Source organism: Enhydra lutris, unplaced genomic scaffold (genome assembly GCF_002288905.1).
Source record: "Enhydra lutris kenyoni isolate GAN:26980312 unplaced genomic scaffold, ASM228890v2 scaffoldscaffold58, whole genome shotgun sequence".
Taxonomy (NCBI): Eukaryota; Metazoa; Chordata; class Mammalia; order Carnivora; family Mustelidae; genus Enhydra; species Enhydra lutris.
The window spans coordinates 207192-351370 of NW_019154142.1; the positions used below are offsets into that span (position 1 = coordinate 207192).

The 144179-nt window shown below is 40.5% G+C and overlaps 2 protein-coding genes and 1 pseudogene across 3 annotated transcripts in view; 1 reads left to right on the forward strand and 2 right to left on the reverse strand.

Annotated features, from left to right (window-relative positions):
* LOC111158268 (calcium homeostasis modulator family member 6) overlaps positions 1 to 2334 on the reverse strand; it is a 4783-nt gene extending 2449 nt beyond the window's left edge. The window contains exon 1 of one of the 2 annotated variants that reach the window (XM_022520189.1): positions 1 to 2334. This exon is cut by the window's left edge and continues 674 nt beyond it. Coding sequence is in view for 1 of the 2 variants with exons in the window: in XM_022520190.1 (XP_022375898.1) it covers positions 301 to 309 (9 nt within the window). In the remaining variant the exon portion in view is untranslated. The other variant, XM_022520190.1, reaches the window with a different exon arrangement.
* A 10934-nt stretch (positions 2335 to 13268) lies between these two features.
* LOC111158232 lies at positions 13269 to 14234 on the forward strand (annotated as a pseudogene).
* An 8193-nt stretch (positions 14235 to 22427) lies between these two features.
* On the reverse strand, positions 22428 to 108645 carry LOC111158324 (dermatan sulfate epimerase). Its single transcript, XM_022520300.1, has 6 exons — positions 108592 to 108645; positions 80608 to 81076; positions 36022 to 36275; positions 31268 to 31507; positions 27165 to 27372; positions 22428 to 25091 (listed from the first exon to the last, which is right to left on the reverse strand). Exons 2-6 carry the CDS (start codon positions 81021 to 81023, stop codon positions 23321 to 23323), a joined length of 2889 nt encoding a protein of 962 aa, XP_022376008.1. The 5' UTR covers positions 81024 to 81076; positions 108592 to 108645; the 3' UTR covers positions 22428 to 23320.
* Between the last annotated feature and the right edge of the window lie 35534 nt (positions 108646 to 144179).

Consider the following 144179-nt stretch of genomic DNA (forward strand, 5'->3'; position numbering starts at 1 on the left):
TTCTTGGGCCTCTGTGAGCTTTCGCTTTCTTATTTCAAGCCGGCCAAGTCTGGCTGGTACACCCTTGGCCTCTCAGGATCCCTGGTTTGGCTGATTCCATGGTTTCCTTTGTTTCTACCCAACTGACAAGAAACCAGGGGACTTTCCTTACCCTTCCTGATTCGATGCAGCTACCCAAAGAAAAGAGAACAAAATTCTACTAGCATAAATGCAGAATGCCAGGTTTTCCCCTATCACAGCCCCCTTCCTTCTAAGCTGACTCTCAGACCCAAACCATTTCAAAAGAAACTGGTCAGTTACAGGAAACATTACTCAAGGACGAACTTCTGGTTCCTCTTTCATAAGCTAAATCACAACAAAGCCCAGCTCAAGTTCTAGTACTTCCATAATCTTCTGGCCCCTCCTGTCCCCCTCCTGGACAGAATCACCGGCCTCATTCACACTGACTGTTGTAGCCTCTGATCTCCCACAGGGCGTTAGACTAAACCTATTGGGCTGGCTTCTGCCTCTTTTATATCCCCCAGGTACGTCCTAACACTGTCAGTACCTGGAGGACAGAGCTACCTCCCACTACCCCTGCCTGGCCCCAAACCACCATTCTGTAGCATTCTGAGGAAAAGCTATGCTCTCTGAGTGAGTCCAAACGGTCATGCGGGACAGTTAGGCCCCCTTCTCTGAGATGAAACCGGGTCCTGCCTGTAAACTTGCAGCAAAGTTCCATATTTGAGGCACGTCATTTCTGCTTTATTCCTACATCTCAAAAAAAATACTTTTTTTCTTCCCTTGTCCCTCAGTTGACTCTGCCCCTCTTACTGCTAGACGCTTCTTTACTCCCACCACATACTCCCAAAGATGTTGCCTCCCTGCTCCACACTTTCTGCAGACCACTATGATCGAGTCCCACTCTATCCACAACCTTTATGCAGGTGGCCTTATCCAAATCTCCCTTATCTGTAACCTAACTAAAATGTGCCCTTCTGTCCTCTTAAGTAACACATTTCGCAAAAGAAGAGGGAGGGTTGGCTGGCGTCCTCCCATTACAATGTGCAAACCCAGGCTCTTCCGTTATCTTCTAATAGTTCATTCTCCACTGAGGCTCAAGCTATTCCCCACAACCTCCTGCCTCACCTCACTCCTGCCATCTGTGTCCATTCCTTTCATTTATTAAGACTCCTGCGTCTGGCGACAGCTTTCCTCTTCCCCCTGGCTCCTGTTATTTCATCAAGGACTTGGTTTCAAATATTTTTAGTTCCAGAAACTTCCATCTTGTCAGGCTTCAATCCTAGCTAGAGTAATTCATTTGTTAACAGTTAACTAGTTCATTTGTTCATTCACTCATTCATTTAAATGTTTAATAAGCCCCCAGAATATGATAGGAACGTATGAAAGTGCCTGGTATTATTGGGTACAATAAGGAACAAGACAAACAGACACCTTCCTTTCACTGAGTTTGTATTAGAGGATATATAATGAGGAGGAAAGTCCTCAAGGTTATGAAAATAATTCAAATGGAATCACATGGTAGAGAGTGTCCCGAGAAAGCCTTTGTAAGGAGAGGACGTTTAAGGACAAATGTGAATGAGGAAGGCTGTGGGCTCCGAGGGAACTTAGCAGTCTGTGGTTGGAAAACAAGCCAGAGTGAAGGAACATTAAAGGTGAGGTCATGAGGTCGAGCTGCAGGGGGAAGGTCAGGTTTAGGGGCCTCGGTAGACCAGAGTATATGGTTTGTAACCCTGCCCATGAAACTCATTACAGACTGAGCTGCCTCCTGCCCTATTATCCTATCAGCTTGTGTCTCCAAACACTACCTCCTGAGGTTGCCACCACTGTGCTCCCCCCATCATGGATCTCCCAGATACCAATGATCACTCTGTACTTATTACAGGTCGCCGTAATTGCGAGAGTCTGGGTTCTGCCTGCCAGCCTGAATGTTCTCCCAGTGCCAGCCGATGAGTCTAGTCCCTGACATCTACCCCTGCCCTCATTGAAGCAGTGGGCGGTTCTAGTTTGGAGTCTGTCGGACATTGCTCAGCCCCTTATATCCAGCTCTGTCCGGAGAAGGCATTGCTGAGTTCAGTACTTAGTGGAAACAGTAAAATACTAATGGTGTGGAGGGATTCGAGAATTTTTTCTTGAGAGTAGACTAAATAATGCTTGAAAGACCTTCACACTTCTGAGAATCTGTTACTTAACACCAATTTACTTTAGCTTTTAAAAAACGAGTGTGAGATTCTCATGGTAAGCACACTGGAAAACCAGCAGTTATGGGTCTGGTTTGGTTTGGTTTGTTTTAACCGTAGGACTTTGTTTCTCAGCAGTATCATTATCACCGTCAGGAATGGGTTTCAGAAACCTCAAAAAAATCATGGAAAAGAAAGGAAGAGAAACTCTTGAAGGAATTTCACTCTGTGAATCTAAAAGGTCTTTGTAGTCATCTTCAAGTGAGTTAGATCTCAAATGTTATTCTCTGTAGTCTTCGTGAAAACTCAGACTAATGGTATGGCCTTGCTTGGAATATGACTTCTAAGTTCTAGCGAGGTGTCAATCCTGGTCCCGAGACCCACCCATAAGAATCAAATCAAATCAAATCAAAATTCATCTGTATTTTAAGTATCTACCATGTGCAAGACCCAAATTTAGATGCCAAAAAATAAAAAGTAAATTTAGATCTGACACTCTTAATCTTAGAGAATACTTTACTGTGCATTATTATTTATGAATACATTGTTTATGTTATGTATTTAAAAATCCGAGCCTGTTATTATGTTAAGATTTTTGAATGCTTGTAAAAGTTCTTCCAGTGCAAGTATAAAGCAAGAGGAAAGAAAGATCAGACCTTTTCCCTGACACAGGAATGTCGTTTGTTAAATGGCAATCCCATGACATTTCAAGTAACCTTTTTACAGATTATTTTCCCCTTTTCTTAGCATGAATTGTCTAAACCTATCATAAAATTTTAAATAGTCACTGATTCACACACTTAAAATGTATTTTCTTACGAAAGATGATTATTTTAACCCTGAGAACCCAGATGTGATCAGTCTTTGCTGTTATCACTGTTGCCGTCATCATCATCTGACACCGTAACTCTGTAAAGGTTCTAGTTTTCCTTCCAAGGTTCTTTTTTTCTTTTTTTTTCAAGAGAGAGTGCAAGCAGAGGGTGTGGGGGGGAGAGGGAGAGAGAGAGAATCTTAAGCAGACTTGGTGCTGAGCATGGAGCCCAACACGGGACTCAATCCCACGACCCTGTGATCATGATACAAGCCGAAATCAAGAGTCAATGCTCAACCAACTGAGCCACCCAGGTGTGCATCCTTCCATGGCTCTTGAAACCCATGTCTAGCTTCCTTTCCAACCAGGGCCCAGCAGGATGGCTCCTACCAAGAAGGGTGATAAAAAGAAGAAGGGTCATTCGTTCTGCCATCAACGAGGTAGTGACTAGAGAATACACCATCCACAGTCACAAGTGCATCTATGAGTGGGTATCAAGAAATGTGCCCTTTGGGCATTCAAAGAGACCCGGAAATTTGCCATGAAGGACATGGGAACTCCAGATATGCACATTGACACCAGGCTCAACAAAGCTGTCTGGACCAAAGGAATAAGGAATGTTCCATACTGTACATCCATGTGCAGTTGTCCAGAAAACATAATGAGGAGGAAGATTCGACAAACAAGCTCTGTCCATTGGTTACCTATGTACCTGTCACCACTTCTAAAATCTACAGTTAATGTTGGATGAGAACTAATCGCTGATAGCGAAATAAAGGTATAAAACAAGAAAAAAAATGTCTATTAGGAATTTTGGTAAATTACATTATGTTTTTCCATTGACTCAAATTGTTTCAAGGTGATTTTAATGTATACTAGAGCTTCACTGTCAATGGCCACTTACTTATACTTCGCTTCATTACAAGTCCAATTACCCTCCTGTCAAATTTGGTTTACTAGTTTGTGAACTGTGATCAAAGATTTGGATTTCCAAAGATAATAATAATAAATAACAAATAAGATTAAAGTTTAAGAATAAAGAAAAAAGTAATTCAGGGCACCTGGGTGGCTCAGTGGGCTAAGCCTCTGCCTTCGGCTCAGGTCATGCTCTCAGGGTCCTGGGATCAAGCCCCACATCGGGCTCTCTGCTCAGCAGGGAGCCTGCTTCCCCCTCTCTCTCTCTCTGCCTGCCTCTCTGCCTACTTGTGACCTCTGTCTGTCGAATAAATAAGTTTAAAAATCTTAAAAAAAAAAAAGAATAAAGAAAAAAGTACTTTAATAGGAGGAAATTTGGATTTTTTCAAATTATAAATGACATTATTGGGAAATATCAAAAATTTACATTAACTCAATGGAGAACATAAAATGTTGTGGAAGATCTTCCCTAAAAGAATGTATCACATGAGAGATGCCTGGCTGGCTCAGCTGGTAGAGCATGCCACTCTTGATCTCAGGGTTGTGAGTTCAAGCCCCACAGTGGGTATAGAGATTACTTAAAAATAAATAAATGAAACAAAATGAAAAAGAATACGTCACATGAAATACGCTGCAAATTTAAAACATTCACAACAATGGAATACAAAGTAGGTGCATATGATTGAGGTAGATCTGTATGTGCTGGTATGAGTGAGAAGACAAGAGTTGACATGTTAATTGGAAGAGGTAAACAAAAACACAGCATGCCATACATTTGTGTAAGAACTCTGAGAAACAAACTGAGGGTTTTGGAGGGGCGGGTATTGGGGGGTTGAGTGAGCCTGGTGGTGGGTACTGTGGAGGGCAGTATTGCATGGAGCACTGGGTGTGGTGCATAAACAATGAATGCTGGAAGAGTGAAAAGAAATAAAATAAAATAAAATGGAAAAAAAAAAAGAAAAAGAAAATGTATGTATGTCCCTTGCAGATTTGTATAATACTCTGCAAGATTAAAAAATACTGTCAAATTTTTACCTCTGAGTGTAAGGGAGAGGGTTGTGAATGAATGCAGGGAGAGAGACTCGTAGCACATCTTTCTTAGTGATTGTCCTTTTTTTAAACGTGCATATGTTCCTTCTACAACTAAAAAATACGTGAAATGTTTTGATCTAATGAAGAATCCCTGAGGAGGATGACCGGGAAGAGGCAATTTCCCAGGCTCTTCCTTGTCCTTCCTTCTCTGCACACAGAGCTTGTACAAAGGGTCGCTCCCTGAACCTGGAAGGCTAACAATTCACCCCTTCTTGCCAAAAGGAACAAATCCTAGTGAGAAACTGTTTGAAGAATATAGAAGATAAAGAAACTGAGTGTTTGAGAACTGGAAGATGGCAAAAAGCTGTAGGAGGAGAAGAGGAGAAGATCAAATGGAAAGGTGGGATTGGGTGACATTTATCCAAGTCCTGAGGGAAACAAGATGGAAGACCCACTGTCTCCTTCAGAGACGGTTTCACCTGTGCTCTATAGGGTCTTCTATGTACCCATTATTGCCACAGAAACAAGGCAGAGAGGAAAGGCAGGTGGAGCGGGTGAGCGGTTAGATTGTGGAGATTTTAAGTGCTATTATTTTCTTCCCATAGGAGGAGGGAGTTGGGTAGATATTAGAAAGCACTTTGGGAGTTCATTACTGAATTGAAGTGGCTTCTCATCCATACATACTGACACGTGCTCTTCAGGGCAACCAGAAAACCAAGCCAGAGGAACACTCTTCCAATTGGAGTCTTGGTCTTCTCAGGAACCCCATACTCTCCTCGCTCCAGCTCTGAAGTCTTGACATTCTGCTCCTTTAAGAAGTAAGCCTCCCCTCTTTAGGGATTGCTTTTCGATGATGAACATATAGATCTTCATCTCTGCGTCTTCATTCCTCTCCTAGGCAACATTTGCATCTTGGCAAGGTTTGGATAATTCTGTAACACCCTGTCTCTGGGGCACTTTCTGTTCCTTCTTCCTGCTCACTACAGACAGTGCTGTGGTCAGACTATGTCCCCCCCACCAAATTCATATGTTGAAGTTCTGACACCCCCCCCCCAAAGTGATGGTATTAGTAAATGAGACCATTCTGAGGTGCTTACATCTTGAAGGTGGAGTCCTCATAAGTAGGATTAGTGCTCTTATAAAAGAGGCCCCCAGTGAGATCCTTCGCTCCTCTCGGGGAGAGGGTATCCTCCCAGTAGCCATTAAATGCTTCAGCACAGTCTGGTAGTTCACAGTCTGGTGGTCTGGTGGTCCACCTTACTGGATATATAATCTTCCCATTTGCTAGAAGGAAAGGAATGATCATTAGTTCTACTACTCTAGGCCACTCTTTTGTTTCACTCTTCTTCCCACTCCACAAGTCATTAGCCTTCTTTCCAAAAGAAACAAACCAGAAGTCCAAACATGGAACTCACAGTCCAGAGTCTGGGTAGTGCGCGGCAGTCTCTACATCAGGTTTCATGTGGCCCATCTTGAGCTACCGAACCGTGAACTAACAGTAATAGATTAATCTGTCCCCCACAGGCAATGTACAGTGGAGAAACAGGGCCAGAACAACCACACAGAACACTCCATTCTGACAAGGAGAAATGGAAGCCAGCAGCAGGCACTGACTGATGTGTTGTTTCTGAAGTTATTCCTGGGCAAACACCAGAGGGGCCTCTTTCCTAGGCAAGGTGGGTGAAAAATGTCCATTGAATCTCTTGACTCCCCCCTCTGGAGGGTTTTCTTCTGTTATCACCATTGGCCGTGTATTCAGTGGGTATATGCCCTTAGTTCATGTGCTACTCGTACAATGTTGGAAGGCCACGAGTCCAGGGGGGTTTATGATTCCTTTGACAGTAAATCTCTCCCAAAATTATTTAGTAAGCTTCCTGTCTCTTATTTCAGTAAACTGTAATTGCCAATACTGTTATAGTTATTTTTAAAACATGGTTCTCAGATCTACTATGTTCTTTGGCCTTCTTGCCACATTCTCTTTCTCACTCCCCTCAAGATACATACACTTGTATGTATCTTTCCCTCTTGCCAGTACGGTTACCCTGAGTAAACATGAGACTATACTTTTCTGTGGGAAAGCTACACTTTTATTTTGATCTTTCTGAGGCTCTTTACCATTGTATATCTTAATTTTATCTTTGCCCCAAAGTTTCCGAAGTGATTGAGAGGTATTACTAATGGGTGTAAAAGCCATACTTTTAATTTGGCCTTTCCATTGGTTTACTTTAATGGACTTTCAAGTCTTCCCCAAACTCTCTCTCTTAAAATTTTGGGGCCTAAAACCTGTCAAGTTTTCCAATTTTGCAAACCCTCATTTTTCTGAAATATCTCTATTCCTTTTCATTTCCGCTTACAGATCAACCAATTCCTTTTTAAGCTTATAAAGTCTTTCCAAAACATAGCCAGTAGCAACCAACACACACTAGAAACATTGTTTTCTAATTTTTCCCCCTAGGGCCACATTTTCTTTAGCTGCATAATCTTTCCAAATTAATGCAGGAGTTCGTTTTATTAGCAGCCGAATGAGAACTGCGGTCACTCTAGACCTCCATCATCAGTTTCCATGCTGCTCACCACGAGACTGCCAAACTAATGTCACACATTTGGGGAAAGGAAGTGAAACTTCCATAAGAAACCTAGGAATAAATCAGAGAAAAAGTTATTTCCTCTTGGTTGTTGTCTATAGCTAAAGTAAAAAGAAAAATCGCTCCCTTAATTCATTCCCTTATGGGTGGGAATGGGGAGATAGTGGAGAAGTGGGGCAGACAACGGGGAAGATGCAAGATGATTTTTATCAAGGAAGAATCCTACATCAAGTACCAGTATTTGGTCTGAACTAGTCATCAGCCTCCAACAATTGGCAAGGGAAGGGGGCAGTATGGTCCTCACCTATGCATTAAAGGCAGAGAGAACTGGACAAGCGTGAGCATATGAAGTCTACCATGTGTTATGTGATCAGTTTTTCTAAATTCCCCCATCCACCCTTTAATCTTTTGTAGCCTCCTATTTGTCTTCTTATTACCTATGACAGCTTCGTAATCTTTTATTTGCTACTTACTATTTTTTCATCTCCCCAACTAGATTATGTTTCATGAAGGCAAGGGTCATGCTTGGTTTAATCCCTTTTGGGTTACACGGGTCTTAGCCTCGTGCCCAGGACATTATAGGTGTTCAATAAATATCTGTGGGTGCAATGAGTGAATCGATCAATGAACGGATGAACGAATGAATGAGAATCAGACTTGGATTTTCTCTTCTCCTACTGCAGAGTCAGCATCATGTCTTTGCTCAGCTGAGAACTTGACCCCTTCTACAGAGATCCTGCCTGATTGCCAACCTTGTGACAGACAGAAGGGAGGAGCAGACCCAGGGAGGAGCAGGACAACACCATGGAGAAGACAGGGCCATGGGACAGGTTCCAGGTGCAGCTGAAGGGCCATCTGGACACCCACTCCCATTCACTTGCGTCAGAGTGACCAAGCCCCAGTAGGGGGCGGTGAGCTGCAGGTGCCGGCCCAGGAGGGACTCTCCCACAACTTCCTCCTTCCTGCCCAGCTCAGCGTTTACTCAGCAGAGCTGCCTGGTACAGAGAGGGCACTCACCTTCCCCACCACCGGCCCCATTCGTCCACCATCTTCCCCTGCCATGCTTAACTGAATTTCTCAAGGGAGACATTTTTCTTTCTACTTTAGCTGTAGACAGCAACCAAAGGTAAATAACTATTTTTCTGTATTTAATTATTAGATTTCCTTAAAAAGGTTTCACTTCCTTTCTTGGAAGCCATGAGCTAAGCAGCAATAGGTTTTGTTGTCGCCTAATGGCCAGCTTGGCTAGTATGACTGCACTCTGGCACGCTGACCCCCTCCAGCCAGGCACCTGACGAACCTTACCCAGTTAACTTAAGCTCGGCTATTAATGACAGGCTCCTGGCTCTCTTCCTAACTTGGTGACTGTTCAGCTAAGTGTCCCTGCCAGGCTCCTCCTCACAACCACTGATATCGGTACTCACGAGAATTCAATCCTCTCCACCTGGAGCCACCACTAGCTAGATCTATGATCTTGGGCAAGCTTTCGACCTCTCCGTGCCTCAGTTCTTTCATCTGTAAAATGAAAAGAACAGTATTCTGTGACTCCTTGGGTTGTTGTGAAGATGAAATGAGTTGATACATTTAACATTCTTTTTTTTATTTTATTAAGTTTTTTAAAATTCCAGTAGAGTTAACGTACATTGATATTTTAGTTTTGGACGTACGATATAGTGATTCGATAATTCTATGTACTGCTCAGTGCGCATCAGTGCACTCTTACTCCCCATCATCTATCCCCCATCCCACCACCCACCTGCCTCTGGTAAGCCTCGGTTTGTTCTCTATAGTTAAGAGTTTGTATCTTGGTTTCTCTCTTTCTTTTTCCTTTGTTCATTTGTTTTGTTTCTTAAATTTCACGTATGAGTGAGATCATACAGGATTCATCTTTCTCTTATTTTGCTCAGCATTATGCTGTCTAACTCCATCCATGTCGCTGCAAATGGCAATATTTCATTCTTTTTATGGCTGAATAATATTCCCCCGTGTGTATATACCGCCTTTTCTTCATCCATTCGTCCATCACTGGATACTTGGGCTGTTCCATAGTTTGGCTATCATAAATAATGCTTCAGTAAACATGGGGGTGCATGTGTCCTTTCAAATTAGTGACTGCATATTCTTTGGGTCAATACTTTGTTGATAGTGCCGCCATAAACACTGGGGTGTATGTGCCCCTTCAAAGCAGCCTTTTTTTTATCCTTTGGATACATACCTAGTAGTGCAATTGCTAGGTCATAGGTAGGGTAGCTCTATTTTTAATTTCTGAGGAATTTCCACACTGTTTTCCACCATGGCTGCACCAGTTTGCTTTCCCACCGGCAGTGCACAAGGTTCCTTTTTCTCCACATCCTCCCCAACGCTTGTGTTTCTTGAGATATATGTAGCATTCTTAGACTAGTGCCTGTCAGAAAGTGCCGTCTGACTGTTTTTCTCTTTTCACGTGTCTTTGACAACCAATTGTACATTATCATCTCCACACCTTTCCCTCCAGCCTGTCCCCTCCCAAGTTCTCAACAGGCCTTTCTGATCGCCTCGCAGACATTTCTGCTTATATGTCCAGAAGTCACCTCAAACCCAAAATAGAACTCGTTTTCTCCCCTAAAACTTACTTTTCCCCCAGAATTTTTCTGTCACTTAAGGATATCAGTGTTTTAAGCTGGAAAACTCAGAGTCACCTGTAGGTGCCACTCCATTTCCTACACAGCTCCACGCTGCCTCAGGACCATCCCTCCGATCGGACCTCTTCTCCCCCCTCCCTGGAAGTGGACCAGGCCACTATTTCCTCGCTCCCCTCAGGTAGATGCCACGCAGTGCTATCAGAGTTCACGTCCTGAAAGAAATTGAAGTCGGCTGGAGAAACCGTTCTGCACATGTGAGTAGGACACAAAGTACGAAAAGCTCATGGCAGTAGTGTTCGTGTTGGCCAAGAACTCGTTTAAAAAAGTCAGAGAACAAATATCCGACAGCATCATACAAGAGAAATTGCAAAGTATTCAGACAGGAGAAGGCTGGTCAGCAGTTCACATAAATAAACAGCCGTGACAGCAACAATCAACAAGGACGAATGTTACAGACATTATGCGGAGCAGTAAAAATCAAACACAAGGAAAATATTAAGTGCCATTCCATTTATAAAAAGTTAAAAGGAAATGTTATTTTCTGAGGAAGTATATACATGTAATGAAACAGTGAAGAAACGCCAAGTAGTGATAAGGGTCACAAAGACGGTGGTTATTGTCTTTGGGGGCTTGAATGGGATTATAACTCGGGTAGAAAGAAGGACTGAGTGTTCACAGTGTTGTATTTCTATACCAGAGTGCGGGGTACAGAACTGTTGGCTTTCTGGCTATGCTTTATACAGTATGTTTGTTTCAGTAGTTTTCTGACCGTGGGTTATATTTCTCAACTTCTAAGGCAGAAAAAAAAAAAATCCAATTATATTATTTTCCAGTTGAAAACCCCCAATATTCCCATTGTCAAGAAGACAAGTTCCATATTCGCTGTGTGGTCACAGAAGCTTTTCCCAGTGCTGCTTCGGACACCTCTGTCCTCTCCATCCCATGCACCCCGGTTTCCAACAGCACGGACCCCCTGCATTACTCACACTTACGTATCAGAGTGTTCTCCAGTTGTGTGCCCTTTCGCTTGCCCCTGTGGCTGCTTGGAACGATGTTTTTCTGTTCTTTACCCGTCAAACTACTCTCCTGTTTTAATTCTTTGTCCAGTGTCATCTCTTCACTGAAGCTATCCTCACAACCCCCAAGCAGAGTTAGGGTTCTGTTTCCTTGCTCCCACACTCTTAAAAAATAAAACTTGCAATAGTTCTTAAGGTGCCTATTGCAACATTCCTTTCTGGAATTCTTTTTTTTTTTTTTTTTTTTTTTAGATTTTATTTATTTATTTAACAAGAGATAGATCACAAGTAGGAAAGAGGCAGGCGGGGCAGTGGGGAAGGGGAAGCAGGCTCCCTGCTGAGCAGAAAGCCCAATGCGGGGCTCGATCCCAGGACCCTGAGATCATGACCTGAGCTGAAGGCAGAGGCTTCACCCACTGAGCCACCCAGGTGCCCCCCTTTCTGGAATTCTTTCTCTTCTACTAATCAGGGAGCCCCCAGAGGACCAGGACCTCTTCATATTCATCAGTGTCACTCAGTAACGTCAGTCATTCCCCGTCCACAGCTCTTCTCACTCCTGAAGGAGCCCTCACCACACTGCATATTGGCTTTCTCTTCTTACACCACTGTCTCAATGGATGTCATACAATTTTTGTGAGAATTAAATGTGAGACAGTGTAAAGAACCCAGCGCAGTTTCAGTTACATTTTATACGACTTTTTGGCAGTAGTAACTCAGAAATGTGCTAGAGGGCGCTAATTCACTGCCGTCATAGGCTATTGTGCTTTATGGGGTGTTAACCCTTGACTGGGTCCTCTAACAGAGACCAAAGAAAGTTTAGTAAACAAATTATCAGCCATCTCTATTCTGTGAAATAAATGATATAGTTCAGGAATTTAAGTCTGCAACTCACTTGAGATTATTTGCGGGGAGAACAGTCCAACAGCTGGATTGATGACATCATAAACTTGTTTTCATCCCTGTTTCTTTATTCCCCAACCCAGGGTTGGTCCAGCTTGCAATGTAAATGTCAAAGCAATTAACATTGATTTTGGTGATGCCTTCATCCGCACTAAAGTGAAGAAATGCCAAACAATGTGTTTCCTCAACTGTGAAACAAGACGATTTGACTAGACCGTCCTCAGGGTCCCTTTCAACTCTATCATTCTGTAAGACACAATTCTAGTTCTAGAAGGAAACAGGTGTGATCTCTAAAAATATAAACATTCAACCAAAAAGTGGAAAGTTTAATCAAAAGTGAAAAACAAATCACTGTTTAAATTTTCCCAACTGGAAGACAAAACAAAACAACAGTTACATTGTTCCTTCCATAGAATGCTGGGGTTTAAAAAGCAGTGTGAGGGCGCCTGGGTGGCTCAGTGGGTTAAAGCCTCTGCCTTTGGCTCAGGTCATGATCCCGGGGTCCTGGGATCGAGCCCGGCATCAGGCTCTCTGCTCAGCCAGGGAGCCTCCTTCCTCCTCTCTCTCTGCCTGCCTCTCTGCCTACTTGTGATCTTTGTCTGTCAAATAAACAAATAAAATCTTTTAAAAAAATAATAAAAATAAAAATAAAAAGCAGTGTGAGTGACAAGTGATTGTCTGTCCGAGAGATGCTTTGATGCTGAAGTATTTTCTAGCCTCTTATATTCCACACCAGTAATAATTATTTCAGATGAATCTTTGTCTTCTTTAGAAGAGGGTGAAAAAGTAGGCTTATTTTATGTCAAGTAACAGCCAGCCAATCGAAAGCATTATATGACGTCACTCATTTCAACCACCTGAAAACCGCATTTATGAATAAGAGCAAAGTCCAGATAATAACACTAAACTAAGAGATGACTATGAAGAAATTAGCAAATAATTTGATTTTATGTTTATGAAGCATTTCTATTTCATACGAATCAAAGTGACTCACAGTTTGGGTATAGGATGAGACCGGAAACAATGCAAAAGTCTGACTTTGCACTGATGGTATATCATGCTCTCTGTAAGCTGTGCTGAGGGATCTTAAAGTATGACAAGTACTTGTAATCTCCAAAATATGGGGATGTCTTTTAGAGGAGGGGAGGCAGAGTGGGACCCAAGCAGGTACCACAGTAAACATACAGCTTCAGTGGGTGACGCGGTACATGCTCAGAAGGGCCTTCGTTACAGTGGGTAAAGCAAGGGGAACAGGAGCTGTGGAAGAAGACGGGAAAGAGCCCGAGACTGAGCCAGACGCCAAGAAGGATAAGGAGGGAGCAAAGCAAAATGAAAAAGAGGCAGCAGGAGAGGCACCAGTTCTGTCTGAGGAACCCCTCACCCCCAGATCAGAAAACCTCACCCGGTGGCAAATCAGCCACACTCCAGAGCTGCTCCTGGAACGTGGATGCGCTTTGAGCCTGGATTAAGAAGGAGGGTTTAGACTGGTCTAGGAAGAAGCCCCAGATATCCTGTGCCTCAGAGAGACCAAATGTTCAGAGAACAAACTATCGGCTGAACTTCACGAGCTGCCCGAACTATCCCATCAGCCCTGGTGAGCACCGTCGGACGAGGAAGGGTACAGGATACAAGGTGCAGGGCTGTTCCCCCACTAGCACCCACTCAAAGTCTCCCACGGTACTGGGGACATGGAACATGATCAGGAAGGCTGAGTGACTGTGGCCAGATTTGACACATTTGTTCTGGAACAGCTGATGCACCCAAAGCAGGTAGAGGTCTAGAGTCTCAGAGGTGCTAGGAGGTAGCCGTTTGCAAGTTCTGGAAGGCTTGGCTTTCTGCAAGCCCCCTGTGCTACGTGAAGACCTCAGTGTGGCTCATGAAGAAATCCACCTTCTCTACCCCAAGGGAAACAAAAAGAAGGTTGGCTTCACTCCACAAGAGCATCAAGGCTTTGGGGAATTGCTAAGGCTGTGCTACTGCGGATGATTTGGCGCACCCCTACCCCAACACGGCCTATGCCTATACCTTCTGGACCCACGTGATGAATGCTCAGTCCAAAAACATTGGTTGGCCCCAAGATTACTGTCTCTTACCTTGCACTTTGTGACAGCAAGATCTGTTCCAAGGCCCAGGGCACTGACCACTGTCCCATCACCCTAAACCTAGCACCGTGACACCTCCCGTAAATTACTTTAAGCCTGGGAAATTAGCCCTCCAAGCTAGCTTTAAAACATAGTCTCCCACCACCAACTTCTTTAAAAACTGCTGTCTGGAGAAATCTGCATGGATTTCCTTTCTAAAAATGTGAATCCTTCAATCCGGCTCCTAGTGACACTTAGGTTTCCTTTAAACCCAATATTTTTTTTCTCTCTCTCTCTCTCATATATACTTCCTTTGAACTGTCTGCAGGAAAATAGAGCCATTGTTTCAAAAAAATGAATAAAATAAAATATAGGGATATCTTTTAGTCTATCTAATTTTTTAAAGTCTACTTTGACAAAAAAATTTTTTTGCTTACTCTGTTCAGTGTCACAAGATTAAAGGTAAAATTTACAGCGAGATTTTAAGCTTCAGCATGACTATGCTCATCACTCAATAGTTTAAATTATTATAATGTGGCATTTTTAACATTTCAAATAAGTAAAAGCAGTATTAAAACGTATTTTGAGCTTCGTCACACAACCCATAATAATTGCTGGGTATCTCTGGTCCCATTTGTTAATATCTCTGAGCCTAGCTTCCTAATTTATGACAGGGCTGTAGCTTATATCTTCCTTACATCCTTACTGAATTGGTGTGCAAATGTGTGCAAAATTCTTGCTCTAGGATTCTCAGTAAGACGGCTGTAGTTACCGTTGCTAGCCAGTACGCTTTAACAACATCATGGCGTAAGCACGGACAAGGCCGTGTTTTCATGAATTATTGCACATTTTATAAAATAAGTCTCGTATGTGGGCTCCTTTTACCCCATTTTAAAAACACAACTCAGTTTGCAGAATTGTTAAATACTCTTTCATTCCCTATTTCTTCCCCTGGCATCCAAATTATTTTTTTAAATCAAAAATGACCTCGCCTAAGCAGTGAATTCACAGAGGTCCTCTCATCACCTATAAGACTTGTAAAACATCCCTGGAGCATCACAGAAACGCTATTTAGAAGTAGAGAAAACGTGTGTAACTTCTAGGAGCGACTCCTCTTGCCGGTTTCTCTGGGGAAGGCAGCTGCCCACGCAGCTCGACTGGGCGCGGGCGGAGCTGTGGCTGCAAAGCCCGCGGACTGTCCAGCGTCCCCGCACCCGCGCCGCACTGTCCCCTGCAGGTCAGGACGTCAGCTGTGCGGGCGCGCCCGGCTTGCTGGGATTGCACGATGCCCCAACTCCAAAGGCGTCCTCATGGGCAATTCCCGGAGCTTAGCAACCGTCTGCTGATGACTGGTGGTTTACAACATCCCACACAAATGATGTGTTATTTTAAGTCGCGCTGTGGCCTCTGGGCTTTCTAGCCCCCCAAGACCACCACGTGTGTAACAGCCATACAGCAGCTGCCTGTGGGCCGCGTTAGCATCTCTCTCACGCGCCCTGTCCTGGAGGTTGAATTTTCCAACCACCACGCAGCCCGGAGGAGGCAATGTTGGAACAGCTCTGGGATCTCGTTGGAGCATCTCTCTGGGCCAAAGTTCACGGCTATGTGGGAGGTTCCTGACGTTCTTGGGCTGGCTGCCCCTCTGTGCCTTAAGGTCTTCTGAGAGCACTGTGGTCTGGGCTCCATTCATGCATTTAGGCAGTTCCTCAAGTGTTTTGTGTTGTTGTAGTTTTTTTAACAAGATTTTGTTTATTTGTCCAATAGAGAGAAGGAGAGAGAAGCTGGGGGAGCAGCAGGCAAAGGGAGAAGCAGGCTCTCCGTGCAGCAAGGAGCCTGATGTGGGGCTCGATACCAGGATCCTGGGATCATGACCTGAGCCAAAGGCAGATGCTTAACTGACTGAGCCACCCCGGCGCCCCTCCTCAAGTGTTTTTTGAATACCATGTATGTGCCAGGCACTGTGCAAGTATCATGCACATACAAGGAGCAGGGGACCCAACCCCGGCCCTCAAGGAGGGTGGCCTAGTGGGGAAGTCAGAGTAGTGATTTTTATGTTCTCTTTATGTCTTCTAAGTGTGAGCTACCCAAGGGCAGTATTCAATAACAGTAATGTTTTGAGTTGTTATTGCAATTTATATTTCAACTTTGATGAAAAGTTCTATGAATTCATCTTTCAAAATAATCACGTTGTCCTTTCTTCAGTCTTTTTTGTATCAGGAACAGAGCTTTGAATATATACAGTGTTCCAAGGATTCTCCCCAGAACTCTAATAAATGGCATGGATCCATCCTTCTGTCATTAAAAGAAATTCCTTTGAGAGTGGGGGTGAAGGAGCTAAGAAGTCAAGATTGTCTGCATAGGAAGGCAATAAATTTATTTTACTGGCTGTCTCTTATCCTGGACAAAATTAAACAGTGGTAAACAACATGTGCTGAAAAGTGAAAAGTAGAGAAGACTGACAAGATGTTCCCTCCACAGAGAAAGTTAGTTCCTGTTTCTATACTTTCTTTGAAAGAAAATGAAGGTGCCTAAACCACTGGGAACATTTCTTGTTCAGAATATAATTCCTAAATACATACTAAGATCACTTCTCATTGTTTAATTTTGAAAGTGTGAGCTAACTGAAATGTTTTTAGAAGCTCTTACCTTGTTTTTAACATCTTAATTTTATTTTTTCAGTCTTCCCAGATTCATTGTTTATGCACCACACCCGGTGCTCCATGGAATACGTGCCCTCCTTAATAACTTAAGAAAATCCACATAAAAACCAAAGCCTCAAAGGCCCATCCCAAATCATTAACATTTCCGTTGGGACCCGCCTTTAAAGTCATATGACCCTTCTATGGACCATATGATCCCTCTCTAAACTTGGAGTTTTGGAGCTGATTATCTTCTACCTATGGAAGGAGACAGACTGTGGAAATAGCTTCCTATCTCTTCCCCATTGGGTCCATCCTCTTTGTCTTTCTAAAATGCAAATCCGGTTATTTAAAAAGAAAATCCTTCAGTGGCTGTGCAGGGCCTATAGTGATCTCCCACCAGAGGGGAAACCTCCCGCTAGACTGAGTGTACGGGAAATGGGAGCATATCAGCGCCACCTCAAGGATTTTTCAAACCCCAACCCCCACCCCCCCACGCACACATGTAAGACATCATCACCTTCCCTCTTTCAAGTCCTTTCAGCCACCACATCCACATATCCCATCTGGTGAAAAAGTCACTGCCATGTTGGCTCAGCAATGGGCATTCTTTGTCTCCCTCTGTTACACTAAAGCATGAAAAAGCCTGAGGAGCCCTCACTGCAGAATAAAGTCCCAATTCCTCAACATGGCATACAAAGTTCCCTTTAACATCCTCCTGGCTTTCCATTCCAGGCTCATCTTCAACCACTCCCCATTTCATGCTCTATGGGCCAACCACACCAATCTGGGTAAATTCTTGAACAAGACCTGGTTTTTCAGACTTGTGTCTTGTATCATTTCAGACTTGTGTCCATTTACCCAGAATTCCTTTCTCCACTTACTCAGGAATGATTTTCCATTTAACCTTTAAAAAGACACCCATAACTCTATCTTCAGCCAGAGCCCATTCCTGGATTCTAGGACCAACGGGGTGTTTAGACAAAATATCCGAGCTCCTGGACTCACCTCCCCCTAGTTATTCCACCTAAAGCTGGCCACATCTCAGTTACCCGTAACGCTATTCTTCCGGCTGACTTCTCACCTCAAAATTCAAGTCCTTGTTACAAACTATGAGGGCACGTATGATCAGATCTCGCTTCCCACCATCCTCCCCTCTCCCACTCCACCCCAGCCACGCTGGCCTCCTATTCCTGAAACACAACGAACACCTACTGAAAAGAGTTGGATGAATGGTAATGTAACTAAAGAGGAGACTGAAATCCAAGCCAGCAAGAGAATAGGGTTGTCACCAACAGCAATAAGCCGGTTTGCTCTGCGGAGCTGCAACCAGGCCCAGGAATTGACAGCAGGTACCTCTGGCGGGGAACGCAGCCGGATGCGGAAAGTGGGGCCGTGGCCGGCAGAGCGTACTCGGACTCCAGCCGAAGATGAGGTTTTGACAACCTAGAGACACCAAGAAGAGGGATTCTGGATTAAAGACACAGCACAGCTGACAGTGGACATGCTGTACTGAATCAGAGGATAAGGGAGACCTCTAGCTCCCTTCCTCCATGACTTTGAGAACACGAGCAGTCAGGTCTTTTAAGTACCTCCTTCTGCAGCCTCCCTCCACTGAGGTCACCACGGAAGACAATGAAGACTTTCTCTGGTTACCATTGCTCTGTGCAGGGGAAGACTCAGTAATATGTAGGAAGTCATGGAGCCATGCCTTCACAATTCTGAGGAAAAGTGATTTCCAACCTATACTTGTTGGTTAGATCAAGTGAAGGAGAGAACAAACAGTTTCTCAGCTATGCAAAGGGGCAAGATATTTACTGCTCATGCGTTCTTCTTCGGAAATTGCAGGGAAGATATATTCCACTAAGACGAGATATTAATCAAGAAAAGGGAAGCACGGGGCTCAGGAAACAGAAGATTTGGCCCGCCAAAGGCATTGAGAATCCTCAGAATGATGGAGAAAGGAGATCTGAGGACAAACAACATAGGAGGAGGGCTGATCCCAAGAACAAGAAGAACCACCTAATTACATAGAAGTGATTGAACAGAGTGAAGAGATTCCCACGCATATTGGAAAAGTTTAAGGGTAAAATGAAATGGCTTGGCAACTAAGCAAATGAAAAAAAAAAAAAAAAAAGAAATAGTCCTCAACTTTGGGGAAACCAAAGTTCTACACAAAAGGAAGTAAGACGGTATTCTACGTGGCTAACTGGCAAGTCCTGTTGACTGTAATTACAGCATGTAAATACGGAATACTGATGTAACCGAAACTATAGTTGCTGTGTTGGAAAGTTAGGGGTAAATGAAACAGGTGTGAAAAGAGGGGAGATGGACAAGAGAGCTAAATCCTCTTCTTCCCTGGTAGGAAGATTTAGACTTTACCGTAAACAAGGACATCATGGACACAACAGCTAAGGCAATCAGAAATTGGTTACTTTCAGAAAGCACAAGTGTAGAGTGAGTAAAGGAGTGGCAGGAAATGTTTAAAAATACAAGCCTTTTAGATTTTTTCAATCATGTATGTTTATAACTTAGGAAAAAAAAATCCAAAACCACAAAAGAAACCCCTAAACCAAAGAGAGGGAAAGTATATAGCCAAGAAGAACAAGAAAGTCCTAACGCAACTTGGGCCTTTATGCCTCACATGATGTCTTGTTTAACAGAGCTTGAACCTATTAAAATAGAATGTCTAAAAATTAAATATTTAGACTATGTAGTGGACTGCGTGATTTCTCAGTCATTTCCTGAGAAATGTCAGTAGCTGATTGGCATTATAAAGCAGACATCTAGCTGAAACATTGCTTGAAAAGTATGTTATCTTTGCCAGTGAGCTAAATAAGCTGCAGAAACTGACCTCTTCTCAATATGGACATAAAGACCGGAGAATCTAGCAGATGGGCTTTGCCAACAGAAATGAAACAAGCGCAGGGATAAGCACGGACAGGAAGTGGGAGAGAGCAAAGTCCTCCCTTGCTGGAGACTGTTTCCCCCCCTTGCAAATTTTGGACACTCAACCAGATCATCTCAAGTTCCTTTTTTAGCACTAAAGTTCAAGTTAGACTTTCACAAGTACCACCCTAACCCCTTTTATTTCCTGAATTAATAATCTATGGCATAGGGTACCTGGCCGGCTCGGTCAGTTGAGTGTCTGCCTTTGGCTCAGGTCATGATCCCAGAGTCTTGGGATCCAGCCCCATAAGTGGGCGCCCAACTCAGTAGGGAGTCTGCTTCTTCCTGTCCCTCTACCCCTCCCCTTGCTCATATTCTCTCTTTCTCTCTCTCTCTCAAATGAATAAAATCTTAAAAATAGATGACATATGCCCTAGTGTTCCCAGAACAGTCTTGGTTTATATCTGTTGTTTGTTCCTCCTTCAACTCTTAAAATTGCCTAGTTTAGATGATAAATTATATGGTCCTTCTATCCATGATCATATCCATTTTAATCTTGTTTTTTATGTCTAAAGAAAAACATAAATTTACTTTTTAACTTACAAATACAACATTTCACAACTTGCTTTGTCTGAAAAAATTTGTGGAGAAATCTCAAACTCCTTTGTGGGTGGTTTGTGAACCATCAACTATTTTTTTAAAAAACAGAATATCATAATGTAAGTTTTCCTTTTAAAAAACATTCAGTGGGCATAACATTCTATTAAAACTATTAAACTTAGAATATTTGCTACTTCTTTAAAATCCTGACTAAAATATTTGTGGAAGAATAAATATCCAAGGTGATACAACAAACTTTAATTATTGAAGCAGTCCCAGAATAAGGTCTCCCACCTGAGTTTATCAATGGTCAGAAGAATGTTGATCTCAAAAGAATGTTCGCAGCAGGTGATAAATCCATCGATCATCATCATCATGGTTGGTTGTAAGCTAATCAGTTACCAGCCAGGGAATATGCCCCTTCCACTGCACAGACAAGCTCTGTATGCTAATAATTCCCAAATTTTCTTTTTTTTTCCCTTTAACTTTCAATTTTTTTATTATGTTTTATTAGTCACCATACCTCATTAGTTTTTGATAGTATTCCAAGGTTCATTGTTACGTATAACACCCAGTGCTCCATGCAATACGTGCCCTCCTTAATACCCAAATTTTCTTTAAGGCTAGGACTAAGAGTCCTGCCAATCCTCCAAACAACAGCTTACATATTCAGTGACCTTGAAACACTCCTTTCATAGTGATCAGCGCTGAAACAGGTTCCATAATTGATTACTCAGTTTACAAGGGAGATTGAACATTGCTGGGTTTTCTGGAAGATACAAAGAGTTCTTTAGTTTTATTCAAATACGCACTATCCCTGATATAAAACATGTCTCATTGTCGGGGCGCCTGGGTGGCTCAGTGGGTTAAAACATGTCTCATTGTAAAGAACTGTGATTCTTTTTAGCTTTTTCTTTTTCTTTTTTTTTCCACTTAACCACTGAAGTCCCTGCCTGTGGAAATTTCTTTGTAAGTGAAATATGAGGTCAAGAAGAAAAAACTTAATCAATTTCGTTTCAGATATGCATGATTACCCTATTTTTAAAAATTACTTAAAGAATGAACTAAGGTGTTAGACTGGAACATGGTGTGATGACTAATTTATTGTCAGCCCTAACCTAACCAAAACAAAAGGAAAGCTGGGTTTGGCGCTCACTTGTGCTTTTCGTCCATATTAGAAAGTATGCATTGAGTTTTTGAATCTGAGATCAGGTTCGCTTGGTAGCCTCAAAGAGCAATTTTCCCTTTTTTTTTTTTTTTTTTTTTTTTCGAAATTTGCTTTTGATCATTTCAGACAATTCACCCTTTGGAATGAGAAAGAGGAGAGAGGAATGTTGAATGAGGTTAAGTAAACGGAGAATCTGTCACATAAAGCAAGTTTAAATCCCAGTAACAGCATCCATGCAGGACAAACGGAAGCATTATTCTTTTGAAAACATTATTCTTTTAAACACTGTGTAACGACATCCTCCCTGGAGATTTCCTCCATGAAAGAAGAAAAACTACTTCCTCAGAAGTCATCTTCTAGATGCCAAGTGTAATGAAGTGAAGTCAAATCTTGTGTTTTATGTAAGAAGGTTCAGAATTAGCACTGCAAAAAGGTGTTCCTGAGGTTTTCTCCATATCCCTGTTTTCTGTTGCATACTAGTATCTCCATGAGTAAAAAGGATAAGGAAAATAAATGTTTGCCATTATGACTTTAGACTTTCAAATCAGTGAATGTGTCCTTACTATAATCTTTGAGCCAAGTATATTTTGTTTTCAAGGAAGAAATCTACGAGACCCGTCTATGTAGAATGTAAGATAATTACTCTTAAGTTCCCTGTAAGTAGATCATTTTCTTATGCTGAAATCTAACCTGTGGGACATGTTCCCAGCACTCTCTGCTACTGCCACCATAGGAGAATTTGAATGACCATAACTATGGCAATTTTATATTTTCAATTACTTAAATATCAGAAGTTGGCTTTTGTTTTTAATGCTTAAAATATGTCTAGGCCACAAAAAGGTAAATAAGCAGAGAAATTATTTCTTTCGATTCAAACACTAGTTTATAAATTTAATTAACGCATGTCCAAATAAAGACTTCTCTTCAAAGATTTCAAAGTTGTTGCATACATGTTTAATGTAATGGAACAAAGAAGGAAGGCACCATAGATAAATCATAATTATGATGTTTATTTAGCAAAATAAACTTAAAGTTTTCTATTAAAAAACATAAGAATCATATCCAAATTTTAGCTTCCCCATCTTCTTTGGTATTGAAATCAACGTTTGGGATATAAAATATTTTATTTTGAAGTTGAGCCACTGGGTCTTACAACAGTTTTCCCTATAAGGAAAAGAGAAAATTAAGTTACCTGGAATTGTCTTATTTATTGAACAACCAGCAGATGCATTATGCGTGTGCAGAGACCAACATCACCAAGGAAATATTCATCGCTGATAAGCGTTTTTCTACTGAAAACATATTTTAAATTTTTAATGATTGTCATGATTTTATTGTGTTGTCTGAATAGGAATCCGATATGGAGATCCTGCTTTCATTTAACTAATGAACTACTCTCCAAGGAAGTTCACACCCCCACACCAGGACTTAATATTTATTTTTCAACAAAACTACCCCATTAAAAATCTTTTTTTTCTGAGCTTATCAGAATTGTGTGTTTCAGTCTTTTCCACAAAACAGTATCTGGAAGTTGCTAATAACATTAAATTAATATTAATAAAACCCAAATCTATCGAAATCTTTTTCTTAAAACCAGATTTCTTATTTCTCCTAAGGGTAATATCACAGGGACTGCTGAATTTGCCAAGGCAAATACTTCCAGAAACGCCATGGGACAACCAAGCCGCTCTTACTCCTCTGATAAACCTTTGCTTTTCCAATTCTGATTTCTCCATATCCCTTCCTTTTTGTGTGAAAATATGTTCCCCCTTAATTTGTAAAAAGGAATCTGAAATAAAAAGTCCAATAACAAACCGGCAAGTTTTGTTTTTTGCATAGATTCTTGGGACCACAAAACGATCAAACAATGGCTGGCTTTAGTGCTAACACTGGGACTGGGAACAAGAAGAGTACAGCCACAATAAAATACAGCTGTCTATTAGGAGGACTGCGTAAAGACATCTTTGGCCATGCAGGCTCTGGGCCCTCTGGAAATAAGTCAGTTGCATTGCCAGCATGACAAAGAAAATAGCAATGTTCAGGATCAGAAAGAGTCTGGTGTAGGACGACGACAGCGACGGAGGCCTGCTGCGCGTCGTCGTCATCATCCGGGCCTGTCCAAAGCGGCCCTTCAGGGAGCCACCGCTTTTGTGTTTCTCATACGTCACATCTGCAAAATCTAAAAGGTCTTTCATCTCTTCATCCTCGTCGATGGGCAGTTCTTTCTGTGCCAAAATCTGAGCTTTCTGGCGGATCTTCTTCTCGTTGACTTCGATCTGTGCAAAAATATCGGGGACGGCGTCCACGAATTTATAGCGTTTGCCTCCCCTCCGGTTCTTCTTGGACTTGCTCTGCTGCTGCTGCTGCTGCTGCTGCTGCTGCGAGATGGCAAAAATCCTGTCGATGGCCTCCTCCGTCTGCCTCTTGTCGGAGAACCTCAGCAGGCGCTCGGCGGTCTTCCGAAAGCTGGCGGTGTTGCGGACGCGGGACAGGATCTGCTTCTCCAGCAGCTGGAACACCGGCTTGAAGCGCTGCAGGTTCTGCTCCACCAGGGCGGCGTGGTCCCGCAGCTCGGGCACCGACGCGCTCCGGACGGCGCAGCTCCGGTCGAACAGGATCTCCCGCCGGTCGGCAATGACCTGCGCGAAGGCGGACTGGCCCGTGCTCTCCCCGGTCCAGAGGTAGGCGGCGTAGGCGTGCCGGCCGGTGGCCACGAACACGTCCAGCTGCTGCGCGTCCCCGTGGATGCTGAAGCTCTGCACGTCCACCGACGGCCCGATGAACAGGTAAGCCGTCCTGGTGATGGGGCTCCGCAGGCGCACGGTGACGTTCACGTAGTTGGTCCCGTTGTAGGGGTAGCCGCGAGGGTACGTCACCGAAGCGAAGGTCGCCTTCTCGCTGTAGCCGGTGTCGTCCATCCAGTACATTTTGTAGAGCCCGTCCCGCTGCCGGATGCAAGCCCCGTGGACCCCGTCCACCACCGTCTCCTCGAAAGGAACGTCCACGTTGTGGAAGAAGCTCGCTGCGGTCTCCAGCGGGCTCCGCTCTCCCAGGTGGATCTGGTCCACCAGGAGCAGCAGCTGCGGATGCAGGAGGATCAGGTTCCTCTGGACGCTCTTGAGATCCAGCTGGGGGCTGTAGGCGCCCACTCCCTCCCCTCGGATGAAAACCACCCCGCTTTTCTCCACCGCGGCCACCACCCTCCCCTGACAGCTGGCTGCCGGATCGTGCTTGTATTTAGACCATTTTGAGGAGCAGTCTTCGGTGACCTGCCCCGCCCAGGGAGAGAAGCAGCTCTTGGCCGCCGCGGGCGAAAACATCAACACGTTGTTGAAGAAGGAGTACTTTGGCCCATAGAGAGCCTCCGTAATAAAAGGCACGCCATTGGGGGCAAAAGTAAATGAGTTTTGATCGGGATGCTCGTGCCCTGCGTTAAAGTTTCGCCATCCTTTGATCCAGTCTTTGTACTTGTTTCTGTGGACGATGTCATATATTGCACGGCCCCCGAGTTTTCCCGACTTGAAGGAAAGAAAAGACCTATTGATTTCCGCAGGCAGTGCACTCCCATAGGTCACAACACCCCAGTCTTCAAAATAATGCAACGTGGGGGTGCCAAAATCCGGGGGAGGCACAGATTTCAAGCTGGCGTCATACCTGAAGGGATGAATTGTTCAAAATTAGATGGTTTTTCTGGTGGAAGTTAAAATAATCCACCAGAACTGGGGTGCCACTTTGTAGTGTGGCTGGAGCACACAGCACAGATGCTACCCAGAGCGTTGGCAGTGTCCTCTGGAGGAGGGACATTTCTGGAAACACCCATGGATGAGCTTGCCTAGGGGAACACCCTTAGTGTTAGTGAAGGGAGACGGGTCTATCTTCATAGCTGTGAACCTTGGGTCCGAGCCGACTGGTGGCTACCGGGACCTTCTTCACTGAATGATTTCAAAGCCGCCCTCCAAATGGCAGGGGCTCACAGAATCACACTTCCAAATTTCTAGCCCAGGGACTCCTAGCGTGGAGAACCCGGTGTTAGGATCAAGACTCTAACAAGCCACAGTTGTAAGGAAGTACGGTTCTGTGACAACCGGTATTACTGAAAGTTTGTTAGAGTAATTTTCACCCTCTAAAAAAATAAATGTTAACAGAGTTGAACTTTACGTATTAGATAAAATTTACTGCCTATACCGCATCTAAGAAGGTAAGTGGATGAAATTCAAGAAACTATTCATACTGGGAGATTTATAATTGTGGCTACCCCTGCTTACCAAAAGCCATGGGTTCTGTTTGAATCTGTAGATGAGATCATGGATTTTGGACCCCAAAAATGGCCTCTCATTTTTATTTATGACAAATATTTATTATCATATTAATATAAGAATTAACATTAAACTTCCACAGTGATTAAGAACACAGGATTGTGAGTCAGAGAGGGCCCCTGAAGGAATCATAAACATGATGATTGAGATTAACATTTCTGATGGGTTTAGATGATTTCCTGCTCAAGGGAAGAAAGGCAAGCCTATACTATTAGCTCTTTGATACTTTTCTCTAAAATGAACTGATCACCTATGTTTAACCTGACTGGTGGTTGATTTTGGCTGTTTCGTCTGCTGTTCTAGAGTCTCAGGCCATCAGAGATCGTATCTTTACTTAGGTCTAGTTAATAATGTTGGTTTAATTATTGTGATTTAACAATTCCAGACACAAGATGAATTAATTGGCCATACCTCTCTGTTTTGGTCAGTCTGCATATTCCTATAAATGGCAGATTTTGAACCAAATTAGACTTAGCATTAATCTGACTCCTACAGTCAGCTTTATAGAACTCTCATGGTTGTTTATTTAGGATAAGTGAAATTACTACTAAATAATTACTTCATACCCCTAAAGGGAGTCAGAAATGGTTGCATATTAATATATTTACTTCATCTGTGACAATAGTTTTAAAAAATGTTGGTTAAATTGTAACCGCTTATAACTCTATTAATATTTTTTTCTTCTTAATTGTTTAAACTAAAAAAGAATAATGAAGAGAAGCAAATCAAAACACAGAAACATATTTTGGAATTGAATACACATTTCAATAGCTTGAAAAGACATCAAGGATTAATGATTAACCAGTTCCCTGTAATTTTTATTTTAATTTATTGGATGCCAACAATATACTTGGCAGTACTTTAAAAAGGAGATCCTGGCTTCTCTTTCTGGGCTTAAAAGATTAAGGCAGGAAAAATTACACAGTTCTTTTATTATCAAAGTGAAACTGTCAAATACTGTCAAACACTTTTAAACGGTTTTGGAAATTTAGTAACAACTTTGCTATTAGAAGATTATAATGCTCCATTTACTAAAAGCAAACATTTTCCTACTTTTATTTATCTCTTTGCTGTGATTGCCAGGGTAACCCAGTCTACATTTTGTGCTTTTTCTCTTTATAGGATTTCAAAAATTATGTAAATCAAAACATGACCATCTATGAAACAGTGGGAGCCCAGGACATCTCTAACACAAGAAAACCAAAAACTGCCAACAGTAATGAGCTCCTACACGTAAGAATATGTTTCTAGCAGAGCCTCCAAAGCTGCAACAGGAACCGAAGCTGAGCTGGTGGCATATGGAGAAGGGGTTACAAAGTGCTTTACGTAGTTTTTCTTTTTAAATGCAGAAATCTAGCACACGTTCGCCCTGGGTATAATTTATTTTTAAAGGAAGCCCAACATGTCCTACCAGAGAAATTCCGTGTGAAGAGTACACCAGCGCTGCCCTTTGGATGGTGTCCCTGGACCTTCCGTCACACGGTTCCTCCTGATCTGGTCAGCAAGCCAGTTGCCACTGCCGTTACGCATGACAAATTTATCCAGGAACACTAATTGGCTTTCTGGACCATAAAACCAGTTGTAATTGGAGTCTGCAATAGCCACAGTTCTTTGAAACCCTGGGGAGAGAAGTTTGACAGAATGAAGATATATTTAAAACTGCACGCTCCACTGAAGACCTAACCAATGATTTCCAATCCTGGTTGCAAATTAGAATCGATTGTGTACCTTGAATTAAAAAAACCCAAAAGCATGACATCCACGTTAAGGAGACCCAGTTAATGAGACCCAAACCAGTCAATGAGACCTCTGACCTGACCTCTTTCACAAATCTTGTGTGCAAGTTTGTATTTGCTATGTGGCAACTTATCACTGGAAATGGAAGTGCCACAATTCTTAATGCTCCTGTATGCCGCCCACCTTCCTCATTTTCCAGTGTCCATGCTATGTGACATCATATCTGCAGAGACACAGAGGTTCTCCTGTGGAGCACGGTGAGTTCCTGAACCTGGACTGAGCTCTCGCTGTCTTACCAACTATCCCATATTCTACACCAAGATGATGACATAAGGTGCTTCAATGTGGCATCCAATAAAGTGGAAGTTATAAGGCTTAAGGGAGACACTGCATTTCTAGGAAGAAACTTTTTCTTAAATATGTTATTTATTTGACGGAGAGAGCAAGAGACAGAGCAGAAGCAGGGGGCGAACAGGGGAGGGAGAAGCAGGCTCCATGCTGGGCAGGGAACTCCATGTGGGGCTCAATCCCAGGACCCTGGGATCATGACCAGAGCCAAAGGCAGACACTTAACTGACTGAGCCACCCAGGTGCCCCCATATAGGAAGAAAACTTAATTCCCACAGAAGATCCCGCTAATATATACACTGCTGCGAGTTAAAGAAAGAAAATGCAGGGGCGCCTGGGTGGCTCAGCGGGTTAAGCCGCTGCCTTCGGCTCAGGTCATGATCTCAGGGTCCTGGGATCGAGCCCCGCATCGGGCTCTCTGCTCAGCAGAGAACCTGCTTCCTCCTCTCTCTCTGCCTGCCTCTCTGCCTGCTTGTGATCTCTCTCTGTCAAATAAATAAATAAAAAATCTTTAAAAAAAAAAAAAAGAAAGAAAATGCAAAGATCATATGGGAATGGGTCAGCAAAACAAAAGCAGGTAAGACTGGACATACTCCAGTTTTTCGTGAAAAAGAATAGGAGACAGCTTGAGCCAGACAGGAATAATCATTACTAGAATAGTCATTGAGGGGGAAAAAAAAGGGAGAGAGAGAGAGAGAAAGGTTGTTAAGAATAGACTGACTTTTAACACACAGTCACTTCTAAAATGATACCATGACCATATTTACATAATTTACAGCTAATGTTTTTCCTCTGCCAGTTTAGTAAATGCTATTCCAAGTAAATCTTATGATAAAATGCAATTTCCTGAATCTTCTAGTAATCTGTGAATTCCCTGAAAGCAGATATGTTTTATTTCTCTTTGAATCCCCTATCTGGAACAGTGCCTGGCACACAGATGTTCAGTAACGTTTTGTTGGATTAATTGACAGAAATACAGGAATCCTCCTCGCGGAGGTGTTCCTCCTGTCCTTTCCAGTTCTGAATGCAGTCACAGACACAGCTCACAGCCCTGATATGGCCGGCTGTTCGATCTCAGATCCAATGACAAAGCACTGAGACCTCTTCAAGGTCCCTGGCCTTCAATGGCCTTTATCAAGATAAGCTACAAAACAGGCCTCTCCTGCATATCTACGAATAAGCAATAAAACAATGGGGTTCTGAAAGTTAATTCTCAACTAAACTTTAAGAAGCTTATCATTCTTTTGCTCTGCAGTATTTTTTGGATACCTAATCAAATAATGGAGATTCTATTCAGCCCTGTGTACACAACCAGAGCAAAAAGATTTAAAGACTGGATTCTTTAGTGTAGGGCTAGAATCACCATCTAATAATTACATTTCACTGGCGGGGGGGTGGGGAAGGTTCCCCATCCTTTTTTCTTTTTCCTTTTCAAATTTTTATTTAAATTCTAGTTAGTTCACCTACAGTGCAATACCGATTTCAGGAACAGAATTCAGTGGTGCATCACTTACATACAGCACCCAGTGGTCATCACAGCAAGTGCCTCCTTCATACTCATCCCCTATCCAGCCCAGCAGCCCCCACCTACTTCCCTCCACCAACCCTCAGTTTGTTCTCTGTCTTTGAGTCTTTTATGGCTTGTTTCCCTCTCTTTTTTCTCCCCTCCTCACTACCCATAAGTTCACCTGTTTTGTTTCTTAAATTCCACATATGAATGAAATATATATTTGTCTTTCTCTGACTGACTCATTTCACTCAGCATAATATGCTCTAGCTCCATCTATGTCATTGCAAATGGCAAGATTTCATTCTTTTTTTTTCTTTTTAATATTTTATTTAAGTTCAATTAACATATAATGTATTATTGGTTTCAGAGGTAGAAGTCAGTGATTCATAAATCTTATATAATACCCAGTGCTCATTACATCACGTGCACTCCTTAATGCTCATCACCCAATCACCCCATCTCCCTACTCTTCTACCCTCCAGCAACCCTCAGCTTGTTTCCCAGCTTTAGTCTCTTGCAGTTTTCCCCCCTCTATGATTTCATCTTGTTTAATTTTTTCCTCTCTTCTTTTTTTTTTTTTCATTCTTTTTGATATACACCACGTCTTCTTTATTCATTCATCAGTCAATGGCCATTTGGCCTCCCTCCATAGTTTGGCTACTGTTGATAGTGCTGCTATAAACGTCGGGATGCACGTACCCCTTAGAATCATCATTTTTGTGTCCTTTGGGTAAATACCTAGTAGTGCAGTTGCTGGGTGGTAGGGTAGCTCTATTTTTAACTTTTTGAGGAACTTTCATACTGGCTTCTGGAGTGGCTGTTGGTTGCATTCCCACCAACAGTGTGAGAGGGTTCTCTTTTCTCCATATTCTTGCCAACACCTATTGTTTCTTGTGTTGTTAATCTTAGCCATTCTGACAAGTATGAGGTGATATCTCAGACTTTTGTTTTTCCCCGATGACAACTGATGTTTTCATGTGTCCGTTAGCCATCTGGATGTCTCCTTTGGAAAAATGCCTATTCACTTCTTCTCCCCCATTTCTCAACTGGATTATTTGTTTTTTGGGTGTTAAAAAAAATTCCCATCTGATGAAAATCTACCTCCTAAACTTTTTCTAACATCTTAGTCCTGTTTAGAAACAAGGAGAGTTTTAAGGCTGTCCTAGAAATCAAAGTGTTCTTAAATCATATACATCTTTTTTTAGAGCTAGTTCTCTTAGAAGATTGAGCTACATGGCAACAAGGAATTTGAAGTTTTGTAGCAACTCATTTTTTGATTTTTTATATTTTATATTATGCATTTCACTAAACTATTTAAAGAAAATATTGAAGCTCCAACAAATATGTAGGCATAGTCTTTCATTTTGAATATCTATGTAGCTTGGAAATAAAAACTAAAACCTAAAAAACAAGAGGATCAATTTGGGATTGCATGTAAAGGAAAATGAACATGTAACCATAAATGTTTACATCTTGTTAAGATTCAAGAAAAGGAAATGTTATTTTTGCAGATGAATCAGAAAAATACAAAGTTATTTGTTTTGTGAGCTATTTCAAATATGCAAAAAATAAACACAATAATATTTTGAAAATTTTTTTTTAAAGATTCATGAAAAGGAATTAGTATATGTACCCAAGTTTTACATCTACAAAAATAAAAGTATTGTGGGGGCTACGAATTATATTTGATCCATTACGCTCTGAGTTTTACAGTACATAAATCACAAATCCTCACAGTAACTTCCCAAATGTTCTGGTTAGATACAACTCTTGCATTCTTCTTAGATTTTTTATAAAAAAATCCCTTTCATCTCGACATGACTCGAACCTCACATTTCTTTTCCTGGTCTGACCCATTTTCATAATCGGAGAAAACTATCATAGTTAATTGCTTTCCCAATTCTGATTCCTCACTATACCTGGAAGGATGGTTCTGTACATAAATGCAAAGTGTTGTTTAAGCCACGGGTGGCCAAAGTGGTTGATGTCAAAGTGCCTCTGAACAAGAAACATATACTGGAAGAGTGATCTAGTGGTGTAGCTGCCGTAGGCAACGCCTTCGTAGAGGGAACCATCTGTCACCTCTCGGAGCAAGACCAGAGACTTCTCCATGATGGTCAGAACTTGTTTGGTCCATAAGTAGGCTTCTTGAAGATACCCTGCAGAATGAAAACACATGGAAACACTGACTCTGGCTATAAGGAAGCATAAACAAAATTATGAGCAAAAAAATCCTCTGAGTTATCTGACTTCAGTACAAAGAGCATTTTGTAAAACTCTCACTTATCAACATTATAAATAACATTCTGCTAATTCAGGGTTGTGTCGGGTCCATGATGTAAGTTAAAAAGTTCTTGAATACAAGTCATTTATTAAATGAAGATAAACCCTGAAATGAGCTTCAGTTTCCAATCTTTAATTTGAAACCCCATCACATCTAAGATTACAAACTGCATGTAACTTTGTGTCTTCAAGAAAAGATCTGTGTATTAAGACTTTTATTCAATTTTTCTAAAAACTACTACTTGAAAATATTTTGGAAGCTTATCACTTCATAAAGCTTGCACCATTAGTTCAGAGGATTTTTAATAAGCTGCAAGTACTATAAAGGCTAAGCAGATAGTCTTTGATCTGTTCTGTCATTAGAGGAAGATCTCTCATCCTTTATGTGCCACAGGATTTCACAAGGCAGCACAGTGGGTCAGAGACACCACTGGAGTGACACTCTGATGGTAAAAAATATCAACTGGGAGTCCTGAGTCTACCAAAAAGGAGCTAAAATTTTGTTCAAGAGCTTTAACCCATCACATTTTTCTACTTCTGCAACTGAAAATTAAAGGCCTTAAAATTTTAATGAAATACTTTTGACTCAAAAATGCTAGCTCCCTATAAATTCTTGTGACTAGCATTAGGTAACAATCGCAACTCGCCTTTCTAAAACATTTGCAATTTACACAGCACTGAACACAATCTTACTTAATCCTTTTACCAATTCATTTAGGCATTATTGCTCCAAAATTACAGAAAGCTTGACTTGTTCAAGATCTCTGACACATGACTAAAAATGATCAGAACTTTGATCTGAACCTAGGTCTTTAGATTTCAGCTTTGTTTTGTTCGTTTTTTTGTTTAAAAACATACAACCAGTGAGGGTAAAAGTAAGCTCATCGTCTCCCGGTGTGCATAGAATCTCATTGCTTTGCTCGCATAGACGTGTGTGATCACCAGTGCTGAACACTACCATGGCCTACCACGTGTGTGCTGGGTGTGAGGGCTTCCAGGGCCCCTGGGACCACCAGATCCCAGCCTAAATCCCAGGTGCCAGGCTCTAGACCTGGCTCCCACCTCCTGAGGGAAGCACTGTTGGGCTCCACCTGGAGAGGTGACTGTGAATCGTACCCCAACTCCTCCTGTCCAGCTGTACACCTGCCAGGCCAGTCTTCTGGAGAGTTTTTAGTTTCCATTCTGTAATCATTAGGGTTTAGAGTTCTAATCATCTTCCTCTTTTTCTTCTCTGTATCCTCCATCTCTAACCAGACTCCACAATGAGATACCTAAAATCAAGCCTGCTGGGGCGCCTGGGTGGCTCAGTGGGTTAAGCCTCTGCCTTCAGCTCAGATCATGATCTCAGGGTCCTGGGATCGAGCTCCTCGTCAGGTTCTCCGCTCAGCGGGGAGCCTGCTCCCACCTCTCTCTGCCTGCCTCTCTGCCTACTTGTGATCTCTGTCAAATAAATAAATAAAACCTTAAAAAAAAAAATCAGGCCTGCTACTTACTGCTCCCTGATTATCACATGACCTGGTTTTTCCTTCTTTCCCCCCTTCCCCACAAAGACAATCCTATTTGGGAGAGATGAGGCAACGTCTACCTTTGTAAACTTCGAATCTGTCAGTATGAGGCACTGATACTCTTATTGCATTTCAGTTTTAGTTAACATACAGTGCAACCTTGGTTTCAGGAGTTGATGTTGTTACTGATGTTTTGCCCTGGGCTCGCCCACCATCCATACCCCTTGCTGGAATGTTCATTTCTTCACTTATCCAGACTTACCTATATTTCAAAGTTCTGTGAACCTTCTCAAACTCACATAAAAAACACGGCTCTCCTGAATTCAAACTTAACACCCTCAATCAGGATTTAACCAGAGTTTCATGAAAGCTTTTCCTTCGTTCTCTGGTGCTGTTGTAACTACTGCGTGTTCATGTAAACATTTCACAACTGGCTTCCTTCCCACTGATTTGCAAACGGCTCATGTGTGATCCTGTGGTCCCTGATCCTTGAGCCTGAGAGAGAGTTAGCAGAGCAGAGAGAACATTCTAATTCTCCCCCTTTTGAGATTTTGTGGGAGTCCCGTGGGAACTACTGGTACACTAAGCTATGCCAGCATCTGTGAGGCCAGTCTGGAGAAGGTGGGATTTGTCGAAACAGCCTGTGAGGAAACTCCTAATGGTGGTGTGTTTGCCAACAGAGCCAGGACGGCGAGCCTGGCTGGGGATTTCACCTCTTCTGTCCAGTCGTCTTATGAATGTGTACACTGCCTGCGTGAGAGTTCTAGAAACGCTATCTCGCTGAGCAACCCGTAACCTTCGTCAGGAAATAAAAAGTACAGTACTCGCAAACTCCTGTGAGAGGAGCACTACACCTTTTGACCCAACCTGAACTGGTATTTTTTTTTTTTTAAAGATTGTATTTATTTATTTGACAGAGAGAGAGATCACAAGCGGGCAGAGAGGCAGGTAGAGAGAGGCGGAAGCAGGCTCTCTGCTTAGTAGAGAGCCTGATGTGGGGCTCAATCCCAGGACCCTGGGATCATGACCTGAGCCAAAGGCAGAGGCTTAACCCACTGAGCCACCCAGGCGCCCCCTGAACTGGTATTTTTGATGCCTGCAGAGTATCTGGAGCAATCTTATCTACCACAAAGAATGAAGAAATAAGCTCTTTTCCTGCTACTAAAGAACTCAACATTTATATAAAGAAACAAGACTACGAGGCTGACACCCAACGCCCTGGCTGAGAGCCAGCTTGTCCTGGGTTCTTTCCACCATTTCATGAGGGTGTCTTTTCACAGGCCTTGGGATTTATTTACCAATAAATAAATACTTTGATATTTGTTTATTGACTTGATATTTTGTGTTTTTATCTTTTATTTTTTATTTTGCATTTTGATCTTTTAAATCCTGTTTATTCTTGTGAGAATAGGGGGCAAAGGGAGCCAAGATGAAACTTGGCTCTCTTAAAATTTGCCTTAAATCACTATAAATTGAATCTCTATTCTAAGAGAGGCAACAAAATATAGTGGAAGGGGAGGGCACTCTGAGTTTGGACAAAACTGGGTCCAAATCTGATACCTTATATGGCTGATGTGACAAATAAAATAGGGACAAGGAATAACACATGCCACATGCTCAGTTAATATTAGTTTCTTTTCCTCTAAGACTAATTAAAAGTGATGGCTGGCTGATGATTTACAGGCCTGTACCCCTGGGATAAATAATACATTATATGTTAATAAAAATAGTTTTTTAGGGACGCCTGGGTGGCTCAGTTGGTTGAGATGCTACCTTCGGCTCAGGTCATGATCCCAGCGTCCTGGAATCGAGTCCCACAATGGGCTCTTTGCTCAGTGGGGCGCCTGCTTCTCCCTCTGCCTGCTACTCTGTCTGCCTGTGCTTGCTCTCTCTCTGTCTCTCTGACAAATAAATAAATAAAATCTTTAAAAAAAAATAAAAATAAAAATAATTTTTAAAAAAGTGATGGCTGGTTGATAAGACAAGAGAGAATGCTAGACTTGAGGAAATCTGATGCTAGATAATCCACAAAATGCATACTAATTCTTGTGGGGAAGTAGAGTTCTGTCAGATTTTCCAGCCCCAAGTATAGGTTTAATATCCTAATAATTCACTGTGATCTTAGGGCTGCTTTTCTTAAATACAGTCTAATTTAATCATGGGCAGACTTTTAAAGGTGTTGTAGTTAAATCAGAATTACAGGAACAGAGACAATGTAGTATCAGCAATTATGTAATACATTAAAGCAAAATAGTTACGTGATCCACAAAAGTCACTTCCAGGGGCTGCCTGGGTGGCTCAGTGGGTTAAGCCGCTGCCTTCGGCTCGGGTCATGATCTCAGGGTCCTGGGATCGAGTCCCACATCGGGCTCTCTGCTAGGCAGGGAGCCGGCTTCCTCCTCTCTCTCTCTCTCTCTCTCTCTCTCTACTTGTGATCTCTCTCTGTCAAATAAAATATTAAAAAAAAAAAAAGTCACTTCCAAATTTGACCTAAATGATCCAGATTGGTTGTTTTAGGTCCTTAGAGAAAAAAAATAGCGTTGTAATGACAGACATCTGTGTGCAAAGGAAGATTCATTTCAAATAATAAACTACTCATTAAGCTTTTAAAAACTCCATTTACCCAGGATGGCTATGTTCACTGTCACATTGATTGGGGCAATCAAAAGCCTGACTTAAAAAACCTGCAGGCTGATATAAGTAGCAGAAATGAGGAAGAGATGTCTCTCAATTGTCTAAGAGACGCCCTGGTATTACTTCAACTCATGAGCTCAGTTAGGATCCAAGTACGAACGCGTACTAAGGCTGGTATAAAAATGCTCTGCGCACAAGGCAACTAGGACCAGCGCTGGCTTGGACATTCCCTCGGCTGGGTCCACACACACCTTGATTCATCAGGACCAGGCTTCCCGTGAGCAAGGCCATGCAGTTGGTGGGCTGATGATTGTGCAGGTACTGAAACCCCCATCCTCTCCTGTAGGACGTTTCATACATATATCCCGAGACGTTGGCAATCACTTCAAGAAACTTCTCCTGTTGTGTCTTACTCAAGTAGTTGTACAAGAAGTCGTAGGCAGTGGCGAAACCAACCAGGGAGTGAGCAAGTGGGACTTCATCCCAAGGAGCGTCTTTGACCAGCCTGCAGAGGGAAATCAACCACGTGAATGAGTGCAACACTTTCAGAGCTTTCGTCGCACTTTTCAAGTGTCCGTTTCTCAGAAGGAAAGGGCACAATCGAAGATACAATCCAAAGGGTTGAATGCCTCAGAATTAGCTGCCTTCCACATTAGACACAAGCATAAAGCTTGTCCCATGGGAAAATTACATAGCGAATGCTTTTTTTGGGTTTCTGGCAACATCAAGAGATGCTGAGAATTTTTCCTTTTGATTTTTTACTCTTGATGGGAGGTAGACGACTATGTTCAAATAGATCTAAAGCACAAAACTTGTGCTTAAGTGGCAGGGCAAAATTCTCGGGAATATCCACCCAACTAGTACTCACCCTCCTCTTTTTACAAATAGTAACAGGGTCTCAGTTCTGTTCTCACGGCTACTTTGGCAAACCAGTGGAACACATATATCCCATCTTATTTCCCACAGGCTGGTCAAGGTGCAGGTATCCTGGCCTCGAGTTTATGACCTCTCAATCTGGACAGACCCACTTGGTCAAGGCCATGATGAGGAGGGTGGCTAAAAATCTGGTGTGAGTGAAATGAGCTGATTCTAACTCTGATTTCTACATCTTGTTCTTTCTCATAAGATGAACTACACTGCCTTTAAGGTTCTTTGAGTATCTTTCAGAGAAGTGTAAAAGCTGACCTGTGAAGTAGACACCATTTTTCTAGGAAGCCAAGTTTCTGCTTGGCTGGCAACATTATTCTGTAAGTGGTTTTACAGTGTGTGGCCTGCATTATATAGGAAGCTTAGATGGGATTTTTCACAACCACAATTCTATGGAACTATCTAGAAAGCCCTCGCCAAGTGCTCAAGATGTATTTGAGTAATCTCGAGGACAGGAACACCCATGAAGAGTGTGCTGTACAGATGGGAGGTATAAGAAAACTCAACTAGGGATTAACTGAAAGCTTGCCTCTTGACCTCTGGGCAATCTCATGAAGCCTCAGCCTCTTTCTCAATTCTTTTAAAATGCATAAGCTAGAATACGAAGTGATATAAGGAAATCTGTTACTTTGACATGTAGCTATCTTTACAGATTTTTTTAAAAGGTTCTTATTTATTTATTTAAAGATTTTTTAAAATTTATTTGACAGAGATCTCAAGTAGGCGGAGAGAGAGAGGAGGAAGCAGGCTTCCCACTGAGCAGAGAGCCTGACACAGGGCTCGATCCCAGGACCCCAGGACCATGACCAGCTGAAGGCAGAGGACTTAACACACTGAGCCACCCAGGTGCCCCAAAAAGATTTTTTAAATTTTTATTTATTTGACAGACAAAGATCACAAGTAGGCAGAGAGACAGGCAGAGAGAGAGAGAGGGAGAAGCAGGCTCCCCGCCGAACAGACAGCCTGATGCGGGGCTCAATCCCAGGATCCCAAGATCATGACCTGAGCCAAAGGCAGAGGCTTAACCCACTGAGCCACCCAGGCGCCCCTCAATACAGATTTTTTAAAAAAATTGTTATCTCTGTCCTTTATTACAGCATCAAAAAACAAGATTTAATAGCAGAGCTAGTACAACTATAATTTATGTTGTGATGAACATAAATAATAGTATCTGTGATAAGGATAATACGATATGCAAATATCTGTACCTACCTATGACAAAGTTACACATTCTCCCAGTATCCCTCTAGGGGTCGCCTACGTTCATGATTTGGAAGAAATGCTAAATTTCATAAACTTAAATTCCATGAAATAGCATTTCAATAAGAAATGCTAAAATTCATGCAATTTAGGATGCTGTGTTTCTCCCATACAAACCCCATAGATCCCAGGACAAGAATACTTAAAAATGTTCTGAGAGACCACCTCCTCTAGACTCTATTCCTCTTTTAGGAGTTTTGTATGGAAAATGTGATTTTAGTGATGCCTTCTGTGGTCACCCTGCAGAATTTCAACATTACTCTCCGACTGACAGCGTCTCATTTCCCTTTCTCACTTTTTTGTCCTCTTAAGTGTTTGTGTGTGTATATGTATATGTATACTAGATTTTAAGTTCTACAAGTGCAGGGTCTTATTTTTTCCTCTATTTTATTCACTATTGGATCCCTAAATCCTACAACAGTGTCTGACACATAGCAGATGCTCAGTAAACATTCTTGGAAAGCAAAAAAAAAATGAAGGAACAGGCCTATAAAACTAGGCTACACTATTAACAGTGAATATATGATCATCACAGAATCAGGAATTTGGAGGAATCTCTTGATACTTAATAATAATTCCCATGTTTGGTTAGCTGTGGTGATATGGCGTGGTGCTCAAATAACTAAGGTTGATGAGTTTTTTTAACTGTTTGGTCACAGATAAAGCCACCTTGCCGGTTAGCTTGCGAGTGTGGACTGGCTGGAAAGAGACTATGGAGAGTGTGAACTCATTCCCCACTTCTAGGGAAAAAAACTTCTTTGGCAACCTCACTGTCAGGGAGTTAGAACACAGTCTTCAGTGACTCCTGGTGGCTGGTGAGCCAAGAAGAGAATCTGAGTCACTTGCTTCCCAGCCTGTCTTCGGGCCATGTCACGATGCATCTATAAATGACCGCAAGTCCACCTAACAATGGCAGAGCTGACGTCAAGGAACCGCTACCATCTGCCCAACTCTGACCCATCTGATCACCCCATGAACACAATATTGTTTTCTTTTTTAACCAGTGAACTTATTTTTATAGATCAAAGAACATGTATTATCATTCTCATCTTGCAGGAAGTATTACTATGCAATTTCTGTGAAAATCTCCAAGCTCCCCCATATACTTGTTTATTCCAGGCAGTTTCCAATCCAATAAAATGCTCATATACCAAATTTTAAAAAAACCTTATACCATCAGGCTCATCGCTCTATCATTATAAAACCAGAACTGTAATTGTTACAGTTCTAAAAGGTTATCTAACTCCTTTACCAATACAAGCTGACCTAGCTGTCAGCTTGTGCAGTGATGGGAAAGAGCTTATTTTAAGGTCATGGAAACCAAAGGAAATTTGCTTCTAGCTCATAGATGGCACAAAGAAACTATCTGATTCAAAGTGATCGTGACTACTGGTTAATAAATCTACTGGGAAAGCTGGCTGAGTGGGCTATTTTAAAAAAGGGGGGGATACAGATATTAGTTTATGAATCTTATTTCAGCTTAAAATACCTATATGTATACACATTCACCAAGCTTTTGAAGGTGAACTACAAGCCTTTCTTTAAAAATAGGTGTACAGGGGCGCCTGGGTGGCTCAGTGGGTTAAGCCTCTGCCTTCAGCTCAGGTCCTGATCTCAGGGTCCTGGGATCAAGCCCCACATCAGGCTCTCTGCTCGGCAGGGAGCCTGCCTCCCCTTCTCTCTCTGCCTGCCTCTCTGCCTACTTGTGATCTCTGTCAAATAAATAAATATTAAAAAAAAATAGGTGTACAGATCAGTTCATTCTTTCCTGCAAAGGACACACAAAACACATCCTCACAATTTTAAGCCTTAGTTTCTCTGTAAGATAAGAATTAAAGATATTTGTGAGGGGCGCCTGGGTGGCTCAGTGGGTTAAAGCCTCTGCCTTCGGCTCAGGTCATGATCTCGGGGTCCTGGGATCGAGCCCCGCATCGGGCTCTCTGCTCAGCGGGGAGCCTGCTTCCCTCTCTCTCTCTGCCTGCCTCTCTGCCTATTTGTGATCTCTGTCTGTCAAATAAATAAATAAATCTTAAAAAGAAAAAAGAATAAAAGATATTTGTGAAGGAATGTAAAATCCTTCCAGACTTTTATGTTTTTCCCTAAACTTTTACAAACGCTACCCACACTAAAATATGATAGCAATCTTTTATAGTAAGTCATTCTAAAGCATTTAAGTTAGTTTTAGAAATATATATTCTTTTTCTTTTTGAACTCACACTCATTCTATTTACATATTATTAAAATTGTATAATTACAAGTATTAATAAACTAGGCATAAACTTGTTTGAGAACAAATACAACTGGTACTTGCAAAGCACATTATCCTACTGGCGGGAACAGAGATGAGTGGACATAGCAGAGGGCAGCCAACCGGCCTCGACACTGAGCATTCTGTGAGGGTTGCTGCTAGATTACACAAGCAAGGGAGGTGAATTTCACCGGCAAGTCAGTTAAGAGGAAGGTTAGGAAAATTTTTACTGCAGTCCTCTTTTTATAACCTATACCTTCTCTTCCTAAGAGCCATTCTTAAAGAAAGGTCCATGGACCCCCAGCATCTCTGAGACTCTTTGAAGGATCCTCAAATAAAAATTATTTTCCCTATATAAAGATGTTATAATATGTTGACATTTCCACTGATGATGCCAAAGCACTAATAGGTTAAAAATGCTGGCACCCTGGGGCGCCTGGGTGGCTCAGTGGGTTAAAGCCTCTGCCTTCGGCTCAGATCATGATCCCAGGGTGCTGGGATCGAGCCCCGCATTGCGGGCTCTCTGCTCAGAAGAGAGACTGCTCCCCCCTCTCTCTGCCTGCCTCTCTGCCTGCTTGTGATCTCAGTCTGTCAAATAAATGAATAAAATCTTTAAAAAAAAAAAAAAATGCTGGTACCTTTAGCAAGATTCCAGGCAGGGGCACCAAACTCTAGCCATCCTTGAGTGATTCTACATGCAGTCATGCACTCTAAGTTACCAAAAAAAAAAAAAAAAAAAAAAAAAAAGCCAGTTTCACTTAAGGATATCCTTGGAAAAGTGGTAAAATGAGAATTTTACAAAATCTCAACACTTTGAGTAGATCTCTCTTCCATATTCTGTGTGATGAAATGGGAAGTATTATTTAAAAAAACGCTGTGGATGTCAAAGTGCAGGAACTGTCACGATGAAAAGAAATTGTGCATCGAGAGCTGAGCTAGCTCCTTTTTTTCATGAAACATCATTTTTATGTGTGAGAATGAGGACCTGACAAATTCTAGTTACTTAGACTTAGGTATTTAAGTGGAAGTTTCCTTGAAAATGTACAAGAAAGCCTGTGAGTTTAAAGAAAACTGAAAGCCTTTGCTGCCTATGACAAAATTTGAGCTTTTTCAAGAGAAAATAAAAATTTTAGAAAACTTGTATCTGCTGCCATTTCTTAAGAGTTTACTAATACTTACAAATTTTTCTGATGAGTTCAGTGATAACAAATGTGATTTATTTTTATATTGTATTACTAAACATGTCAACACTTAGAAGACTAGAATAACTCAGCAAACAAACATTCAAAATAAAAAAGGCATGATATTACCAAACCATACATAAAAAATCCACTGTAGGGGCGCCTGGGTGGCTCAGTGGGTTAAAGCCTCTGCCTTTGGCTCAGGTGATGATCCCAGGGTCCTGAGATTGAGCCCCGCATCGGGTTCTCTGCTCCACAGGGAGCCTGCTTCCTCCTCTCTCTGCCTGCCTCCCCTGCCTACTTGTGATCTCTGTCAAATAAATAAATAAAATCTTGAAAAAAAAAATCCACTGTAAGTGCAAAATATACCAATGGATTTTTCTACCAGTTAAAAGATAACATGGTTTCAGATTCCACACTGAAACTAACTTTTCTGACCCAGAGTCCATTTAAAATTAACTTTCATGAGACTACCACTTGTCAAGTTCTAGTATAATAACAAAGAGCATCCAAGGGCACCTGGGTGGTTCAGTCAGTTGGGTGTCTGCCTTTGGCTCAGGTCAGGTCATGATCTCGGGGTCCTGGGATGGAGCCCCAGGTCTAGCTCCCTCCTCAGTGGACAGTCTCCTTCTCCCTCTGCCCCTCCCCTCCACTCATGCTCTCTCTCTCAAATAAATACATAAAATCTTAAAAAGAGAGTATCCATAATTATCTGAAGAGATTCTTCAAATAGTCCATCCTTTACAATCACATTGTTTGTAAAAAATACAGCTGTGAAGCAGCTGTATTTTCTTCATATAAGTCAACCAAAACACCACACTGCAACAGGCTGGAGACAGCAAACATGTAAAATGTAAAACAATGACCTCCTTCACACTAAGTACTTTGTTTTAAAAAATACAGTTATTTCTTCCTAAAAATGTTATTTAATGTTACTATGAAATGGACTTTTCACCCTAAAGGAAAAAAAAAAAAAAAGAGATAGACTTTTCCAATGAATACATACTTATTTTAAATATTTCTGGCTTTAGGGACGCCTGGGTGGCTCAGTTGGTTAAGCAGCTGCCTTCGGCTCAGGTCATGATCCCAGCGTCCTGGGATCGAGTCCCGCATCGGGCTCCTTGCTCGGCAGGGAGCCTGCTTCTCCCTCTGCCTCTGCCTGCCACTCTGTCTGCCTGTACTTGCTCTCTCTCTCTCTCTGACAAATAAATAAACAAAATCTTTAAAAAATAAATAAATAAATAAATAAATAAATATTTCTGGCTTTAACTTTTAATATGGTGAATATTGATATTTAAATATTGGTCCAGTCCAAAGCCCTCTGACATCTTCATTCATTTTTAAGAATGTAAAAGAATTCTGACTCCAGGGACGCCTGGGTGGCTCAGTTGGTTGGACGACTGCCTTCGGCTCAGGTCATGATCCCGGGGTCCCAGGATCGAGTCCCACATCGGGCTCCCAGCTCCATGGGGAGTCTGCTTCTCCCTCTGACCTTCTCCTCGCTCATGCTCTCTCTCACTGTCTCTCTCTCAAATAAATAAATAATAAAAAAAAAAATCTAAAAAAAAAAAAAAAAAAAAAAAGAATTCTGACTCCAAAAAGTTCAAAACCTGTTCCTAGAATACTTTCAAAGATGAGTTAAGCGAATTTATGTGACACAGAATGATGTGAACATGAAAATGAATGATGAATTGTCCCAGCTTGGGAGAATGGTGTTGGTAGGGAAGGGCACAGAGCTGATCAAGATGTGCTGCTTCCATGACTCATGCTGACTGTCAAAGGAAGAAAAGAGGCATAAAAATCCTTCCAAAATGTAATAGCTTCATTGATTCAAATTTTTATACCAGTTTTATATGAATAGACTGCCTCCCTTATGATAAATGCCTTTTGAACTATCCATTAGGTATGGAGTACAATAGGCAATCTCAGTCTCTATTACTTAAAGGTGGACAGCTTACTTGATTAAGAAGCTAATAAAAAGAAGTCAAATAAAAAACAAAACAAAACAAAAAAAGAAGTCAAATAATAATGTTGGCCTCTATTTTTACTTGTAGAGATTGAAGAATGATCAAATGAGTATATTTAGATTTTTTTCATATAGTTTTAATAGACAATAATTTAGAAACTAACCATCTGTGAAAAGATTAACATTTAGGATTACAAGGTTCACAGAACTCTTTATATAATCTTGTTTAACTTTTTATACATTTATTTCATTTACACAAGTACTGTAAAAGTAAATACATGGAGTAACATAAGTTTGGTATTTAAAACCTAAGAGGGGTCAAGAAATCACTGATATTTATATAAATGAATCAGTAGTATACAAAAAATAAACACGAGAAACAATGGGGCAACTTGTAACACCCTTTAAAATGTTATTATGGTTATTAGTCTTGTTTCCTAGCACATTTTACAGCTTAACAGTTTTACATCAGGCTTTTCCATATGTGACTATATCGTAAAGATCATTATGTGATCCATGGTATAGGCAAAGTTATCTACTTTTATGCTTAAATGAAGTTCTATTGTTTGTTTAACCTTTATAAAAAAGCGGAACTCAAAACAATCCTTTTTCTCATTTTGAGACAACATGGTTTTATAAGCCCATAACGTATTTCCTCAGTGAATTCATAAAGTAGAAGATTCATGTTAAAAAATCTGGTTTAGGGTGCCTGGGTGGCTCAGTGGGTTAAGCCTCTGCCTTCAGCTCAGGTCATGATCTCAGAGTCCTGGGATCGAGCCCCTCATCGGGCTCTCTGCTCAGTGGGGAGCCTGCTTCCCGCCCCCACCCCCCGCCTGCCTCTCTGCCTACTTGTGACCTCTCTCTCTCTCTGTCAAATAAATAAATAAAATATTTTTAAAAACCTGGTTTAATCTGAAGTGCTAGATTATGACTTAACCTATGACACCAATGAACTAATTGCAAAGAAGCCAACCTTGCTACGCTGGACTTCAGTCCACATCATGGAACAAGTAAGGGAGTCGAGTTGGCTGCCTGAGCAGCTCATCGTGTCATGCCTGGGAAATCAAACAGAGGAGCTTGGGATCAGTTGTTCTGGCCCCAGCCTAATGTGAAGAAGCCCCAGAGCTACAAAAGACTATCTGTCCTTTTTTTCCTTTTCTTTCTCTTTTTTTTAAGGATTTGTCCTTCATTTAAAATCTCACTTCTTTTTCCCCCCACCTTTTAAAAAACTTATTCAAAATGGATCATAGACTTTAATGTAAAATGCAAAACTATGAAACTTTTAGAAGACAACACACAAGAAAATCTATGCAATTTTGAATTCAGCAATGAGTTATTTCTTTGTTTTTTTGTTTGTATGTTTTCATATTCCCCCTTTTTCAGCTGTAATGAATTGTAATATACAAATAAAATTTGTGTATATCTGAGGTGTAAAAAAAATCTGATTTATTTATTTTTTACAATAGATATTTACATCAATATAAATGTAAGAGAAAAATGAAAGAAGGCTAGAGCAGTAGCAACCCCCTTTTGTCAGCTTCACTGCAGCTGTGTCTACGTAAATATGCCACACCTCTGCTTATGGGGTGCACTTGGTCACACCACCTAAATATGCCAAAATAAGGTCACTTCTATTTTAAAATATAAATTAGTCTATTCATTCTAAAAGTGTCCGGAAGACAGTAATCTGATAGAAAGTCATTTCATTTTCCACCAAATGTCTTTGTGTGTTTGCAAACAACTTCCATGAGTTAGGAGAGCCCTGTATGACCACTGTTTCTAAAAACATGACTAATGGGGGTTGTGATTCATCTTTTTTCCCTCTTTAAGTTAAACGTGAAAACTAACCATGAATGTTAAATGTCAGTAATACAGTAAATTTTGTAAGTTATTCCCGTAAACCTTAGCCAAAGGAAGTGGATTTCTAAGCTGTGGGGCCTCGCCTGTGAAGCACACTGGGGCCTTCACAGTGATTTGCCAAGAAGAGCCGAGTGAGCCCGGAATTTAGAGAGACTGGATGTGGGGACCTCTGAGTGGGTGGCCAGGTATCCAAGGGGTAGATTCAGCTGAATTCTGGCCTGGCTTGGTGTCCATATTCCAAGTGTTTGATCAGGTGGCTAAGGGTGGCATTTGCATCATCAAGCAAAATTCACTATTTATAGCTAGGAGGAAAGAGAGAAATTATACTTCATATTAAGTAAGCACATAGTATGTGCCAAGCCCTTTATATACTTTATTTCATCTGATCTTCAAAACTCATATTAGGTTATTACATGCCCATTTTACAAATTGTAAAACTGGCATTTAAATAGGAAAATTCCATGTGTAAGATCAGAAAGTTAAGTTAAATGGTGAAGCCAAGAATGGAACCCAAGGCTATCTGAATCTAGAATTGTTTTTTACTTCTTCCTGGTGAGGGAAAGCACAGTGCTTTCAAAGAAAGTCACCAAGTTTACAATAGGAACCCAGCCAGAAGAAAGTGCTAGAGTTAGCAGACCTACCAAGAGCCAGGCAGAAATGCAATCCAGGGTTCCAAGCTCTGCCATGTCCATGATACCAAGGGAGATACAAGGCAAGAAATGTGAGAAAAGAGGGAGATATTAGAAGAGATACCATGACTCCGTGTTCATACGGTTGCTCAAGACCCACTCAAAGAACATGAGATACCAATCATATGGAATGCCTGGAACAACTCTTCCTCTCCCCACAGATGTCTGCTCAACCTGGGGCTCCTAATGCACTATTCGAAGTATAGCTGGTACAGGGGCTGGTGGGCCTGACACTGGACACTCAGAACCATCAGCTCCTTAAGCTGGACAGGGCTACAATAAACAGAAATGGACAATGACCTTTTTCCCCCCAACATCTACTTTATTCCCTACTTGAAAAGTAGTGCTGGAAGGACAACAGTATGACAGACTGGAAATTGACTGTATTAAGAAATCGGGGCACTTGACTGGCACAGTTGGTTGAGCATCTGACTCTTGGTTTTGGCTCAGTTCGTGATCTCAGGGTCATGAGATCGAGCCCCATGTCAGGCTCTGCACTCAGAGTCTGCTTAAGACCTTTTCCCCATCTCCCCCTATTTCCCATCCTCTGCCTTGTTCTCTCTCCAAAATAAATCTTTAAAAGAAAAAAAAAATCTTTAGGAAAAATAACTTATCAGCCCTAAAATGTAAAAACACGTTCTCTCACTATCCATATTTCTATATTCATTAAATTACTAGATTCAGTATAACAGAACACTACATTAATTTCATTTGAAAGTTTAGAATTCAATATCCCAAGTATTAAATTCTAAAATGCAAAAATTTAGGTCAGGTTGGCTCCACTCAAGCAGAATACTGAGGAATCAATTATGCAAAGGCAGAAACCAAAGAGAATATTCTTTTTTACTTAAAAAAGTACTCTAAATAATGTGTAGAGAAAATGAATTAATTTGAATGTCAAAATATACCAAGCTAATGTGAATAAAATGTAGTGTTGTTAAATGGGAAAAGGCATTGCTATGTCATTATTCTAATGTTTAATTAACTGACACAAAGTCTTAACCAAATATCCAAGTATGCCATCCAAGCACAATATGTTTAAATAGAATCAAACAGCACTTATAATTGTAATCCCTTTTAACTGACCAGTGGGCTAGTGTCCAGCCTGGGTTAGTGTCCAGCCTGAAAAGATAAGAGGGAGAAACATGATAGGCAAGATGATTCAAATTTGATAACAAGACCTCTATTGTCACTGGAGTGGCAGAGCTCAAAGGACTGGGGTTAGTCCTTACCTATCAAATTCTAATGAAAAATTACCAAAGAGCTCATTATAATGGAGAAATCCTGAAACGTACAAAGAAAAGGAGAGAATAACACAGATTTGCCTATATGGTTCACAAAGCTTAATCAAATGATTTTTTTTGCCCATTTAAAAAAGTACCTTGGTATTTTATAAGTTTAACATACTTTACATTTATATGTATACAATGTAAAATATGTTTCAAAGAGTTTAGTGGGTCACCTTATTGCTGTCATTGCTTTACTCAATGACTATGCAACTATCCAGTGACAATGTAAGAAACAATGGGGGGAAAAAAGAAGAAGAAACAATGCCTGGAAATAGTCAATTTGACTGTAAGAAAAAAATTAACCATGGAAGAATAGCCAGGGAAGTCAATTAAAAAGAACAATGATGGAGGGTAATTAACTCTGTTAGAGAAGAAAATGAACTATAAAACGTCACCAATAAAAACTGAGTGGACGGACATATAAAGAGACAGACACACTAATGAAGCCAAACAGGAAAAGGTGCAAAACATATAGAAATTCTGTAACATCAAAAATAAATAGGAGAAAGAAGTAACTTCAAAGAAGTTATATTGGAACAACTGGATAGGCGTTTGAAAAAAGATAAAGTTGAATCTAAAACTCTCAGAGTAAAACAAAATAAACTCTAAATAATTTAGGCATCTCAACGTAAAATATGAACTCATACTACTATTAGAAGAAAACTTGACTTCCTTTGTGACCTGGAGAAGCGAAAGCCTTTCCAGCTGTGATTTAAAAAGAGAAAATAATAGAAAAATAAAGCGACATATAAAAGTTTAAAAACAACTTTTGCATAGGAGAAAAAAAAAACACCACAAGCAAAATCAAACACAAAGAACAAACTGGTAAAAAATATTTGCATCATATATCTTGAATATAATTACACTTACCCAAACATACAAAAAGCTCTTAAAATTCAAGAAGATCAAAATCTCATTAGAAAAATGAAAAAAAGACAAAGAAGACAGATGACAAAAAAGAAAGGTAAATATCTCCTCTCTCAAATTCTCATCTCCACTTATTGTAAAAGAAATGTAAATTAAATCAAAAACAAGGTAACATCCAGATTAGTGAAAACATCAAAATATGACAAACACTCCAGTGAAGCTGTAGAGAAAACAGGTACCCTCTTAAAATGCTGTTAGGGGTTCAAATCGTACAATTCCTATAGGGTAGAGTTTGGAAATAATTTAACACAATTATGTAAACATTTTATCTTTTGCCCTGGTTATATCACTTAGAGAAATTCACCTCAAAGATACACCTCTATGAATACGAAAGCACATATGCATAAGGTTGTTTGTCATGGAATTATGTGTAATATCTGTAATATGATTCTGACATGGCACATTGTGAACTATGTAAATGTTTCAAATATTTAAAATTAAATATGTCAGAAATAAATACTAAAATGTTCAAAATAAAATAAACAAATAGGGCAAATGCTCCCAAAAAAGAACAAGATAAATCTCTAGAAAGCAATCTTAATGAAATGAAAATGATTACCTGATAGTTTAAAATAACCATCATAAAGATGCTTGCCAGAGTCAGGAGAGCAATGTATGGGAAAAGCAAGCATTTCAACAAAAAGGGAGAAAATATTAAAAAGTACCAAATGGAAATCAGAGCTAAAGAATATAACAATACAACTGGAGGGCACCTGGGTGACTCAGTGGGTTAAAGCCTCTGCCTTCGGCTCAGGTCATGATCCCAGGGTCCTGGGATGGAGCCCCATATCAGGCTCCCTGTTCGGCAGGAAGCCTACTCCCCCCCGCCCCGCCCTCCCCCCCCCGCCCTGCCCTCCCCCCACCGCCCCCTCCCCCTCTGCCTCCTTGTGAACTCCTGAAAAAAAAAAAAAAAAAAAATAAAAAAAAAAAAAAAAAAAACAACTGGAAAATTAAAGAGAGATCCATCAGCAAACTAGATCAAGCAGAAAGAATGACCAGGGTAGTGGAATTCATCCTATCAGAGGAACAAAAAGAAAAAAGGATTAAAAAATAGTAAAGATAGCTTAAGGGACTTATAGGACACTATCAAGAGTACCTATATAAACATTATATCTGTCTTAGATAGAAAAGAGGGAGAAACGGCCAGAAGTTTATTCAAAGAAATTATGACAAAAGTGGAGAGAAATAAACAGACATCCAGATTGAGGTATCACAAAGAGTAACAAAAAGATGAATCTAAAGAGACTCACAAGATACATTTACATTGTCCAAAACTAAAGATAAAGAATATCAAAAGTAGCAAAAACAAAAGCAACTTGTTAACATACAAAGGAACCCTCATAAGACTATAAGCAGATTTCTCCACAGAAACCTCTCAGGCCAGAAGGGAGCAAGAAGATATATTCAAAGTGTTGTAATAAAAAAACTTCCAATCAAGAATATGCTAGCCAGCAAGTTGTCCTTCAGAAATGAGGGAGCAATAAAGTTTTCCAGACAAACAAAAGCTGGAGTTTGTCACCATTAACCAGCCTTACAGGAAATGTTAAAAGAACTTCTTCAAGCTGAAATGAAAGGATGATAAGTAGTAACATGTATAAAATTCACAGCTAAAAATAAATATGTACTTAAATTCAGAATACTCTAATATCATAATCATGGTAAGTAAATCACTTATAACTTTAGTATAAATTTTAAAAGAAGACTATTAAAAATAACTACAATAATTTGTTAATGAATACACAATATTAAAAAATGTAAATTCTGACACTGAAAACAAAATGTGGTGGAGAGGAGTATAAAAGTATAGAGTTTTTATATGTGTTGCAGGTAAAGTCATCAACTTAAAACAGTCGGTTAAAACTATAAGATGTAAGCCTTACGTTGACTACAAAGCAGAAAACCTATAGCAGATAATCAAAGGAGAAAGGAATCATCAGAAAATCACTGAATCAGAAAGTAAGAGAGCAAGAGAGGAAGAAAGTAACAAAAGAACTAAAAAACAGTCAGGAAACAATTAACAACTAAATCCATATCTATCAATAAATTCTTTAAATTATAAATGGATTAAATTCTCCAGCCAAAAAAACACAGAGAAGCTAAATGGATTTAAAAAAAAAAAAGACCCGGGGCGCCTGGGTGGCTCAGTGGGTTGAAGCCTCTGCCTTCGGCTCAGGTCATGATCCCAGGGTCCTGGGATCAAGCCCCACGTTGGGCTCTCTGCTCAGCAGGGAGCCTGCTTCCCTTCCTCTCTCTCTGCCTGCCTCTCTGCCTACTTGTGATCTCTGTCAAATAAATAAATTAATTAATTTAAAAAAAAAAAGAGACCCATCTATATGCTGCCTACAAGAGACTCACTTCAGCTTTAAGGATGTATAGACTGAGAGTGAAGTTATGGGAAAAGACATTCCATGCAAATGAAAAGCAAAAGAGCAAGAGTAGCTACACCTAGATCACACAAAATAAACTTTAGGCCAAATGGTAACAAGAGACAAAGAAGGTTATTACATAATGATAATATTTGTAAATATTTATGCACCCAACATAGGAACACCTAAATATATAAAGCAAATATAAACAGTTCTGAAGGAAGAACTAGAGCAATACATTAATAGGAAATTTCAATACCCCACTTACAACAATGAATAGATCATCCAGACAAAAAATCACTAAGGAAAATTGTACTTACACTACACAATAGACCAAAAAGCCAAAACCAAAAATAAAAGCAAAACAACAATTAGACTATAAAGATATACATAAAGACATACATACACATAGACCACATGTTCATATAGAAAACATCTCATCCAAAAGTAGCAGAACACACACTCTTCTCAAGCCCATGTGGAACATTCTCAAGCATAGATCATATGTTAGGTACAAAACAACTCAATAAATTTTTTTAATATTTTTTTAAATTTTATTTAGTTATTTGACAGAAAGAGAGAAAGCACAAGCTGGCAGAATAGGAGGCAGAGGGAAAGGGAGAAGCAGGCTCCCCGATGAGCAAGGAGCCTGACATGTGGCTCAATCCCAGGACCCTGGGATCATGACCCGAGCCGAAGGCAGTTGCCTAACCAACTGAACCACCCAGGCGCCCCACAACTCAATAAATTTAAAAAAATTAAAATTGTAGTAAGCATATTTTCTAACCACAATGGTATGAAACTAGTAATCAGTTATATGAAAATTCACAAATATGTGAACATTAAACAACATGCTCCTAAGTAACCAGTGGGTCAAAGATGAAAAGGGAAATCAAAAAAATCTTGTGACAAATGAAAATGGAAACACAGCATACCAAAACAAATTAGATGCAGCAAAAATTGTTCTAAGAGGGAATTTCATAACGATAAAAGCTACACTAAGAAAAAAGAAAGGTCCCAAGTAAACAAGCTAAATTTACATCTCAAGGAACTAGAAAAAGAAGAAAAAATTAAGCCCAAAGTTAGCAGAAGAGAGGAAATAATGAAAATTAGGCAGGAATAAATAGAACTGACTAAAAAGACAATAGGAAAGATCAATGAGGGGCTGCCTGGGTGGTTCAGCGGGTTAAGCCTCTGCCTTCGGCTCAGGTCCTGATCTCAGGGTTCTGGGATCAAGTCCCACATCGGGCTCTCTGCTAGGCAGGGAGCCTGCTGCCTCCTCTCTCTCTCTCTCTCTCTCTGCTTGTGATCTCTCTCTCTGTCAAATAAATAAAATCTTAAAAAAAAAAAAGATCAATGAAACTAAGAGCTGGTCTTTTGAAAAAATAAACCAATAAATGTGATATACTCACATTAATAAAATGAAGAATAAAAATCATATGATTACCTCAACAGATGTAGAAAAAGCATTTGAGAAAGTTAAATATCCTTTCATCATAAAAAAATCAGCAAGCTGGGTATAAAAGGAACATACCTCAACAAGTAAGAGCCATATACGACAACCCACAGCTAATATCATACTTAGCAGCAAGAAGTTTTTCCTCTAAGATCAGGTACAAAAGAAGGATGCTGACTATCACCTTTTTATTCAGCATGGTACTAGAAGTACTAGCCAGAGCAATTAAGCAAAAAAGAAAAAAGAAAGTATCCAAATCAGAAAGGAGGAAGTAAAACTGCCTCTATTTAAAGATAACATGAGGGGTGCCTGGGTGACTCAGTGGGTTAAGCCTCTGCCTTCCGCTCAGGTCATGGTCTCCAGGTCCTGGGATCAGCCCCTTGTTGGGTTCTCTGCTCAGTGGGGAGCCTACTTCCCTGCCTCTCTCTGCCAGCCTCTCTGCTTACTTGTGATCTCTCTCTCTGTCAAATAAATAAATAAAATCTTTAAAAAAAACATGGTATTATAAATAGAATACCCTAAAGACTCCACTAAAAAAACAAAACAAAAAACAAAAAACTATTAGAACTAATAAATGAATTTAGTAAAGCTGCAGGATACAAAGTCAATGTATAAAAATTGTGTTTCTATATACTAACAATGAGCTATGAGAAAGAGAAATTAAGAAAAAAATCCCATTTATAATAGCATAAATTATTTATGAATAAATTTAATCAAGGGAGTAAGTGATCTTGACACTAAAAATTATAAAACATTGAAGAAAGAAATTGAAGACCATTCAAATAAATGGGGAGATATCCTATGCTCATGAATTGAAAGAATTTTTTTTTTTTTTTGAAGTTAGAAACCAAATCCTGCTTTATAAGCCTGAGTGGCCATCAGTGGTTTCTCTGTGGAGATACGTTACTAGCCAATGAACCTTCCTCACTTTCTCCCCATTCCCACAACCCCTCCAGCCCTCCAGATTCCCATCTCTGCAATTCAACCACTTCAAAAATATTTTGAGGAAGGGGATGAAACTCAGGATGGCTGGCCAGTTCCCATGAGGTAGCTAACACCAGTGCTCCTGGGCAGGGGCTAAAGGAGTGAGGCCAATCATTGGCTCACAGCAGCCAGAAGTGAGTCACTGGTTGACTGGGAAGTGGGGGGAGCAGAGAGTCTCGAAGTCTGCCCGGAGTACTTCCTCATAGGTAACATCTGGGTGGACAGGTTGGGCTCTTTGCTGGTGTCCTCACTGCCCATACTACCCAAAGCCACCCATAGGTTCAATGCAATCCCCATCAAAATTCCAAAGGCATTTTTCACAGAAATAGAAAAAAAATATTAAAATTCATATGAAATCACAAAAGACTCTGAAAAGCCAAGGCAATCTTGAGAAAGAAGAACAAAGCTGGAGGAATCACACTTCTTGATATCAAACAATACTACAAAGCCACAGTAATCAAACTGTATAGCACTGGCACAAGAACAGATATGTAGATCAATGAAGAACAGAGAGCCCAGAAATAAATTCGTGCATATATGGCAAACTAATTTCTGACAGAAGAGCTAAGAACATACAGTGGTAGAAGGATAGTGTCTCCAATAAATGGTGCTGAGAAACTTGGGTAGCCTCACGAGAAAGAATGAAACTGGACCCCTATCTTATATTATACACAAAAAGCAAATAAAAATGGATCAAAGTTGACAATAAGAGCTAAAACCATAAAAGTTCTAGAACAAAAAACACAGCAAAAAAACGCCTTGATTCTGGTCTTGGGAAGGATATTTTGGATTTGACCCCAAAAGCACAGGCAAGTAGGACAACATAAAAACTAAAATGCTTCAGGGGAACAAAAATTCATAGCAAAGGAAAGCATCGCAAAATGAAAAGGCAACCTATGGAATTCAAGAAAATATTTGCAAAACACATATCTGATAATGGGCTAATATCCAAAATATACAAGGAACTTAGATAACACAATAGCAAAAAAAAAAAAAAAAACAACCAATTAAAATATGGACAGAGGAACCAAACATTTTTCCAAAACAATATATACATTTTTCCAAATAATATATACAAACAAGTAAATGAAGAGGTACTCAAATCATTCATCACCAGGGAAATACAAATTAAAACCATAATGAGATGATCACGTCATACCTATTAGAATGCATATTATCAAAAGGACAAGAGAAAAATACTGGTGAAGATGTAGAAAAAAGAGAGCTGTCATATACTGTTGGTAGGAAAATAAACAGACACTATGGAAAATGGAATGGAGTACCCTCAAAAAACTGAAAACAAAATGCCCTGTGATCTACCAATCTCACTTCTGGGTATATAAGCAAAGGAAACTAAATCAGTATCTTGAAGAGATACCTGTACTCCCATGTTCCCTGTAGCATTATTCAAAATACCCAAGTGTGGAAACAACCCATGTCTGTCAACAAATGAATGGATAAAGAAAATGTCACACACACACACACACACACACACACACACAGAAGAATATTATTCAGCCATAAAAAAAATAAGGAAATCTTATCATCTGTGACAAGGTCGATGAACCTGGAAGATATTAAGCGAAGTGAAATAATTCACACAGCAAAAGACAAATACTGTACAGTATATGTAAAATCTTTTTTAGAAAGTCAAATTCATAGAAACAGAGAGAATGACTGTTGCCAGGGTGTGGGGAGTAGGCAAAACAGGGAGAGGCTGAGAAACAGGTACAAACTTTCAGCTTTAAGATGAATAAGGTCTTGGGGCGCCTGAGTGGCTCAGTGAGTTAAGCCTCTGCCTTCGGCTCAGGTCATGATCCTGGGGTCCTGGAATCGAGCCCCACATTGGGCTTTCTGCTTAGCAGGGAGCCTGCTTCCCTTCCTCTCTCTCTGCCTGCCTCTCTGCCTACTTGTGATCTCTCTCACTCTCTCTCTCTGTCAAATAAATAAATAAATAAATAAATAAATCTTTTTTTTTTTTTTTTTTTTTTTTTAAGATGAATAAGGTCTGATGAGCTAAAGTGTAACATAGTGACCATGGTCAATACTACCATATTGTATAATTGAAATTTGCTAAGAGTGTATAACTCAAGTGTTAAAAAAGGTAAATAAATATGTGAGGTGACGGGTGCGTTAATCAACTGGTGATGGGTATGCTTCCACAGTGTATATGTATGTCATATCATCCTGTTGTATACTTTAAATACATTACAATTTTACTTGTCAATTATACCTAAATAAAGGTGAAAAAAAATGAGCATGAATTAAAGCTTTATTTTTAAGATAAAATGAAAGATGAGAAATGATGTTACCAGCAAACCTGTGTTATATGAAATGCTAAAATATCTCCTTAAGGCTGATAATGGTAACAAATGAAACCTGGACTCTACGCAGAGGAATCCAGAACACCAAAAAGGAAAATCATGTGGGCAAATATAGAAAGACATTTACCTCTTTTATATTTGTATGGGTGTATGAATACTCATTCATTCTAAACTTTAAAGAAAGATGAGTGTCTCTTTAAAGAAAATACAACAATGTATTGTGAGGTTTATAACAAATGTAGAAATATCATGTAGGAGCATAAAGGGGGGGAAGGAAATAGAATTACACTGCTGTAAGTTTTCCACATCTTTTCTAAAGAGGTATAATTTATATCTTATAAATAATTAAATTCATAGCAACTACTAGGGTAACTCAAAGTATAGCTAAAAGCTAACAGAAACACTAAAAAGAAATACTAAAAAATACCTGATTAATATAAATGAGGGCAGGAGGGGAAAAATAGAGGAACAAAAACAGAAGAGATAAATAGAAAACAAATACCAAGTTAATAATACATTTGAACCCAATCATCACTAGTAACAATAAAAATAAAGAGACAAACCCACCACGTAAAGAGATTGCCAGGCTGTATGCAAAAAAACAAAATGGAAATGTATTTACAAAGACATACTTTAAACTATAGGCACAAAAAATAAGTTTTAAGTAAAAGAGGAGAAAAGATAAACATGAAAAAAATGTGGGAATGGTTATATTAATATCAATGTAGGCTCTAAGACAGGAATATTACCAGAAATTAAAAGGTAAGTCTTATAATAAAAATGTGTTGATTCATCATGAAATTATAACAATCCTAAATGTTCGTGTACCCTCTTAATTGGTCTTCAGAAATATATAAAGCAAAAATTGGCAAAACTAAAGAAAGAAGAGCGCCTGGGTGGCTCAGTCAGATATATGTGCCTTTGGCATGGGTCATGATCCTGGAGTCTTGGGATCATGTCCCACATCGGGCTCTCTGCTTAGTGGGGAGTCATCTTCTCCCTCTGCCCCTCCCCCCTGCTCATGCACTCATACTTTTGCTCTCTCTCTCTCTCTCTCAAATAAATAACATCTTTTAAAAAAGAGCTAAAGAAAGGAAAAAAAAACTGATCTGCAATTATGGTTGGAGATGTTAATACTCTTCTCCTATAGATTGTCAGAAAAAGAAAAAAATTAGTAAGTATATAAAAGATCTGAAGAATACTATCAACCAACTGAACTTAATTGACCTTTATAAAACACTACATCCCACAACTGTGGGATGAATTAAAAAACTGAATTTTTAAATTCCACCATAGTTAACATGCAGTGTTTAATATGTTAGTTTCAGGTGTACAACATAGCAATGCATTAATTCAATACATCCCTCAATGATCATCGTAAGCGTTATCTTAATCCCCTTTACCTATTTCACCTATCCTCCTTCCCACTGTCCCTCTGGTAACCATCAGTTTGTTCTCTATACTTAAGAATCTGTTTCTTGGTTTCTCTTTTTTTTTCTCTTTGCTTATTTAGTTTCTAAAATTCCACATATGGGTGAAATCCATACAGTACTTGTCTTTCTCTGAGTTATTTCACTTAGCATTATACTCTCTAATTCCAACCATGTTGTTGCAAATGGCAAGACCCCATTTCTTTATGGCTGAATAATATTCCATTGTATATACATACCACATCCTCCCCTCCACTCATCTGTCAATGAACACTTAGGCTGCTTCCATAATTTGGCCATTATAAATAATGCTTCAATGAACATAACAGTGCATGAAATACTGTTTTTAAATTTGGGGGGTAAATGGGCAATAGTGTGATTACTGGGTCATAGGACAGTTCTATTTTTAACTTTCTGAGGAACTTCCACACTGTTTTCCACAGTGGCTGCACCAGTTTGCAATCCCACCATTAGTGCACAGGGGTTCCTTGTCCTCCACGTCCCCTCCAACATTTGTTGTTTCTTGTGTTTTTGATTTTAGCCAGTTCAACAGGTGTGAGGCGCTATCTCACTGTAGTTTTGATTTGCATTTCCCTGATGAAAGAGCAATGTTGAGCATCTTTTCATGTGTCTGTCGGCTATCTGGATGTCTTCCTTGGAGAAATGTTCATGTCTTCTGCCCATTTTTCTTTTTCTTTTTTTTTTTTTTTTTTAAAGATTTTATTTATTTATTTGACAGAGAGATCACAAGCAGGCAGAGAGGCAGGCAGAGAGAGAGGAGGAAGCAGGCTCCCCTAGAGAGCAGAGAGCCCGATGCGGGGCTCGATCCCAGGACTCTGAGATCATGACCTGAGCCGAAGGCAGCGGCTTAACCCACTGAGCCACCCAGGCGCCCCCTGCCCATTTTTCAATTAGATTGTTTTTTTGGTGTTGAGTTGTATCAGTTCTTCAGGTCTCACATTTAGGTCCATGACCAATCTTGAGTTTATTTTTGTGCATGGTCAAAGAAAGTGGTCCAGTTTCATTCTTCTACATGTGGCTCTCCCAACACCATTTGTTGAACAAACTGTCTTTTTCCCATTGGATATTCATTCCTCCTTTGCTGAAGATTAACTGGCCATATAGTTGAGGGTTTATTTCTGGCTTTTCTATTCTGTTCCATTGATCTAAGTGTCTGTTTTTGCCCCAGTACTATACTATTTTGATTACTACAGTTTAGGTTGTTTTTACGTTTTATTTATGTAAGTAATCTCCACACACAATGTAGGGCTGAACTCAGGATCCCAAAATGAAGAGTCATATGTTCCTGTGACTGAGGCCAGCCAGGTGCCCCAATTACTACAGCTTTGCAGTATAACCGCAAAGTTAGTCCTGAATTGTGATGTTTCCAGCTCTAGATTTCCCAAGATTGCTTTGGCTACTAGGGTCTTTTGTGGTTCCATACGAATTTTAGGATTATTTGTTCTAGTTCTGTAAAAAATGCTATTGATATTTTGATAGGGCTTACATTAAATGTGTGGGTCGCTTTGGGGAGTATAGACATATTAACAATACTTGTTCTTCTAGTCCCTGAGCAGGGAATATCTTTCCATTTCTTTGTGTTGTCCTCAATTTCTTTCATTAATGTTTTATAAATTTCAGAGTACAGGTCTTTCACCTCTCTGGATAAGTCTATTCCTAGGTATTTTATTATTTTTGGTGCAATTATAAATGGAATTGTTTTCTTAATTTCTGGTTTTGCTGCTTCATTATTAGTGCATAGAAATGCAACAGATTTCTGAACATGGATTTTGTACCCTGTGAGTTTACAGAGGTCATTTATCAGTTCTAGTAGTTTTTTGAGCACGCACATTATTTTAAGAGCACATGGAATATTCACCAAAGCCTACTTACTGCTGGGCTATAAAACAAGTCTCAATAAATATCAAAGGACTGAAATCATTTTAAGTACGCTTCTGCAACAAAGGCATTAAAATAGTAATAAGAGGCAGACATCTAGAAAAGCTGAATATATCTATACAAGCTACTCTCACTTCTAAATAACTCATGGGTCAAAGAACAAATTACAAATACAAATTACTGCAAGTGATAGTGAGAAAATAACATGTTCGAATTTGTGGGATGCAGCTAATGTAGTCCTTAGAGGAAAGATAAAGGAGGGGGTCTGGGTGGCTCAGTCAGTTAAGTGTCCAACTTTTGATTTTGGCTCAGGTTATGATCTCTAAGTCAGGCTCTGCACTAGGCGTGGAGCCTGCCTAAGATTCTCTCCTTCCCTCTCCCTCTGCACCTTCCCCCAACCCTTGCGTGTGCATGTGGGTGCACACACGTGTTCTCTCTCTCTCTCTCTCTCTCTCTCTCTCTTAAAAACATAAAGTGGCTCCTGGGTGGCTCAGTCGGTTAAGTGCCTGCCTTTGGCACAGGTTGTGATCTCAGAGGTCTTGGGCTCCCTGCTTGGCAGGGCTGCTTCTTCGTCTCCCACTGCCCCCTCCCCACATTTGTGCACTCTCTTTTTCTCTCAAATAAATAAGTAAAATCTGTTAAAAAAAAAAAAAGAAAGAAAGAAAGAAAGAAAGAAAGAAAGAAAAAGAGAGAAGAAAAGAAAAGGTATAAAAAAAACAATGATCTAAGGGGCTCCTGGTCAATTAGTTGAGCATCAGCTCTTGGTTTTGGCTCGTCCCAGGGAGCTAGCCACATCTGGCCCCCGGCTCAGCAGGGAGTCTGCTTGAAGATTCTCTCCTTCTGCCCCTCCCTCCACTCTCACTTGTATGTGCACTGTCTCTTTCTCTCTCTCTCTCTCAAATACGTAAATCTTTTTTTAAAAAAAATCAATGATTTAGGCTTCCACATTGAGAAGCTAGAAAAGAAGGGCAAATTAAATCCAACATTAATGGTAGTAAACAAAAATAAAGACAAAAATCTCTGAAACACAAAACAGACAAGTAGTTAGAGAAAATCAACCAAGGCAAAATCGACTCTGGAAATACAAATACTTGTTGGATGCAGGAATTCCATATGTAAGTAGATAATGACTACGTAATTAACTTCTATGCATATTTGAAAGTTTTCAAAATTAAAATTTTCAGAAAAAAATGACAACTTATAAATGTTGACTCTTACAGCAGCTGATCAGTTATAATAATTCTGTGTATCTTTACATATTTATTAATCTTCTAAAATCCAATATAAATTTTATAATATGCAAAATTAAAAATGTCTATTTCAAACATAACACGATACATAAAGGCTGAGTACTCTATGACCTAGAATAAAGATCTAAAGATTCTGACAGCAAAGGTTTCCTAACGAAAGAGGTGGAGTCAAATTATTATCAGCCTTACAGTGCACGAAACCTTCTCTCCAACACACACATAGAATGGACAATCAGCTATTTAGAATCTGAGGTAGGCAGAACAATGGTGTCTTCAATAACTGCTCCATCCTATCTACATCCTCACTTCCAGAATCCATGGCTATATTACTTTCTATGGCAAAGGGGACTGTGATGATGTGATTAAATGAAGGACTGCAGTGGTGGATTATCCTAGTTTATCTAGGTGAACCAAATCCAAACACTTAAGTTTTTAAAAGCAAAGAATCTTTTCCAGGGGCACCTGGGTGGTTCTGCTAGTTAAGCACCTGACTCTTGATTTCAGCTCAGGTCACAACCTCAGGGTTGTGAGATCAAGCCCTGTGTTGGGCTCCACACTGGCCATGCAGCCTGCTTAGAATTCTCTTTCTCTCCTTCTGCTGCTCCCCTATCTCTTTCCCTTTCTCTCAAACAAATATTAAATAAATAAGCAAAGAATTTTTCCTGGCCGTGGTCATAAAGAGATGTGACTACAGAGGAAAAATCAGAGAAATTCAATGTTACTGGCTTAGATGGTACAGGATGGGAGCCAAGCAAAGAAATTTATGTGGCCTCTAGAAACTAGATAAAGCTCTTACCGAACCTCTGAAAAGAAATGCAGTCCTACTAACACCATAATTTTATCTCAGTGAGTCCCATGCTAGAGTTCTAACCTTACAATCTTATCTCGTGTAAGTCTGTATTGTTTTAGTCACTGTCTGTGGTAATTTTGTTTCAGCCACAAGAGGAGACTAATATAAAATTCTACATATATGAATAGGTAGTTAATGTCTACCAGAGATTTAAGGAAATCCCATAATAGGAAAGAAGAGGCTCAGATTAACAAAATGATAAGTGCAGCTAGGGGAAAAAAATTATACAGTTAGAAAAAAGTATTGAAAACAAAGAAAAACTCTTAAAGATGAAAAATAACTGGAAGACAACCTCCAAAGAAGGGCTGAATGAAAGCTGAATAAATATCAAGAGAGATATGAGACAATGAAATAGAAGATGGAAAAGAAAATTAGAAGATTGGCCCCAGGGGTTGAATATCTGAATAAGAAAAGAAGCAAAAATGAAAACAAAGAAAAACTAAGGGGAAGAAATCAAATATATCAAGAAAAATTCCTAGAACTACAACGCAGGAGTTTCAAGACGGAGAGAGGCCATCAGATGCATAGGACGTGGCTGAAAAGAGACTCATCCCAAACCAAGACCCAGAATTTCACCACACTGGTGACAGAAAAGACCCAAAAAAAGCTTCAGAGAGAAGAATTGGGTTTCATTCAAAGTATCAGGAATCAAAGTGGGATCAGACATCTCAACAGCACACTAGAAACCAGAAGACAATGGAACAACATCTTCGGAACGCAGGGAGACAATTTCCAGATTATAATTCCATACCCAGCCAAGCTACACTCAAGCTCAAGGGCTGAAGAAACACATGCAGACACCCAAGGTTTCGAAATTCACGACACTTTCTCTGGAAACCAATGGAGAATTTCCCCACCAAATTAGGAAGAGGACAACATGATACTCATGGCACAGGGAATCCAAAACAAAACAGAAAAGGAGAACAAGTCAACAGCTGGACAGTAGATCTAGACCACGGCATTTCAAAAAGTTCTGGTAGTCACTTCTCCCACAAGATGAACTGTTAAAATTACAGGTATCTGCCACCTTCCCAAAGTTTAAATTATACAAGGTCACTTTTATGAAAGCCGTACATTAGTATGCATTTTTTGCTAGCTGACAGAAATCTGAAGAGGGTTTTCCCTTTGACAGCAGAAGTAGAAAAGTGAAAAAAGCATTAAGCATTTGTTTTGTAGCAAGCAATGGGGAGGCTGCGCACAACCAAGCGGTGACAGTGGCGCCACCAGGCGCATTCCCTGGGAACTACACAAGTATCTCAGCATCAGGCTGCCAAAACTGTGTCTGAGCATCTACGCTTTATCGGGATTTATTTTGTGCACTGTTAGTAAGTTGTGTCCGAACTCATCAGAACAATCTAGGACAGGTTATTTTTGGGGCCCGGGCTCACTAAAAATTATTTCCATATAAATTAATGGTAACTGGCTCTTTGCTTTATGCCATTTCAGCTTCTGTAAGTTTTTATAGGAAAGATGTTTTGGGATGGGGGGGTACCTAAAATGTCGTTAAGAATGTCTTGTGTGTGGGATGCCTGGGTGGCTCAGTCGGTTAAGCCGCTGCCTTCAGCTCATGATCCCAGGATCCTGGGATCGAGTCCCGCATCGGGCTCCTTTATCAGCAGGGAGCCTGCTTCCCTCTCAGCCTCTGCCTGCCACTCTGCCTGCTTGTGCACTCACTTTCTCTCTGATAAATAAATAAATAAAATCTTAAAAAAAAAAAAAAGAATGTCTTGTGTGAATTGATTGAGAGAGGATTTATGTAACCAAGTGAGAGTCCAGTTGATAAGTAGTGATAAATATATAGGAAACTAACTAAAAACAAGAAAGCTGTTGTTAATCCTAAAGAAAACAAAAGTTGTATACAAATTGAAAAGAGATCATAGTATACAATAGGGCTTAGGTGTCAACAAATTTTGCCTTGTTAAAATATGCAAACACTTAAAATTTATCTAACTAAAATTACAACATATCTCTATAGGAAGGATGGAGGGATAAGAAGTATACATGTGTGGGTGGCGGAGGGTATGTGTGAGAGACAGGTGAGTGACGTATCTACAAGCCAAGAAATGCCAAGGGCGGCCTACAGCCACCTGAAGCTAGGAGAGTGGCATGGGCCAGTTCTTCCCTTGGAGCCTTGGGAAGGAACCTACCCCACTGACAACTTGTTTGCAGACTCCTGGTCTCTATTTGTTTGTTAACACACCGTCTGTGGTATTTTTTATAGCTGCCCCAGCAATGAATACTTTGTAACAGCTGCCCCAGCAATTAAAGAATCTGACCAGCCATCACCGCCATCCTGTACCCGCCATCTTCCTGCTGCTGAACATGAGGATATTCCATTTTTTTTTTTTTTAAGATTTTATGTTTTATTTGAGAGAGCGAAGAAGAGAACACAAGCAGGGGTAGGGGCAGAGAGTGAGGGAGAAGCAGATCCCCCGCTGAGCAGGACTAGATCCCAGGACCCTGGATCATGACCTGAGCTGAAGGCAGATGCTTAACTGACTGAGCCACCCAGGCGCCCCGCTCCCATTTATTTTAAAGAGCGATCCCCTACCACACAACATGCAAAAGAGAAAAGAATTACCTGCAATAGAAAGTTTAAAAACTGGAGGACACTTAACAAAGCACAAACCGTACTCAAATTGCTAAATCGTGCCACTGTAAGGGTAGGAAAATATCAAAACCAAAGTGAGGCAGACTTTAAGGTGCTAGGATACATGAAGAGATATTTTACTTTCTCCTATAATCTCCTCAATAGGGTTAATATTTACTTAAGAGTCCCACGTTTCAATGCTTTATCGAAACTGTTCCCTTACAATATGCTTTCTAAGGGTTTTATTGAAATTGCCTTTTTGAAACAGTCAGTGAGTTGTGGCTGATTTTATTCTAGGCACAAAGAGGAAATAATGTGCTGCAGAATTTATTCCATTCAGCCCTGAAAACCTGAAATGCATCATCAATCACAGACTTACACTCCTTCCTAATGAAAAAAAGATGCTTCTTAATATATTTTAGGAACAAGTACTCTAACACTCAAATATTGGAAGAAAGAGGCCACCTCAAAGAGTGGAGCAGTCCCTTCACTGGCAAGATTCAAGTGGGATATTAAGAAAGGGTCGTCTGAAAAGGAATCACGTGTTTATTAGAATGTTAGAGTTTTCAAGTTTTAAATCACAAGTCATTAATAGATTGTGAAATAAACATAATGGATTATGACTAGTATATTATGACTAGTATATCTGTATATATTTGAATTTAATGAAATGGAATAGAATAGAAAACTGTGGGGTGAAAAGCATGGCTTATATGCAAGGGCCGATTCATGCAACTTTCACTCATATATTTATCTTATATATCACATATTTGTATATTATATTTATATATTATACACACAGACACACACACGTAGTTAGTTACCTGTGTACTGGGTTGTGATGCAAACTCTGTTTCTTACTATGGGGCACATTCAAAAAGGTTTGGAAAGGGTAACCTGGACGTCAAACAGGCAGCCAGCCAGATGCATCCTCCAAGCAGAGAGGACGGGGGCCCAGGCCCTGCTTCAGCGGGTGGAGCTTGGTTGAGACCTGACCCAGAGCACTTTCCAGCACAGGGCCAAGCCAATTTGTGGGAAATCCCACTGTGAGATCACCAGGAAGGAACCCAGAGCACCAGCTCAGTCTGGTTGAAAGTAGAGGGCAGAAGGTACTGTATGATAAAGGCAGACAGAAAACACCCAACAGAACCAGGCAGTCAATTCAGGAATGGAAAATAATTTTATCACTATGCAGAAAAACATCTCTCATCCTCCCCAAAGTGATTCTGTTTGGCTTTGAAGCCAACTACATTCAAGAGAGACAATAAAATAATGCCTATGAACAGTGGTCTGTATCAGTTTTTTTTTTTTTTTTAATTTCATGTCCTTGGGACATAATTTCAGAGTACTTCTTAAAAAGCAGTTTGGCAATAAAGTGGAAAAGTCAGTTTAGGATTTTTCTTTGTGAATTATAAAAAAAAACTTGCAAGATGTACTATCTAATATGTTGCCAGAAAAAAAAAATTAATGAATAAACTAAGTTTCAATTATGAGCCAACCTTATAAGCTATCATCAACATGCCATGTGCATTCAACACTCCCAAGTTTCAATCTAGACTTATGTCATTTTGAAAATAAAAGTTGACCCCACCCCAAAAACTGAATGCAATCCCATCCTCTCACCTTTTCTGACCAATGATGGGCCGTGGTAAAACAAAACAAAACAAAACAAAACAAAACCAAGAGGAAAAAATTCAAACTGGATTCAGTAATATTCAAATCTCTCCTATGTCGTCAAGTTCTCCAAAGAAGGTAAAACAGCAAATTCCATTTGGTTTTTCAAAATTATGGCCAAAAGTTTAGGGCAGGAAGATATTAAAGTTAATATAAGGTTTTCACAATATCTGTGGATTTATGCTTATCTTCTCCTTTCCCCAGATTTTTTATTCTAAGAGTGAATTTCCTGTACATGAATCACGTAAGGGAACTCAAAATTGCTTACTCTGTTGTTACAAGCCCGAACAGTTACCCACGCTTCCTCAAGAATCTCTTCTCTTTTTCTCACTTTAAAGAAACAGGAGGATTCTCTCAAGTTGGTGCTTTCCTCCTGGAGTGCCGCCTGTATAATTTTCCATTTTGGCTTCAGCTTCACAAAGGAACATGAAAACACCCATGTGGCTGTAACACCCTGTCAGGCCCTTGTCTTTTCTTTTCACTCTTCTCTTTTTGCTATTCATTTATTTACTGTGGTAGTCCTACTTTAATTAAATCTGACCTTCTTTGAACTTTCCTTCTACATTTTTCTATCATTCACAGAAGTTATGTAAGTTGTACTCGAAAGAATATTTTATACTTGATAAAATTTTTGCGGTGACTTTATTTTTTAAAGTCACAATATACTCATGGCAAACAGGAAGCTGCTAAAAATAACGCTGGAGAGTGGTGAACTCAGTATCTCTTCTTGGGTTCATAGGTACTTTGTACCTAGTATATCCAAAACCAAACCCTTTATTAGCATTCCCCAACAGTTCCACGTGTTGCCTTCTCACCAAAAGGTCTCATCATTTTCTCAGCATCCCATGAAGAAATTCCTTTGTCCTCTTTGTCCTCCAATATAGTTGTCAAGTCTTAGACACATGAATTCTTATTACTTTCTGGAACCCAGCCCTTCTTTCCATTCTCAGAGCCCTTATTCCGGGCTCTCATCTGTATAAACACAAAAGGGCTAACTGGTCTTTCTGGTTTGACCTCTCCAATCTACTCTCCACATGTGGTCAGAGACTCTTCCTAAAACACAAGTCTATCACATGGAGAAAACAGCAGCCATTTTATGTCTCCTGAGGAGAAGACAGTCACCGCCCATGCTTGTCAGAGTGATCACAGCAGTTGGCTGCAACTCGTGGGTCTGCAGGAAGCAGCAAGGGTAGAAGAGCTCCCCCAGCTACCCCCTGAGCACACACTCAGCAACCTCCAGACTGCGGGGAGCTGCACAGGCCAAAGGTCCCAAGCTCTTCCATAGAAAAATTGTAACAAAAATAGATGGAGGAGAAATAGCATATTTAAAAAAAAGCCTTAGTTAACATTTGAAAAACAAGCAAGACTGACCTTGTGCCTAGAGATGCACACCTGAATGAGCTATAAAGAAACACAAGGGCAGAAGGTCTGAGGTCAGGGTGGGCTCTGTGAGGACAGATGGAGCTGGGATTGGGATGGGCGCCCAGGAAGGGGCTTCTCAGGGGGGCAGACAAAGAGCTATTTCTTGGCCTGTGCTGTGGTGACCAGGGAGTTTCCTTTAGTTGCTTTATTAAGCTACACACTTGTTCATATGGCATTCTGTTTCATTTTGCATTGAAAAGATTAGAACACACATACATACACACAGAAATTGGATCATGTCACTGTCCTATTAAAACCCTTCAATGGCCTCACGGTGCTTGTAAGGAAAAGCACAAGCTCCTTCCTTCACATGGTAGACAAGGCCTTGTGGCACCTGGCTCTCTACTCAAAGCCTCAACAATTACTAGTCTCCTCCCTACATTAAATTTTCAGTTCCTGAAAAGTACTGTGCTTTCTTATGTCATGGTCTTTGAACATAAGTTACTGCCATTCAAAAAAATCAAATGCACTCTCTTTCCCCTTCACTTGGCTGATTCCTGTTCATCCTTCAGGCCGCAGTGGGAAAGTCTTCCCCAATGCCTTAATAATGTTGGGTGAAGTACCCTTCCATCTACCCATTATACACTGTCTTTTCCCAATCACAGCATTTTGCATCTGCTTTCATATTTATTAGTGGATATCTTCCATGGGTCAACAACAAGGCAAGATGTAGAACTTGCCCTCAAATTTATGGATCTCCAATTCCTACCACAATGCCTAGAACAGAATAAGTACAAAATAAACATCAATAAAATGAATATATACATCCATTTATGATAAATGAAAATTACCTTTGTTGGCATCCATTTATAAGAAAACAAAATACGAGCAAAATAATAAAGATAACAATAACATTACGCTAGATACTCTTTCATTAACTCATTTAATGCTCTAAATACTACGACATCAGTATTACATTTATCACCAATTCATATGTGAGGAAACTGAGCCACACAGAAGCCAACTAACATGATCCAGATCACAGAACCCATAAATGGGATGAGAACACAGGCAATCTGCCTCCACCGTCCTTGCTCTAATTCCAATAAACTATCACCTCCCACTGCCCAACCAGCATCACTACCATACATTTCAAAGATTGAAGCAAGTGGCTTTAATGGGAAAAAAACAGAAAACTGAACAGAATTCTATTGAGGTCACTGACAGGGAATAGCCACAAATATGATATGCATATTAAGATGCTGGATGCCAAGGCGCCTGGGTGGCTCAGTGGATTAAGCCTCTGCCTTTGGCTCAGGTCATGATCTCAGGGTCCTGGGATCAAGCCCTGCATTGGGCTCTCTGCTCAGCGGGGAGCCTGTTTCCCCCTCTCTCTCTGCCTGCCTCTCTGCCTACTTGTGACTTTTCTCTCTCTGTCAGATAAATAAATAAAATCTTAAAAAAAAAAAAAAAAAGATGCTGGATGCCAAAATTTGAGGATCTGGGAAGGAGAGAATACCAGGTGCATGGGCATTTCAGAGAGCAGGTAATCTGACTCTGCCAGCAAACCATGCACTGAGATGTCAAATCCTGACATACCTTTTACTGGCCTCCAGCCGGGCCAAGGAACAATACCTCTGTGATTACAGGCAGGCCTTCAGAGCAACAGTGAGGCAGACACATATGCACGTCCATGCTGCACAAGGTACCAAACCTGATGCAAAGTTATAAACAGATCCAGGACTTTAGCTCTGGGTAAGCAAAGACTTTCAATCAAAATGAACTGATGCGTTCACTCATTTATTAGCATCTTTGTGACCATATATGGCTTTCAGGACTCAAAAGTGGAAAGATGATGGTGCTGCCCTCAATGAGCTTATGTGGGGTAGGACCAAGAACTCTGGTACGAGAATTCTAGTACAAACAAGAGAATTCTAGTACAAATAAGAATTCTAGTACATACAAGACACCCTATAAGAAGTTTGCATGGTTCTCTTGGCGTATCTGAATCATACCGGACAAGGTATGGGTAGAAGTTAGAGGCCAGGATGTTTCCAGATAAACATTTTTGGGGGGCTTCGTCTTGAAGCTATATACTCCTGATTTGAGAACCAAGTAGTAAATAACCCAGTTACTAATGCAAACTGACAAGTCACATGAGAAATAGTAACTGTGGAAACTGAGAAGGGTAACAGGCTAGAGAAAATCTTACAGAGGAAGGAAAAGGCAAACTGGATCCTGAAGTCCAAGGAGGGCTGGAGGGAAAGGAGGAAGGAAAGGGACAGATGCAGCTGGGATTCCTACAGACAGAAAGCTGACTCTGCACTGCTATATTGTAAACTTACTGCCTCAAGATTTGGGGCAGAGTTAAAAATGCCAGCACATGTGGTCCAAGTGGCGATGCACATCAATGCCTGTCAGTGAAAAGCTTAAAACACTGAAATTACAAAATTCTGGGAAAAATAAGACTTTAAAAAAAAAATCTGTAGGGGCACCTGGGTGGCTCAGTGGGTTAGGCCTCTGCCTTCGGCTCGAGTCATGATCTCAGGGTCCTGGGATCGAGCCCCGCATCGGGCTCTCTGCTCAGCAGTGAGCCTGCTTCCTCCTCTCTCTGCCTGCCTCTCTGCCTACTTGTGATCTCTCTCTGTCAAATAGATAAATAAATAAAATCTTTAAAAAAAAAAAATCTGTAAGCTCGGGATGGGGCATGTTTTATGATGCTGATGACAACAGGCTGATCTTTTTTTTGACACCTAAAAATACTTTTTCCTGAAGAGCTCGCCCACATTCAACACCAACACAAACAAGAGCAAGATGCATGCGCAGAGTGGCAAGGAAGGAGAAAAATGGCCTGAGGTCAACAGTGTAGCAGCAACAATGCAGAAGCCACAGAACAGGTGAAAGCGGTTGACACTGAACTTCGGTGAAGAACAGATGTGGCCAGGAGGCCCAAGTAAGTATAGTAATAAATACACAGCAAGATACCTACCGCAGGTAACTCTGAACCTTTGTGATGACAAGAGGGACACAGGGCTTTGAAATCCATCTGTCTACACGGTTGGTATCAACAAAGCGAGACGGATAAAGCGGATAGAAGAAAGACTGTCACTTTACCAAAAGACAGGTAAAAAGTTAACCATCCTCTCTCTCTCCTCTATTCTCTCCCACATCTGGGCATCGCCGTGCAACCAGTTAACCCAAGACAAAAACCAAGTGCCATTTTTTTAAAACCTCCCTTTCCTTTCCTTTTTAAATTTTAGTGTGTCTCAGAATCACATGGGGGACTTGTTAAAAAGGACAGGTTACTCGGCCCACTCCAAAAGAAGGAGATTCACTGAGTCTGTGTAGGGCCCAGGAATCTGCCTTTTTAGGAATATATGTTATCTCGCATCAGTCAGAATAGCTAGTAACAAAGAGACAAGAAATAGTAAGTGTTGGGGCGCCAGGGTGGCTCAGTGTGTTAAGCCTCTGCCTTCGGCTCAGGTCATGATCTCAGGGTCCTGGGATTGAGCCCCGCATCGGGCTCTGCTCAGTGGGGAGCCTGCTTCCCTTTCCCCCGCCGCCTGCCTCTCTGCCTACTTGTGATCCCTCTCTCTGTCAAATAAATAAATAAAATCTTTAAAAAAAAAAAAAAAGATATATGTACCCGTGTTTATTTTATAATTATTTGCAATAGCCAAGACCTGGAAATAAGCACGTGTCCACTGACAGATGGATGCATAAACAAATTGTGGTATATATATGTGGAATATTACTCAACCATCAAAAAGAATGAAATCTTGCCATTCTTGACAACACAGATGGACCTAGAGGGTATTATGCTAAGTGAAATAAATCAGACAGAAAAAGACAAGTACCATATGATTTCACTTATATGTGCAATCTAAGGAAAATGAACACAAATGAGCATATACACACCAAAAAAAAACCAGAAATAGACTCATAAATATAGAGAACTGATAAGTGCCAGAGCTGGGGGTGTGGAGGAATGGACAAAATAGATGAAGGGGATTAAGAGGTATAAACTAGAAGTAAAAAAAAATAAGTTAAAGGGATGGAAAATATAGCACAGGGAATAGAGTCAATAATATTATAATAACTTTGTATGGTGACAGATGGCAACTACACTCATCACAGTGAGCATTTATTAACTGATATGCTTGTTCAATCACTATGTCATACACCTGAACCTATTATTGTATGTCAACTATACTTCGATTAAAGAAAAAACCCTAACCCACTGGTAACATTTGTTATAAATGAATTAGACTTATAGGATGATTTTTGCAGATATGAAACAAAGACTATTTTTTAAATTTTTTTAAAGATTTTTATTTATTTGACAGTGATCACAAGTAGGCAGAGGGAGAGGAAGGGAAGCAGGCTCCCTGCTGAGCAGAGAGCCCGATGCGGGGCTCGATCCCAGGACCCTAAGATCATGACCCAAGCCTAAGGCAGAGGCTCTAACCTACTGAGCCACCCAGGTGCCCCAATTTTTTAAAATTTTTATTACTTATTTTAGTAGGCTTCATGCCCAACCTGGTGTCTAAACTCAAGATTAAGAGGAAAAGATACAATTTTTAACTCCCCCTGCCCAAAAAAGGATATTTATAGAATTCTGACAAAAGAAGCACACTGGGGCTCCTGGGTGGCTCAGTGGGTTAAGCCCCTGCCTTCAGCTTAGGTCATGATATCAGGGTCCTGAGCTCAAGCCCCGCATTGGGCTCCCTGCTCAGCAAAGAGCCTGCTTCCCCCTCCCTCTTTGCCTGCCTCTCTGCCTACTTGTGATCTCTCGATCTCTGTCAAATAAACAAATAAATCTTTAAAAAAAAAAAAAAAGGGCAGCACACCGTGAGACAAAGTGTCTCAAATGCCATCAATCTCCGTGCAGATTCTCTGTCCTAAGTCACTCCTTTGTCTTTCCACCATCATTGTCTTAATTACGGTCTTCACTTCCTCTCTGGACTGATATTAAGAGCTTCTACCTAGGTCCCCCTCCTCCTGATTCCTCCCCTTCCAAGCCTTCCCACACACAAAGCTTCCAAACCACCAGCTTACACAGGATAAACAATGATCTAGCAGCCCCTAACAATGTCTCCTCCTGCTGTCCTAATGCTGCATATCGACACCAGAAAGGAAAAGGGCAGAGGGATGAGACTCTGTTGAGCATGGCTGAAACAAGTCCCGTTAATGGATATGGCAAAAGGAGGTAAGGAAATAAAAAAGCCATTCTGAAGATAACTAATGTAAAATGAACTACCCGGCTTATAAGAGACCCCATGGGCGTACTCATGGCATGATTACACTCTAGGAGTTATAAATATCTGCACAGCATTAGGAAGAACCTAATGTTAGCAAGACTGTACATCTTTAGTGGCATTAGAATTGAATAGTTATTGGGCCCCTGGGTGGCTCAGTGGGTTAAGCCTCTGCCTTCAGCTCAGGTCATGATCTCAGGGTCCTGGGGGTCAAGCCCCACATTGGGCTCTCTGCTCAGCGGGGAGTCTGCTTCTCCCTCTCCCCTTCCTCCTAGCTTGTACTTGTTCTCTCTTCTCTCAAATGAACAAATAAAGTCTTGAAAAAAAAAAAAAAGAAATGAACAGTTATTTTACTTAACAGATAAAGCCAACTTAAAAAAAATGGCTATGAAGCATCATTGGACTAGAATACAGACACACAGGCAACGCTTGCCAATTAATATCTTCTCTCAAGATAAGGGGCAAGAAATGCACAAAATTCAAACCTCATGCTTAGTATGTTTTTCATATTAGAAACATTTAAGTGCCAGATTATTAAGACTATGTGGAACATTGGTGCTGCCCTTTTTGTATATATGGGGCGATGGACTCTGACTTAGAACCCTATCAAAAGAGGGACAAGGATTCCCCTGGCCTTAAGCACAGCTCTCTCTGGCTGCTCTGAAAGTCCCTGTTATACTTAAAAAGGGAAATGACACTAAAAGGTCAGGAGGTAGGAGAGAGAGGGTCACTCATCACCAATACTGACTCTCAGAGTCAAACAACAAACCGATCCCCAAAGAAAATTAACTGGATTTCTGTTCACTTGTGTATGATTATAGCTGCTATAAAATATCTAAAATTTGTTATTAGAAAGAAGCACTGTTAAAACTACTTTATCCTCACTTGCATTTGAAATATATGGGGAGCACTTTGTCTGCCATGTATTGAACTACCATACTCTAAAGGAGACGCTCATCTAATCTGCACACCCCATGCTGCCTCTCGATTAGCAACTTTTCACAAGCTTCGTCCTGCTATGGGTCCCCTGACCTCAATCCTCGCCCAGGAGTTTCGTTTATTATTATGCAGCAATGATCTGCCTATTAAATAGCCTTCAAGAAGAGAAGTCCCAGTGGGTCAGGTTCCTAGCATGTGTTTCCATAATGTTCATCAGCCTGGCTAGCTCAGTTGGGTAGAGCATGAGATTCTTAGTCTTGGGGTTCTAAGTTCAAGCCCTACATCAGGGGTAGAGGTTACTTAAAAAAAAAATAAAATAAATGTAGGATCTCTTAAAAAGAAAAAAAACCTAACCATGCTAAAAAGCCTCATAGTCATCAGATTTAGTCTTCTAATTCCAAGTATCTAAAGTAGGGTAAAAGGGGATGACTTCTTTCAGATTACAGAATGAAAATGAGAGAAAAGAGAGGCGAAAAGAGAGGTGGGGGAAGGGTAAAAGGAAGGATAAAGAGGAATGAGAAAAAGCTAGGGGAATTGGGGACTGGGTATTCTGAGAGCCCAGCAATTGCTTCCCCAGGTCCACTGGATGTGTTTCCTGGAATCCAATGGTTTCCAGGTGCATTCTGGGCTAAGCCTCCCAGTCTTCGCCACTGTAAGGTCATGAGAGAAAAACCTGATATTTTCACTCACGGTGCTGGGGCTCCACATGTTGGAACCCAGCTACATCCTCCCCCTTCCTTGGATTCCCAGCCTTAACGAATGATTCAGAAACGTAAGAAGTCTGTGAAACAGCTGTAGGGAAATGTACTCAGAGCCCAGCAGGGCTCTGCTGAGAAAGACAGGCACACACTTCATTCTGGAATGTCCAGGAATGAAACGGATTGGTTCATTTCCACATGCCAGAGGCTCTTCTTTTTCTCTCTCCTTCATTTTACCTTATTAGTTTATTTTACTTTATTTTGCAAATGCACTCTCAGATGTCACTTTCCAGAAGTCTGCAATCCGCCCGGTTAGGATTCAGCACTCAGTCAGCTGCAAACGAAAATACAATTACTTCTCTGTCCAAAAGTTCAACTTTCTTTGTTTCCCTCACCAGCGCTGACTTCCTGTAGCTGACTGGCTCCAATGCGAGGGTGAAGTAATTTCTTTCCTCTGTGATTTATTTGCTGACCATCAGTAAGCAAAACTACTATGAAGAAAGGAAGAAAGCACGATTCACAGTGAATCCTTCTCAAGAACACGACTCCAGAGTGACAGAGCAGGTAAAACGGGGTTCTGTGTACCAAGAAGCTTGAAAATCAAGCTCCATGTTCATACCTATTTCCGTGAAATAACAACAGAGTTTTTAGTAAAACTAAAACTATGTGCCAGGTACATAATGCGAAGGGCTTTACGTGCATTATCTCACTGCACCAGAAGGATCATCTACATTTTACAGATGAAGACACTGAGCTTTACAGGGGTTAAAAAACCTGCCAAAGAAATACAATGGCAGACTCAAGGCACCCGCACTGCTGGGCCTCCAAAGACCAGTCCTGGACGCCCATTCTCCAGGGTTCACTATGCCTGCACAAAAGCCTCCTGCCTGGAAATGCACACAGGATAATGAGACACTACCAATGAGAGCTGAACATGGCCTTTTTGTTACAATCCTATCTTAAATTTCTTTTAAATGCATTCATCTCTTCATATTAGTATGTAAAATAGCCCCAACTGAGCCCTTCTTTTTTTTTTTTTTAAGATTTTATTTATTTATTTGACAGAGAGAGACAGAGCACAAGTAGGCAGAGAGGCAGGCAGAGAGAGAGGGAAGCAGACTCCTGTCAAGCAGAGAGATGGATGCAGGGCTCGATCCCAGGACTGAGATCACGACCTGAGCTGAAGGCAGAGGCTTAACCCACCGAGCCACCCAGGTGCCCCCAACTAAGCCTTTCTTAAGCGATTCAGGATCTGTAGTGTTTTCCAATAATCATTTGCGTGAGTTTTTTGCTGCTTTGGCTCGTTTTTAGTCACAGATCACAGCAAGAACTTCCTAAGGACTGTAATGGCATCTATCATGAGCTTGAGTGAGACGCACAATGTACAGGGAGGCTGCCTGATAAGTACGCAAGATTCTCCTGGATGATTAATTAGCTAGATGAGGGGACAAAGTGGCCTGAGGCTAAACCACAGATCCATCCCTCCCACCCCCACCTGGATTTCAATGAACTTCATTTTGGAGATGCTTTACCAGGGATGCTATTCATTCATTCATGCCCTGGACAGAAATCTGCGTAATACCATGCTAAGAGGTGGAGGATACATGTTTGAGTGAAAGCCACAACCCTGCCTTGAGTCTGATATGGCACAAAACAGCCTCACTGGGCACCTGGGGGGCTCAGTTAGTTAAGCATCTGCCTTCCGCTTGGGTCATGATTCCAGGGTCCTGGGATCGAGCTCCACATCAGGCTCCCTACTCAGCAGGGAATCTGCTTCTCACTCTGCCTCTGCCCACCATTCCCCGCCCCTGGTTGTGTGCACGCATGCTCTCTCAAATAAATAAAATCTTAATTTAAAAAAAAAAAGAGTCTCATGCAACCCATCACATATGCATTGTAGAAATGTTCATGAGACCGTTGTGAAGGTTTTTCACAAAAAACCCAGGAGATAATTCTGTCTGATACTGAGTAGTAGTTCTATAGACTAACTGATCTGTTTTTGATCCATGGAGACTCTACACTTCAAAACTTCCTGAGCCTACTCTTTTTACAGCTAAAAAACCCAGAGCCCACTTTGGACCACTCATGGTCTGTGAGATGCAACATTTTAGCAACTGTCTCATTCCTAATTCAGCTGATGTCCCCAACATTTTTCTTCCCTTTTCTTTGTCAGCTACTTTTAATTTGAATCTTGTATTTTGTTTCCTTAATCTTCTGGGGGAAACCTATAGTAGAAATAAGTAAATAAAAAAATATATATATAATTTTTAAGAAAGTAGAGTAATATGTGCTGACTCCCAAAACTCCAAAAATTGACTTTTTAGATATCTCTTTTAAATCTGTACTAAGAACTGCTTTTATTATTTTTCTACCTTAAGGTTTAAGCTTTTGGGGGGGTGGCTAATGGAGAATATTTATTTGGAATCTGTGTTCTTTTTTAACTAATGTAAGGTTTGAAGGCAGAAATCAACCATTTACACATGAGAATATCCCCATATGCCAACTGACATATGCAGACCTTGCTCTAGTGACTAGGCAACAGAATATGAAAAGTGAATTCACTTGAAGTGAATTAAAACGCATTTTCTATTGTTACCATCTCTAGACTTAGGGTCTCAGCTCATTAAGTTTTCTTCAAGTGGCTGCATATTTAGGTCTCATCAAGCCTTTATATAAAATACAGAGCCAATATAATAAAATACTCAGTTATATAAAATACAACCCTTTATATAAAATACAAATCCTAGTTCTCATTTGGAAGACGAGATCTATAGAAGACCAAAAAAAGGCTATTCATTCAAAGGTTAGAGACATTTTTGGTGGTGCTGAAAGTGATTTGCCACTTTATATCTAAGTTAAAATGACATCTTTTTAAATCTGATTTTTAGATGTAGGCTAAGAACAGGCTTAAATTACTGTTAATTTTCCTGTTACGAAGAACATATAAGCCTTAGCAGAAGTCAGAAGAACAACAGAATGTGTGAGCAAGGTCGGGGCATCTCTGCAAAGGCAGACCCAGCACACAGACAGGACCCATCTTTCCGTGGTGCCCAATCATGGGGGGGGGTGGATAAACGTGAGTGTAACTCGAAGAGAAGAAAGAAGTTTTGCATGCTGCTGTTTTCAATCACTACCATCCTCACGACCAATCTTCCAGATCTCCTTTCTACTTTGTGGTACGTGTCACATAAAATGGACAGAAAAGCAGGATCAGTGTATCAGACATTTTTCTTTAACTTTTCTTTCACAATGGCCCAAGAGCCTTAAATAAGTCAATATATAGATGTTACCTTTCAGCTCTTCAATTACAAAATACTCAAATGAAATGAACCATATTAACAAATTTGTATGCACGTGTATCTCAGATGTACTACTTTTTAATACCACACAAAAGACACATCACTGTTACATTCCACTAAGCTTTCCTCACTGGCCTTCCCATCAGATTCTTATGTGCATTAAAAAAGGGCCCTCGGGAGCATCTCTGAGCATTTTCATGGAACAAAGCCAAAAGGGAAATTTTGTGAGTTAAACAGATGTTCTAGTTTAGAGAGGCATTGGAACAAAGATGAATATAATCTCCAAATAAATCCCCAATACTATTTCCTTTGAGCCCACATATACTAAATGATAAGCCAAACATGGTCTAAGTACTGAGTAAATAACAGCAACGCTACTTATCGTTATGTCATTATTCTTATTTACTGAAGGCTTACTAGGTGACTGGGACTGCACCAAATATTTTCCGTTACCTTGTTTAATCCTCCTAACAAGGCTGTGAGGGAGATACTGCTGCTGTGGCCACTTTACGAATCAGGATGCTAAAGGCACAGCCCAATGAAGAACGTTTGTCTGAAGTACCACAGCTGAGGAGTGGAGAGCTGGGAGTCCAATCCAGGCTGTAATAAGACTCTGGAGTTAGGGGTGCCTCGGTGGCTCGTGGGTTAAGCCTCTGCCTTCAGCTCAGGTCATGATCTCAGGGTCCTGGGATCGAGCCCCGCTTCAGGCTCTCTGCTCAGCGGGGGACCTGCTTCCCCTGCCTGCTGCTCTGCCTACTTGTGATCTCTCCCCCTCTGTCAAATAAGTAAATAAAATTAAAAAAAAAAAAAAAAAAAAAGACTCTGGAGTTAGCACTTCTCTACCACACCAGAGTGCGCACAATACAGACCTTCGCTCATTAAGTCATTAATGAAACTGACGACACCACTCATTAAGTGATCCTTACACTCATTTCCGAGAAGAGCGCACAGCCCTGGCTTAGGTTTCAAATCCCCAAGGCTTGCACTCCTCACTCTAGGGGTGACGTATACAATTTCTTGGCTATTACTGCATCTTTGAATCCCTGGTATCCAGCCTAGTTCATGACACACAGTAGATACTCAATAAAAGTTAGTTGATTGAATAAGTGAGTGAACACAATTTCGTCATTGGTTTTTAAAAGGAGTAGAAATGCCGTTCAAGGAAAATGGCAAATGTATTCAGTTTGATAAAGCCATTGCAGGAAGCTTTCTAAACAAATTTATGATATTAAATCTTTGGTAGATAAGAGCTAGTTCTTCCCGCCCCCCCCCCCGAAACTAGTATAGGTGAACTATATCCTAAGAGAGTGACAACATCCACAATATACTTCTCTGTGCATTGTGGGAACATATGAATTAGATGATTTAAACAGATAGCTAAATTAGAAAAACATTTAAGTTGACAAAAAGTGATTACTTCAACTATAAATCTAAATGAAAATACAAGAATCTAGGGGTTGGGTGTGGTAGCTTCTAAAAAGGTAAAATTTCCAGGGCACCTGGGTGGCTCAGTGGGTTAAGTGTCTGACTTTGGCTCCAGTTATGATCCCAGGGTCCTGGAATCGAGTCCCGTGTCAAGCTCCCTGCTCAGTGGGAGCCTGCTTCTCCCTCTCCATCTGCCCCTCCCCACCACTTGTGCTCTCTCAAATAAATAAAATCTTAAAAAAAAAAAAAAGTTAAAATTTCCATAAAATCATCTAAAAGTAGAACCTAGTAACCGTACTTGCCAAGACAAAATGTTCCAGTAGCTCCACTTTTTCTGCTAAGACCACTTCTGGCACTAGAAACCAGATGTAAAGGTAAATTTTCCATTTCTGACATTCAGCTTTAGGAGAAAGAGGTCAGCTGTTCAGCTCTATTAAATCACAGACTGGCTTCTCAGTGACCAAATAACACAGAGTTAGACCTATTTTTATCAATGCTGTCATGAATAAAGTACTAGTCTTCTGGCAAATTTATACATACCTCTAATAACTAGTAAATCTCAACTTGCAGAAACTATATGGAAATTACCAGTTTTGTTCGAAGTTATTTAATTTTCCCTTCTTTTATCCTAGGAGTCTAATCCTCTCTAATGATAGCACTCATCTAAGTTGGTACTTATACTCCTGAATGCTTTATATTGTAACATTTGCACTAGTTTTGTATAATTCTCTCAATGTTATTGTATTTGTGTTTTTAAAAAATCTCTATGAAACAACAGTACTTCCCAGTTATATACTCTGCTATGAAGTGAAATAGATGGCTTTTTACTGTAACTCTTCTCTGGAACATTTTCATCAGTATCTTATTTAACTTGTCTATCTAAAAAGGGACTTTAAAAGAAAAGTAGCTCTACAGGCAGTGGAGGTCTTTTCCTTAAAGTATGTAATGGTTGCCATTTTTAACCAATTACAACCAATGTCAAGTAATTATAACATTTGATAATATAATCTTATAACTCAAATATCAAATAAATTCTCATACATCTTTTATTTTCTTTCTTGATGTCAAGAATAGAGTAAAATCAATTAATTAGAATCAAAATCAGAAACTATTGAATAATGGCTCAGTTTTGAAACAAACCAAATAAAAATGTTCTTTTCAACTTAAAATATTATAAACTTCAAAATGATTATACACATCTACAGCAAATTTTTTTTAAGATTTTATTTATTCATTTGAGAGAGAGAGAGACGAGAGAGCACAAGCAAGGGGAAAGGTGGAGGTAGAGGAAGAAGCAGGTCCCCACTGAGCTGGGATTCCCAGGACCTGGAGATCATGACCTGAGCCCAAGGCAGATGCTTAACCATCTGAGCCACCCAGGCATCCCACAGTAAGTCTTAAAAATTCAGCTCTGTGGGGGCACCTGGGTGGCTCAGTCATTAAGCATCTTCCTTCAGCTCAGGTCATGATCCCAGAGTCCTGGGATCAAGCCCCACATCAGGCTCCCACCTCAGTGGGAAGCCTGCTTCCCCCTCTCCTACTCCCCCTCGTTGTGTTCCCTTTCTCACTGTGTCTCTGTCAAGTAAATAAATAAAATCTTTAAAAAAAAAAATTCAGCTCTGCTATGGATTTAATGGCAAGTCTTCCATAATCTTCTTCACTAAGAAATTTCAGAAAATCCTTCAAACTCTATAAGCAAATAGCATTTTTATCATTTTGGCAGAAATTTAGGAAAGATTAAATTTTGTTATCACATTGACAGAATTCAGAAAGGTTGCAAAAGACCATTCTTCACTCCTATGATATGTGTGATGTCACACATCACAGCATTAAATGCATTCACTGATTTTTCTAAGCATTTAAAAATAAGCTCCGTATAGCCCTATAAAGAAGAAGCTTCTGTAATTGTAAAATGGTATTTCATAGAGTTTGTAATTTTTTTGGTGCAATTGTACCATAAATATGTATTAAAACACAATTTGGTTAAGAATACCCACAGAATCCCTAATCAACCCACCACCCCATATTTTTCTGGAAGTAGGCAGACATATTCATTATGAACAAATAAAATAAATTTAAGCTAATCAAAAAGGGACAGCAAGTTTGTTTCCAAATCTTAGAACATCTGAAGATAAATTACTATGTAGTTAGAATCCCTCACATAATTATACAACAGGTTTTCCTACAGGTTTGGGCAGTTTGGTAGTTACTGGATAAGATCTTGTTTATAAATCGCCAATTAATCCTATCACAATTCTTTTTAGCTCCTAATTGTCATAAAATTTAAATAAATCTTAATTAGCTAAAAATCTCTTGCTGGCAGAGGGTTTTAACCACTTGGGGGGCAATAAGAGCCTAACACCAGAGCACCGTAACATATGCTTGTTAAACATGGAGGAAAGAATTCTCAACAATCAAGATAATAGTATTTACTCAACACAGCAAATTATGTTTTCTTTGGCTGGGTTGTATCTAAATATTTTCCTGCTAACTTTAAACAAGGACATGACTGGGTCTTTTCAAACTATGGGCCATTCATAAGCCACTAACACCACAAATAACAAGGAACCCCACCCCTTCACTCACACACATATGTGAAAATCTGGCCTCTAAGATTTCATTGTATATAGATTCCTTCTTTAAAATGCAGAGTTAATACAGTAAGAAGAAAAAGACAAAAATCTACCAACTAGGCTGAGCTGCCATCCTCTCCATGTAGTCTTTGGCCATGTCTCGGGCTTCGATGTTCTCAGGATACAGCACGCAAAACATTGCCAAGGCGCCCAGGTTGTTGCCATAAATTTCATTCCAGCGAGCGCTATAGTCCTTGGGGTCCCAAGGAGGAAGATATTCCAAGGGGCTGGACAGCATGGTGTGCACAGCCTCGGTGAGCCGGGCGGCAATGTGCTCGTGGGAGCTGGCCGCCCGAAGCTGGAGCTCTGCTACCTCCGCCCTGGAGAAGTACAGCATGGGGTGGCTGTCGTAGTTGGCATTGGTGAAGGGAATCATGACTTCTGGGTTCTCGTCGGTGATGTAAGCCGACACAAAGCAAAACAAATATATGAAAAACACACTGGGAGCCCCCCGTGTGTGAGTCCTCATCGTGGCATCAGATCTCCAAATCTCCCAGGCAGCCAAACCATCTTCGAAAGATCCTACAGGAGGAAAAAGAAAAGGGGACGTCAACAGGGGAACAGGACAAAGTAGGAAAGACAACCTTGCTTACTAGGAGAAGGTCTAAATATTAAAAACTAAAGCTTATCAATTTAGATTTTTTTAAAAAAACAAAAATTTGAACTAGGAAGAGACTTACTAAAACCTAGTAATTTAGTCACAGGAATAGAAGATACACCATAAGGAACAGGGTCAATGATATTATAATAGCATTGTACAGTGACAGACGGTAGCTATACTTAGGGTGAACATAGCATAATGTACAAACTTGCCAAATGTCTTAAGTTGTGCACCTGAAACTAATATAACATTGTATGTCACCTATGCTCAAACCGGGGTATCTGGGGAGCTCAGTTGGTTAAGTGCTTGCCTTCAGCTCAGGTCATGGTCCCAGGGTCCTGGGATTGAGCCCCACATGGGGTTCCCCGCTCAGTGGGCAGTCTGCTTTTCCCTTTCCCTCTCCCTCTGCCTCTCTCCCCACCCTTCACTCATGTTCTGTCTCTCTCTAAGTAATAAAATCTTTAAAAAAAAAATAAAACTACACTCAAATAAGAAATCTAATAATTTTATTGATGAATTAATTGAGTAAACATGATACTTCAGACATGTATTCATTGAGGAAAACAGAACTTTGGACTTGGGGAAACCACATAATATTTGCTCATGCTGGGAAGACAAACTCTCCTTGGCATTTTTCTCATATTTTGTAACTCAAGAAAGTTTACATCTTATGGTATTTTTTTAGACATTAATATGAAAACCACAATAGCCAAAAGCTGGTGGCGAAATCTTGTCTGGGAATCTGAATGGACATTGGGAAACAAAGAGAGGATCCTGTCTTAATTATAGGCTCCATCACTCTGGCTTCTTCAGGCTTCCTAACACTCTACACTCTGAAGCAGGGATTAGGATGAATACAACTGTAAGAGTGGAAGCAGACAAAATATCATGAGTAAGTCTATATCCTCTTTGTGTCAGCAGAAGGTGGGGACAGAAAAGACAAAAGCAGGGTAACAGACAGCCAAACCCATGCATTCCCTGGGCTGACATCAGCAGGCATGTATGGAAAGGCCAGACAAGGGGCTGCCGGGACTAGAAATGGACAGGGCTTCATTCAGAAAATAAAATCCCAGAATCAAAAGGCTGAAATAACACGTGTGCATTCTCCCCTTATTATTTGAAACCGCTGTCTACTTGTTCATTTTGCGTATGGGATTTTGGTGTTACTCGGTAAGTCAGACGTTGAAACCAAGCTCGTATTTTCTTAACTGCTTAACTTTCTTAAAAATCCTTTTTCCAGTGGCACAGGTTAAAAGAACATCTTTCAAATACAAGGATATTTAAAAAAAAGAAGAAGAAGAAGAAAGAAAGAAAACAAAAAAACAAAAAACCTCAGCCTGGTCTATGTCCCACATCTGGGATAAAGCAAGCATAAAATCCCCCAGAGGAAAGTAAGGGAATTCTTAAAATTCTTCAGAGGGGAAAGGTTATAGGAAGCAAACCAGAAAAAGACAGTTTTATGTAAATAATGAACAGTAGTTTTCAATTATTAAAGAGCGAAACTGATGGAGAAAAATCAGCCTCCCCAGCTGAACACAAACTATTTTTCTAAGGAAAAGCTGCCTCGTCACATTCACAAGGAAGAAAAGCAAAGATTTAACATACCCTGGAGATCGGTCCCTATTCTCAACTTGCTGTATCTCCAACAGAAAGGCAATATGCCATTACTTACGGATGTTGCCATTAATTCTAGTATTCTTTGTATTTCTGAATGTGTTTTAGACTATTATATATATATAATATGAATATATACGAATATTATATATACAAATATTATATATAATATGAATATATACGAATATTTTATATATATAATATGAATATATACAAATATTATATATAATATGAATATATACGAATATTATATATGTGAATATACGAATATTATATATATGAATATATACGAATATTATATATAATATGAATATATATGACTATTATACATATAATATGAATATACATGACTATTATACATATAATATGAATATACATGACTATTACATATATATGAAATTCAAGGGCAGCAATTTTACAAAGCATTTTAGATGTATTTCAAGAGTCAAACATATTAATAAAAAATTGGTATAGCCATGCTAAATAAAATATATAAAACAGAAATACTTCTTGGACTGTACTCATATTATGTCTAGCACCCAAAGCTTCCAGGCGGCTGGCTAGACCCTTCAAGGTCAGAGACCCGGCCAAAAGAAATAGTCCTCCGTGGTTCTGTCTGAGGGGGGTGTGGTCTCTGGCAACACAGAGACATGACTGGGTCAAAAGTAATGCTGGGTCCCAATAACCCCACCCTCCACCCCGAGGTTTATTTTTTGCTCTTTTCATTGAACACTCATATGAAAAATTTAAAAAAAAAAAAAAAGCCTGCCTATATTAAATGCCCCAAAGCCTAAAACTGGATGCAGTTATCAATGCAATTAACATCGTGGAAGTTTTTTAGGCGCCCAAAGTGAGGATGAATTGGAAGTTTCTCCTTTAACTGACCCCTACATGAAGAGTACAGAAGATCTCTACTACTGGTTTTTGAATGTGTAGCTCACGTCCTAGGTGTATGTGGGGAGGTGAGCCACATTGCTTCCCACGGCGTAGGTCATGCCTGAGTATATTTAAACAAGAAAAGTTGCTCCTAAAGCCCAGAATCTCATTACCATGTTGGTTTGGGAATCACGCCCCCTCCATATGCCAGCTGTTAGTGAAACTTCCCTCCTTATTGCTTCAGATTCACGTGAGGGTGTCAGGGCAGCAAGGCTGTGAGCTACCGCACACTCAAAACCTAAATTCTTGTTGGGATACCACATGGGGCAATGCAGACCCTACAGAAATTCCACAGAACAATCAGGCACACAGACAGCCTGAGAAGAAAGGGTTGTAGCGTTCATCATGTCACAGAGTGTGTTGCCTTCCTTTCATACTGCCCTCAACTCACCCTGCCTCCACTCTCTTCTGAGATTAAGGCCTTTGTTGATCTATCCAAAGAGTTCATTTCTTTGGATCTAGCACAAACCTCTATCACATGGAACTGTTGGGCTTTTTTTTTTTTAAGATTATATATTTATTTGACAGACAGAGATCATAAGTAGGCAGAGAGAGGCAGGCAGAGAGAGGAGGAAGCAGGATCCCTGCTGAGCAGAGAGCCCGATGCGGGGCTCGATCCCAGGACCCTGAGATCATGACCTGAGCCGAAGGCAGAGGCTTAACCCATTGAGCCACCCAGGCGCCCCTATTTGGGCTTTTTATATGCTGTGCCTCACAGAAGGTGGGGCCGTAGCTTCTTCTTTGCATCACAGGACTTAGTACTGTGCTTCACAAGGAAAGGCCACCTCATAGATGCTGGATGAACTGAATTAACCCTTGGACTTAGGCGCTGGCAGAGCAGATATCGTCACTAAAATGAGCAAGGAGAAAACGTATTCCCCCTTATTTGAAGCCAAAGCAAGTTTGGAATTTTTCAGAAAAAATTTCTGCTAGTAAACTAATAGAGGTAAATACTCACAAGGCTGAGAAACTTCTGTAGCCTAAAAGCAAATTTCAAAGAAAGAAAAGAAAAGAAAAGAAAGAAAGAAAAAAGAAAAGAAAAAAAAGAAAGAAAAGAAAAAGAAATTAAACTTCAAGTTTAGCTCAAACTTATTTTAAACTGGTAACCTAAAGGGAGACACCTGCCGTCTTAAATCTGTCCAGTAAATCACCCTGAAAAGCCCCCACATTTCCAGTCTTTGGATTTCCCCTTTTACCCTTGGCATTCTGCATACCACTCTGTAGAGAGAAGAGCTGAAGTTACATGAAAGGAGAGATTCTCACGATCATTTTAGGTGGGCCACAGATGGACAGGTTTTACGCCAACTTATTTCAATGGGAAAACCATCACTGGTACATCTAACTGGAGATTTCAACAGAAATCTAAAATATATAGTTTTTGTTTAAAACACATTTACATTTAAAAGTTAAAAAAAATGGATAGGGCAAAAATTGTTGAAAGTAGTAGCTAATGACTAAAGTTTGGGAGATGCTGAAATGCTAAGTGAAACAATGGCCACTGAGTTTACCAGAAGGGCCAACTCTGACTCTCCCACTGCCCCACCACACACACACACACACACACACACACACACACACACACACACTCACACACACACACACTCACTCACACACGGAACAAGTCTGTACTTTCAGACGTCTGTAGGTGATCTCTCAAGCCACTCTCCCCCTAGTTCATGTATTGCAGACACAGCGGAGCACTGCTGGCTCCCTTAAATCTTTAGGGTGCACTCAGTCCAGCTCAAGAGCATGGCATTTTCAACATGGCAACATCATGGGCAACTAACTGCCCATGTGGTACTTGCCACTAATATTTCAGTTTACCCATAATTCAGTTCTCAGGACGTTTCTGAATGACTCATATGGAGCCTCATTTCCCCTAAAAGCCTTTTCTCTTCTCTTCCACTATAACACAGTAGTTTTTGTTATCTGGTTTTCTTCTCATTCTTCTGTCTCACTCTACACAGCTCCGAAAGCAAAACGTTCCTAAATTTTTACCTAATCAATAAGTACAATATAGTCATTTATGAATTACCCTGTCACTACCAGATAATTGAGGCAGCAATTTGATCAACCCCCTGACTGAATGCCCAGCCCGTCTCTGCAGCAGTCCAAGTTGGACAGTATGCTTATACCAAGCCAAATATTACAAAAAGTATTTAACAAGATGCCTGAATTCTAATTATTTTAAGTAGGTCCTCACAAAGCAACAATAAGCCTAAAGTTATTTTGCTTTAATCCTGGTTCCAACAATCCACTGTAGCTATTATGATTGCTGACACACAGAAATTTTGGTGAAATGCTTTTCACATATTTGATCTTTTACTTTACGATAACTTGATGTGACAAACAGTATTAATAGTGTCTACTGATACTCTAACAGTATCTTAGAGGAAGAACTAGAACCCATGTCTTAAATCCCAAGCCAACATTCTCTTCTTTAACCAAATTTTTATTAATACTCAGTGACATTAAAGTTTCCATTTTTGCCATCCTTACACAAAGAAAGCACAGAAAGAATACGTTCAGAAGGAAAAGAACTGAAAACTATTAGAAACATCAAGTTTCAAAATGAAGTAGGTTTCCAAATGGTCTGGGACTGTTTATAAATGAAACACATGGTAGCACAAAAGTTCTTTCAATTTCCCTGGCTTCAGAAAATACAGAAAGCATAAGGATTGAAGAGTGACCTTACCCTGTAGAAAATAAAACATGTTCCAAATTAAGATGGATTAAAAATGCAGTTACAGCATGTGTCAAGTCCCAGGAGCACAGCATTATGATTAACACTGGGCACGGACAGAAGACTAAATCCCTGCTTTGCTGTCTGCTAGGTTTGATCAACTGACTCCTGCTCCCAAAGTCTCCATTCTCTCATCCATAAACCAATCCCAACTTCATAGGGTGATTAAATATTATGTGATGTACTTAGCATAGACCCTGACGTGAAGAGCTCTATAAATATTTTTAATAAAAGGGAAGAAGTTTCAGACACGCAAGTATATTAACCTATCCATAAAATATTTTTTTTGAACGAAACTGAATATTATAAGGAAAAGAAGGGGAATCACAGGTATTAAGTACTGGGCAAGGTCAATGTCACTTTTTAGAAACTCATCTGAAACTCAAACACGATGCTCCTGACTTTTTAAGACATCATTCATTAGTAAGCTCAACACTCACTGGAAAAGAAAGCATAAAACCCTTGAGATTTTTCAAGTATTTGCCAGGAGTTTTGCCCTCAAAGAAAAGAATAATGATTAAATAAATGGTATCTGAATTTGATTGCCTCCCAAGGCCCATAATTCGTGGGGTATAAAAGGTGACTGCTTCTTGCTGTGTTCTTTCAAAAGGCCCAGTGATACAACAGGGGCTGGAAAATAAAATCTCTGGCAGGAGAGTGTTTCCTAGCGATAAATTTATATGACTGAAACGCTACATGAGTACTTGGGAGACATCTGCTAGCCCTGCCTGAGCTGATAAGGTAAACAGTTGACTCAGGCCATGTCATCAGTATCTCAGCTGATCATCCTGGACATGCTATCCAATATTAATAAAACTAAAACCCTCCTCCCCGAACATACATAGAACCACAACGTCAGTGCCTTCATTGATGAGAAATACAACTATCAAGCAGACTGGGAAATATTTTCTGGCTTCATCAGAAAACCACACAGGTAGTGAAATTATTTGATAATTGCCGGGTGAGGGGCCCTGGGCTTGGGGCAACTCAACCAGTCAAGAGCACCGCCATGACTTGCTTGAAAGGAGGCTGCGCTATACCATCTGTCACAGATGTCCTTGAGATATCATTAAAAACAAAAATTTTTAAATTGAATTGTAATGATATTTAGGAAAGAGCAAAATGTACACACCCCACAGCTCCTGCCACCACCCCCGCCGATTTTAGCTCGAGAGTACATGTTCCTGTTTGCCCAAGCCAATGGAGAGGCCCAGTAGCCAGCTACCTGATTAGGACAGCTAAAGACTTCCCACACTAGAACTGGATGTGCCTGTATCCATGAGGGGCTAAACCAGTCCTGCAAACCAGACAACAGAATGCCCCTGACCTTGGATCATTTCCCTGGAAAATGTATAGGTGCTATAGAAGTTAGCAACTATGACTCCATTGAAAACCAAGTTCCCTCATCTTCAGGCCTCCAGTCAGGTTTCAGGCAAACTCTGACACCCTGAGAGGACTAACATATACCTTCAAAGAGCTGCACATTTCCTTCTCTAACCTATTTTAGGATTTAACTCTCAGAGAAATCTATTTCCAAGTATTTGAGAACCATCTTGCTGTGGTCTCACACATACTACTTCACTGTTTCCACATATTTTAATGAAGGGAAGGTACATATTTTTAAAGTTCTCCTTACTTTTCTATTTCAATTTTATTAAATGTATAATTAGGATCCTTTTTTCGAAAAATAATTTTACCTCAATATCAAAATAAAACCTTTTATGTCCTTGGTAAATTTCTGTAGTGAAATAAATCTAACATTATTCTTACATACATCAAATCCTAAGAAAACATATGGTTTTGGTACTACACAATCATTTGCTAAAATTATATTCCCTGATGTGAAAAGCCTGTAGACTCAGCCAAAAAAGAATATTTTAAAAACCATGGGCTCTTAATCAAAACGAAAAGTCCCTTTTACTGAGGGTTTATTGTTTTCCTTATTTAGGGTAAAATGAAATATGTCTCCCCAAAAAGTCATTTCCAAAACAAAATCCACAATATGAAATTATAGCATATGGAACCCCCAAGAATTTACACACACTACTGAGGGAGTAATTACAACCTTGAACGCACACAGCAAAACCACACTGTATATAATAATGGTACTCACCACCTTCACACTCAACATTGGAGAAACTTTAAGTTAGGTTTGTAAGTTAAGTGCAGCTCTGTGCAGTCCAAGACCATTTCTATATTGTTCCTGGGAAAGTTTTTCGTGAAAAATAACACATTTTCTGACAATGTAATCTGAAGCTCACTTCTTTCTAGACCAACAATGAACACTATATAACTTCCTTCTATGAGAAGAATGGTTAACCTAAATTACGTTTAAAATGAAGGCTCCATCTCCCAATCACCAGAGGACTACTTGAGTAAGTAATTTAGTGGCTATCAAACTGAAGGCATCATTTCGTGGTAGAGCTCTGCCTGGTGTGCATTACTACAAAACTAAGAACCATTAAGATCCAGCTTTGGGGGAGCCTGTATCGCTTAGTCAGTAGAGCATGCGACTCTTGATCTTGAGATCATGAGTTCAAGCCCCATGTTGGGCATAGACGTTACTTTTTAAAAAAAAAATAAATGAAGGTATTACCTAAAAAAAAATTAGATCCACTTTTTGAGAGAGTGACTGTCTTACAGAAAATAGGAAGGAAGTAAAATCTGTTCTTTCATGGAGGCAAAGAGAAAGCAGGGTAGAGGTGAGGAGGAGAAGCTACAAAGTCACTGAGGAGATCAATGAAGCAGCTAATTTTACCTATAAAAAGTCTAAATGAGAAAAATGACATGGTTGGTTATACTTTCTAAGCTCTAAGTAAATACTAGTTTACCTAGCAGTCTAACAATTGAACACCTTCTAATCGGTACCTCTTTATTACAATTTTAATTGATCTTCTTAATGATGGTGTTAGAATACAATATGCTCAAGTATTTTCAATTTTTTTAATTCTGGGGGCACCTGGGTGGCTCAGTCAGTTAAGTGCCTGCCTTTGGCTCAGGTCATGATCTCAGGGTCTTGCAATCAAGCCCCACATTGGGCTCCCTGCTCAGCAGGGACTCTGCTTCTCCCTCTCCCTCTGTGTTCTCTCTCTCTCTCTCTCTCCCTTGCTCTCTCTCAAGTAAATAAGTAAAATCCTTAAAAAAAAAAAAAAATTCTGGGGGGTGCCTGGGTGGCTCAGTTGGTTAGCCATCTGCCTTCAGCTCAGGTCATGATCCTGGAGTCTTGGGATTGAGTCCCACATCCTGCATCTGGCTCCCTGCTCAGCAGAGAGCCTGCTTCTCCCTCTCCCTGGCTTATGCTCTCTCTCTGTCAAATAAATAAAATATTTTAAAATAATACATAAGTAAATAAAGTGGTTAAGAAATTTTTTTATTCTGATACTATTTTCAGATAATATAATGTTCAATATAATTAAGTGTATTTCTTTTTGGTATTCCAAAGCTTTTAAAAAGTAGTAATTTTTTAAAAGATTTTTAAAATTTATTTGTCAGAGAGAGAGAGAGAGCGCACAAGTAGGGGGAGCTGCAGGCAGAAGGAGAAGCAGGATTCCTGTTGAGCAAGGAGCCTGATATGGGACTCCATCCCAGGGTTCTAGGATCATGACTTGAGCTCAAGGTAGATGCTTAACCAAGTGAGCCACTCAGGTGTCCCTAAAAAAGTAGTAATTTATGCACATTAAGTTTTCCAATGCATTGTTTTCCAGAACTGGAAGATCAATTTCCCATCCATGTCAGGGGTAAGAATTTCTTGTAAATACTAATTAATTAATTCAGCTATGTATTGAGAAGCTATTAAATATAGGAACCCTGCTAGGCATAGTGATAAAAAGTAAACAAGAAAAATTATGCTCTGCTCTTAACAATTATAAGATAAAAATCTAAGAAAATGATTTTTCTAAGGGTTTTTTGTTTTTAAGGATTTATTTATTTGAGAGAGGGTGCACATTCGTGGGAACATGAGCAGGGAGAGGAACAGAGGGAGAGAATCCCAAGCAGACTCCCCATCAGTAGCGGAGCCCCACATCGGTCAATCCCATGACCATAAGATCACAACCTGAGCCAAAATCAAGGGTCAGCCACTCAATCAACTGAGCCATTCACAAGACCCTGAGTTGGTTCATTTTAAACTTTAGAACTTATATTACTCTGACAATAAAAATGATTAGGAATTCTCCCTTAGTTTAATGTAATTTATTTAACTGACTATAGCTGGCCCCAAAAGAAAATTAACAATTTTTTTTTCCTCACAATTCTTCTAAACAGTAAGTAACCACAAATTCTCTGGAAGGTTCTACAAAACCAGCTATGGCTTTCTCAGCAATAGCTTTAACCATGAAAACACTTTTCTGGTATTACTGGCTCAAAATATAAAGCATAGAAAAGAAGATAAAGAGAATGAAGCTAGTGGCTAAATATAACTTCATATAATTTCAAACAACAGTTAAACAAAACCATAAATAATCATGAAAACTAAAGCACAATTTTTCTTCCTGCCACAGATCGACAAGGGCAGACCAGTGACGTGGCTAAGAGAGCTCATGGGGGGATCAGAGTGGCTTTTGTTACCTCTCTGTGACTTTAGACAAGCCAACTATCGATACCCAGTCCCTCATTTCCAATGAAGATGAAAATAGTATTCATCTCATATAACAGTTGGGAGATTAAATGAGGTAACACTTACACAGCACTTAACACCTTCTGGTTAAGACTTCCCCCAAAATGCTAGTCATCACTGTTCACCTCAGAACATGATTAGTGGCTGTGGCCACAGGCTGGAGCCAGACTTCCAAGGTCTGAATCCCAGTGCCACCACAGCCTTAGCGAGGTGCCTGTTTTCCCTAAGTAGACTGGATAAAATAATACCTTCCTGATAGGGTTTCTGTGCTCTTCAATTTGCTGATACACCTAAAACATTAAAAGGGTGTCTAGGACTTAGAAGGTGCTCAGTAAGTACTAGCAGTCATCCTCTTCTCAGAGAAACCAAGGTCAGTCCAATGGAGAGGAAGTGTGCCATGACACCAGGCGGAAGCGCTCACTAAACTGTCACACGCAGAATGTTATTTTTAAAATAGGTACAATGCATTGTGTGTTCAGAAGCTAGCAGAGTCATCGGGAGCCTAAAAATATCAAATAATTTTCACAAATACAAAGTATCTGCAGCCAGGAGGTTTCCCCTTCTTCCTTCTCAACAGCACATTTATAACTTTCAGGCTACGTATTCCAAGAAACTGAACACATCTGAAAAAGAAAAGAAGTCTTCAATCTATTTCTTCATCAACCAATATTTATACAGAGAGATAAAGTTTTCTGATATACCATAATGACACATATGTGTTTATAGTCAGAAAAACATCCTACAGGGGCGCCTGGGTGGCCCTGTGGTTGGGTGTCTGCCTTCAGCTGGAGTCATGATCCCAGGGTCCTGGGATGGAGCCCCATATCAGGCTCCCTGCTCAGCGGGAAGCCTGCTTCTCCCTCTCCCACTCCCCCTGCTTGTGTTCCCTCCCTCGCTGTGTCTCTGTCAAATAAATAAATAAAATCTTTAAAAGAAAAAAAAAAAATCATCCTACATACAGAAACACCAGTCTTGACAAAATTTAAAAGATGAAAAAAAAACTTTGAACCTAAATGCAACTTAAAAAAATCTGATATTTGACTGAAGTACTCTTTCTACTTCCCCTAAAAGGCAATACACATTAACTTTCAGTTGGTAATGTAACTCCTAGAATTTGTAGATAAAACTACCTGTAATTCTATAACCAACTCTCCCCCCTTTAATTTTTCTTTCTTACCAGTTGTGATAGCTAATTTTATATGTCAATTTGACGGGCTATGGGCACCCAGATATCTGCTAAACTTTACTTCTAGGTGTTTCTCCAGCAAGTGGTTTCCGTAAGAGGCTAGCATTTGAATCAGCAGACTAAATAAGAGTAAAGGGGATTGTTCTCTTTGATGTGGGTGAGCCTTATTCAACCCACTGAGGGTCTGAACAGAACAAAAGATAGAGGGGGAATTCATTCTTATTCATGCGCACTCACTCTCTCTACACTCTCTGCCTGCCTGCCCGCTGGCCAGAGCTGGGCCATCAGTCTTCTTCTGCCCTTGGTGTTACACCGACACCTTTCCTGGCCTCCAGCCTGCAGAGCGCAGATCATAGGACTTCTCCGCCTCCAGACTAGAATGAACCAATTCCTCTGCTGCAGGGTCAACTTGAAGGCTCCCTTTCTTCCTCTCCGTCTCTTTCCTGATTTCAGTCAACACCACATGTCCTTGTAGGTCAGGTCCCCTGCTCCTCTAGCCCAGTATCTGCAAATCTCCATGGAATGAGCCATGACATCAATTACAGATTCTCAGGCTACGTACTGTAAAACACTTCACCTCTCCTTTGTAATCTACTCAGTGTCACTCATTTATAAATTTAGCTAAATCTATGTATATTTGGGGTACATCCTGATATCATTCTCCTCCAGGATCTGGTCCTATAGGGTTAGCCTCTGATAATGACTCTAGGAAACACTAATACCATCCTCAAGGTCCTACCATGCTAACCACCCTATGCAGGAAATGGTAGGCCCACCACTCAAACCCTGCAAAATTTCTAAAAAAGGCCTGTTCTATTCTACCAGATTCAAGTTTGTTTGTGTACCTGCGGCCTCAGGCTGGGTAGTACCAGCATGACCAGATGGTTTATACTAACGGTGTGGCTGATGACAAACTCCTATCTTTGCTCTGAGGGGCTAGACTCAGAATAGCTGGTCAGTCATGTGGGTGCTGCAGGTCTACACGAATGGAGCCTAGTAAAAGCCCTGGACACCAAGGCTGGGGTGAGCTCCCCTGGCTGGCAACTCTTGGCACAAGTTGTCGCATACTGTGATCAGGAGTGCCACTCCACAAAGAGAGGAGACCGGAAGCCTGTGCCTGGTTTCTCCTGAACTCTGCCCCACGTACCTTTTCCCTTTGCTGATTTTTTAAAAAGATTATTTATTTATTTATTTATTTATTTATTTATTTATTTATTTGACAGAGAGAGATCACAAGTAGGCAGAGAGGCAGGCAGAGAGAGAGGGAAGCAGGTTCCCTGCCGAGCAGAGAGCCCGATATAGGACTCGATCCCAGGACCCTGAGATCATGACCTGAGCCAAAGGCAGAGGCTTTAACCCACTGAGCCACCCAGGAGCCCCCCCTTTGCTGATTTTAATCTGTATCCTTGGCTGTGTCAAACCATATTTATTCATGATTAAAACACCTTTTTTGTGAGTGGCTTCTAGTGGATCACTGGGTCTGGCAGTGGTCTTGGGGAACCCCCTCCCCAGTCTTCTTTTTAGTCCAGTCATGTAAATTCTTATTAGAAGTACGAGTCTTAGGGCGCCTGGGTGGCTCAGTGGGTTAAAGCCTCTGCCTTCGGCTCAGGTCATGATCCCAGGGTCCTGGGATCGAGCCCCACATCGGGCTCTCTGCTCAGCGGGGAACCTGCTTCCTCCTCTCTCTCTCTCTGCCTGCCTCGCTGCCTACCTGTGATCTCTGTCAAGTAAATAAATAAAATCTTTAAAAAAAAAAAAAAAAAAAAAGAAGTACGAGTCTTGCCATACAATTGGCCCCATTAGAGAGTACTGGGACACTATTCACCAAATCTTTTTTTGGTACTCAACTTTTGCTATTTTTCTAGGATTTATCCCCAGAAGAATGATTCTGTCCAAGGATCCTGCTGTTGAAGCAAAGGACAGAGCAAAATATACAGTACGAGACTTAGAGATGGTCTCAAAGTTGTAGGTTATTATCCAAAAAAATGAAACACACAGATGTTAGGCAAAAGGCTTAAAAGAATTTCATAGGAAAGTAATTTGCTGGCATTAAACCTACAATTCCAGCTTATTCAATCAAAATAAAAATTTCATGTATTGGTTGAGTGTATATATACATTCATGAGTATGTATACGAGTATATTTTGGAGAGTGATGCTTTTCTCTCTATAATGAAGCTCTTTTTCATTCCTTATTTATATTCAAGCATTCTTCCATTTTTCTAGTCTTCAAATACTCACCAATGACAACATTTAACTTTTTTGCTGCCTTTAACATTCTCAAACATTTTTATATGCACTTTTTTCAATTCTCATTTTTGTCTCACAGATCATGGTTCTTTGGCACCAAAATCCCTGAGTACTTTCCAAACGTCCTCTTATGAATCATGATCAAAACTCAGAATACCACAGCTTTGGTTTGTAAAACAATGATACATACATGTAATTAACGAAAGACACAGGCACTGTCTTCTCGGGGCTTGCCCCGTCTCAGTTACTGGCAATCAACCCTGCCAGCAACTGAGGCCCAAACTCCCCCTCCTTCCCTTACCCATGCTGTCTCCATGTCTAAACCATCAGCCAATTCTGTTGACTCCACCCTCAAAATACATCCAGAATCCAGACACTTTCACCACTGCCATAACGCCTAAGCCATGCCATGTCTTGCCGGAATTACTGCAAAAGGTTCCAAACTAGTCTGCCTGCCTTCACCCTTACCTCCCAATGGCCTGTTCTCAACCCAGGAGTCGGAGCCATCCTTGTTCAATTAAAATTCAGGTTATGTCACTGTTCTGTTTAAAATCCTTCAGTCGGGTGCCTGGGTGGCTCAGCTGGTTAAGCAGCTGCTTTTGGTTCAGGTCGTGATCCCAAGGTCCTGGGATCGAGTCCCACTTCTCCCTCTCCCGCTCCCCCTGCTTATGCCTGCCTGCTCTCTCTCTGTCAAATAAATAAAATCTTTAAAAATAAATAACTAAAGTAAAATAAAATAAAATAAAATATCCTTCAGTAGCTTCCCATCATTCAGAGCAAGAACCAAAGTGCTTACAATTACTCTTAAGGTACTACATGGCCTGCCCGTGTTGCCTCTCTGCTTTCTTGACCTCCAACTCTCTTTTTCCCCATTCTAGCCATGTGGCCTCCCTGCTCTCCTTGTATTCATGGGGCACGCTCACTCCTCCGCACCCCTCCTCAGTGCCTGTGTTCTTTCTGCCGAGAATGCGAACCCCCAGACACCTATGTGGCTTTCTCTCTTGCTTCCTTTAAGTTTTTGTTCAAACGTGACTTCCCCAGCAAGGCTGGCTGTTACCATGTTATTTAAATCAATCATCACCATTCCCTAACTCCCTTCCAGGTTTTACTATTCTTCATAATACTTATAACCTTCTAATCTACTACATAATTTATTATTTCTCTTGTCTGCCTGGCTGCCCCTTCTAGAAAGCAAGCTCCATGAGGGCACTTTGCTTTCTGCTGTATCCCCAACATCTAGAAGAGTGCCCGACACTTAATAAACATGCAGAGTTTATCTACTGAATGGATTCACTAATGTGTCAAGATGTTAACCTTTAAAAACTCAGAGATAACTATACACGTAATTATATAGCTATATTACTATAACTACATAAAAAGAAGCAATAAAAATCTCTGTGTACCAAGACAAACCATTTGAAGGTAAAATGGACAATGTTTGATCCTTTCAAGGTTACACTTTACTGACAGCTGCCACCATACCCACTGCCTTCCCAACCCTCCCTCAGACACAAAGCTCTCACCATATCTGCCCCAGGCTGCAGGGGGCTTGCTGTGCCCCCCAAGTCTTGCCACATCCTTGTTAATGTGCCTGGCTCACCTCAGATCACACTCCACGTCCTGAGTATCCCATTCTGTTTCCCACGGTCCATAGATGGTTTTCATGGGTTTTTCTCTAGATCCTTCTCTAAAGGCCACCACAAAACTTTCAGCCCATTTCACACTGGATTAGACATTCCGCCACTTTTCCCACTATTCCTGCCCAGACCAACCAGGCCTCTCCTTCTGCTGGATGGTTGATTGTCTGGTGCTAAGACATTTATTAAAGTTGTTCTGTTTCGAAATTTAGAGTGATTCATGTCCTCACTTTTAACTGTATTCCCAAAGATTATTATTTAATGGTTTGGTATAAGGGCTTTATTAGTGCTATTTGTAAATTTAAAAAAAAGAATTCCTGGACTGATAACATTTCTTTTAGCCAGGAATTCAAAAGAATCTGGATGCTCTCTAATGAATTATTTTTCATACACCTATTCTACTCCTATTATTTTGTGCTAAATATCTTATTATGGTGAGTTTTTATAGATCTATAAAGTGTTACTAGCCAGGAAACAATCTAAAGAAAAGCTTTACTAGACTGCTGGAAACTATGATCACCGTGCAGAACAAAAGAGTAACTCCTGGCCACAGATCTGCAGGCCAAAAAAAAAAGTGTCCTGACAAAAATATCCCAAGTCAGAGCCTGAAACATGGCTAGATATTTACTGTTTGTGTCTGTATGTCCAAGGTCATGCATGCTTCACTGGATGTCTTGGTGAATCAACAGTCTCTATGTTGCACAGTCTGTAGCATCCTACTCTGGGAATGTTAGCCTGTTCTCTGCATCTCCTAATCTAGGCATACACTTCTCATCTCCACCTACCCATCTCACCCAACCTCTGCTCACAAGCAGATTCCACCTAGTTATTTCTTTTGTTCAAACTTGATGGCATTCTCTTCGTGGAGCTGGATGCTAGAGAAAACTCCTTTTGTGCTAAGCTTATTTTCTAAACTTCCTTCTCGTGTATCGTCCTAAATGAATGTGGAGGTAAGAGGACCACCTGAGTTAAATGAGGTAGGGAACCAGGGGTCACGTGGGCTCCTTCCAAATTAAAGATTTTATAAAGAAACTTTGATTCTTTCAGTGACTCCCTATGCTCTGCTGTGCTCTCTGGGAGGCCAAACCTCATTCTTTCCAACCCACAAGGGAGGTAAAGCGAGCCTTTTTGATTCCTGGGGCCACTCGTTGGTTCTCTCAGTAACTCTCCTGGTACATTTGCCACTTGAAATCCCCACTTGTGGATGTACTCTTTTTAACCATCACAGGCAATTTCTATTGCTTGGGGATATTTCTAATGTCCTCAGTGACTTAGAAACCTCAACCATACTTGCCCATGCCACCTGGATTCCAACAATAAACCTGAGAGGCCTCCACTTCTATCTGACCTCAGCATATGGACCCACTTACTCACCTTCAATCGACTCTTCAGTAAAACCATTACTGTTGATACTTTGGATTTTTACCTCTTTCCAAAAGTATTCAATTCTTCCTTTATCACCTATACTATGGACAGTGATCTATCATCCAAATTTATAGAGAAGACTGAAATTATCCACTGCAAGTAAAAATATCCCTAAACTTCTCTGAATACCTTTATCTCTAATCTCCAAATGAAAAGAAGCAAAAGACTGCTATTCTGGAAAGAAGAAAGAAATGAAAAGATCCCTTCAGGAGACAGGGATACACTGATATCTCAGGGCTGTCTGTGACATGTCCATCATTGCAGCCGTTCAGGGAATGGTGCGGGTCCAGGCAAACAGCAGACAGAAGAACCAACGAGAGCTCATTAACTGTTTCTCATACAGACCTACAGATTCCTCCCCCTTTCCACAATCCTTCTGGCACACCGTGGTCATAGTGTGGTAGACTCAAAAGATCGGACTTGGGAGTCTGCTACAGGTTGAACTGTGTCTTATAAAAGTTCATCACGTAGAAGTCCGAATCACCCACCTCTCAGAACGTGACCTTACTTAGAAGCAGGGTTGTTGCGGATATAATTAATAAAGAAAAACTCATATTGGAGTAGGATGGGTCCCTAACCCAATATGGTTATGTTTCTAAAAAGAGAACATTCGGACACAAAGAGACACACAGGGAGAATGCCATGGGATGATGAAGGTAGAGATCAGGGTGAAGTATTGCCAAGCCTAGGAATGCCAAAGATTGGCAGACACCGCGGAAGCTAGCAGAGAGGCATGGAATAGACTCTCCTGCATGGCCTTAGAAGGAACCAACCCCATCCAAGCCTTGATCCTGGACTTCTAGCCTCTAGAATTGTGGTGAAGAAGAATTCTAACTTCTAGAATTGTTTAAGTCACACAGTTAGAGGCACTTTGCTACAGCAGCTCTAGCAAATACAGTCCTAGCCCTAAATTTTCTCATTTCTAAAGCAGAGATCATAATTCTTATTGCTATAAACAATAAATATATATAGCGCTTACCAAGTGCCAGGAACTGTGTTAAGGACTTCACGTGGATTAACTCATTTAATCTTCACCAGGCCCATAATGTAGATATTAATATCATCCCCTTTCTACAGATGAAGAGACTGAGGCATAGGTGGGTTGACTAAGTTACCCAAGGTCACAGACAGTGAAGAGCCGAGAGAGAAAACCTCTATTTCTCACAATAAATAAATTTCTCACCCAAGAGCTTCCACAATCTAACACTTGCCTGCCACTTTATCACTCATTTCCTCCCTACACAAAGTTCTACCTTTGCCCTTACCTGCTCTTCCTTGAGCACAACTCACATTTTTATTCTCACTGTAACTCTCCTTCCCGGGTTTGCCCTCCATAATGGTTCACACCCGACCTCTCATCTTTCTCAAAGAATGCAACGTTCTTTACGACGCCTTCCCTGCAACTCATCCGTAAGTGGTCTGCCCTGTGGCCTCATACATGACCGTTCGATAGACCTTGAGAATTCGGGAACAATGCCAGCCAAGAAGGTGCTTACACCATCTTATAAGATGGCAAAAGCAATGAAATTTTCACCCGAACCACTAAAGTAAAACGAAGGACGTTTGCACGAGAATCACAAACTAGTTGGGGTGGAGGAAGATGGACGGGGGAGGTGGTGCCTGACCTGGGCCTAAAAAGGGGTCCATAAAAACGTTTATAGCCTTACATGCATTTAGTAATGTACGCATTTAGTACTAGTTACATGCATACCGAGTTACTTGAAGGTGTATATTCCTCTCTCATTTTTATGGTTTCAGTCCTCTCTGGATCGGAGGTGAATCTTACCCACTGGGCTAGAAGGGGTCTGCGAGGCAGGGATCTTGGTCGGTTTCCTACGGTGATTCCTACAGCTGATTACATGCAATCAGACCTTCCAGAAATACTCGGGGAAAACAGTGAAGGAACAGATCCAAAATGAAGGGAAGAAAGAAGAGAGAATGTTACAGGAGAGAAGTGAATTCCCACAGTTTTCCCAAGTTCTCCTCAACCCAGCAGCCACTCCCTTTCTGCTTCCTGTGCCTTGGCTCAGCTGCCCTGCTTGCGATGCCTTTTTTTCCTTCCCCTTTCTGGCATAAAGTCCTCTGAGGCCCAGTTCATTCACCCCTCCCAGCTGGGTGTTCTCTGCCTGGGGAATCCTACTACGGATCTCCTCCTTCCTGCAATTCTACTGCATGCATTCGGGTCTGGTCCTCACTTCCTTGTTCTCATGAAGTTTCATACTCGGTTATCCTTCTCCCACCAGATTTTATACTTCCCCAAGGCTGGAAACCATGTCATATTTATTGTGTATGCTTTCCCTCTTCACCTCCACACAGACGTCCCTTCAAACACAGAAGTACCTGGCAAATACTTGCTGAATGACTAAATCCTTTCAGTATTTCTATCACTGAAGTATAATGTTCTTTCATCTAACTCTCCAGGTTCAAAAGTGCATTGGAAAAAGTTATATACCAAAGCATTCATTCCCAAGTAACACAGATTTATCTTTTCTAAAACTTGCAATCACTGAACCAAACTTCAGTGGCTTCACCAACAAGAAAAAAAGGTGTAAGCACACAAAGAAGGATCTGTTATGAAACCGCCCTAACACTGCTAGCTCAATTCACCTTCTTTAGGCATAGGATTTATCATTTTATGGCAATTTAGTAATATAAATACAACACACATTTCTTCCCCAAGAAGTGATATTGAATGTGGTCCAACTTAACCTGAAACTTGCAAGATGAAATTCAACAAGTAGAAATGAAATTGAATTTGTAAAGTTCCCAAGTTCTTGCAGCAGATACTCATAGCACTATTTGTTCATTTGAATTTAATATGGAATAATTCTATGCAAGTCCCAATAAGTCTAAAACTGTTAATGGTGAGAACCTTAGAACCGTAACATAGTACATGGTTAACTTGTGATGAATCCAATCTGAACAATGTTTGTTTCCTTAGAAGAAATGGCAGAGCTTAAAATTTTTAAATGTTCGGGGAGCCTGGGTGGCTCAGTGAGTTAAGCCTCTCCCTTCAGCTCAGGTCATGATCTAAGGGTCCTGGGATCGAGTCCCACATTGGGCCCTCTGCTCAGCAGGGAGTCTGCTTCACCGCACCACGCCCCCCCAACCTGCCTCTCTGCCTACTTGTGGTCTCTGTCTGTCAAATAAATAAATAAAATCTTTATTTAAAAAATTTTTTAAATGTTCATTTAGTTACGTAACCTCTATACCCACTGTGGGGCTCGAACTCAAGACTCTGAGATCAAGAGTCACTAGTTCTTCCAGCTAGCCGGCCAGGTACCCTAACAGATTCTTATTTTGCTCTCTACTTCTACTGGGTCCTGAGTAGAACTGATATAGCTTCTAACTCATGGAAGATTTAAGGTGAAGATAAAGGAGGTAAAGAAGAAATTAAGGGACGCCTGGGTGGCTCAGTTGGTTGGGCGGCTGCCTTCGGCTCAGGTCATGATCCCAGCGTCCTGGGATCGAGTCCCGCATCGGGCTCCTTGCTCATCGGGGAGCCTGCTTCTCCCTCTGCCTCTGCCTGCCATTCTGTCTGCCTGTGCTTGCTCTCTCTCCCTCTCTCTCTCTCTCTGACAAATAAATAAATAAAATCTTTAAAAAAAAAAAAAAAAAGAAGAAGAAATTAAGCTTGCCACCAAAGGGGCCAGCAAAAGACACTCTTACCTAAGATAAGTCTGCAGGTTTTTCAGTGCCTCCGAGAATCAAGGTTTCCTTTGAGAAAGGTAATTGTGAAAATATTTCAAAACTGCTTTAAAAAACCAGGTACTGTAAAACTAAGTTGAAACACCTAACGCCAATAGCCTAAGACACTGACTTTGCTAGGTTCTACTACTTGTGCACTGCTATCACACTACTTGAACCTCAGACACTGGCTGAGAGCAGTTTTTCCAACACTTTGTGTTGTATCGAAATGAACCTGCTTTTAAGAGCATTATACCTCAAGTACTGCCTAATTTTTAATACTGAGAAAAAACCAGAACCACCGGCCTGAAACCCTCAATTCTCTTGAGGATTCTGTTTTCTTAAACAAAAATGAAACAAAATTCACTTTCCATTTTCATAAATACCATTATTAATTTTTAACCATAAATACTGCTATAAGAAGTTTGGTAAATGAGACAAGTTTCCAGACTCTTTCTGACATAGGCAACCTCTGTATTTTTGACCACATGACTGATGAATGCCCCATATGTTCCTGTGGCCACTACTGCCGGTCTAGTTATGCTATAAAAGACGGAGCAGAGAAACATAAAAGATATTACTGAAAAGCCCAAATGGAATACTATAGTCTGGTGCCAAAACCTTTTTTTAAGGTCTTCTAGAATAAAAAAGAAATGTGGAGAAAAGCAACCTTGGGGGAGAAAATATTAAGTATAGAGTGGAGGAATTTTCAGGTATTATGTGTACCTGAATAAAAGGTTAAAGGATTTTTACACATAATCAGTATTTAGCCTGTGAGCAAATATTTTGCTCTGATAACAAAAATGATAAACAGAAACCATAAAGGTAACTTGAGTTTCAAACACTAAAACTGACCATTTCTTCTATATTCATATAATTAAATCCTTTTTAATTCCTAAGATTTTCATATCCAGATGAGCCGACGTCATAAAATCAGAACCCGAGAAGACAGATGCTAACATCCCTCCAGGACAGCCTCACTTAAACCTTTCTAAACAAAAGACTCCAAGGCCTCCTTCAGAAAGCCATTCTAAAGGTTAAAACATTCAGAAAAACTTCCCTGTATTTAGCATAAATCCCTCTTGATGCTTGCTGTAAGTCGATTTCCTCCACTTTTTCTTCAGGGACGATGGAAAACAGCTGCTCAACATTCCCTTTCAGGCTACTTTTTCCTTCCTGCCAGGCCCATTCCCCCCAGGGGAGAAGGGTAAACACTGCAGGTGATTCCAAAATGCAGCTGGCCCAAGCCTGATTACCCACAAGGTTGGGGAGTCTGGCCCCATTTGTACTTCCTAGAATGCTATCAGTAAATGGCCAAGGCCCCAAGAAGAGTTCTTCACCAGAATTTGTGGAATTCTAGAGATCCATGATTTCCAGTCTAACCTCAGTAGGCTCAACTAAAACCGTGCTGCTTCAAGAAGAATGACAGGCAGTGCTGTAGAGAGGGTAAGCAGGGCGGCCAGGCCATCTTTCCTGCTCCTCTACCGGGCCTGTCAGGCTGTTGAGTGCACCTTGGCATGCAAACACTTTTAAACTACTTGGTGATTTTTATCATGCAATTCTTGAGTTTCTTGTCACTGACGCAACTTTCTGGATGCAAACTAACTTTAGCAATGCAATAACCCTTTCCCTGCTTCACTCTAAGGGAGTCTTCTAAATGGAAGCATCCATCTGTCGTCTGTGACGTCTGGAAATCAGTAATTCCTGCTAGCGTCACGACATGTGCAGAATACTTCCTACATCATACACTGAAACGTACATAACCAGCCTAAGCTTGTTACCTCCCACTTCATGAACTGCGAACAAATAACCCCATTTTTCCAGCACTAGCCATGAGACTCCAACAGTAAAGCCAGTATATGGCCTGTGTACTTCATCAATAAAAATATTATAGACCCACAAGTTTGGTAAGCCCATTTCCTTTACAAATTCCTCTTAAGAGTTATGAAATGCTGATTCAACTTCGGTGTGGTATAACATCTGCACGCATCAAGAGCGTATGGCTTAGTAGCTAAGTTTGTTACACGGGAGAAAAATGCAGAAGCCTTGATTTAATCAACAATACAAATTTACAGCTCCCAGGCATCTGTGTATGCCATGAATATTTCAATCGGAAAGATTTCAATGACAGCTCTTTAACTAATTGTGCACCTATCTGATTTCTACTAAAAGAGCAATGTATGCTAATTTAAACACACACACAGAAGTTTACTATGATTATCCTTTTTTTTTTTTCATATTAACTGGGGAGAAGAGAGGCAATATTAATTCCATAAAGAATACCAAAAATATTTTTTGGCATGCAGAAATATATGCACAGTCACAAACTCTCTCTGACCCTGTCTAGGACAAAGCAGATGGGCACAGATAACCAACGCTGCGTATGTCACGTACAAGCCATGGAGAGTTAATGGCATATATGTCTTCTTTATATTTTTAAAAACAGGACCATACTTATCTAACAACCATAACCATTCCCAAATATAAAATGTCAAAACAAACCACACTTATTATCAGTATGTTTATAGCTTCTAGATATTACTGAAGAGGCAAATTCGGTTCTTTCAGGAATTGTTTTACTAACATTTGATGACAACACTTACCAAGTTCATGCTTACAGAATATCCCAAAGGAGTTGAAACAACTAAAAGGAAATCCAGTGGTAATCTCAATACACACTAAAAATTCATAGCGTTCTCCTGAATTAAGGACTGAACAAACTACCCCATTCAAGAAATAAACAGATGGCCTCAACAGTCTTTTCTTCTCTTGCCAAATGAAAATCATTCCCTTTTCTTCTTTGGGATCTCCAACAGGCTCTTCGAAGGCTCACTCTGCCTCCTGCAGGTTTATACTCTTCTGGGCGTCTGAAAGAGGATCTGGATTCCACACCCTCAACAGGCTGGAGCTTGCCTGGAGAGGCAGAAGCAAGCCACACAACTGGTAAAGCACCAAGACCTTAAGGCAGCTAATGAGAACTGAGCCCTGAGCCTACAACTCTGCAGGAATTTGGGAATTAGAAGAGGCCCCCCCAATGGAATCCTTACAAGGCCTAGAGTGGAAGAAGAGGGAGCTGTGGGAAGAGGGTCTGTAAACAGCCAGTTTACAGCAGTCTGGGAAGCACATAAGCATTGGATGGAGCTGACAGTCCCTGGTCAGTAGTGAGTAGTAAAAGGGATAATACACAACATCTGTAGGAAGATGAGATATGAGTCTTTAATCACATGAACTTGAAGTCATGAAGGAGAAAAGTAGAATTAAAAGTGCAATGTAGGTTCACCTCATACTTAAGGGAGACCACTAATTATTTGTTTTTTTGTTTGTTTGTTTTTTAAAGATTTAATTTATTTATTTGACAGATAGAGATCACAAGTAGGCAGAGAGGCGGAAGCAGGCTCCCTGCCAAGCAGAGAGCCCGATGCAGAGCTCGATCCCAGGACTCTGGGATCATGACCTGAGCCGAAGGCAGGGGCTTTAACCCACTGAGCCACCCAGGCGCCCCGGCCACTAATTATTTGTAAAATGACAGACAAGTCTCTTACCTCCACAGTATTTGTACTTCCACACCCCTAAAATGAGGATAAGACACCTGCTCTGTATCACTCTCCATTTCCATAGGCTAAAATATGAAAATACTAGATATGAAAAAAAACTTCACAGTACTAGGCAATTTTAAAATGCAAGTATTCATGTAGCCATATGATCTATCAGGGACTTTTCCTTTCCTTCAATTGTCTAAACATATGAATTTGTGAGCAAGAGTTTATTAAACCTAATGGCACTTCTTTACCCCACCCATAACACTTTCTACTAGTTTGAATCTTTTCTGTGACACTTCTCCACCAACAGCTAACCAAACCACTTTTCTGTGTGTGACTAGAAGCTGTGAAACACTAAGTGTAGACAGATCAGAACATGGGACTAAGTTTATTCACTAACAAAAAGACTTTTTTTTTTTTAAGGTTTTATTTATTTATTTGACAGAGAGAGACATAGCAAGAGAGGGAACCCAGCCAGGGGGAGTGAGAGAGGGAAAAGCAGGCTTCTCACCTAGCAGGGAGTCCCACTCAGGGCTCGATTCCAGGCCCCTGGGATCAAGACCCAAGCCAAAGGCAGATGCCCAATGACTGAGCCACCCAGGTGTCCCAGAAAGATTTTCTTTAAAGAACAACTATTTCAATTAAAAATATTATCCCCATGGGGCGCCTGGGTGGCTCAGTGGGTTAAGCCGCTGCCTTCGGCTCAGGTCGTGATCTCAGGGTCCTGGGATAGAGTCCCACATTAGGCTCCCTGCAGGGCGCCTGCTTCCCTCTCTCTCTCTGCCTGCCTCTCTGTCAAATAAATAAATAAAATCTTAAAAAAATACATTATCCCCTTAATGCAGAGTTTAATTTTTTAAAAGATTTTATTTATTTGACAGAGAACACAAGCAGGGGAAGCAGGATAGGGAAAAGCAGGCTCCCCGCTGAGCAGGGAGCCCAATTCCGGGCTCAATCCCAGGAACTTGGAATCATGACCTGAGCCGAAGACAGCAGTTTAACGGACTGAGCCACCCAGACATCCCCAGAGTTCAATTTTTAAAAGGGAATTTCCTATTAGAATCGGGCATTAGTGTCGGCAACACTCCGAAATTCATCCATCCCTAATTATCACTGTCACCAGATGGATGCACGGATCAGTGCCTCAGGAATCTGGGATTTTAATATCTAGTTCCTATTCTGCCACTAACTCACCCAGTGAATTGATGGGAAAACATTTTCTCTTTTCGGTAGTCTGGGCTTATACACTTGCCTAACTCCCATGTTAGGCACTGACTGTACGTTTAGAGAATTTCATTGTGTCATCCAAACACCTGCTGGCTAACTGGGTGACCGTCAGTTAGAGGAAGATAGTGTAATTCCAAGATGAAGAACCCCTCAGGCAACAGTAAAAATAACTGTCCTGTCCTCTGCTTGGGCACATTCTTTCAAAAGACTGCTGCCCATCGAAACTTATCGAGTCCCTCGCCCACTCCTTCAGAATAGTAAAGGTCCAGCCCCTCTCGGTAAATGAAATACAAATATCCACTATGATGCTGAAGTTCCCTCTACCATGGGCTCCTCACTCCAAGGCCTGTCACAAACACAGTCCAGGACAATAACACTATTTCTCTTTTTTGAAGGGGTGGGGGGCTGGAAAATGATAAAAATACTTACTATATTTTAGTAAGTATATACATATATATTATGTATACATACTGCATGATATATATGTATATTAAATTATATATTTTATGATATATTAATATATTAATATATTAAAACCCAAGTTTAATATTTTATCCTTATTCCTTTCCAACCATTTGCTGCAATCATAATACTGAATGGGAATAATGTAATTTCTTTCACATAACACAGTGTGAATCTGAGGCAGTACAAATCAATACCAAAATACTCTACCACGAAGAACATGAAAATATGTATAAGTACTTTATTACATAATTGCAGAATGCACTTTCACCTATAATCATAAAACACTTTTTCAGAGATTAAATAATCTTTAAAAAGCAGCACTGGGGAAGGTAGGACATCTGTGAAGTTAAGAACTTTATGGATGACCACCACGTCCCCTCCAGGCAGCAGTGCAAGATTACCTGGACTAGCCAGACCACAGAGCTCACTGAAAACATGTATTAGCTAATTTGTGAACTAATTTTATAAATATTAAAGTTGATACTCACACAAATGTTAGTCACCATAATGGTCCTGACCTCATGTGGCCAGCCTAGCTGATTTCCTACCAGTGTCTTCTCACACGAGGCCCCTAACCTCAGAGATGACTGTACTATAAGTAGTTACTAACCTGAATGTAAAAATGTACTTCGCAGGCCACTGTCTTTATTAACCAAAAACTGTTGAAACTGACACTGACATGATATACCAATCAATGGAAAATGGCGCTTCCCAGGCTCAAACTCTCAGGTGCTGCTTCTTTATGTTTTCTCCCATCCTACTTTGACAACGCCAGGAGAACTAGGGCAGTTTCTTACATACCTCTGCATATCTCCTCAGTTACCAGCACTGTCTTACATATTTTGCTGTACCCACACAGCCGGGTCAGTAGATGATGGAGGCATTAAATTTCACCCTTTCTCATTTTTACTGAAATACATCTAACCTACACACTTCAGAAAAGGGCTTAGGCCCATAGGGTGACCTTAAAAGAAAAAAGTTAACACATGACAAATATTTAGATCATCCCATACTCTATTCTTCCAAAGTCATTACATTTTTGTGATCCCATTTTGGTAGTACTGTCTGAATATTCCACCAAATATGGCACATACATCATTTCAGAAGTTATCATTTATTGAGAAAATTTTTTAAAAGCTGAAGAAAAGGGAATTCCTGAAAGATTAAATTCTGTCAAAAATACTGAAAAGCCTGTTTTGCAAAGATTTCTAAGTGAGAACGTCGATCCTCAAATTTAATGTCTCATTAACCAGGTCGAACGAAAGAAAATTTAAAGAACTTTACCACACGAAGATCCCTAGAAACTCAGTGTCGTTTCCCGACCGAAGGAATTCCAGGTAAATGAGGCTCCTGCGTTTAAGCAGCGGATTTGGTTTCAAGCTCCAGCGGCAGCCAGCCTAAGCGGAGGCTGCCGCCTCAAATGAGCGATGCAAACGAGAAAGTTCCCGGGTCACAAACTTAGCTCAGATTGCAGCCGCGACAGATCTCGAGCCCATGTGGCATTGCTTACAGAGCTTCCCAGCCTGTGAGTCAAGCGTCCCACCACCACCACCAGGAGCTGCTGCGAGAGAGCTTTACCCACAGTCTCTCCGAGCGTCGGCGGAGCCAAGCGGCGCTGGAATCCGGCATCGGGGGAGGCTCGGGACGGGCTTTCCCCGCTTCCGCAGCCGCACGGAAGGGCTGCCCGCACGCAAGACCATCACCACCCACATCCCAACCAGCGGGGCACGCAGGGGAAGAAGGGCGCGAGGCTGTGCCGGCCGACCCGTCAGAGGGGAGCGGGAGCCCCGCGGGCGGGCCGGGGAAGCTCGGCGCCGAAGGCGGTGTCCGGGACCTCACGGTGCGCCGACTCCGCGCCGGGCGCTCCGGGGGTGGGAAGGGGCTAGGAGCTGCCCGGACCCGGCAAGCCCAGGGCTCGGGCTCTAAGCCTCGAGCGCCCTCCAGCAGCCCAGCCGCGCCGGGCCCGGGCAAGCAGCCCGCAGCGCTCCGCGCCCTGCAGGGGACGTGGCTCTCCTTCTGCCGCTGGCGCCCGGGGACCCGCCCGAGACCCCGGAAGAAAGTTGCGCCGCGCGGGGCCCAGAGCGGCGCCCGCCGCGCGCGCCCCTCCGCTTACCGCTCCTCGCCGCGGCTTCGTCCTCTCGGGCGTCGTCTCCCCAGCTTCGGCCCAGGCTCCGGAGCCCCCTCCCGGCCCCCTCACCCCAGGGCGCCCGGGCCCGCGGCGCCCTCAGAGCCGAGCCCTCAGCGCGCCCGCCGCGCCTAGGGTGCCGGTGGGCGCCGCGCCAGGGGATGCGCCGCTGCAGCCTCGGGCGGCGCTACTGCGAGCTGGGCGGGCGGGCGGACGGGTGGGTGTGGGGTGTGGGCGAAGGGGGAGGAGGGCGGGACGCGGCCGGCGCTGAGGCTCGGTGGAGGGAGGAGGAAACCGCAACGTCACCAGAGTCCGGGGAGGCGAGAATGGGGAGGGGGAAACGGGGACCCCCGAATCCACGCCGGACCCCGACCTCCGGCCCGCCCCGCCTTCTCCCCACCTCCTCTCGGGGGACTCCCGGCTCCGCGCTGCGTTCGGCCTTCCCCTCCACTGGGGCCCCGCGCACCCTTCCCCTCCACACACCCCTGCCTTGCCAGGCCTCTTTGGCTCCGAGTCTCTTTAGTTTCCAAGTGACCCACACGCTTCGGGTTCGACTCTGAACGATACTTTTGGAGGCCCGGGGGGAGGAGCTGATGCTTCTGCGCAGTCTGGTGAAGGAAATCGAGGAAACCTTGCTCCCGGGTCTGTTGCCCACTCCCCTCCCCTTCTCCACAATTGTTACTCCTCCTTTTTTCCTGCGTTCGATTTTACTCTCAGAGAGAAGGGAGGAAATCACCTACTTAGAAGCAGTTCTCCCCTTAACTGCACTGACGAGATCTCTAAATCCTAAAGCACTGAACCCTGCAAACTCAACCGATTTTAAATCATCAAAGGTAAAGGGATCTGGGACAGAGCATTTGATGTTCTCGGCTTTCAAGAAGAAATTTCTTTTACCTTACCTCCTAGGCCCGTGTAGGGAGGAGGGTGAGGGAGGAGGAGGGAGAGTAGAGAGACCTCTGATCCCTTAAAGTTTTTCAGGTGGAGGATTTGCAACCTTAGTAGTCACAACCTCTTTGGAGAAGTTTCCTCCCTTTTCTTAAAGCAGCCACTGCACGCAGCCTGGTCCATCTTGACTCCGGGAAGGTGTCCCATATGACCAGGCCATCACCTGAGGCCTGACTTTTTGCCTCTCTCCGTGTTAGCCTGTAATCAAACCTGCCATAGCTAGGGGTACAAAAGTGATGTTTACCCATTCAATAGAATCAGAGATGTTTTACCAGATAGCAGTTTTTCCTGGTTTTGCTTCAAAGTGCTTTGTTAGGTTCTAAAAGGCCACCTCCATCCATTTCCCCTGTCATCAGAGGTTCTCAGGAACTTCCACATTAGGCCACATTAGGAAAAATGTGGATGTCTACTTTTATGCTTCTCCTTTAAAAAAAAAAAATGCATTTGAAGAGAGATTCCTTACAAACAGTTCAACAGGAAGTGGTTTCATTAAATTTTTTTAAATGTTCACTCAGGTAAACCACTGATTTGCATAAATTTCCTTAAGTTTTAAAGGTGACCTGTGGAGCAGAGGAGAAAGGGCTCTCTAATTTAGAACTGGCTTTAATCTGCTTTAAATCCTTATTTGCAATTTATTACTAGAGGCCTTGGAAAACTAACTGCAGTGTCTCAGTTTCCTTATCAGTAATGTAGAGATACAGTACCTCCGCTGAATGGTTGTACAATAAAAATAACTAATATTTGAGAGTTACTACATGCCGGACACTGTGCTAAGGGATTTACATGTATTATTAATTCAATTAAAGAGAATTAATTGTGAAAGTGCCTGGCTGTAGAAAGAAAGTAATCCAGAAGTGTTCATTTCCATTGATCTTCTAGAATTTGGAAGGCACTTTAGAAAAAGCATTTGGTTTGATTTATTTAACTTCTCAACAAGTAGTCATCTAGGGCAGCGATTTTCCAACCTAGAACAGTAAATCAGCAGAGGGACTTTGATAAAATACTTTCAATGAGGGCCACACAACAGACCAATAAATGAGAATCTCTAGGGCTAGAATCTAAGCAGCAGCCTTTAAAATCTCTTCCCAGGTGATCATAATGGGCAACCAGGATCTAGAACTCTTCAAAGGTGACAGTACCCATTGTCATTTGTTTCCCTTCACCCCCAGTTTTGCTTTCAGTTGATCTAGAATCTGCTTTTGGATAACATCTTCCCCTTGCAAAAGCCCCCTCCTCAAAAGGCCTCCAAGATTGGCAACTTTGACCCCTGGTGTCTTCCAGGAAGCATCTGGCACCTTGACTGCACAGAAAAGTTCTCCAGTTTGTCTGGAACAGTTTGTCTGGAACCAAATCCATCAGCTTTTCTGCATCCTTTCTGAAAAGCTCGTAGAAAGCAGTTTCCTTTGCCATTGTCCCTCTTAAAATCTGACCCCAGTAATAAACTCAAGGTTTCACCTAAATAACAGAGTAAAAAGATGTTGAATGGCTTTGTTTTTTTTGTTTTTTTAGATTTTATTTATTTGTCAGAGAGGGAGAGAGAGCGAGCGAGCACAGGCAGACAGAATGGCAGGCAGAGGCAGAGGGAGAAGCAGGCTCCCCGCCGAGCAAGGAGCCCGATGTGGGACTCGATCCCAGGACGCTAGGATCATGACCTGAGCCGAAGGCAGCTGCTTAACCAACTGAGCCACCCAGGCGTCCCTGGCTTTGTTCTAATTACTGTATTCCCTCAAGTAAATCCTGTGAGCTATTAGAGCAGCAGTATTACCCTAATGACTCCTGGATTACTCCTAAAACTCTGAAGTAGTCAAGGCTTTTTCATGACTACTCGGAAATACACCTTCCCAACCCACACGCATTCTAGTTGGTGTTCCTCCCTTAACATGATTCTATTAAGTTGGATTGTGCTGTCATGGCTCTTCTTTTAGCTCGTTGACATGCTGAATATCACTGATGTAATTCATTGAGTAATTCTACCTCCCAATTATATGTCTTCTGCAAATTTGGTCTGTATGCCATGCCATCATTCAAGTTCTCATTCTGAGGCACTTCCCACTGCCAAATAACACCGAATTAGCACGCTGTTGATGAATATTCTCATCAATGAAGGACTCACGTGTTACTTAGTCATATCTTCTTTTCTTGTTCCAGAGCAGCAGCTAAAGTGCATGTGTGCTTGGCATCATTGTAGAAATTAGAAAAAGTTACCCACCCATACCCAGGCCAAGGGATTAGGAAAAAGCAACGTCTTCCTCCCAGATACAGACAAATGTGTTGTCTATGAGATGTCCTTGCTCTACTGGCATAGCAACATTGTCAAAAAAAGGAAATGATTACTTAGTGAATTCTTGTTAACTTCTGGATTTCTGACTCTTCTAAATGCCTAGATATTACTGTAAGAATAGGTTTATTGATTTTTCTCAGGATGTGTAAAAAGCCCTTTGTCTTAATTTCAGGAATCTAAGCGCTGCTTTTTTGAAAATTGGAATTCTACCTGTCCATCTCTGGTCTTTTAGTGTTCATCTCTCTCTGTGCTGATTCGAGATGAAAGTCCTTATTTGCAAACTCTCCTTGCTGAGATATAATTTTTGTAGACAAGAGAAGTTAAGCTTTAGAGAGCTAGGTTATCTTCGTGCAAATTCTTCACCTAAGTTTGTAATTAGTTCTCACAGAGTTCATTTTACTCTTTCAGTTGAAGGGTTATTTTTTTTCATGATAAGGAAGAAGAAAGGAATGAGTTCTCTTTGTTGTCTGTTTATCTCAAAGAAATTTCTATGCTCTTTTGGTCTGAACAAAACAAAAAAAATATGTATATACAAAGAAAACAAATTAACTCTCTCTCTCTCTCTCTCTCTCTCTATATATATATATATATATATAGTTGTCCTTACGGTTTATTCTTGGCTCTAGCCTAATGGACCCCAATTTTATAGAGCTGTTAAAAGCACATAATTTCGGTTCTCTTGTTTAATTCAATAAACTCAAATTTGCCCTTTAGGTTTTACTAACCAGCCAGCTGGTCCATGACCATACAACTTCCTTCATCCTTGAAATGCTTTTTTTTCTTTCTCTCCCTAAGCCAAATAGTCTATTTGTAAAACTGCTTTGGGACGCCTGGGTGGCTCAGTTGGTTAAGCAGCTGCCTTCGGCTCAGGTCATGAACCCAGTGTCCTGGGATCGAGTCCCACATCGGGCTCCTTGCTCAGCAGGGAGCCTGCTTCTCCCTCTGCCTCTGCCTGCCATTCTATCTGCCTGTGCTTGCTCTCTCTCCCTCTCTCTCTCTCTCTGACAAATAAATAAATAAAATCTTAAAAAAAAAAAAAAAAACTGCTTTACCCTACACCTGAAAGTTTCATCTTTGAGTCACTGAAGAGGTATGATCATTTTGGTTTGCTCTAGCCGAGGGCCCTTGAGTTGCACTTACTCAGTAACAGTCGTCAGTTTCCCTTCCATTTCTGAGCATTCAGCCCTGCTCAGACAAATACCCCAGGCTTCTCCAACCCCCCTGACTCATACCCACAGCCTCCCTGACTTGCCCAGTGCCGACCGGCCCCTCTCCATTGCCCAGACTGTTCTGTTGCTACTGCTTCATCTTCAGATGACTCAAGCTTTCTGAACTTAGTTTTCATCATTAAAACAAAAGAAAACATTTACCAGTATTATTAATCATAATTGAATTGTACCCTCTCCATCCTCAGTCACAATTTAAGGCTTTTATATATAATTCTTATTCAGGTACGGTACATATTTCCTGGCCTTAAGATCTCCTAACAGATCATGTATGCCAGGTTACTGATGTCAGCATTACTAGGCTCATTTGACTGGAAAGAGGCTCAGAGAGCTGAAGTGAGTTTCCCAAGATATAAGTGGCTCAGAGCACATAGGATTACGTTTTCTGATATCAAATCCAGGTTCTTTCTACTAAATCACTTGGTCTATACTAACTTCATACCTAAAACCCCCACTTTCAGTTTGAGTGTCCTCAGGTCAAAGTTATTCTCCATTCTCAATTGACTTTTGAATAGATCATTTTTATATCACTTACTGATTTATTTTAAAACTACCTGAGGTGGGGGCACCTGGGTGACTCAGTGTGTTAAGCATCTGACTCTTGATTTGGCTCAAGTCATGATCTCAGGTCATGAGGGTCATGACATTGAACTCTGTGTCAGGCTCCACATTGGGCATGGAACCTGCTTAAGATTCTCTCTCCTTCTTCCTCTGCCCCTTCCCCCTGCCTTCCTCTCTTGAGAAAACGAAACAAAAACAAAAAATAAAATAAAATAAAATAAAACACCCAAGGTGTCCCATATACCTGCTAAGGGACAGGACTATTCTCTGAAATTAAACAAATGATTATTGATATTTGCAACATGAATGACTGATGTTGTTTGTTCTTTTGAGTCATGAAAAGAACCGAAAGTAGCTTAAGCATATTTAATATTAATAATAATATTTTTCTTAAATGTGGCTTTTGAGTACTGTAAAGAACCGTCAACATCACTAAGGAGTTTAGAATGGATGTTCACTGAGGCATGATTTAATTTAGTGATTCCTTATAACAGGAGCTTCCATAGTACTTAATCCTCCTCTTTTTACCAAATTCTGGCTTCTTCCAGAAAAGTGCAATTAAGGAAGAATTGCTTTAAGAAGATTCTGAGGACAGGTTCATGGCGCAGGAATCTGGTTATCCAATGTTCATGTGCTATTTCAGTGTGTTATTCCAAGAAATAACCCAGCTTCTGTCTTCATGCACCCCACTCACTCACAATGCGGCTAAAAGTAGTTGAGATTAGGCCAGGTTTGCATTAGTTTGGAAGCTAAGCCTTATGGGACTTTATGCTAATGTATTTAGGAGGATAAGGAGTTGCTTTGGCAATATTCTGTAGTAGTAATTCTAATGCCATATTAGCATCACCTGGGGTGGGGGGAGTACCTAAAAACACAGCAATGCTTAGGCTCACTCTCAGAAATTCTGATTTAATTCTTTCTAGAATGAAGCCTTGGCATCCCATATGTTGTTAAATATACCAGATGGTTCCAGTGTGCAGCCAAAGTCAGAACCAATGTTCCATAGCATTAGAACAATCTAGGGAGCTTTTAGAGCTTCTGGTGGCCTGTGCCAATCAAAGCATACTGACTGGGGTGTTTAAAGCCCTGTGATTCCAATATATAGAAAGTTTGGGGACCACCATTTTGTAGAAGTGTTACTAAATGGGCACTTGAACCAAATGAAGCATTAGATTTTGATAATATGTTAATTTACCATATAATCGATAATGATTTAATAATTACATACAACATTGCGAAGATTGCTTTATATTTACTTTCATTTACATAAAATATTGTGAAGATTGCTTTTCATTTACCAGTTCACTAATATATTTATTTTTCTTTTCTTTTTTTTTTTTTAAGATTTTATTTATTTATTTGAGAGACAGAGATCACAAGTAGGCAGAGAGGCAGGCAGAGAGAGAGGGGGAAGCAGGCTCCCCGCTGAGCAGAGAGCCTGATGTGGGGCTTGATCCCAGGACTGGGATCATGACCTGAGCCGAAGGCAGAGGCTTTAACCCACTGAGCCACCCAGGCACCCCTAATATATTTATTTCTAAGTACTACTGTTGGATATGCAATTTGAAGAAGTAATACTTGGTTTTAGTATTAGCTGAACTAGTGAAGTTGTTTCTTTTTTTTTTTTTTTTTTAAGATTTATTTCTTCATTATGAGAGAGAGAGAAAGAAAGAACAGGCAGGGGGCAGAGAGAAAGGGAGAGAGAATCTTTTTTTTTTTTTAATTTGATAGACAGAGATCACAAGTAGTCAGAGAGGCAGGCAGGAGGGAGAGGAGGAAGCAGGCTCCCTACTAAGCAGAGAGCCCGATGCGGGGCTCGATCCCAGGACCCTGGGATCATGACCTGAGCCGAAGGCAGAGGCTCTAACCCACTGAGCCACTCAGGCGCCCCATGAAGTTGTTTCAGTAGTGAATGTTTCACTTCAAATTTCTGCTGCCCAAGTATTATAAATACTAAGTTCCAATGAAACATTTAACATCTAGGCTACTCAGGACTTTTTCTTCTGCCAATGACATCAACTGTATTAAGCAAAGAAAATCTTGGCTGTTTTGGATTTTGATAAAATCTTTCAGATGATCTTTGGATGACAGGAATAATTGCCAGTTTGCGATATTAACCTAAGTATGTAACCCAATGACATTTTTCCGTACATTTTTCTAAACAAACTCCAAAGAATACAGATAGCTTCTTCAGCATTCTAGTTCTTATGATTTTTATAAATAATTCCATTTTGGGGTGGCCATTTTTGCTCTTCATGGTCAAATGGAAAACACTGGTGTTTTTAAAAATGCTAAAAAGGCAAAAAAAAAAAAAACCTAAAACAGCAAAATAAGAAACCCAACTACAGTCTAACAGAAAAACAGCATTTCTTAGAAGCACTTCTCATCTATGCAAAAAAGAAGAAAGAAGGAACCTTGGAATAATCATATGCCAACCCTTTTATTTTCCTAAGAAAATGAGGTTAGCATAGGTGGTGACTGCCAGTTCCTGTTGCTAATTACTGGTAGAGATGGGAAGGCTGGGTCCTAGCTGCATGTTCTTCTTCCCACTTCTCCATACTGTATCATTGGCCAAAAAAGTCTAACTTCTTCTTTTGAGGTTCTCATATTGTACATGAACTGTAGCAATTTATTTTAAAATGTAAATCTGCATTCTTCCCAGGGGCGCCTGGGTGGCTCAGTGGGTTAGAGCCTCTGCCTTCGGCTCGGGTCATGATCCTGGGGTCCTGGGATTGAGCCCCGCATCCGGCTTCCTGCTCAGTGGGGAGCCTGCTTCCTCCTCTCTCTCTGCCTGCCTCTCTGCCTACTTGTGATCTCTCTCTCTCAAATAAATAAATAAAATCTTAAAAAAAAATCTGCATTCTTCCCATTAACAAAATATTGATGCATATGGAGAAGTAAGCTTTATTTTTGGAGGAAATCAAATTCCTATTCAAAATGTAAATTGATGGCACCCTGCATTCAGCACTGTTAAACTTGATAGTGTAAGCTACATAGAATTTTCCACTGACATGTGGGCCAAGTATGCTCCTCACTACATATTTAACAGTTATCACCTAACCAAACTCCTGTCCTTGAGGTAAAATTCTCAATAAGCTTTTACCTTCCTTGAGTCATTTATCCTCATTATGCCTGAGATTTTTTTTTTTTTAAAGATTTTATTTATTTATTTGAAACAGAGAGAGAGAGATCACAAGTAGGCAGAGAGGCAGGCAGAGAGAGAGGAAGGAAAGCAGGCTCCCCACTGAGCAGAGAGCCCGATGCGGGCCTCGATCCCAGGACCCTGAGATCATGACCTGAGCCGAAGGCAGAGGCTTAACCCACTGAGCCACCCAGGTGCCCATGCCTGAGATTTTTAAGGCATTCAAAAGCTTTAACAAATTTTCACATTTTTATTGCATGACTCAACTTTCTACACTTCCTGCTACTTGCAAGAAGGACAATGCTAGGGCACCTGGGTGGCTCAGACAGTTAAGGTTATGATCCCAGGGTCCTGGGATCATGTCCCATGGCAGGTTCCCTGCTCAGCTGGGAGTCTGCTTCTCCCTCTCTCTCTGCCTCTACCCCTCCTCTCTGCTCATGCTCTCTCTCTAATAAAGAAATAAAAATCTTTAAATGAAAAAAAAAAAGGGTAATGCTAGATGGCAGTGTTTTTATTCATAGTGAGTACATTACTGTTACAGTGTGAAGATCAGCCACATGGAGGTACATATATACATATGAATCCTGTGTGTGTGTGTGTGTGTGTGTGTGTGTGTGTGTATATAATCTCACTTTATGATCAGTCATTAAGCATGTCATAACAAATAGCAACAATTTTGGAGCAGACCTAGAACACAGAATACAACATTCTTGGATTGTACTACAATGAAAAAGCCACTTAAAATGAATCTACCTGAATTAAACAAATTAATGTTGTTTGGGGAGAAATGAATGGGTCAGTCCTAGAAATGGAGAGTGTTGGGGTCTAGGGCTCAATCTTTCACATACTAGTGTGTGGCCTCAGGAGAAATTTTTTCTCCCCCTATAAATCTGGAAAATTTAGCAACAGCATACATGATAACTAGGGCAAACCACTTAACCTCCTTGAGTCTCAGTGTCATTAGCTTTAAGTTGAAGCAATTGGCCTTGATCAGAGGTTCTCAGTCCTGGTTATACATCAACATCACCCGGGAAACATTAAAAAATAATGATGCCCTGCACTTATCCTCAGACAAATTGAAACCGAATTCCTGGGGAATGTGGCTTCAGCTAGTGTATTCAGAATGCGGTCTATGGACCACCAGCATCAGCACCGCTTGGCCTATTAGTCAGCTTGGGCTGCCACAACAGAATACCGGAAGCTGGGTGTCTTACACAACAGAAATTTATTTCTCACAGTAGTGGAGGCTAGAAAGTCCAAGATCAATTTGGTTTTGGGGGAAGGGGGGCTCTCTTCCTGTTTTCTCACTGTGTCCTCACATGGCCTCTCCTGGGGCATGCATGTGTAGAAAGAGAAGGATCGTTCTCTTTTCTTCTTCTCATAAGGCCACCAGTCCTACAGGATGACCCCACTTTTATGACCTCAAGTAACTTTACCTCCTAAAAGCCCTATCTTTAACAAATGAATGGGGGTGGGGTTCAGTTCAGTCCACATCCCCTGGAATTTTGAAGCGCTTCAGACCCAAGTCCAGATGTACTGAATTAGATCCTCTGGGAGTAAGGACCAAGAATCCATGTTGTAACAAAATTCTATAGGTGGTTCTTATGCACAAATTTGAGGATCACTGGCCTAGGCCACTTACTATTACGCGAGGCCTCCCATTGAATCACCTGGGGAATTTTTAAACCTTTGATGTCTGGGGTCTAATTTCAGAGATTTCCATTTGTTACAGGGTGTTTATGCTAAGCAAGTTTTAAAGCACTGCAGGTAAATCCAATCTGAGAAGCACTGGTGTAGAAGATCACTAGGGGTCTTTCAGTCCTAAAACAGTATGGATTTTAATATAATGACATATACATGCAATACAATATAATCTGGATACTGTACATCAAAAGGAAAGTAATAGGATAGCTCTATTTTATAGTTGCAGATACAAATACATTTGTTAATCCCTTTTTATTAATCAGGTGATGTAGTGTATTAAATAGCATTTTTTTTTAAGAATTGCTATTTTGAAAGTACATTTGCTAGATACATGGTTCTTTTTCCTTCATAAAAATTAAAGATTTATTTGATGGTCAGTGTCTTTCCACTGTATAAGACTAAATGAGGCTTTGGATAGTAGCCAGATGCTTATGAGATATTTTAAAAGAATCTTACAGGGGTGCCTGGGTGACTTAGTCAGTTGAGGTCATGATCTCCGTGTCTGGGGATCGAGCCCAGCATAAAGTCTCTGTGCTCAGTGTGGAATCTGCTTGTCCCTTTCTGCCCCTTGCTCTGCTTGTGCTCTCTCTGTCTCAAATAAATAAATAAAATCTTTAATTAAAAAAAAAAGAATCTTACAAATTTAGAGTCTAGGGGTAATTCTAAGAAACAAACATATGGTTATTTTGTAAATCTCAATAAGGTCATTCAACCATATAAATAAAAGAACTATGGGTATTTCTTAGTATTAAAACTTATGTTCTGAATTATGTAATTTCAAAATCTCCTTCAATACTAGGATATAAATCACTCTAGGATAAAAACTGTAGATGTCACTTTGCCCAAATATGTAACAGTTATATAAAAATGAAATTTTAAAACATCTCAAATTACCAGAGGTCTGACCAGTGAATTTAATTGTAATACTGTCAGCACAAAAGTTAGCACATAAGAGTAGAAAACACAACCTTTAGATATTTTTTCTTTTTCTCTCCCAGGCACATGAAACAGTTAAAAACTCAACAGTTAAAAACTTTGAACTCATCAGACAGGAACAAGTAACTCACGAATCAAAACTAACAATCTCCTTAACAGTCCTGGGGTTCAATAGGAGAGTTATTAAGAATAGTATTTGAGCAGATGGCTTAGTTAGAATTTTGTTCTAATGAGGCCAAGGTGGCAACATTTTCAAACATAAACATGCTAAATATCCATACTAGTGGTCACAAAGCAACAAGAGAATTAACATCAGATTGGTACATCTACTAAAAAATCCATACTCTGGGATGTCTGTGTGACTCAGTTGGTTAAGTGCCTTTGGCTCAGGTCGTGATCCCAGGGTCCTAGGATGGGGTCCCACATAGGGCTCCCTGCTCAGTGGGGAGCCTGCTTCTCCTTCTGCCTGCTCTGCCTGCTGCCCCCCCTGCTTATACTCTTTCTCTGACAAATAAATAAAATCTTAAAAAAAACAAAACCATACTCTGTTGGAAAGGGGCTAATTGTGTCACCTTCATTTACGAGTTCTTCAAAAACGAGCTTTCAAAGATTTTCTGCATCTTTCAATAAATAAACACTACCAGGGAAATTATAAATGAAATGCTAGAGGATATGCCAAGGTGTGACTTTCAGGACGTCTGGGTGGCTCAGTTGGTTAAACATCTGACTTCTGCTCAGATCAATATCCCAGCGTCCTGAGACAGAGTCCTGCATGAGGCTCTTTGCTCAGTGTGGAGCCTGCTTCTGCCTTCCTTTTGCCCCGCCCCCCATGCTCTCTCTCTTTCTCTCTCTCTGATAAAAAAATAAAATCTTAAAAAAAAAAAAAAAAGATGTGACTTTCTTTCCATATGTGGATATAGGATACTATTCATTCTAGGTAAGCAAGTTTATAAGTAAAACATAATGTGGTAGGGAATTGTTTGAAAATGATGTTGCCATATGAATTTTGCTTTTATTGGATCCCACTAAGAATGACCATGGCCTAGCAATTTAACCTAAAAGATTTTGCTTCACAAGTCAATGATACCATTTTATGAGGAAAGCAAGCTATGCCAACACTTAGAACCACAGATGAGTGGAGATTAACAAATGCTTGAAGGGAAAAGAAATATTATAGAATTCTAATTTGTAATAATACTGCAAAACTCCCAGCTGTTTCCACTTTATATATACTGTATTGAAATGAAAGATCTGTATTACAGTTTCTATTTTGAGAGTGAAAGAATAGTACTGAATTTGCATGCTCCTCACCAATCAGATGTCATTCTTTGGAAGCTAAGAAGCTTCCATATGTAGAACTCTTCCATATGTAGAAAATAGTATTTACTACATATAGGAAACAAGACATATGACTACAGTAGCTGACCTAAAATTATAAATAGGAAGAAAGATAAATTTAATTTAAATTTGATCAAATTTGGTTGACAATGAGTACTAAAATTCATTAATAATGGTAACAGTGGTTATTTTAAAATAGCATTTTACTACTAAGAAGCTGGACAAAATATACTATTCATTTTCAGTTAGGAAGTTGCTGAAACACCATTCTAAACATAAAATTTTGTTTTTGTCACAAGAAGCATTGTCAGAACTAGAACTATCTGTTATTTTCTTAGTTCAGAAATATATAAGCAAGTCCTATTTGCCAGCTTTACCAGAAACTGAAGCAGAATATGTCCATGTCTTTCTTTCCCTGATAAGCAGAATTGGTGTAATGAAGGATAAATCAGAAAATGTAAATTATTTTTGGCCTCAATCTTTGTATGTGACTTCTGCTGCTTTGACATTGAGATAGCAAACAGTGGCTCAATTATTCTGGATCAACAATTTAAAAAGTGCCACGTTCTATATCCTGAGTGAAGCATGCACTTCTGACTGAAGACTTAAATGGGTGACTGAAGCAGAATTATGTTCTGCTTTTATATATCATTATAAAGTTTTTCCTTTAAATTTCCATTACTGGTTTGGTAGTCCTACTGCTCAGAAGTACAAACAAGTCTCATTGGCTACGGACCTTCAAGTACATGCTTGAGACATGACACATGAAAGACGATGTCTGAACAGGTGTCCAAACTTTTCTACAACCTCTTTCATTTAATGCACCACTGACAGTCTGGTCCCATCAAGGCAAACCCTCGAGGAGCTGGCATTCCGTCTGCCTCTTCTGCTGAATGGCTTCAGTGAGGAGGAACGTCAGCCAGGTCTGGCCCAGAGGGCTTGGAGCCATCCAAGCCAAGGCCTCTGATAATTTATCAAGATGTCCATAAGACTTAGTATCAGCCCTCTCCCCATTTTTTATGTCTCTCCGCACAGTTTTAAAAGGCAAAAAACTAACATGGGAGTTGTGGGAAGAAGTTGTGAAAGAAGGATGCTGTCACATCTGCAAACTTAGAGGAAGTGTTCCCTATTCAGTCTACCAAGAAATCATAAGAATAGTTACAAAGTCTAATAATCGGTTTCTGACTGTTACCCTGAGGCAGATTTTCTTCAAACATTTTAAAGCTAAAAACTAATATGGGTATATAGCTGATAGACAAGAGATAATGAATAGATGAGAAAGATATAGAAATAGATACATATAAGACAGTTTCAGAAACTGATATTACATTTTCCATTTTAGTCTGTCTTTCATTTAGAGATTTTATTTATTTATTTGACAGAGATCACAAGTAGGCGAAGAGGCAGGCAGAGAGAGAGAGAGGGAAGCAGGCTCCCTGCTGAGCGGAGAGCCCAAAGCGGGGCTCAATCCCAGGACCCTGGGATCATGACCTGAGCTGAAGGCAGAGGCTTAACCCACTGAGCCACCCAGGTGCCCCATCTGTCTTTCATTTAAAAAGACAGAGTAAATCTAAGGACTCCAGAATGATATACACGAAAACGCAAAGACATTAGTCAGGTATTTCTTTGTGTCTTCACTGACTTTAACACACATAAATGGATTTTCATACATTTTGGAAACGCAGATACATGGATCTCAACAGACTTGGAATCATCCAGGGAAGTAGGTTCCTGGAATGCACCATTTAGAGCAGCAAATATTCCTATGGAGGTGGGGAGAGGGTTCTAGAAATATTTTGGATGCTACCAATAACATTATTTTTTAAAAATTCTCAAATGGTTTGGGGCACCTGGGTGGCTCAGGCTGTTGAGGGTCCAACTCTTGATTTCCTCTCAGGCCATGATCTCAAGGTCCTGAGACTGAGCTTTGCATTGGCTCAAGCTCAGAGCTGAGTCTGCTTGGGATTCTCTCTCGCTTCCTCTCCCTCTGCCCCTCCCCCTGCTCACACACACTAAATAAATAAATGAACGAATAAATAAATAAATAAAATCTTTAAAATTCTCAAATAGTTTATTAAAGGATAAGAGAGAAGGAAAATATTTTTGGTTTTGGTTTAAAAAAGTTTTATATAAACAAGTCTCTGCTGATGCCATGTAAAAAATAAATAAATAAATAACTTGTTTTTATGGTTAAAAGCAGGAACCAGGGAGTGGCTCTCTACCCATCAGCACTTGATCCTTCTGAAGAGTGAGATAGTACTTGAAAAGGGAAGAGAAACAACACTGTTCGGTAGATGCCAGAGAAAATCAGGATGTGTAGACATTTGGGGTAGGGGGAACATGATTAAGGAATTTCTAAGGTTCACACTTCTTAATTAGCTAGACAGTTTTTGTTTGTTTTTTGGTTTTTTAAGCCATGCTTTGGAAAAATACCAAGACCTCACAAAAACCACAGCTCTGTGCGGAGTCAAAGCTAGTAATTCATGTGACATGGCGAAAAGGGGAGACAGCAGCTTAGGCTCAAAGATGGCTTTTTAGTAATGAATTTTGGAAGCACCAGCTATGCAGACAGGAACCTGTGAGCAGAAACTGCAGTAGGGGCAGTAGGTGGTGAAACTTGCTATGCCCCAGACTTGCAGGACCCCTGAAACACTCAGTAGAGCTACTGCAGCTAAACACAGGCAGCATGGGTGAGAGACGCTAGCACGGGATGGGGATCCAAGTATATGTGATTCAGAGACATCCTGGCTCTGCCATCAATTCTGGTGACCTAAATAAGTCACTTCACCCACCTGGGTGCCAGTATCCTCATTTATGAAATGAAAGGGTTGTATCATCTACAATATTCTTTGAACTTTAGAAATTTATGACTCAAAAGTTCCCTGGCTCATGGGACAAATACCTTCCAGATCAGAACTGTCCAGCAGAAATACAATGCAAGCTGCATATGTAATTTTAAATGTTTGGTAGCAACATTAAAATATGTAAAAGATGGGCACTTGGCTGGCTCAGTCAGTAGAGCATGTGGCTCTTTTTTTTTTTTTCTTAAGAATTTATTTATTTGTTTAACAGAGACACAGCCAGGACCCTGGGATCATGACCCGAGCTGAAGGCAGACGCCTAACAACTGAACCACCCAGGCGCCCTGAGCATGTGACTCTTGATCTCAGGGTTGTAAGTCTGAGCCCCACACTGGGTAGAGATTACTTAAAATAAAATCTTAAAAAAAAAAAAAATCACAGCACTTTCATGATGTCGTCGTCTATATACAATAAATAAATATGTACAAGGAAACAGGTGAAATCAGGTTTTATAAAATTTCTGCATGACCCAGTATGTTTCAAATATTGTATGTCAACATGTCTTTGAAATCTCAAGTAGCTACTCACACTTGAAATGCTCAGTGGCCATACACGGCTAGTGGCTACCACCTACCAAACTGGACAACATTGCTCCGGACAGTAGTGCAAAGTTCGTAAGTTAAGGGAAGGAGCTACATTTCTCTTTGATGCTCTGGGCCAGGTTCCAAAGTCTGGCTATTCACCAAAATTACTGGAGGAACTATATTTGTATTTATATTTGTCTTTAAATTTATATTTATATTATTTATATTTCTGAACTCTCCCCATTCCTCAGGGATGGGTCATATCTTAGAAAAATCTCACCAGATAAATCTGATGTACAGCCAGTTCATACCAATCTGCAGGCACGTGTTTGAAAATCTCTTTACTGACTGAATTAAGCCATCATGCTGCTCAGAGATGGGTGAAATAAAGGAAGCAGCGGTCATGTGGTTAGTCTCCCTGCCAGAGACTCTGCAGATAGTTATCAAAGGACTAGCTGCTGTCTACTCAGTGGGCTGGAAGATTTCAACACTAATCCTGATAGCATAGGGTGCTTTCAGTTATTGAAGACTATTTAACTTTTCCAGGTTAAAAGGTATTAAAGAACAATGAGCTGATGTTCCAAAACAAAGAAGACCAGATTCCACTCTGCCAGGACACGTCCAGCTGGAGGCTTGAAGGAGCTGCATCTATTTCTGATCTGTTTGACATTTCTGTGTACACTAGCTGCCCTCAGTCTAGGACAGATTCTCACCTTCAGACGTCCTTAGTTGAGTGGTAACAGAGCAGCTGAGAAAACTTTTCAGAGTGAAGAGTCCCATAATACTTTCATTTTACTGACATGAAAAAAATGGGTTAATGCATTAGAAGTCTCCCTTCTAGACTTCCATAATCATTTAAGCATGGACAAAGGAGGCTACCAGGGAATTTTCAAAAAACAGTTATGTTGAAATTAGGTTGACTGAGCTCTAGCCAATGTTCTCCCAAAGGGAAAAGAAAGGAGTCTTAAATGTAGATGAGGGTATTTGTGGCTTCACTGGAGTAGAAGGCTGAAAAGTATCAGCCACAAAACAACAGATGAGCCCAAAATGGTGACATAAGAGCACGCGGCCTCCTGCCCCTACAACACAGATCAACAATCAGACAGCTATTCGCAAACAAAAGGAGCTCTAGGAGAGCTCTGGCATCCACTCAAGAAACTTGAACTACACAGTGGAAGAAAACACCTGAAATCGCACAAGAAGGGAGTGAAGACAGCTTCATTTTCCTACATCATCCCACCTCCAGCCAGCACCGTGTTAGCCAAGAGGGCACTTCCCAGGTAGAAAGAGTTCCCTTTGTCAGAAAAAGCATAGTGGGGTGAGCAATCAGCTTACCTAGCCTTTGGGGGCACCATTCATAGGTCCTCCTTTGGTTTCACCCTCCGAAGTCCAGCACAGCGGAGACAGAGACAGCTAGGAATACAGGCGCTACCAATAGTAGTCATGCAGCAGGAGCAATGGCAGTTCACAGGGGCCCGATTTGCAGACTAATCCGGCAGTTTGCTACTGAAGAAACTAATGGTCAGCACAGATGCAACAGAAACCCCGAGGATTTCACCAGATTTCATCCCACAGGTGTTCTCATTTGGAGATGCCAGCCACCTGAGTCTGTCTGCTACCCACCCCCCACCCCCGGCACTTCAGCCCCCCATCAGAGACCGGAACTACACCAGCAATCAGCCCAGGCCTCTGCAGCTGCAAGAACACAAGACACCAGCACAAACCCCCACAGCTGACGCCCACTGCTGGGTGCACACTCAGCCAGCCACTCTGTGCACGTGCACCCGGTGGCCTGCCAACTCTCCCTAACCTCAGCTGCCATGTGCATACCCAGGGAGAGACTGTGGAGCCACAGGGGCAGGGTCTCCCCACCTGCTTGTGGGCCCAGATGAGGCCCTGCTCTTTGTCCTAGCCTACACCAGTCAGTCCCTACAGCTATACACCAGTATGTCCCTGCAGGCACAAGCCTGGGGGCAACTGTGCAGCCATGGAAGAACATGCCAACAGCCAGGGCCCCTGCAGATGCCCCAACCAACGTTGCCTGTCTCCCCTCACCACCCCCCACAACTATGTGTAGTACAACAAGCTCTTGCCATTACACAGGCCCCAGTAGAGGAGTATGTGCACATCACCAGCTCCAACCACCACTGTTGCCTGCCCTGCTCCCTAGCCACTGGACCTGAAGACCACTGAGAACCTCAACAGCCCTTGCAGCTACTATGGACACCCACCGTGTGCACCAAGTACCACACAGTTGTCGATGCTATTCACCCCAGTAGCCTGAGCAAGAAAGATATTAGGTCCTTCTCATCCCCAACCTGGTGCTGCCACATGCCTTCAAAGTTGGTGCCCAGTGCCACCAGACCTGGGGGCTCAGTATGCTCTAGTGTGCCCCACCCATAGGTGAAAATCTTTCCTTAATCAAGTCAGTCTGTAAAATCTGGAAGAGGTGATTTTTTTTCCAAATACACAGATACCTACACAAGGCCACAGAGATCACAAAGAATTAGGGAAATGTGACTCTACCAAAGGAATACAGTAAAACCCTTAGTAACTGGTCCTAAAGAATTTCCCAACAAAGAATTTAAAATCATTGTCCTGAGGATGCTCAGAGAGCTACAAGAGAACACCAATAGAAAATTTAACAATATCAGTACAAGAACAAGAGTTCAAACAAGAACAAATGAGTTCAAAAAAAATATATAGAAAACATCACTTTTTAAAAAAAGATTTTATTTATTTACCTGACAGAGAGAGACAGCAAGAGAGAGAACACAAACGGGGAGTGGGAGCGGAAGAAGCAGGAAGGCTCCCTGCTTGCCGATGACACGGGGCTCGATCCCAGGACACTGGGACTATGACCCAAGCTGAAGGCAGACACCCAATGACTGAGCCACCCAGGTGATATTTAAAAAAAAAAAAAAACAAACTTTGGAGTTGAAGAATACATGACTGAGCTAAAGAACTGAATAGAGAGCTTCAGTAGCAGAGTTAACCGGGAAGAATCAATGATCTACAAAACAGGGGCGCCTGGGTGGCTCAGTGGGTTAAAGCCTCTGCCTTCGGCTCAGGTCATGATCCCATGGTCCTGGGATCAAGCCCCGCATCGGCCTCTCTGCTCAGCAGGGAGCCTGCTTCCCTTCCTCTCTCTCTGCCTGCCTCTCTGCCTACTTGTGATCTCTGTCAAATAAACAAATAAAATCTTTTAAAAAATGATCTAGAAAACAGATCAATCAAATGATTTAATCAGAGAATAAAAAGAAAAAAGAAAAAAAGGAATGAAGAATACCTATGGGCCTTATAGAACACAATTCCAAGAAACAATGTTTGGGTCACTGGAGCCCCAGAAGAAGAGAGGAAGCAAGAAGTAGAAAGCTTATTTAAATACATAATGGCCGGGAACATCCCAAACCTGGGGAAAGAGTCACACATCCAAGTTCATGAAGCTAACAGGTCACCCCAAAAACTTAAATCCAAAATAATCTTCTCCAAGACAATTATAATAAAACTGTCCAGGGGTGCCTGGGTGGCTCTCAGTTAAATGTCTAACTCTTGTCTCAGCTCAGGTCTTGATCTCAGGGTCATAAGCTCCAGCCCTGCGTTGGGCTCTATGCTGGCGATGGAGCTTACTTTAAAAAAAGAAAATAAATAAAATAAATAGATAAAACATAAAAAAATTTTAGAAGACATAGAGAGTCTGGACGGGTAAAATAAAAAAAAACAAGATCCAGTTATTTGCTGCCTACAACAGACTCACTTCAGCTTTAAGAATATGTTGGTTCAAAGTGAAGGGATAGAGATATTTCATGCAAATCGAAACAAAGCAAAGTAGGGGTAGCTCAGCTATACTTATGCAAGACAGAAAAGACTTTAAGCCAAAAGTAGTAACAAGAGACAAAGAAGATCATTATATAATGAAAAAGGGGTTAATTCATCAAGTAGATATAACAATCATAAATATATATGCACCCAACATTGAAGGACTTAAATATATTAAGCCAACAGATCTGAAAGGAGAAGTAGATAATAATTCAATAATAGTAGGGGACTTCAATACCCCACTTTCAACAATAGATAAATTAGAGATGGAAAATCAACAAGGAAACATTAGACCAGAACCATATTTCTGAGCAAATGGACCTAATAGACATATACAGAACATTCTATCCAATAGCATCAGAACACACATTCTTCGGAAGTGCACACATCAGTTTCTCCAGGATAGATTATATGAAAGGTCACAAAAAGTCTTAGTAAATTTCAGAAATCTGAAATCATGCCAAGTATCTTCCAACCACAATGGTTTTGAAATGAAAAACAGGAGAAAAGTTGGAAAATTCAAAAATTTGTGGAAATTCAATAACATACTCCCGAACAACCAATGGGACAAAAAAGGTATCAAAAGAGAAAAAAAAAAATCTTGAAACAAAGAAAAGTGAAAATACAACATATCAAAACCTACGGGATCATGCAAAAGTAGTTTTAACCTGCATTAAGAAAAAAGAAAGATCTTAAATAAATAAGAAAACTTTAAGCCCAAATTAGTAGGAGGAAATTCTAAAATAAGCCCATATCTATCTAAGTCCTTTTATGTCACAAGGGCAGGTGTCCTTTGGCTACAGATAGATCTATACTCACGTAACAGCTGTACACTTATTTGCTCTACAATATTTGCTTAGCCTCCCCAAATCTCATCTTTCCTGGGGATATTAATGCCCACCTATAGAATTAAACATCAGAATGTAAAGTGTTGGGCAATGCCAGACAGAGTAAATGCTCAGAAGAAGCTATTACTGCTAATGGAACAAAGTCTACTTAAAGACCTTAATGATAAACAATTATAAGATTTTCTGGAAATTAAGAAGTCCTTCATGAAGAAAGATATTTAGTCCCAGTAACTATCCACGATATAAACAGATTTATTTGGAATACTACAAAGGAAAATATCCCTAAATTTTCCACCCAATATTACCTAACACTCACATACTCACACACAAATATGCACAGTGTTGCCCCACCACCACCCTTAGTAATCTTTTAATTTCTCCAGAGGAAAAAAGTAGGACATAAAGTTCCTTCTGTTAAACCACAAATTAGAGGTCATCATCAGTTCATTTGGAAAAATATCCAACAGTGTTTATACAAACTCAGATCCACGTACATATATATTTCTACATACACACATACACACAAACACATTTACTCATATGTGTATTTGAACTATAAATTAGTAAAGACCTTGATTTTAGTACTTAGCTAACATAAACAAATGAGGAGGTAGGGAAGCCTGAGAACTTACGATGACCACAAGACTCATGCTTCTGGCTTCCACTTAACTGTCCCTGATGCAGTTGTCTGACAAACACATTCCACATTTCTGTAAATCATTCTGAAAAAGAAAGAAAAAGAAGAGTAGACCAATAGGACAGGGGTAGGGGGGAGAAGCAGAAGGAGGAGGTTGGAGCAAGAGGAAGAGAACCAGGATAGTGAGGAAGAAGTGGGAAGGAAAAACGGAAAGAAAGGAGGGGAAAAGGAAGATTCCATGTGTGAGGCATGCATGTGGGTTGGCTTGGCAAACCAGGTCAGTTTTGGGAAGCCAATTTTTCGCCCACCCAAAGCTTGCCCAGACTTGCCCTAAGGCTATGTTGCAAAACAGGTACTAATTTCTTTGCCAGGCATATTATTGGAATGAGTGGAGTTCCAGACCTGACTAATGTTTTCTTCTTGGCCCTCTTACTTCTTGAACACAACATCTGAGGTTGTGGTGGTTTGACGTGTGCTCCTCAAAGCATCCCACAGTTCCTGCTTTCTATTTCTCAATTCTTTGGTGTTTACTAACCAGTTCAAGAGCTACGGACCTCTGCTCCACCTAATGCTAACCCTATGGATGTTAATTCTTTTTTTTTTAAATATATTTTTAAAAGATTTCATTTATTTATTTGTCAGAGAAACAGAGTACAAGTAGGGGAGCAGCAGGCAGAGGGATAAGCAGGCTCCCCACTGAGCAAGGAGCTCGATGCAGAACTTGATCTCAGGACCCTGGGATCATGACCTGAGCTGAAGGCAGATGCTTAACTGACTGAGCCACCCAGGCACCCATGTTAAGTCTTTTGCCTTTAAGAACAACCATCCCAAACACAATGAATATCTGTCTTCATCATGTATAAAAAACTGCATAAAAAACACCCCAAAATTGCTCTAGCTTTTTTCCATCCTTGGAAGCCAATTATATGTATACATGCAGGGTACGGGTTTAGTGAAAATACATGTTCGGCACATAACTCCTCTTTGAGAAAACCAGCAAAGCAGTGAGGACCTGCCTAATATTTAGAGAACAATATTTTTTTTCTTTAAGGAATAGTTTTAAATATCATAATGACCAACTGAATAGCACACAGTATCTCACTGGATTTTTTGCACCCTCGAAGAATAAACAATTGTGTCAGGGGTTTGTCCCTGAGAAAATTTAAATGGAAGCTCAACATGTGATTTTCAGATTGGCTTATCCAGGTTCTCTGGCATAATTTTTTTGTTTTAAAGGTTTTATTTATTATTTGACAGACAGAGATCACAAGTAGGCAGAGAGGCAAGCAGAGAGAGGGGGAGAAACAGGCTTCCCACTGAGCAGAGAGCCAGATGCGGGGCTGGATCCCAGGACCCGGAGAGATCATGACCTGAGCTGAAGGCAGAGTCTTAACCCACTGAGCCACCCAGGCACCCCACTGGCATAATTTCTTTTATATGAAAAGGAGAGATGTAAGTATCTTGCTCTGAAGAATGAGGTTTGGCTTTTTTTTTTTTTTTTTAAGGATTTTATTTATTGGAGAGAGAGAAAGAGACAGAGAACACAAAGCAGGCAGAGGGTCAAAGGGAGAGCGAGAAACAGGGAGAGAGGGAGCCCAACTCAGGGCTTGATCCCAGGACCCTGAAACCACAACCCAAGTCAAAGGCAGACGCCTGGGGCGCCTGGGTGGCTCAGTGGGTTGAAGCCTCTGCTTTGGGCTCAGGTCATGATCCCAGGGTCCTGGGATCGAACCCCGCATCAGGCTCTCTGCTCAGCGGGGAGCCTGCTTTCCTTCCTCTCTCTCTGCCTGCCTCTCTGCCTACTTGTGATCTCTGTCTGTCAAATAAATTTAAAAAAAAAGGGGGCGCCTGGGTGGCTCAGTGGGTTAAGGCCTCTGCCTTCGGCCCAGGTCATGATCCCAGGGTCCTGGGATCAAGCCCCACATTGGGCTGTCTGCTCCGCAGGGAGCCTGCTTCCTCTTCTCTCTCTCTCTGCCTGCCTCTCTGCCTACTTGTTGATCTCTGTCTGTCAAATAATAAATAAAATCAAAAAAAAAAAAAAGGCAGACGCTCAAACAACTGAGCCTCCCAGACGCTCCTGAAGAATGAGTTCTAATGTGAGTATGAGACTTTAAATAAAGTTTATTGCCACAGGAGTTGGTCAAAGATTTCTATTCTGTGAGGAAGTAAGTAGAATAATGTAGAATGATAGTACATTAACCTTCTATATCATTCTTCAACCGTACCCCTTAAACAGTTTTTATTAAGGTGTTTGAAGTGGCCTGATCACTTTCAATTTTCTTATTATCCTATTCCTTTATGACACACAAATCACTCTGAAATAGAGGGAAAAAGTATAAAATTTGAAAGTAAAGTATAAAACCTCTTTCTAAAATGTATAAAGTTAGATAAAATTGACAAAACCAATCATTTTAACACTCTGAAAATTGACCAAAGGCATACAACAATCTGAGAAGTGTTTAGGCTTGAAAAACTATTGAATTTTGAGTAAGAATAAAGAGACTGTGGCATTCTGGCCTGCAGCTGCTCTCTACCCTCTGTTGCCTCTTTAGTAAGGACAGAGATTTGGTAGAGGTAGGGTAGGCTAGAAAAACTGGCAGCTTCTCTGCATGGTAAGTGTGAGCTCACTCAGTTTGGAGGGGGGGAGACAACCACTCCCAACATTTTTAGTTGAAGTAATGAGTTCTTAGGTGGGTGAACAGAGAGAGCCAACAGCTCTACCAGTCCGAGGCTGTGGTCATGGTTGAGGCATTATCCTGTCTGTGCAAATGTGGAGATGAGAGGGAGGCAAAGCTAGTCACCCATTCCAGGCCAACCCTGGAGCTATGTGCATGCATAGAGGAAAGAGAAAAGGCCCACTGGAAAGTAAAAGGTGAAGATGGAAAAAAAAAAAAGAAAGAAAATAAATAGATAAATAAATAATTTTTTTAAAGATTTTATTTATTTATTTGACAGACAGAGATCACAAGTAGGCAGAGAGGCAGGCAGAGAGAGAGGAAGGGAAGCAGGCTCCCTGCTGAGCAGAGAGCCCGACGCGGGACTCGATTCCAGGACCCTGGGATCATGACCTGAGCTGAAGGCAGCAGCTTAACCCACTGAGCCACCCAGGCGCCCATAAATAATTTTTTTTTAAAAAGGTGAAGATGAAGCACACTTAAAAATAGCCTGAACTTTCAATGAGCTCCCCTGTTCACACAGAGATTCACTGGCAGAGGACAGAGACTTTACTGGCTCAACATGTTGAGCACAACCTGTCAAATCACCAAGTCATGCAGACACAGGGAAACAAAATAAAAATAACCATGTGTGTGTGTGTTGTGTGTGTAGATATAATAGATATACATGTATGTGTATATACATATAGCTAGATATACATGTATATATGTATATTAATAAAAATCTGCTTAGTTAAAAACTAGAGATAAACATACATATGACATATATAATATATAGATACATATAGATCTATATGTACATCTGGAGACATCCGCATAGGAAAGTGGCAGGGGAGAAAAATTTCACAATTATAGTTCAGGCAAGTTACCAAAGTAACAAACAAGAATCAACAGCAACAATAACCTTCAAAAGTAAAAATAAATGAATGAATGAATGAATGAACGAATAAATAAATAAATAAATAAATAATAAATAAATCTAGGCTCATTACAATATGTTATCTAGTATGTCTAATCAGTTTTCAATTAAATAATTATAGGTAGGCAAAGAAACAAGAATGTGTGACCCAGATTCAGAAAACGAAGCAGTCAATAAAGTCTCTGATTAAAAAAAAAAAAGAAGTCTCTGGTTGCCCCTAAATCCCAAAGGTTGGATTTTGTAGACAAAAAATACAAAGCACTTATTTAAAAATTGGCTATTTAGTTCAAAGAACTAAAGTAAGCCACGTTTTCTTTTTTAAATATTTTATTTATTTATTTGTCAGAGAGAGAGATTGAGCACAAGCAGGGGGAGCAGCAGGCAGAGGGAGAAGCAGACTCCCTGCTGAGCAAGGAATCTGATGCGGACTCTATCCCAGGACCCCAGGATCGCAGCTGAAGCAGAAGGCAGATGCTCAACCCACTGAGCCACCCAGGTGTCCCAAAAGTAAACCATGTTTTAAGAATTAAAGGAAAGTATTATAGCAATGAATCAAGAAACAGAAATTCTCGGGGCGCCTGGGTGGCTCAGTGGGTTAAAGCCTCTGCCTTTGGCTCAGGTCATGATCCCGGGGTCCTGGGATCGAGCCCTGCATTGGGCTCTCTGCTCAGCGGGGAGCCTGCTTCCTCCTCTCTCTCTGCCTGCCTCTCTCCCTACTTGTGATCTCTGTCTGTCAAATAAATAAATAAAATCTTAAAAAAAAAAAAGGCAGAAATTCTGAGTAAGGTGGTAGAAATTAGAAAAAGGAAACAAATGCATATTCTGGATTTAAAATGAAAAATTCACTAGAAAGGCTCAAAATCAGATTCAAAATGACAGAACTAAAAATCAGTGAACTTGACAAATCAGTAGAAATGATTCAAGCTGAAGAAAAGAGACCAGTAAAACAACATCAAACATACCAATATCAATTTAATGGGAGTTACCCAAAAAAAGAATGAGGAGGCAGAAAAAATATATGAAAAAATAGTGACTGAAAACATGCCCAATTTGATTAAAAACATTAATCGGCTTATCCAAGAGATTCAATGAATCCCACATAATAAACGTGCATGAAACTCTCCTTCCTGGCTTTCTGTGATTGTGCACTCTCCTGTGTGCTCTCACACTTCCCTGACTGGTTCTTCCTTGTATACTTTTCTTTCTCAATCCCTTTTTTCCCAGTGAGTATTTTTTCCCCCGGTGAGTGTTTTAAAGTCCCATTGAACTCTTATCTTTCTATACCACATACTCTCACATAAAAATTCCATCCATTTTCACAGACTATCAGTAAAAAGACTTTCAAGTCTTATAACTAGGTTGTCTGGTTAAATACCTCCTCTTGGATATTTCACTAGCCCACTAACTGCAGAAGAGAAATTCTTCTTTTCCACATTTCTGTAATCGCATTAGCACTAAGAGTAGGAAAAGGAAATAGGCAACCTGAAACTTCAGTTGCCTTTGACTTTCCTTCTACTCCAACTTTACTTGGTTGCTGAGTCCTGCTAATTCTACTGACAATTTTCTTCTTACTATACATTTCCACTACTACTTTTCCAGTCCAGGATTTCATTACTTTCTCACCCAGATAGATCTTAGAGCAATAACTTGTTTTCATGACCTTGTCCTCTTCTCTCTTTAATCCATCCAAAGCATAGTATTCAGATTAATATTCTTAAAGCTTAGCTCTGATCATTAGTGTCCCTGTTAAAACAATAACAAAATGATAGTTTCCCATGCCTCAAAAAATAAAATCTGAGTTTGTTAGCAGAACATTGCTTTTTAAACTGTATTTAGCACTTCCCTTCGCCAACCTAAAATTCCAGTCATGAAAAAAATGTGGAGACTTTCAACTGAAATAAATTTCAAAAAGAAGAAAGAAAAGGGGAAAAATGGGGGGAAAAAAGATAATTACTTGTGGGCGGGTACATGTTCCCTGACAACTTGTAAATGTTCTAGGATTTAACATTATGTAAGTTCTTGGAAGTGTAGAGTGGCCACATCAGCTACGGGAGATGAAAAATTCAGGACACGTGGCCACGGAATATGGTAAGCAGATGGACAGGACTGGGGTGGAGGAGATCCCACTCTGGACTTTTTCAGCCAGTTAAAGACAAGAAGACAAACTAATTTATCTACTGAGAAAAAACATGTTACTAGTAAATGGATACAGATGAATAGAGAGTCTAGCACAGGGTACATGAGAAAAATAAAACAAAGATCATAGCAAACATTTCTGAAATACTGTTTTGCTATTTGGAACCACAGACGAACTTGTAGTTCCAGATGGACCTGAGCAAGGATGTCTGGGCAAGCCCTCAGAAGTCCAGAGACCCTTGAAAATGGGAAGCTGGAGAATCTTGAACTGGCATGAAGCTGCTTTGTTTTCATAAACATGTTGCTGCCTGTGCAGTATTTTGCTGGAAAATGGAAAAAGCTTTCTATCATTCTACAGCTTTGTGTGTGGAATAAGCTACACAGATTTTGCAAATTAGGTAACAAAAACTCTGCAGATGCTGCTTGGGTGTGGGTTGAATTGTTTAGCTAAGCTTTCCACTCTCTCTGAACTTATGCCAAAGGTAATCTTTGGTTCAGTCTATGAATTATAATGACTTCTAAATTCATATGATCCAAATTTAAAACATTTCCCTATGAAATTTCACATATTAATTAAAGATAAGGAGAGCCAAGGGGCGCCTGGGTGGTTCAGTGGGTTAAGCCTCAGCCTTCTGCTCAGGTCATGGTCTCAGGATCCTCGGATTGAGCCCCACATCAGGCTCTTTGCTCAGCGGGGAGCCTGCTTCCCCCTCTCTCTGCCTGCCTCTCTGCCTACTTGTGATCTGTCTGTCAAATAAATAAATAAATAAATAAATCTATCTTTAAAAAAAAGATAAGGAGATCCAAAAAAGTAAGGTTAATCAGGACACCAAATGGAATTGTGAAGAATAACAAAGCTCTTGTTATGGGAAAGAACTGATGAAATTTATTCTTCGTGGTTTTTGTTGTTTCTCTTACCTGACAGAATCAAGGTAATTGCAAAATTTCTGCTGGAGTTTCTGAAGGTGTAAACTTCATAGTCATACCAAATTTCATAATATCCTACAAAACTGTCAAAAGTTAGTTATTGAATGCGGGAGTAAAAAGTCTATATAAATCAGAGCAGACCTAACTTATACTCAGTGTTCTCAAAGTCATTTCTAAAAACCAAATCACACAGGTCATTTTTGCTAATAGTCATTAAGAAGTATGTCAAACCATTTTACTCTACATATATCTGAAATCTCACACTTCATCAGAATATAATTTTTCTAAATCTCTGGTCTTTATTTTACCTCAGGACCCTCTGTAATCTTCAGTCATACTAATGCTTTTCAATACTAAGGTAGAGTAATTCTGCAGTAAGAGATTTTCTAATGATGAATGATGGTGAATTGATGATGAATATCATTGCAAAATTAAGCTAAAGGAAATCTTGCACAAAGCAACTTTTTTTTTAATGTGTTTTCCTCATATGTACATAGGTACTATGTGAGGAGTGAGGAGTAAGTGTTCTGAAGCCAGATCATTTGGATTTATGAACTAGCTCTACTACTTTACTTACCAGCTGTGTCACATTAAGCAAATATGTATTCCCTGTGTCTCAGTTTCCTTATCTGTAAAACAGGGGTAATGACAGTATTTATAACTTACAAGGTTATTGCTTTTAAAAAGATGAAATGTAAACATGTGCATTATCAGTATATCACTATTATTAGCTATTCTCCTTATAGTCATAAATATTAATACATATGAATCAGTCATTAATATTTGCAACAGTGACTATGAACTTAGTCTAACACCTATAGTCAGATATTTTGGGCACGATATAATTATATTAATGTAATTTAATATTATCCTTTTTCTTCAAAACATGGAAACAAATACAATGACCACATGTCATTCAGGTAGGTGACATTCTGTATCAGTTTTAAAATAATGTGTATTTTTTAAAACGGGTTTTAGAAATTATAACTAATATTCAGATAAGCAAGTCTGTAGCTAAAATTAACTCCAAAACATTATTTAGCATGTTGCAGGCTTGTATATCATTCTTTCATACAACTTTTTAGATTCTGTCTAGGTCATCATGATCTTTTCAACAGGGTGCATTTTCTCTTAATTATTGCAAGATGTGTACTTTCAGATTTTCCTTCTATAAAACAGATTTATTATTAAATAAAATTACCCTTGGATTCCAAAGAAGTTGGTATCTAAATACAAATGTACAGCAGGGATGTTCATATCCTGAACATAATTCTGAGAGGGAAGTTTATGATTAAGTGCACACCGAGAAAACAATAAGAAAACAATACCATCAGCAAAGAGAGCCTTGTTCTCGGGATATAGTTTGTGAAACTTGGGCAGTGTGCACATTAAGAGAGCCACAGGAAGTGAAATTGTGAATTACTTCAAATGGAAAAATAAAGTAGAATCCTTTATTTTTCAGAATGTGATTTGGCAGGGCACCTGGGTGACTCAGTTGGTCAAGAGTCTGCCTTCAGCTCAGGTCATGATTTCAGGGTCCAGGGATGGAGCCTAACATTGGGCTCCCTGCTCAGTGGGAAGTCTGCTTCTCCCTCTCTCTCTGCTGCCCCCACACCCCTGGCTTGTGCTCTCTCTCTCTCAACTAAACAGATAAAATCTTAAAAAAAAAAAAAAAAAAAAAAAGAATGTGATTTGGCTCTAATTCTGCTGGCAGGTATCAGAGTGATTTCAACTTTCTTTAGAAAGGTTAAAATGGGAACTTACCACTGAGTCAAGATGTTGAGTAGAAAGGCTCATTCATTCACTCGACAGACATGTGTGATACACTGGGAATAATATAGACACAAATATAAGATCTTGCCCTCAAAAACACTGGAATCGAATAGTGAGAGACAAATGTGTAAACAGATTTGTACACCAGTGTTCACTAAAGTAAAACAAACTAAAATCAACCAGCTGCGATGGAGAGCAACATAGCAAAGAAGTGAATTTGAAAATATTATGTGTCTGTGTATGTATTATATATATTTCATAATTTCTGTTTGTTCATGTCAGGCTTCTTTCAAGTTCCTTTCTCTCTCATACACAGATACTTACAAATACACACACACATTTAAGCACACATACAAGCCTGGTAGAATTTTGACTATAATTTTATTGAATCTAAAGCTCGTTTTCAAAAAAATGAACATATTTAATGCTAAGTCTTCCAATGTCTAGGAATGTGGTATTGGACTGTATTAATTTAGGTTTCTTAATGTCTCTCAGAAATGTTTTTATGTTTTTATAATTTTTAGATATTTATTCCTTGGTTTTAAATATTTTTTAAACTATTGTAAATTTTTTTTTCAGTTTTATTTTCTGTTGTTACCTATCATAGAAATGCAATTTTAAAAATACATAGTTGTGGGGCACCTGGGTGGCTCAGTGACGTAAGCCTCTGCCTTCGGCTCGGGTCATGGTCTCAGGGTCCTGGGATCGAGCCCCACATGGGGCTCTCTGCTCGGTGGGGAGCCTGTTTCTGTCTGCCTCTCTGCCTACTTGTGATCTCTCTCTGTCAAATAAGTAAATAAAATCTTAAAAAAAAAATACATAGTTGTTAAACTCATCCAATTCTTTTTTTTTTTTAAAGACTTTTATTTATTTATTTGAGAGAGAGAGAGAGAGAGAGAGACAGCATGAGAACGGGGAGGGTCAGAGGGAGAAGAAGACTCCCCGCTGAGCAGGGAGCCCGATGTGAGACTCAATCCCAGGAGTCTAGAATCATGACCTGAGCCGAAGGCAGCCGTTCAACCAACTGAGTCACCCAGGCGCCCAAACTCATCCAATTCTTAACGGACTGAGCCACCCAGGTGCCCCTCAACTAATCTAATTCTAATATCTATCTGTAGAATCTTTGGGATTTTCTACATAGATGAGCCACATTAAATAATATCAGTTTTATATGGTTTTTTAAAATTCTTTTTCTTCCTTACCACATTGACTAGGACCTCCAGTATAAGGCTGACTAGAAATGGTGATAATTCTCATATGTGTCTTATTCCTAATCTCAGAAGGAAAGCTTTCAGTAAGTTTATGGTGACTGCTATGGGTATTTTGTAGATATCCTCTATGAAGGAAATTATTTTCTCTTCTCAGTTTGCCAAAAGATGTATTTTAATCATGAACAAATGCTAACTGGAATCAACTGCTTTTCCAGAAAGATTCTGACAAAACTTCTTCTCTTTATTCTGTTTATGTGGTAAATTCTGATTTGGTTTTCTAATGTTAATATTTCACCATTACAACAAAATCAACGTATGTGTGACATATTATCATTTGTACATATTCTTTAGTCAGCTGAAATTAAGAATTTTGTTATTTGCGTTCATGATTGAGGTTGCCCCCTAATTTTTTCCTCATAATTTCCTATTTTTATTTTGATATCAAAGTAATGCTGGCCTCGTAAGTTAAGTTGGAGAGCCTTCCCTTTTTTTCTGTTATTTGAAGTCAATAAAGATATTTATTCCTTAAACATTTTCTAGAGTTAAATAGTAAAACTATCACATATAGTGGAAGGTTTAAAATTAGAGATTCATCTTTTTAGCTATTATGAGATCTTCATAATGTCTTTGTTCATGTCTAAATTTCAGCAGGCTGTATTTTTTTGTGTTTTTTTTTTATCCTACTAAGCTTATTCAAACCAGTTAAGACACAAAGCATATATTATTGGCATATATTTTGGTAATATATAGCATATATAATATGTAATTAACAATAATTATTAATTAAAAATTAATAATTATATATCACTAAATCTATGATAGTTCTTCTACTTCTTGATTATTAAGAACCTGCCTTATTAAAATGAGTTGCTATTTGGCATAATTTTTAAAAATGCAGTTGAAATAAGAAGACAGAATGTGTTTTATTTGTTTTGAGTTAAACTGAAAAGATGGATACAGGGGCATACCTAGTGACTTGACACCTGAAAGGGATCATTTGAACCTCTTTCTTTTGCAGACAAAAGTATTTTCGGCAACAATCATGACATGCAACAAATAAGAATTATTTTGTCCAGAAAAGCAATTCAGACAGTGACAATTTTCCTTTAATAAATTTTGTATATAGTGCAAATAGTGTTAGTAAAATATTAGTAAAATGTGGGGCACCTGGGTGGCTCAGTTGGTTAAGCATCTGTTTGGCTCAGGTCATGATCCTAGGGTCCTGGGATAGAGTTCCAAGTCAGGTTCCTTGATCAGCAGGGAGCCTGCTTCTCCCTCCCTCTGTCCCTCCCTCTGCTCATGCTCTCTCTCTCGTTCTCAAATAAAGAAAATCTTTAAAAAATAATAAAATACAAGAAATAAAGTTCTAATTCTTTTTAGAGTACATTAATTTTTTTTTTTTTTTTTAGAGGAGAAAAGTATTTATGCCTACATATTGGTCTGCCACGGAGATGAATAATTCCACTGCAGTTTCTGGCTTTGAAACTTCACTTCTGCAAATCTGTCAATGGCTTTGTCAAACTGATATTCATACATTCATGGTCAACAGAATCAATATATAGTATATATCAGATTTGTCAATCTGTCCTCACTCATAGTTGACTAAAGAACACTTTTTAACTTCAAATGTTTCTCTCACATTAAGAAACAGATATACAAATAGAAAGCTTTAAAATAAGGATATTTATCAGAGATTCATAAAAATCCCATTTCATAGCAAATTCGAGAAATTGCAATACTGTCCATTTTTTTGTTCTCTGGGATTCATTGTAGCAGCTTTCAGATATTTCTGCAGTTGAATACCTTCACCAGAAAATTCCTCATAAATTTCTATTTTATTTGGTCAAATTCCCCAAAGCTGATAATGGTTGCAAATTATTTGAGCTTGCTTCAGGCTCAGTTCATATCTTTAGCCCCTGAGGTACTACGTAATCCTGTGTTTAAACCCAGATTCAAAATAAATAATTATACCAGAGGGATTATGAAAATGAAAAAATAGAAGTTGGTTGCTTATTCTTGAAATAAATATGTGTAGCTGAGTCCACCTGTAGGGCAGTTGGAATTGCTTCCATGAGGAGTATAATGTTTATTAAAGCGTAAGTGATAGGAAAACATGGTGATTTTCAGCTTACATGCATATTATCCCATTTCAGTAACTGCAGCGGTTGTTCAGAACTTAGACCGACAAAAGACTGTTTTTTTGTTCAGAGAGCAGTAAAGTCATTGGCATTGCTTAGAACTGTTGGTGCATAGTGATAATAAAAAGCAGACTGGGGGCGCCTGGGTGGTTCAGTGGGTTAAGCCTCTGCCTTCAGCTCAGGTCATGATCCTAGGGTCCTGGGTGGCTCAGTGGGGTAAGCCTCTCCCTTCTGCTGGGATCATGATCTCAGGGTCCTGGGATTGAGCCCCACATTGGGCTCTCTGCTCAGCAGGGAGCCTCCTTCCTCCTCTCTCTCTGCCTGCCTCTCTGCGGACTTGTGATCTCTGTCTGTCAAATAAATAAATAAAATCTTAAAAAAAAAAAGCAGACTGACTTTTACTATTATTTTATTTTATTCCTTTTAAATTTTTTATACAGAAAGCACTCCCTTGCTGCCTATACTAGGGGTAGACCACTCCCACCATCCCATCCTTGGTACACCACTGGCTGGATGAGAAAAGTAATGAGGACAGGTAAAAAGAAACACCCATTTCCCTTTAACCAGCAGGCCAAAAAGTCTTCTGGAATCAAGAGATTCTGAGTAATTATAAGAATAATGAAGTGGTTTGTTGATTTATTTCTGGAAATATTCATTTAAAATACAAATTACATTCTCTTTTGCTCCTTCACTAGGCGTGTTCGAATCATGACAACATGCTCTATTTTTGCTTATCTGCTGTCACCGGCAGTGAAGTAACAGAACTTGCTCTGAAGTAATGGAGTGGATAACCAACTGAGATACCAAGATTTAAAATTTTGGTAAGGCAAACAAACCTCTGAAGTACCATTTGAGGTACTTCCTGGCCTTATCTGACACATTTAGCACCTTATCACAAACTGAAGGGAGGCAGAGTTATTCTGTTCAATAAACGTGTATCCTCGTGGTTCTGGAAAGAAAGTATCTGAGAAATTTAATTAAGGTCTAAGTGAATCATAATGTGAATCTCAATAGGTTGCAGCAAATGTTAAGTTTCTGGTTCACAGTTTAAAAAAGAAAAAAATGACCCCAGATATGGTAAAATTCCAACATCCTAAGAATGTAGTATTGCATAAATGGTAGTAAGTAAAATGCCAGCATTACATCTGCTTGAAATCAGAGTTTAAACTAACTAAAATGACGACATCTTATATGTTTTCTGTGCTTTTTTGTCAAATATGGTTGGAAGACATAAACTTCATCCTTCCTAACAGGCGCAAAATAAATAGAAGAAATGCCCATTTGGTGTTTCCTGTTTGGTTCTGTTGATGGACTAATGTTCCCTCCTGCTGTAGCAATTGAGGATGTTTGTATTCTTGGCCCCTCCACAGGAAAGCAGGAAAAAATCTGAACTCTGATGACTTTGTGTACTTCTGGCTTTGATGTCCTGCTCTGGGCACTGTGCAGAGGAGCTGAGCTGAACTTGTATTAAAAGCAGCGAAAATGCCAATTAAGAGTCTGACGTTTAGCAGTTGCATCTGTAAGTTTACTTGGGTAAGAACATAATTTCTGTAGTAACACACATAATAGCTTCAACTGCTTTCAAAATTAGGCAGATAAAATATACAATAAGTCATTTTCTAAAAGATATGTAAAACAGCCAATGAAGAAGGAAACATACAGCAATACTGGGCCCATTGATAACAGAAAGAATATTTCCAGGGAACATTTGGAGTTGACTATTACTACAATGCTTTAAAGTTTTGACCTTTAAATACCCTACAATCCCAATGATTTTTATCCCTTGGATGCCAGCTTTGGTTCCAGCAAATCATTTGCCTGAGATCTTGACAAGAAAATCCATCCTCCTTAACTCTACCTTTTCTGGAATCCCAGGAGGATAAGATGCAGTTCAGAGGCAGTTATGACCTCCCTAGGTCACATCTAAAAGCTCAAAAGCTCATTTCAACCTTGTCCCTTAACCTAACCCTCCTCATCCCTTATGTATTTGCTCACTTTATGATGGAAGAAAGGGAGAAATCCATGAAACATTTAATTTCTACTAGGAAATAATCCTATAAAGTCTCTGACTCACCCTTTTTTGTACCTAAGGGTCAACAGATTACCCTTTGTGATGTGCTGGGTAGCTAAGTACTGAGAAAAATGGTGTCTGTTCTGGAGAAGGATAGCCCTATATGGGCTAAAGAGACTTCCCTGTTCTTTCCTTTCCTTACAATCCACACTGTAAACCCCTTAAGAATCCACTAATTTCCCTTTTGGGGAAATCTATCCATTTTTCTGGGAGTTATGAGGCCTATGCAGAAGGCCTGCATATTTGAAGATCATGCAAATGAACCCCAACATCAGTCTCAAGGCTGCAGTTTGGTAAATGTGAAATGTCATGAAAACCTAACTGCTTGACTGTAATCATTTTGCAAAGTTTACTTATAGTAATAATTTGGGCTTTCCGTCTTTGTAGACTGTTCCAATGGAATGAATTTAAGAAATTATATTTATTTTCTCATCTCTTTAGAGATTTTTCTGCTTCATTTTGCTCTTATATGTTATGTTCCTCATCTAGATTTTGATATATTTTACTTTTGTTTCCATGAAGTGTTCATCCTAATTCATGCTCTGCGGCTCAGCAGTAAGTTTTAGGGAGGACCCAATATCTTTACATTTGACAAATGAAAAGAGAATGTAACAGTTTTCTTGGCCAAGTAAGAGACATGCAGTATGACTGTCACGAGTCAGGATTCGGCCCCCTCCGCATCAGCTGGAAGACAGCGAGTGCCACAGCCCTGGATGAAAGTACACGACAATGAAGAGGAACAGTGAGTGGTCAGACGGTGTTATGTTGGCATCATTTACGTATTATCAGCAAGATCTAAACGGGTGACCTGGCATGAAGATCACAGTAACTGCCACAAGATTTCATCACTCTTGGCACAAGCTGTCCCTACGATATTTCAAACATAAAGGTCTTTCTTTCAAAG

Coding starts and splice junctions, on each gene's coding strand:
- LOC111158324 (XM_022520300.1), bottom strand. CDS start 81,023: ATGAGGACTCACACACGGGGGGCTCCCAGTGTGTTTTTCATATATTTG. Junction 31,508..36,021: donor CCTGGTCCTGATGAATCAAG/GTGTGTGTGGAC, acceptor TTCATTCTGCAG/GGTATCTTCAAGAAGCCTAC. Junction 25,092..27,164: donor CTTCACACGGAATTTCTCTG/GTAGGACATGTT, acceptor TCATCCCTTCAG/GTATGACGCCAGCTTGAAAT.